The 122,613-nt window shown below is 43.7% G+C and overlaps 5 protein-coding genes, 1 long non-coding RNA gene and 1 pseudogene across 25 annotated transcripts; 4 read left to right on the top strand and 3 right to left on the bottom strand.

The window, feature by feature from the left end:
* Positions 1 to 7,810: 7,810 nt before the first annotated feature.
* LOC141569359 (sodium/potassium-transporting ATPase subunit alpha-4-like) lies at positions 7,811 to 19,794 on the top strand. Of its 3 annotated transcripts, XM_074322267.2 has the most exons (6): positions 7,811 to 7,960; positions 10,351 to 10,483; positions 10,743 to 10,860; positions 14,044 to 14,312; positions 15,823 to 16,092; positions 19,656 to 19,794. In XM_074322267.2, exons 1-5 carry the CDS (start codon positions 7,938 to 7,940, stop codon positions 16,027 to 16,029), a joined length of 750 nt encoding a protein of 249 aa, XP_074178368.1. In that variant the 5' UTR covers positions 7,811 to 7,937; the 3' UTR covers positions 16,030 to 16,092; positions 19,656 to 19,794. The 3 variants fall into 3 exon arrangements, with proteins under 3 accessions (XP_074178368.1, XP_074178366.1, XP_074178367.1); XM_074322265.2 differs by lacking the exon at positions 7,811 to 7,960 and having other exon boundaries at positions 10,040 to 10,483; XM_074322266.2 differs by lacking the exons at positions 7,811 to 7,960; positions 19,656 to 19,794 and having other exon boundaries at positions 10,040 to 10,483; positions 15,823 to 16,226.
* On the top strand, positions 17,536 to 17,636 carry LOC141569412 (U6 spliceosomal RNA; annotated as a pseudogene).
* A 12,004-nt stretch (positions 19,795 to 31,798) lies between the features above and the next one.
* Positions 31,799 to 37,378, bottom strand: LOC109437298 (uncharacterized). Its single transcript, XR_002136221.3, has 3 exons — positions 37,278 to 37,378; positions 36,598 to 36,706; positions 31,799 to 31,905 (listed from the first exon to the last, which is right to left on the bottom strand). It is a non-coding gene; the product is annotated as an uncharacterized LOC109437298 (long non-coding RNA).
* Positions 37,379 to 39,718: 2,340 nt separating this feature from the next.
* Positions 39,719 to 49,620, top strand: CASQ1 (calsequestrin 1). The gene is made up of 11 exons (XM_019716457.3): positions 39,719 to 40,411; positions 42,340 to 42,424; positions 43,252 to 43,352; positions 43,546 to 43,657; positions 43,962 to 44,035; positions 44,374 to 44,504; positions 45,587 to 45,632; positions 46,564 to 46,618; positions 46,847 to 46,947; positions 47,747 to 47,821; positions 48,954 to 49,620. The coding sequence occupies exons 1-11, from the start codon at positions 40,133 to 40,135 to the stop codon at positions 49,107 to 49,109; spliced, it is 1,215 nt and encodes a 404-aa protein (XP_019572016.1). The 5' UTR covers positions 39,719 to 40,132; the 3' UTR covers positions 49,110 to 49,620.
* A 3,531-nt stretch (positions 49,621 to 53,151) lies between these two features.
* Positions 53,152 to 62,948, top strand: PEA15 (proliferation and apoptosis adaptor protein 15). Of its 2 annotated transcripts, none has more exons than XM_019716416.3 (4): positions 53,152 to 53,285; positions 59,225 to 59,398; positions 60,748 to 60,903; positions 61,047 to 62,948. In XM_019716416.3, the coding sequence occupies exons 2-4, from the start codon at positions 59,227 to 59,229 to the stop codon at positions 61,109 to 61,111; spliced, it is 393 nt and encodes a 130-aa protein (XP_019571975.1). In that variant the 5' UTR covers positions 53,152 to 53,285; positions 59,225 to 59,226; the 3' UTR covers positions 61,112 to 62,948. The 2 variants fall into 2 exon arrangements, with proteins under 2 accessions (XP_019571975.1, XP_019571976.1); XM_019716417.3 differs by having other exon boundaries at positions 53,154 to 53,293.
* A 334-nt stretch (positions 62,949 to 63,282) lies between these two features.
* On the bottom strand, positions 63,283 to 102,013 carry DCAF8 (DDB1 and CUL4 associated factor 8). Of its 17 annotated transcripts, none has more exons than XM_074322230.2 (16): positions 101,874 to 102,013; positions 100,740 to 100,812; positions 97,714 to 97,791; positions 91,233 to 91,384; positions 90,040 to 90,114; positions 84,325 to 84,992; positions 83,238 to 83,378; positions 82,103 to 82,197; positions 77,997 to 78,107; positions 73,669 to 73,741; positions 73,142 to 73,199; positions 72,532 to 72,639; positions 70,071 to 70,201; positions 66,351 to 66,470; positions 65,826 to 65,942; positions 63,283 to 65,237 (listed from the first exon to the last, which is right to left on the bottom strand). In XM_074322230.2, exons 5-16 carry the CDS (start codon positions 90,086 to 90,088, stop codon positions 65,121 to 65,123), a joined length of 1,788 nt encoding a protein of 595 aa, XP_074178331.1. In that variant the 5' UTR covers positions 90,089 to 90,114; positions 91,233 to 91,384; positions 97,714 to 97,791; positions 100,740 to 100,812; positions 101,874 to 102,013; the 3' UTR covers positions 63,283 to 65,120. The 17 variants fall into 17 exon arrangements, with proteins under 17 accessions (XP_074178331.1, XP_074178325.1, XP_074178327.1 ...); XM_074322224.2 differs by lacking the exon at positions 91,233 to 91,384 and adding an exon at positions 99,212 to 99,295 and having other exon boundaries at positions 97,714 to 97,794; positions 101,702 to 101,911; XM_074322226.2 differs by lacking the exon at positions 91,233 to 91,384 and adding an exon at positions 93,443 to 93,468 and having other exon boundaries at positions 101,702 to 101,904.
* Positions 102,014 to 113,811: 11,798 nt separating this feature from the next.
* Positions 113,812 to 119,687, bottom strand: PEX19 (peroxisomal biogenesis factor 19). The gene is made up of 8 exons (XM_019716441.3): positions 119,467 to 119,687; positions 117,915 to 118,024; positions 117,333 to 117,498; positions 116,810 to 116,895; positions 116,431 to 116,592; positions 115,446 to 115,622; positions 115,166 to 115,210; positions 113,812 to 115,000 (listed from the first exon to the last, which is right to left on the bottom strand). Exons 1-8 carry the CDS (start codon positions 119,642 to 119,644, stop codon positions 114,917 to 114,919), a joined length of 1,008 nt encoding a protein of 335 aa, XP_019572000.3. The 5' UTR covers positions 119,645 to 119,687; the 3' UTR covers positions 113,812 to 114,916.
* Between the last annotated feature and the right edge of the window lie 2,926 nt (positions 119,688 to 122,613).

The following is a 122,613-nucleotide window of genomic DNA, read 5'->3' as shown; positions in this document are numbered from 1 at the left end:
TTTGTCAATCAGAGAAAGCCTCTCTGAAGAGGTAGATTTTTGAGCCAAGATCTATGGGAATTCCAAAAATAATTTCAATAGATTATGTATGAATAAAGTTGCTTGGCAGACCTCATATGTGCAAGGCTCGTCTGAATACATAGATGATACATAGATGATCTTGGCAATTTTAACTTTAATTCTAACCTTGCTCTTAAGGATTTTATGGTCTACATTAAAACAACAACTGGGAGAAAATATTTGTAATGTGTATGACAAGGGGTTCCTACAAATCAGTAAGCAAAAGAAAACAATGGAAAACTGGACAAGTGATAAGAACAATAATTCACAAAAAAGAAAAATGGACTCTAAAAAGCCAATAAATAGAAAAAATGCTTACCCAGACAATAAAGAAATGCAAATTAAAACTATACCATACCAAAATTCACCAATTATAATGGTAAAAATGTAAAAGGTCAATATCATCCAATGTAATCAAAGGTGTGGGGAGTGGAATCCTTGTATCTTATCACTGGGATATAGTAGATGAGAAGAGCCCTTTTGAAAAGAAATTTGGTAGAATCTTTCAAGATTTTAAATGATAGCATCCTATGATTCAGCAACAGGAATTGATTCTACAGAAATTGAATCTCAAGGGCCTAAAGTTAGCTCTAGGTAAGGATGGCACTGCAGTAATGCTTTTAACGGTCAAAAAATAAGTGGAAAATATTCTATAAATCCATCAGTTGTGGGAATGATTGAATAAACTATGGTCAATACAGAATATGGAATGCCTAACAGCAACTAAAAAGACAGCTTCCCAGACATTACAGACTGATAAAAGAATGGAGACTTGAATGCTTCTATAAAAATTTAGAATATGTCTCTTTGGGTATCTATTTGTATAAACAAAAAAAAGACTGGAAGTCATGTCAGTTACTATGTTTGGGGAATCTATGTTTGGAGGGAGGAAAAGTGAAACTTTCATTTTTTATTTTGTACATTTTTAGTAGAGAAGAAAAATCCAATCTATTAAAGAAACAGACTATCATTTTTCCCTGTTGGAAAGGCAACATTTCTATTTCTGAATATTGACGGAGGAGTGCACTAGCACCAAGATGGATGTTGTCTGATACAGTCATATTTTTAAACTGCATGCCAAACCAAAGCACAATTAAATATATAACAATAGAAAGGGAAAATATATATGACATGCATAACTGAAAATAAATGTATAAACGATAGAAATATATAGCTGCTTTAGATCCTTTTTGGAAGGAGGGAGAGTATAACTTACATGTAAAAAATGTCGAGCCACTCACTTAGATGCTAAAGAAGTGAATGGAAGAGATAAATATATCATATTAAGATGAGAAAAATACAGGGTTATCACATCCAAAAGCATATTTTACTCTCACTGAAAAGAGCTGCACATTAAGCCACAAATAAAACTAATAATATTTAATTCAAGCTATTTATTGAGCACATACTATATATGAGGTCTGACAAGTTCACGAATGCATCCTAGAAACAGGGCTACATACCTCGTTGCTGAATATCACTATGATCACCTTCCAAGTACTCCCCTTGGGAAGCTATGCACCGATGCCAGTGCCTAGTCCACCCTTCAAAGCAATTTTGGAACTTTTTTTCTGGAATGGCCATCAGAGCTGTCATATGACCCTTGGTGCCCTAAGTGTCATCAAAATGTCTTCCTTTCAATATTTCCAGCATCTGAGATGTCATCAACTTAGCTAACACCGTTCACTCACCCTGAAGATTCTCTGAGACCTGCCCACTCCACCCCAACTCGCAGGCCCACCCAAGCTGCATCCAGTGGCTTTTCCACACAAATGTCCTGCCTTGACTCATACTGCAGATTTTCCTTAAATCTTTCAAAGGTTCACAAACCCCAAACAAGCAGCATCTCGCCTCGGCAAAGAACTAAGTGAAATGGAGATAAGCAATCTATCAGACTCAGAGTTCCAAACACTGGTTATAAGAATGTTCAATGATCTCAGGGAAAAGTTCAACAGAGAGATAGGAAGCATAAAAATGAAGATGAAAACCATGGAAAAGAACCAGTCAGAAACAAAGGATACAATAATGGAAATGAAGACTATATTACCAGGAATCAACAGTAGATTAAATGAAGCAGAGGATCCAACCAGTAATGCAGAAGATAAGGTAGCAGAAAACACCCAATCAGAACAGCAAAAAGAAAAAAAGAATCCAAAAGATTGAGGAGAGTTTAAGGGGCCTCTGGGACAATATCAAGTGTACCAACATGCACTTTATAGGGGTACCAGAAGGACAAGAGAACGTGCAAGGTATTGAAAACCTATTTGAAGAAATCATGATAGAAAACTTCCCTAATATGATGAAGGAAATAGACATACAAGCCCAGGAAGCACAGAGAGTCCCAAACAAGATAAGCCCAAAGAGGCCAACACCAAGACACATCATAATTGAAATGCCAAAGGTTAAAGACAAAGAGAGAATCTTAAAAGCAGCAAGAGAAAAGCAGTTAGTTACCTATAAGGGAGCCCCCATAAGACTGGCAGCTGATTTCTCAACAGAAACTTTGCAGGCAAGAAGGGAGTAATAGGAAATATTTCAAGTGATGAAAAGCAATGACATACAACCAAGATTACTCTACCCAGCAAAGCTATCATTTAGAATTGAAGGACAGATAAGGAGCTTCCCAGACAAGAAAAAAACTGAAGGAGTTCATCACCACCAAACCAGTTTTACAAGGAATCTTAGAGGGATTTCTTTAAGCTGGGAGGGGGGTTAAGGATGGTGAAAGGGGAAGGGATTAAGAAGTACAAATTGGTTGTTACACAATAGTCATGGGGATGTAGCGTATAGCGTAAGGAATACAGTCAATTATATTGTAATAACTAGATATGGTGCCAGATAGGTACTAGATCTATCAGGGTGATACATGGGAATGAAGTTGGGGGCAGGGTGAAAAAGGTGAAGGTATTAAGAAATACAAATTGGCAGTTAATACAGTATGGGGAATATAATCAATGATGTTGTAATGATCATGTAAAGTGCCAGCTGGTCTCTGGACTTATCAGGGGGACCACTTCATAAACTGTGTCCAATGCACTATACACCTGAAGCTGAAGTTGAATAATATTGAATGTCAGTGGCTCAGGTGGTTGGAGCGCCTGGCTCCTAACGCTGAGGTTGCCGATTGGATTCCAACATGGGCCTGTAAGTTGCGCCCTCTACAGCTAAGATTGTGAACAACAGCTCTCCCTGGAGCTGGGCTGCCATGAGCAGCCGGAGGGCAGCATGAGCTGCAGTGGGCTGTCCCAGACTGCTGTTTGCTGCCGTGGGCTGCTGTGGGCTACCATGTGCTGCCAGGAGTGGCTGGCAGCCAGCGAGAATGGCCGGCTGCCATCATGAGCAGAGGGCAGCCGGCGAGAGCTGCTGTGAGCGGCCGACCGCTGAGTGGCCACCGACTGCCTCAGCTGGGGATGGGGTGGGGGGAGCGCAAGGCTCATAATACCAGCATGGGCCAGGGAGCTTTGTCCTACACCTGAGAAACAATGGCTTAAACTGGAGTGGGGTGGGGAGGCGGAAGAAGGGGAAAAAGTATTGAAAACTATAACTAAATATATAGGTATATATAGTCACGGGATGTGGAGCACAACATAGGGAAGAGAGTCAATGGTATTGTAACAGCTGTATAAGATGTCAGAGGGGTAGTAGCTTGGGGGGTGGGTTATCACTTTATACGGGGTTTAAATGTCTAACTATTATGTTGCTTTGTACACCTGAAACTAAAAAAAAAAGATTTTCCTGTTTCTTTATCGGTGTTTACTTGGTCTACTATACTTCTCACAGTCAGCCGACAATTCTGACGCAAAATTCGACGAAGCTTTGCAATGTTTTCACCAATTCTGCTTATTACTGGCCACCCTGACCTCTCTTCATCAGTGACACATTCTCTCCCCTCAGAAAAACGTTTAATCCATTTGTACACTGCCATTTTCTTCATGGTATTATCCCCATAAACTTGGAATAACATGTCCCTGATTTCACTTCCACGCTTGCCAAGTTTAACAAGAAATTTAATGTTTGTTTATTGCTCTAATTCAAGCTCAGACATTCTCACGATGGCACACAAAAACACGCAACAACAATAATGAACGTCACTCAGCGAGACACCATCACATATCGACATGAACACAGCTTTGAGACACTGATATACAAAGGTTATGAAACCTTACCAAGCTGTTTGTACAGTGCTGGCAACGTAAGCTCACAGTGGCAAGTTCGCGGACTTGATTGCCACACCTCATATGTCAGACATTGTACTTTACATAGAGCACCTCGCTTTAATCCTTGCTCTTGACATCTTGAAGGGTAGATGGTGTCCCCCTCTACAGATGAGGAAAGAGGCACAGAGAGATTAAGTAACTTGCCCAAAGCCAAACAGCTGGTAAGCAGAGGAGCCAGGATTCAGACTCAGGATTGATTCATAAGTCCAAGATCTGATGTATTCCGCTATCTGATCTCCTAAAACTAAAGCTCAAAATCAATGTTGGCCTCAGTAAAAGCATGCTCACACACAGAGTACCTGCTTTATGTATGTATGTATGTATGTATGTATGTATGTATGTATGTATATATTTATGTAAGTCAGCTATCTAAGGTACCTCTAAGTACCAAGCTGGAACTTTGTTCTAGTTTTACCCTCAGACTGAAATTCTCTTTGTGGTAGAACTGGCTCATATCATCCTCACACCCAGAGACTGAGACTTCCAGGTTCTTGGTTAGAACTTTCATGAGGCCTTTGTGATGGCAGACCTGGGTGTTGCCGCAGTGAACCACAGGTCCTGGGGCTGAAGCCTTCCAGCCTACCCTGAAGCCCAGCTGGCCCCTTCACTCCCACTTGCTCAGCACCCTGTGGCATCTTCATCACTTAGGCACATAGTTATCCTCCATCTCTTGCTCCCCGGGCCCTCACCTTCATTTCCTCAACTCCATCTCCTCACCCTTTGGCCTTCTGGTAACTCTCTCCAGCCCCAAGCCCTTCTCACCCCTCCCTCCCTGTTCCTGACACTTCCTCTTCCCACCTCTTCCTGCTTCACCCTTTTCTCCCCTCACTCTCTTTCTCTCACTTCTCCCTCTGGCCTCTGCACTCCTCTCTCAGTTGTCTCCCTCAGTCCTTTCTTCCCTCACTCCCCTTTCCCTTCAAATCATCACTGTCTGACTCCGCCATTCCTTCCACTTTCTCTCTGCCCCCTCTTTTGCTCCCCACCACTTTATTCTTCTCATTGCCCCCTCCCCTCCCCTCTTCACTCCCTCGGCCACCTGCTCTTCCCCTCCCTCCTTTCTGCTCCTTTATTCCCCCTCACTCTGCTTTCTTCCCACTGGTTGAGCTTAGGTCAGCTATATCCAGGGACAGTTATGGGACTTAGGGAGAAAAAGGGAATGGTGACTCCACATGAGTGGAATCCAAGCCCAAGGTCTAGAAGGGGACCAAAAAGGGGTAAAAGAAAGATGAAGAAGGAAAAAAAGAAGATAGATATGGAGGACCTTAAGAAGGAAGTGGTCATGGTGAGTACACCAAAATGGATGCTGACATATTGCCCTCTGAAAACACTCCTTAACCCTCAGCCTTTTAACATCTTACCCACAGGCCAGAGCCATCCCTCTTCCCCCAAGTGTTTCTCCCCCTCCCCTAGAAATGATCAGGATCACCACCTCTCCTTCAAGGACTCTGCTGTCCCCTCAGAACGATCACAAATTAACTTTGGAACAGCTGAGCACCAAGTATTGTGTGGACCTGGCAAAGGTGAGTGAAGGAACTCCCTGAGGGAGGCAGAGAGAGGGTCCCCGTCCTAACTTTGAGGCTACCAGGACAAAAGCCCCTAACCAGTGTTCTTACCCTTAACCTCTGCCCAGTCAAGTTTCACAGGCCACACACTTAGAAAAAGAAGATGATGGGAACTATCCCAAAGAAAGCTCAGAATTAGGTAAGAGAATAAGAATAGTTTAGGGCAGCGCTTCTCACACCTTTGTCCCTAGGACTCTTTTACAATAATTAACTATCAAGGATTCCAAAGAGTTTTACTTATGTGAGTTACATCATCTATAATTACAATATTAGAAATTAAAATTGAGAAATTAAAAAAACATTTCCTAATTCATCTTAAAAGAAGAGTAAGCCCATCATACAGTAGTATAAATAATATTTTTATGACAAATAATTTGTTTTTCAAAATAAAAACTTTAATGGCATTTAACATTTTTGCAAACCTCTTTAATGTCTTGCTTTTTAGTAGAAGACAGCTGGATTCTCATATATTTTCAGTATTAAATCTATTGCGGTATGATGTGTCATGTAGTCTTTGGAAAATTCCACTGTACCCTCAAGAGAATAAGAGTGGAAAAGGCAAACTATAATTTAGTATTATTATGAAAATTGTATGAACTTGTGGACCCCCTGAAAGAGTCTTGGGACCCCATGACTTGCCAGACCACATTGAGGACCATTGGGTTAAGAGTAAAATCACATATTATTGCTATTACTATTACTACCCTGTTTCCCCAAAAATAAGAGCTAGCCGGACCATCAGTTCTAATGCATCTTTTGGAGCAAAAATTAATATAAGACCTGGTCTTATTTTACTATAATATAAGACCCGGTCTTATCTAACATAATATAATATAAGACCAGGTCTGATATTAATTTTTGCTCCAAAGGATGCATTAGAGCTGATGGTCTGGCTAGGTCTTATTTTCAGGGAAACATGGTACTACTGCAACCACTAATACAATGACCACAAATAAAAACCTTAAATACAAGCCCTCAAAATGTAAGCTTGTCTTAGCTCTAGAATTTCTTCTTTTTTTTAATTCTTTTTTTTTAATCTTTATTGGGGAATATTGGGGAACAGTGTGTGTTTCCAGGAACCAACAGCTCCAAGTCAAGTCGTTGTTTTCAATCTAGTTGTAGAGGGTGCAGCTCACTGGCCCATGTGGGAATCGAACCGGCGACCTTGGTGTTATGAGCCCTGTGCTCTAACCAACTGAATCAACTGGCCACCCGTAGAATTTCTTCATTGGAAGGGTATCATCTGGTAACCAGGGAAGAGCATAGGAGGTTTTTCTTATTTTTATTAAAATTGTATGTTTTTCAGAGGAAGGTTGGGGAGTGGCTGTTGGGGATTAAGGAGAACTTCTTTTAAAGTCCTCTAGTAGGTTCTAGTATTATTTTCATTCAGAGAAAAAAGCACACAAGCCTAAAGTAAAAATCTATGTATTCATGTATTTAGCTGGGTTTCTTCCACACCTTTTCTAAGCTAGAGAGTCCAAGTGTACATAGTCCATATGTTATCAACAGTCTGTATCACATCCCATAATTACATTAGCCTTGCACATTATTTCTATATTATGAATTGTCCCCACTCGAGTTGGAGCTCCATAAGGGGAGGGACCATTCTTACTCAGTTTGGTGTCCTACCGGAGTACCGAGACCCAAGATGGGTATTCAACAAGGTTTGTAAATCAGTCCATAAACTAAAAAACCCATTCTATATTAGCATCCTAAATGATATCCCTTCTATAATGTAAATTTTTAAATTCCACTTGTTTAGGAAGAACTTCCAGTCTGACTTTCAGAGAACTTCTTTGGTCTCTAGACTCATCTTGGGCTATAATGGCAGATCTGAGTTTTGAAGTGGGATTCCTCTTTGCTATAACTGTTTCTTTTTCATGATTTTCTACGCATCCTTATTTCTTCTCCACACAGGGCCTTAGTCCTGAAGAGGCCCAGGAAATCCTGACTAGAGATGGACCCAATACAATTACCCCACCCCACACCATTCCAGAATGGGTCAAATTCTGTAAACAACTATTCAGTGGCTTCTCTCTCCTCCTGTGGACTGGTGCCATTCTCTGCTTTGTGACCTATAGCATCCAGATGTATTTCAATGAGGAATCTACCAAAGCTAAAGTGAGTCTGCTCAACTACTGCGGTCCAGCCCGGTCTCTGTTTAGCCCCTGACACTCTTGTGCTCAGCAGCCTAGCACTCCTGAAGCCCTCTGGCCCAAATACCTCGTACTCCCAAGACTTTCTAAGGGAGCCCTCAGTTCTTCCTGGTTTCCCTAGTTTTTTCTCTGGAAAGCTACTGATTCAGTTTCCCGACATGCATGGTTTGCCACAGAAACTTGCTCTCTTTTATCTTCCCAACTGATCATCATAACACTTTGCAGTCCCTTTCTTTTTCCCAGAATTTTAATCTCTTCATCTCCTTTCACCCCATCTCCCACACTACCCACCTCCCACCCCATGAATAGCCTTCCGGGGGGAGGATATAGGCCTTCATGGACCTTGGATTTTGCTGGCTTCTCACCATAGTTCAGGAAGCCAAGTAAGCCAGCCCTATTTCAGATTCTTCTCAGCCCCTGAATTCTCCAACTGAGTCTTATGGTTCCTTGCAACTGGAGAAACGGCGATTCCCTTCACAATTTTCCGAGGATGAAGAGGAAGAAAAGGACCTACTGATAAGCCCTTTCTTCCCCTACCCCCGGCTGTACCTGGGCATTGTATTAGCTGTCGTGGTCACCATTACGGGCTGCTTCTCCTATTATCAGGAGGCCAAGAATTCCAGGATCATGGAGTCTTTTAAGAATATGGTTCCTCAGCTAGGATTGGTATGAGAGGATCCTGTGTGGCCATAATTATTAAGTTCCCTGGAATATTATATTGTGCAATGAGTGAGCCCAGGGAGGCTGGTTATGAGAGGTTTGCTTAGGTTTTACTGTATCTGGCTTTAAAAGGACCCTGAGAAAGACACAACATCACCTATGAAGTGGTCTGCTCTAGAATGCACAATTTGAATCTAATGAGCATAATATGAAACCCCAAACGAGAACATTCTATTTTTTCAAAAAAGGCAAAGGAGGTTGGGGAGGCTGGATTCTTCAAATGTTAATGACCTAAAAGACAAAGTACCACTGTGGAAATATTCCAGATTAAAGGAAGATTAAATAGACATGACAACTAAATGGCATACCTGGCCCTAGACTGATTACTGTGTTGGAGGAGAAAAAAAAAATACTGTAAAAGATATATTGGGTCAATTGATAAAACTGGAATACAGACAGTAGATTAAAATATTGTGTCAATGTTAAATTTACTAAAATTGATAACTATTTAATACCCTAACTCTTGGGAAATGCACACTGAAATATGTAGAATAAAAGATCATGACATGCATAACTTAACCTCAAATGGTTCAGGAAAAAAATGTATTTACATACACACATATGTAAAGACAAAGAACAAATGACAAAGCAAATGGCATAAAATGTTGATAGGTGAATCTGGGCAAAGATTTTACTGGTATTCTCGGTACTATTTTACTCTTGCAACTTTTCTAAGAGTTTAGATTATTTTCAGGTAAAAAGATTTTTGCTTTGTTTGTTTTTTGTTTTTAACTACCTGGAAATAATATGACAGTAGAAAAAGGTTCCTAGGTACAGAGTTGGAAACTTGAAAAGAAACAGGTTCCAAAATTTCCAACAACACAATTGTGTCCTAACACTGTGGCCCAAGATCATCATCTCCTTTTGGTGTGAACATAACTTCCTTCCTTCCTCAGGTAAGCATTCAGGTAGAATGAACTAGGAATTTGGAGACTACCAGTTGCTTTAGCTGCCTCACAAACAACCCCAAAACTTAATAGTTAAAAACAACGAACATACTATTTCTCAAAATTCTATGGCTGGGCTGTTCTTCTGATCTGAGCTGAACTTAGCTGATTCTGGGTGGTCTAAGATGACCTCATTCACATGTCTGGGGTCTCAGCTGAGATTATTGGGACATCTGGGACTTTTGTCCTTATGATCTCTCTTCCTCCAGGAGGCTAGCTTGGGCTTGTTCAGTATGGTGACAGAAGGGCTCCCGGCAGCAACAGGGCAAGCTCCAACGTGCAAGCATTTTTTAAGCCTCTGATTGCATTATAATTGCTAATGTCCCATGGGTCAATGCAAACTATAGCCAAGCTTAAGTGTAGGGATGGAGAAGTAGAAACCATTTCATAGTGTGGGAGAAGCATTAAAGTCACATTGCAAAGGGCCCTGCAGACAGCAATGGTAAGAATTTGCAATCTACCAAAAAGCCCTTCAAGAATTATAATCTTGTACACCTGAAAATTATATAATGTTGTTAACCAATATTACCCCAATACACTTAATAATAATAATAAAGAATGATGTAATGAGTGATAGTGTAAGAAAGGGGAGTCAGAAGGAAGGAAACCAGAAACAGGAGGTTATAGGCCAGGAACAGGATGGGGGAACAGAAAGCTTTGGAAATGACCTTACACTGTCTTCCCACAGCACCTCTGGTAATCATGGAGGAGAGAAGATGCAGATCAATCTACAAAATGTGGTAGTGGGAGACCTGGTAGAAGTGAAGGGTGGAGACCGAATCCCTGCTGACATCCGGCTCTTCTCTACACAAGGATGTAAGGTGAGACAGCCAAGCATGGCCTTTAGGGTACTGTGGTAACCTTGGCTCAGTGAAGGAAAGTATGATTTTATTCAGAACCTTGAGAAGTTACAAGTGCAAATTTGAAATTAGAGACAATAAGGTGCTGGTGTGCAAATTTATGCTTCTCTCTGCATGTAAATAATGAAGATGTTGGTGGCAGATAAAGATGTGTCATCTTTACAAATGAATCTTTTTTTTCCCCTGCTCACTTTATGACCCATCCTGCTTCCCATGCCAGGTGGACAACTCATGCTTGACTGGAGAGTCAGAGCCCCAAACCCGTTCCCGTGATTTCACCCAAGAGAACTCTCTGGAGACCCAAAACATCTGCTTCTTCTCCACCAACTGTGTGGAAGGTGAATATCGCATCATAAGTAGCCTAGATTCAAAAGCAGAGATTGAAAGATTTCTAAAGGTAGTAGGGTAGGTAACAGTGGTAAATAGTCTAGGCTCTCCAACATTCATAAGCTGTATAAAGGTCACAGCCATCATTTTCACAATTACACAATGATGATACTAAAATCATCACCGTTTAGATTTTTAGTAGATTAAAGGAATAATACACATAAAATGCTTAGCACAAGGCCTAACAAATTGTAAGTGCCCTATAATTGTTATTACTATTCTAGCTAGTGAATGGACTATGCTGTATGAGCTGAAAATAGCACAGAAGGGAAGAAAATTATTCAGCCCTGAAAATTATTCTTCTCCTGAGGCAAGCCCTATCTTCTCCTCACTATTCCAAAAGAAAGTGCAGGCAATGGAAATTTGAGTTCCCAGAGGTGTCATTCACACTTTGGGTTTGCTCCTGGTATCTAAGACATCCTTGAACTGGGAGGCAGCTCTGGCCAAAGTGATAACAATGGACTCAATATCATTATGCCAACTTCTTCATCCCTTCCCCTTAAGGGGATCTGCAAGACTCTCTGGAACACACATTAAAACCATTGTTCATACTTAAGAATAAGTGTTTGGGCATCTAAAAATAGCTCAATTTAAATTGAATGCCTAGTATGTGTCAAGCGCTACAGAGAGCTCTGATTCTCACAACACTATACAACATATATTATCCCAATTTTACACATGGAAAACTAAGGTTCAAAGAACTTAAATGCAGTATCCAAGAGCATATTTCAACAGAAAAGAAGAAGATCAAGAATTCTAATGTAGGTTTGTCTCCAAAGCCCATGCTCTTTCCACAGACCCTCCTGTGGAACAAAGCTTGCTAATGACCTCTCTGGTAGTAAAATTAGATAATTTGGAATTACCTTAAAGGATGAGAGTGACATTAAGACTGGAGAAGAATCCAACTAGAAAATAAAATATACATTAAATAAAATTAAAAATTTTTTTGATTGGACAGGACAGAAATATGCAAGTTAGCAAGCTTTCTCCAAAAACACTAGATTTCTATTATTGTTTTTTAGAAAGAAATTTGCTCAAATTTGTCCTTCCAAAGTAGGGTTTTCATCAGCAAAGTATATGCTGCAGATAAGGGGAAAAGTGGATGGTTGCATTCCATCTGAGAAACAAAGATCTTGCTAGAATGCAAGAGGCTTTAATAGGAGACTAGAGGCATCCAAGATGTGGACAAGAGGGTGAAGCTAGATTGAAGGAAGGAGCTTTTGACTTTTAAAGTGAGGGATTTCTGTGCAATCTGCAAACTAGTAGCATAACTTTAATCTTTATCCTAGAACCTTGCCACCCTGCTATCATCTCTGTGGATTTTGACAGGGCTGCTGATACAAACATCTCTCTTTGTGTTCTCATGTATCTTCATGGTGGGGTCCAAAGCTATTTCTCTGACACTATCTAAAAGGTTATGAAGGAATCAGTCTGGCCTAGGATATGGGAGGCTTGGCCTTCTTAACCTTCCCCAAAGTTGCATCATCCCACCCTGTCTCTAGACACATTGGGACTAGTCATTAAATCCCACCTCTCCAAGCATGGGGAAACCGTAGCAGAAGGATGAAGGTGAAGAACTAGACTAAACCATGGAATAGTCTATAGATACAGGTGAAGTAGATACAGGTGACACCATACTGTACTCTCCCCCCAAAAAATATAAAAACCTTTCAGCACCTCTCAATTATTTTAGTAGCTTCCTTTCACAAGGCTCAATGAATGCCTCTGACAACCAGTTTGAAGCTCATCTGTAGAGTGCCTCATGTTGGGACACTTTCTAGAGCCTTCACCTAACATTGACCTGACCTTTCTGGTATCTGAGCCAGGACCCTGTTGCCAGACTCATGTAGCTGAAGGTGACCTTGGAGATCTGTGTTACAATGTTTATTGGAACTGCCAGATTAGAGCTCACTCCTACAAATTGCACATATGGTTTTATATTTGTTCCTCTAGAGACCCTAAATTCATCTAAATGAAGGAAAGAAAGAAACTAATATTTGAGTGCTTACTATGTACTTGACCCTCTTCTAGGCTCTTTTAAAAACATTTTATTCCTCATAGCTTTGTAGGTGTTTTCATTCCATTTTAAAGAGGGGGAAACCTGAGTCTCAGAGTGTTTAAGTAACTTGCCCCAGGGCAAACAGCTAGAAAGTTGGGAAAGTTGAACTTTCAGCCCTACGTCTTTCTGATTCTAAAGTGCTATTTCTACAATATGTTGCTTTTCTGGATGATTCTGGCTGTGACTTTAACGGTAGGAATTTCAGCAATTGTGGTAAAGCAGGAAGAATTACTTTGAGCAAAGAACCTTGCCAGGCCCCTCATTTCAAGCCATGTAGGTGAGTGGTCTGCATCATGTGTGTGCAGAGTCAAACGTGATGTCCCAGTTCCCGGTGCCCCTCCAGGTCAATGCTGGTGGAGGGAGGAACACAGAACCCCAACTGTGATGGCCTATGATACCCAGCAGGGGTCACAGTGGCTCCAGTCAGCAAAGCAGGAAGGGGGTTCAGGGCAGGGCACGGTTTCTCACCTCAACACTATTGACATTTTGGGCAGGATAACTCTTCACTGTAGGGGGAGAGGAGGGCTGTTCTGAGGACGGCAGGATGGTTAACTGCATCCTTTCCCGCTACCCATTAGATGTCAGTAGCAACTTCCTCTTATCCAGTTGTGACAACCAAAAATGTCTCCAGACATTGCTTAATGTCTCCTGGGGGGGGGGGGGGGCAAACTGCCCCCGATTGAGAACCAATGGGTTAGAATATAGGGGGATACTGGAACATAGGACTCTAGCAAATGGGTAACCACTATTCCTGGAAATCTAGAAAGTTTCAGCTGCTGAAGGCAAAATAAAAAATATAGAGACAATAGAAGATATTTAGATCAAGTGTAATGAAGACCTTGACAGTGAAGGTAATCATGCAACAAAATTGGGTATATCTGGAGAACTATGAAATCTCTTCAGAGATTTTTCAGACTAGAAGACCCTTGTATAAACTAAATATGAGGGGAATAGAACATAATGACCTCTCAGAGAGCCTTGAGTTTCCACCTTGTTTTTGACTACTGGCAGCTTTGTCTTTGTGGAAAACAAGCCGAACAGACTTCCCAACTCAGACTTCCCCCTTCATCTGCAGGAACAGCCAGGGGCATCGTAATTGCCACGGGAGACTCCACAATGATGGGCCACATTGCCACCTTGACATCAGGACTGGAAGCTGGCAAGACCCCCATTGCTATAGAGATCGAACACTTCATCCATCTTATAACCTCGGTGGCCATCTCCCGTGGTGTCATTTTCTTTGGGCTCTCCATTATCTTGGACTACAGCTGGCTGGAGGCTGTCATTTTCCTTATTGGCATCGTTGTAGCCAATGTGCCTGAGGGGCTGCTGGCCACTGTCACTGTGAGTAGCCAGGATGGAGGGTGGTCTTGGAAAACAAATCACTCCAAGGAAATGAAATCACTAGTATCTTTTTCATTGTTGAATCTCTCAAGAGCAGAGTACTCCTGACATGTATACAGGTGTCAAATTGTTTAGTTCCCAAATTACATTGACTTCCTCCACCCATATTTTCTAGTGCCTTCTCTTTCTTCTCAATAAGAAAGGAAGTTAGTTGCAATCCAGAAAGCATTAGATTATAACTCCAGGATGAGTTCCAGTCCTGGGTGTACTGGCCAAAGAACTTGGCCAAATCACTTACCTCCAGGCCACAATTTATTCATCAGTTTATAGAGGAAGATTAATTTAGAATCATAGAATCTTATTGGAAAGGACTCAAAGCCCGTATAAATTCAATCTTTCAACCAATGCTAACTATCCTATACAAAGTTAATGAGAGATGATGATTGTTTTTAGTCATAAGAGGATGACCCCTTTTTGTCTCAGCTCATTTCATTGTTGGGTTGCTCTAGTTCAATTGCATCGTGTTGAGCAGAAATTGACTCCATGTTTGGTCCCAGTTTTTCCATCTGAGGAAACACAAAATAAGTCAATTCTCTCTCTTCTACAAACCACCCTTTAGATTTTTGACAGTAGCCATTATGTCCCCTCAAACTCTCCAGATAGGAATTAAAATAATCCCTTTCCCCCTCACCATATGACAGACTTCAAGTCCTTTGTCTTGCTGATCACCTGTTTGGAGTATGCTCTAGTTTACCAATACCCTTCCTAAAACAGGAATGAGAACAATACTTAGGTTGTGGTTGGACTAGCACAGAAACATCAGAACTAGTGATGTTATGTAAATAAACCATAACCCCATGATTATGTAATTCTGTGCTTACGTACCCTCAGGCCAAGAATTCATTAGCTTTTGAAACAATCTTGTCACACACCTGACTTTTATGGAATTTATGGTCAATATAATTCATGGTCAACAAAAATCTTCTGGTTTAACTGATTCTGCAAGTCATCTTCAGTGCTGCGATATTCCTTCTCAAGTTCATCATTCTCTGCATTATTTAAAACTATTGGTATTATACAACCCCTCCTCCACATACAGAATCTTTTACTATAATAAAAGAATTTTATACTATAATAAAAGTCAATGTGGTCTCTGGAAAGATTGGACTTGAGAAAGAGGTGTGGCCTTACTTGAATGACAGAGGATGATGAAAAAGAAGACAGGATCATGGGGGCGTGGAATATTCCTGGGACAATAAGAAAATCACTATCTATTATACCCTGGTAAAGTAATACACTCTGGTTTTGAAACTCTACAGTAAAGTACAAACCAAAATCACTTCCCTAATTTCCTTTACCATAGTCACAGATGGAGTTTCTAAAGACTAGGTCGGACAAAAGGGAAATTAGTACAAAAATTTTTTTTAAAACTCAGATATCCAAAACACAGAGTGGTATGAGTAGCCAATATCTTCTCTCCACTTATTTTTTGTCCTCTTCATGGCCTTAGGTGTGCCTGACACTGGCAGCCAAACGCATGGCCATGAAGAACTGCCTGGTGAAGAACCTGGAGGCGGGAGAGACACTGGGCTCCACCTCCACCATCTGCTCTGACAAGACGGGCACCCTCACCCAGAACCGCATGACTGTCGCCCACATGTGGTTTGATAAGACCACCTATGAGGCCGACACCAGCGAAGAACAGATTGGTGACTAGGGGCATTGGTGGACCAAGACTAAAAGGATTTGGGGGATGTGATGAGTGAGCTGAGAGGGAACGGTGAGTTCAAACAGAAGACAGCTGGAAATGAATGAGACAAGGTTAAGTATGAAGGAAAGGAAATGTCTCTGTGAAGTTTTGGGGTACAGAACAGCATGGGAATAACTCCCTGCTTTAAACTATCCTCTCCTTTGCCCACAGTCTGTTCTTTGTCCCTGGGGAATACATTTGCCAAGGGCTCTGACACCTGGTTTGTCCTGGTCCGAATCGCTGGACTTGGGCTGACTTTAAGGCTGGTCAGGAGACCCTTCCCGTAGCCAAGGTGTCAGGCCTAAGAGCGTACAGGGTACTTCAGTGTTCAGGGTATAACCCGCCCTCTCCCAAAAAATCTCTTTCCTGGTGCTCAGTGATTTCCCCATCACCCCTCCCCACTCTGCCCCTCTCCTGTCCCATGGGCAAGCCCAGATGCCCAGGCCCTCAGGCTTATATACAAAACCCCGTCCTGGCAGCGGGAAACAGCAGGGGATGCTTCTGAGTCAGCCCTCCTCAAGTTCGTTGAGCAGTACTACAGTTCTGTGAAGGACATGAGAGAGAAAAGCCCCAAGGTGGCAGAGATTCCCTTTAATTCTACCAACAAATACCAGGTACAGAACCGACAAAGATAGGAGAATGATTGGTGGGGCTCATCATTTGGGGGAAATGAGAGCTTTGCCTTTGTCTTCAACCTCACCTCTGAGCAGTAGCATAGACAGTGGATAACTAGCATCCTCACTAGGAGGAAGGTTATCTCAAGAGATAGTGACAAATAGGAGCAGAAAGGAGAAGGTGATAAAGGGAGAGGCTTCTGTTCTAAACAGAACTTGAGGTTATGCCACTTGTGGAGACAGCAAGTCATAAAACACTCTCTTAAGGCTGGTTGGTGAAAGTCATGTTATAGTCCCTGCAGCTGTTAGGAGGCATCTTTGTGGCTACTGCAAGATTATCTGCTGAGGAATAAGGTTGGATTTATAAGCTACTTCCCAGACATACCTATTTCATTAGTTATCAAGTATTTGTTTTCATTCCATGCCTGCAATTCTAGCAGATGCCATCAGATCAAGAGTCTCCAGTATGTTTCTGAAGTTCATTTCCCAGGAGCATTTTGTTCGTTAACCAGGGAGGAATGGCAAGGGAAGGAAAACGATTGAGTGAGGGACACTGGTGGCACTAACAATAAAATCCATGACAAGGACAGGAAACACAGTATTTCTCTCCCACATGAGAATCCTGGCACACTTTGAAGAGGGGGGTTATGGTGAAAAGTAGGGAGCGGCAGCATTGCCATGACTGGAACTGTACCAGCTAAGGTTTGAGTTCTATGGGGCAATTGTGACTTACTCAGGGGAATGGGATTCTCCAAGGTCATGCACTGTTGTACAGGTCAGACATTCAGATGTAGGTAATGGAGAGAAACTAGGACTCCCAAAAGTCCGTTTTGTTTTGGGGTCTTATAAAACATGCAGTGGGCTCACGTCTGCAGCACAGCTACTAAAATTGGAAGGAGGCAGCGAAGATTAGCATGACACCTGGATAACACACTAATTTGTGAATCATTCCACATTTTTATGTTCGAAAGTTCCCTGTGAAGGGTAGATCTTAAAAGGTTTCATCACACGAAAAAATATTTGTAGCTAAAAAGAGTAATAATAAAATAACAAAAATTATATATATATTTTAAAACCCAATTACCTATATTATCACATTGAACACTGAACAAGGAAGAGTTAAATAAATAGATCCATAGTTTTTTGCCTCAACTGACTTTTAGTTAGTGTAATAAGATAGGTCTGCCAGGCCCAAACTTAGTTCCACTTTTTTTGACCTCTTGTTTAGTGACCTCACTAATCAGACAGGAATTTTCTGCTAGGCAGGGTCCACTTAAAGCCTTGACCAGAAATAATTAGGTACCTTTTCCTCTACATGATTTAAATAAAAGCAAAACATAGCCATGGCATTTGTTAGGATGATTTAAATAAAAGCAAAACATAGCCATGGCATTTGTTAGGATGTCCAACAAAATAGCAACTTTCCCCAGAATGACCACATTCGTGCCTTTTCTGAGCTATTGAATATCAAGTTCAAACAGCAAAATCTTCCTCCATGGTGAACTCAATGTGCTCGGCCAACCCACCAGCCACTGGGCTCTTGCAGGGCTTGCTAGGGGAATATGACAAGAAAATCCCTCTACTTTCACTCTCTACAGACAACTGACTTAACTAGCTTGCTCTTAGTGTGGTTAGAGGCTCCAGTCTGCAAAGGAGTTCTTAGCCTGCTGGTCATTTGCAGAGCTTGGTTTCTATCCTTCTCTGAGATGAAAAGGAAGAAGGTTCTCTGTTCTGTTATTTCCAAATTTCTCCCATATTTTTATCTGTGATTTTCTATCAAGATGTGATTTTTCTGTGACCAAGTTACTAGTTTATGTAGGTCTTGTGTCATCTCCAATAATCTCCAGTAGTCAACAAATATGTATTAAGCACTCAGAATATTAAGCTTTTAAAAACTTTTACAGCTTTCTGCTTAAACGAGTTAAGGCTTTTCCTCTTAACTCCTTAAGCATATTTTGAATATAACTAAACAGTTTTTTTTAAAGTTTCTAGTGGAATGTTTTTAGCCAAGTTTTACACACAGGTTTCTCACCTTGCTTATCTTTTGAGCAGTGCAGTCTGGCCACCATCTCATTTCCTTTCAATGCGCTGATTTTGTTACCTAACAGGCTGTGTAGGAGGAATTTCCTGTGGATCAGAAGAGGATCCACAGATAGTTCCTTTTCACAGATCAGAGGTCAATGGAAAATGCAAAACCAAAGTGGACCTTATTTTTCTCTCCTCCTTTTGTGTTGTCTCCTCAGGTTCCCTTCATGAATATGCCCTTCCCACCTCCACCCTCAGCCACACTGACCCTGACCCTTGACTCGTGACCCCTTACCTGCACCATCCAACTCATCTTGCACCTTTAGTAGAGAGTGGAAAGGGGTCTAGAATGACTAACCTATTTGTAAATTGTGCTTTACCGTTTTTAAAGTATTTTTTACAAATAACATCTCTCATAAAAATAATGAAGTAGGCACCGCAGAATCATTCACGTTTTATCAAAGGCACTAAGGATTTTAGAGGTCAAACAGATTGACCTGAGCCCATAAAGCATTCCTGCTGGCCCTAGAACACAGGTCTTTGGGCTTTAAGCTTTCTCTCCAGCCCACTCTGCTGTCTTTGCCTGCCCCACCACTTCTATTCTCTAGCCATCCAGATATAGAGGAAGCAGGAAAGTGAGTGCACCTGCTATTGCCAATAGGGCTAAGAAAATAAGAGATTCATTGTGCAAATAACACCAGGCTAGTAGGTTCCTGGAAAGGAGGAGGGGTGAGCTGACCGTGAGCCCAATTTGACTAGAGACGGAACTGCATTAGGGTCCGAGGACAAAGGAAATGGAGGGGTATGAAAAAGGTTGCCTATCTCTTTATCCTGAAAAAACTTTCCCTTGCTTTTTTGCCCCTGACTCTGATCCTCAAAAAACTTTCCCTTGCTTTTTTGACCCTGACCCTGCTCTCTCTCTTGTTCCACCAATGCTTTTTCTCCTCTCCCTAGATGTCCATCCACCTTCGGGAAGACAGCTCCCAGGCTCATGTGCTGCTGATAAAGGGGACTCCTGAGCGGATCTTGGGGCTTTGCTCTAGTTACCTTCTGAATGGGCAGGAATAGCCAGTGGACAATGAAATAAAAGAAGCCTTCCAAAATGCCTACTTGGAACTAGGAGGTCCAGGGAACGTGTGCTAGGTGAGGAGGCTGTGGGAGAAGACTTTGTAAAAATGGCATCAAGTGGCTATGATTTGTGTGGTGAAAAATCAAGGATGTTGGGGTGAGTGGGATAGGGATATAGATAGCTAAATTACTATGAGTCCCCTTTTCTGTCTCTCTCCAGGGTTCTGCTTCTTGAATCTACCTAACACTTTCTCCAAGGGATTCAAATTTAATACAGAAACATGAATAACCTTTGTTTTGTGGGGCTCATATCCATGATGGACCCTCCCCGAGCTGCAGTGCCTGATGCTGTGGGCAAGTGTCGCAGTGCAGGGATTAAGGCAAACCCTTTACCACCCCAGAAGCCCCACCTATCACACATTGGAGCAATAGTAGAAAGCCTTGTATAGAGGTGGTTCTTAATAATCTTGGTTTAATTGATTTCTCTTTCCTTCAGCTTAGGATTTTTAATCTTAAGAGATAACCTAATAGTAAGTTTCCTCTATAGAGAGATGCATGTCTTGCATTGAACATTAGAATCACCAAGTAAAACTTTAAAAATCTGATGCCTAGGCCACACCCCAGATCCATTACATTAGAAACTCTCAGGGTGAGACCCAGGCATCTGTATTTTTTTAAATTTCCATAGAGATTCCACTGTGCAGAGAAGTTTGAGAACCAGCACCCTAGGACAGTGCTTCTCAAACTAATGTGCATGTGATATTGATACCTTCCCTGTTTGTACCTAATATGCTGGATCCTAGACTTGGGGGAGGGCAGGTTACAACGGGAGTGTTTTATTGGAGGTATTTAAGGAGAACGAGATGCTATCTGTTAGAGCTGGTTTTATCTTAGTCCTTTGACTACTGACAGTTTGTCTGGGAGTAGCCTGGACCACGCTAATTTCAATGATTGGTTACTATAGTGGGAGCCAAGGAATGGACATAGGAAATTATTCTGAGTGAATTCCCTGATTACTATTAATACAAGATGTTTGGGGTGATACACTCCTTTGCAGAGATAGCATTATTATAACACATCTACATAGAATAACCAAGGTATCCTGATATTCCCCCCACCATGGTTCTGTAAGCTACAATATCATATTGTGGGAGATAAGTGGAGAAGGGTTTTATTTGAATTTTCCAAGCTTTGAAATGGACTATTAGAATGAGCAATAACAGAGATATCCAGTCAAGATGACAGAGGAGGAAAATGCTGTGCTTGCCTCCTCTCACAACCACATAAAAATTACAACTAAACTGCAGAACAACCATCACTGAGAATCACCTTAATCTCGCTGCACAGAAGTCTTACAACTAAGGACATGCAGAAGAAGCCGCCCCAAGACTGGTAGAAGAAGTGGAGACTCAAAATGAGCTGGTACCATGCCCGCATGAGGCAGTTAAAAATTGTGAGAGATATCTCAGCTGTGGAGGTATCTCCTGAGGAGCAAGGGTCCCAGCCCCAACCTGGGCTCCTTCACCCAGAGTTCCAGTGCCAGGAAAAGACCCCATAGCTCCTGGCTGTGAAAATCAGTGGAGATTATGGTTTGGTGAGGGCAGTTGGAATCCCAGGCATTCCTCTTAAAGTGCCCATGCCTGGACTTAGTGGCAGACTGACTAGCTCTGTGATCCAGCTTTGGGGCAGCAGCCTGAAAGAGACATATAGGACAGAACCAAATTGCCTGACTTGAGAGTAAGCATTGAAAGGGCAGCTTTCTCCCAGGCAGAAGTGCTAGCAGAATCCATTGTTTCTTTGTTGAGCCATCCTTCCTCTCAGTGTGCAGACACACTGGCTACCATATCTGAGATGTCATCAACCTAGTTAACACTGTTCTCCCACCCTGGGGATTCCCTGAGACCCTGGCCACCCCACCCTAACTTGCAGGCCCACCCAAGCTACTTCCAGTGTCTTTTCCATACAAACAGCCTGCCTTGGCTCATACTGCAGATTTTCCTAAAATTTTTCAAAGGTTCACAAACCCCAAATAAGCAGCATCTGGCCTCAGCATGCCCCGTACCTCTTGCTGAGCAGCCCCAAACCCAGCATTGACAGCAGCCAGCCTTGGTTTGAGGCTAGGGGTCTCAAGGCATCTCTGAGGCCAGCTCAGGTGGTGACCATTTGCAGATTGCTTTGTGGCTCATGCCAGGTGGCCCAGGGCAGGGCACAGGCTGCAGCTGAACTTCGCCTGTGGCAGGGCCTCTCCCAGGAAGCCCCAGGGCCAACACACCCAGTGGCCAGTTTTGGATCTAGCCAGGGCACCACCTGACTGCCTCAGGAGATGACACACCCAAAGGGAAAACTGGGCAGACACTAAAGCCCTGCTAAAGCAAATCCTATTCCATAGGGTCAGCCCCTGCACAACAGCTCCTCCACTGTAGTCACAGCCAGTCCTCACAACAAATCAGCCAGAGGGTCAGTCTCTTCCACTGATGTGCAAATAGTAACCAAGGCTAAACTACAACAGGAGAGCACACAAAACCCACACAAGGGACACCCCTGGAGGACTCAGCTCAGCTGACCAGGGAGACTGTACCACTGGGTTCCACAAGACACTTACTACAAAAGACCACTCTACTAAGACCAGGAGACATAGCAGCTCTACCTAATACATAGAGACAGACACAGAGAGGCAGCCAAAATGGGGAGACAAAGAAACATGTCCCAAATGAAAGAACAGAACAAAGCTCCAGAAAAAGAACTAAACAAAATGGAGACAAACAATCTAGCAGATGCAGAGTTCAAAACACTGTTTATAAGGATGCTCAATGATTTCAGTGAGAACTGCAACAAAGATAGGAAACGTAAAAATGGAGGTGGAAAATATGAAAAAGAACCAGTCATAAATGAAGAATACAATAACTGTAAAAAGAACACATTAGAGGGAATCAACAGATTAGATGAAGCAGAGGCTCGAATCAGTGATTTAAAAGATAAGGTAGCAGAAACCCAATCAGAACAGCAAAAAGAAAAAAGAATACCCAAAAAAATGAGGATAGTTGAAGGGGCCTCTGGGACAACACCAACATTCATACCATAGGGGTACCAAAAAGAGAACAGAGAACACAAGGGATTGAAAACCTGTTTGAAGAAGCAATGATGGAAAACTTCCCTAACCCTGCAAAGGAAATAGGCATTCAAGCCCAGGAAGCACAGAGTCCCAAACAAGATGAACCCAAACAGACCCACACTAAGACATATCATAATTAAAATGCCAAATGTTAAAGACAAAGAGAGAATCTAAAATGCAGCAAGAGAAAAGCAGTTACCTACCTACAAGGGAGCTCCCATAAGATTGTCAGCTGATTTCTCAACAGAATCTTTGTGGGCCAGAAGGGATTGGCATGAAATATTCAAAGTGATGAAAAGCAAAGACCTACAAACAAGATTGCCCTACCCAGTAAGGCTGTCATTTAGAATTGAAGGACAGATAAAGAGATTCCCAGACAAAAAAAAAGCTAGAGGAGTTCATCACCACCAAACCAGTATTACAGGAAATGTTAGAGGGACTTCTTGAGGAAGAAAAAAAGGAGGAAAAGGAGGAGGAGGAGGAGGAGGAGGAAAAGGAGGAGGAAGAGAAGGAGGAGGAGGAGGAGGAGAAGGAGAAGAAGAAGAAGAAGAAAAGCAAAAATATAAATAATAAAATAGCAATAGCTACATATCTATCAAAAATGGGGATCGAATATATGGTGATGGAAGGAGAACTGACTCTGGGTGATGAACACACAATGGGATTTATAGATGATGTAATACAGAATTGTACACCTGAAATCTATGTAATTTTACTAACAATTGTCACCTCAATAAATTTAATTAAAAAAAAATAACTTTAAATATAAATGGATTAAATGCTCCAATCAAAACATAGGGTGGCTGGGATAACAATCAAGATGGCACAGCAGGTGCACGTTGTGCTTACCTTCTCTCACAACCACATCAAAATTACAACTAATCTATAAAACAACCATTATATAGAATTGCCTAAAATCAAGCTGAATTGAAGACTTTCAACTAAGGACGTGAAAAGAAGCCACCTCCAGACTGGTAGGAAGGGCAGAGATGTGGAACAGGCTGGTCCCACACCCGTGTGTGACATTAAAGATACAGAGGGATATTTCAGCTGTGGGGGTCCCCCCACCTCCCAGAGGAGTGAGAGGTCCCAGCCCCACCCCAGCCCAGGGTTCCAGTGTCAGGGAGAGAATTCTCCGTAATTTCTAGTTGTGAAAACTAGCAGACTGTGACACAGTGAGACTGAGAGTGGCTACACTCCCAGACGCTCCTCTTAAAGGGACTAAGCATGGACTTACCCACCAACAGAATCACTCTCTCTGAGCTCGACGCTAGGGCAGTGGCTGGAGAGGCAGCAGGGACATACGGGGCAGGGGGGAAAGCGGGAGGGACTGATTGTCTGGCTTGGGATGGGGCTGAAGAGGTGGCTTTCTTTTGGATGGGAGAGCTGGTGGAGACTATTGTTTCTTTGCTGAGCCCTCACCCTTCTGGGTGTGCGGGCACAGGCTACTGCCACATCTGAGTCTCTGCTGTTTGTTCACCACACCCTGACCATACAAGACCTGGCCCTACCCAACTTTTGGGCACACCCAGGCTGCTTCCAATGGCTTTTTTACACAGACCACTTGCCTTTGCTCAAGCTGCAGACTTTCCTAGGGTCTCTCAAATTTTTGTGGAACCCAGACAAGTAGCATCTGGCTTGAGCATGTTCTATATCTCTGGCTGAGTAGCCCTAAGTGCAGCACTAGTGGCAGCCGGTCCTTATTTGTGGCTTGGCCTCTCAAGGCACTTCCAAGCACAACATGGGCAGCAGCCATCTGTAGATTTCTTTGTGGCTCCTGCCGGGTGGCCCTGGGTGGTACACGGGCTGTGTCTGAACTTGACCTACAGCAGATCCCCTCCAAGGTGGTCCTGGGGCTGGTGCCCCCAGTGGCCAGCTTCAAAATGAACTGGAGCATCACCCAGATGTGTCCAAGTACTACACACCCAAGAGGCAGATGGGGCAGGTGCCAGAGCTCTGCTGAAGCAGATCCTGCTCTGTAGGGTCAGCCCCTGCACAACTCTTCCACTGTGGTCAAGGAAAAATCAGTGAGCCTTCACAAGTGAGCCCAAGGGTCAGTTCCTCCCATCAATGTGCAATTATCAACCAAGGCTCAACTACAAGAGGAGTGCACACACAACCCACACAAAGGACACACCTGGAGTGTGTGGTTCGGATGACCAGAAAGACTGCACCATTGAACCCCACAGGCACACCTACTACATAAGGGCACTCTACTAAGGCCAGAAGACATAGCAGTCCTACCTAATACTTAGAAACAAACACAGCGAGGCAGCCAAAATGGGGAGACAAAGAAACATGTCCCAAATAAAAGAACACAACAAAGCTCCAGAAAGAGAACTAAGTGAAATGGAGATAAGCAATCTATCAGATGCAGAGTTTCAAACACTGGCTATAAGAATGCTCAGTGATCTCAGGGAGAACTTCAACAGAGAGATAGGAAGCATAAAAATGGAGATGGAAACCACAAAAAAAGAACCAGTCAGAAATAAAGGACACAATAACGGAAATGAAGAATATATCACAGGGAATCAACAGTAGAGTAGATGGAACAGAGGATCTAACCAGCGATGTAGAAGATAAGGTAGCAGAACTCCCAACCAGAACAGCAAAAAGAAAAAAGAATCCAAAAAACGGAGGAGAGTTTAAGGGGCCTCTGGGATAATATCAAGTGCACCAATATTTACATCATAGGGGTTCCAGAAGGAGAAGCGAGAGAGCAAGGAATTGAAAACCTATTTGAAGAAATAATGACAGAAAACTTCCCTAACCTGGTGAAGGAAATAGACATACAAGCCCAGGAAGCACAGAGAGTCCCAAACAACTGTGTTTCCCCGAAAATAAGACCTAGGTGGACAATCAGCTCTAATGCATCTTTTGGAGCAAAAATTAATATATGACCTGACATTATATTATATAAGACCCGGTCTTATATTATAGTAAAATAAGACCGGGTCTTATATTAATTTTTGCTCCAAAAGATGCATTACAGCTGATTGTCTGGCTAGGTCTTATTTTTGGGGAAACACGGAAGATAAACCCAAAGAAGCCAACACCAAGATACATCATAATTAAAATGCCAAAGGTTAAAGACAAAGAGAGAATCTTAAAAGCAGCAAGAGAAAAGCAGTTAGTTACCTTCAAGGGAGTCCCCCTAAGACTGGTAGTTGATTTCTCAACAGAAACATTGCAGGCAAGAAGGGAGTGGCTGGAAATATTCCAAGTGATGAAAAGCAATGACATACAACCAAGATTACTCTACCCAGCAAAGCTATCATTTAGAATTGCAGGACAGATAAGGAGATTCTCAGACAAGAAAAAGATGAAGGATTTCATCGCTACCAAACCAGTATTATAAGGAATCTTAGAGGGATTTCTTTAAGATGGGAGGGGGTTAAGGATGAGTGAAAAGGGAAGGGATTAAGAAGTACAAATGGGGGGGGAGTACAAATTGGTTGTTACACAGTAGTCATGGGGATGTAGGGTATAGCATAAGGAATATAGTCAATAATATTGTAATAACTATGTATGGTGCCAGATAGGTACTAGATCTATCAGGGTGATACTTGGGAATGAGGTTGGGGGCAGGGTGAAAAAAGTGAAGGTATGAAGAAATACAAATGGGCAGTTAATACAGTATGGGTAATATAATCAATAATGTTGTAAAGATCATGTAAAGTGCCAGATGGTCACTGGACTTATCAGGGGGATCACTTCATAGAATGTGTCCAATGTGCTATACACCTGAAGCTGAAGTGGAGTAATACTGAATGTCAACTATGACTAAATATACAGATATAAATAGTCACGGGATGTGGAATACAACATAGGGAAGATAGTCAATGGTATTGCAACAGCTGTATAAGTTGTCAGTGGGGTAGTAGCTTTGGGGATGGGTTATCACTTAATGAGGGGTTTAAATGTCTAACTATCATGTTGCTTTGTACACCTGAAACTAATATAAAAAAAATAGGGTGGATGAATGGATAAGAAAACAAGACCCTTACATATGCTGCCTATAAGAGACTCACTTCAGATCAAAAGTCATACGGACTGAAAGTAAAGGAATGGAAAAAGTTATTCCATGAAAATGGAACAACAACAACAACAACAACAAACAGCTAGGGTAGCAATACTTATACCCAACAAAATAGACTTTAAAACCAAGGCTATAAAAAACAAACAAACAAACAAAAAACCAGGCTATAACGAGAGACAAAGAAAGACCCAGTAATCCCACTTCTGGGTATTTACCCAAAGAAACCCAACACATTACTTTGAAGGGACATGTGCTTCTATATGTTCATTGCAGCATTATTTGCAATAGCCAAGATACGGAGGCAAACGGGGTCCATCAATGGATGAATGGATAAACAAGAGCTGGTATATATTTACAATGGAATATTACTCAGCCATTAAAAAGAATGATATCTTGCCATCTGCAACAACATGAATAGAACTAGAGGGTATTGTGCTGAGGGGAGTAAGTCAGACAGATAAAGACAAATGCCATATGATTTCATTTATATGTGGAATCTAAAGAACAAAACAAACAAACAAACTCTTAAATACAGAGAACATTTTGATGGTTGCCAAATGGGAAGGCCATTAGAAAGCTGGGTGAAAAAGGGAAATTGGTAGTTACAAAATAGACATGGAGACATAAAGTACAGCTAGTATAAGGGTTATAGTAAATAATACTGTAATAACTATATATGGTTTCAGATGGGTACTGGATTTATTGGGGTGATCACTTCATAAGTTATATAAATGTCTAATTACTATGCTGTACACCTGAAAATAATATAGTGTATATCAACTGCAATTGAAACATTAAAAAACTTAAAAAAAAAAAAAAAAAAAAAAAGATCCATTGGACCCTGGTGTATAAATTGACTGCATGAGCTAATTCCGAAAACAATTCCTATTGGTGAAGAGGAGAACCCCAGAATCTGCACCCCAGGCTTCCTGCTGTCTGCCTGTAGCTATCTTATTAGAACTCATGACAATCCACATAATAGTAATAATTACCATTCCATTGAGACCTTGTATGATCCTGATACTTTGCTCAGTATTTTGTATCCATTTAATTCAATACATTTTTGAGCACCAACTATGTACCAGGTACTATTCTAGGTGTTGGGGATGCAACAGTGGGGAATAAAAAGTCATACATCCCAGCTCTCATGTCAGTTAATTTCTAGTGGAGTGAGACAGACAATAATAAAGTAAATTGTTAGTATATTAAAGAAGATAAGTGCAATGGAAAAAATAAAGCACAGAGTGTAAGGAGAGAGTACAGTTTTTGAAAGAGTCATCCAGGAAGAACTCAAACCATCTTGCAAGGCAGAAGGGATGAAGTTCAGGAAGTAAAGTGTGCCCAACGTCACAAACCAGTTATAGCAGAAAATGGGATTGGAACCCTAGCCCAGGCTCTTTTCACTTTAACCTTAATCTTCTTGTGGATTTTCTATTGGCGTTTGCAGACATCTCTAAGTATTAACCAGGCCCAACCCTGCTTTATCTTTAGAGATCAAATGACATTAGCCAGTTGAATCTAAGAACAAGAAGTACACAGATATGGCATGCTAATAAATCCTGGCTCTAATTAATAGTCACACAATTTAGAAACAAAATTGGGACAGCCTAGATTGAGGACATCCAGACGCTTTTATGGCCCATGACACTGCTTTGTAGTGGTCTCTTTGTCCAGGAGCTGGTATGTAGGAGGTGTGTCCTCTCTGTGCTTCTCACAAAAGGTTAACTATCTTCCCCAGGCCGCCTCATCTTTGATAACCTGAAGAAATCCACCGTGTATACCCTGACCAGCAACATCCCTGAGATTACGCCCTTCCTGCTCTTCATCGTCCTCAGCATCCCCCTGCCTCTGTGCACGGTGACCATCCTCTGCAGCGACCTGGGCACTGACATGGTGAGGACCAAACTGGGACCTAGCTCATGGAGCTTCTGTAAGAAGTATCTGTGTCCAGGAAGACGGACAGAACTCGAGTTACTTGTGAGTTTCCTTCTACTTTTTTCCCCCTGTTATTCCCACCCTCCATTCTCCAGGTTCCTGGTATCTCCTTGGCTTGTGAAGCAGCTGAAAGTGACATCATGAAGAGAGCCCCACGGAATTGAAAGACTGATAATCTAGTGAACGACCATCTCATTGGCATGGCCTATGGACAGATTGGTGCTGCCAGAAAAATGAGGGGTGAAGGGAGTGGGGAATGGTTGCACCTGTCTAATCATTGCAGCCATCTCAGTTTGGAAGTCAGGGAGCTATTTTCTTAGCAACAGTGTTAGGCCCTGGGAACACAAAGAACCGTTGATGTCTGATTTGCCCTTGACTTATGAGTCCAGTCAGGAAGGAACAAACATATATAAAATGATAACATTTTTCCAACTGCCAAATAATGAGTATAGACAGGTCATGCTACAGGAGTACAAAGTGAACAGGCTCACCAATCATGAGGATTGTCAGAGAGGCCTTATGGAGGAATCAGGATTTAAATTGGTGTTGGACAATAGGGCTTATACTATCCAGTGTATGGTTAGGTGTAGGGGATGAGGAGAGGGGAAATTCACATGGCCTGGTTGTTGAAGAGGGAATAAATCAGCTTGGTGGAACACTCATTCCTGATAAGGAGTAGTGAAAAATAAGGCTGTAGATACAGGTAGCATTTACACTGGGGCCAGGCTTGAAAGACATCTGAGAGCCATTAGAGGTCTTTATTCTTGAATTGCCAGGTGCAGTGGAGTTTTTCAGGTAGTAGGATGAAGGATGGACAAGGAAGAGATTGAGAATAAGAGAGACCATCCCAATATCTCGAAGAGGAAACACCTAGAAAAAGCACAGATTTAGGGGCCAGACCTATGTTTGAATCTTAATTTCACCACTTACTACCTGCATGACCCTGGAAAGGACTGAATCTTTTTTGTGCTTTAGTTTTCCCACTTACGAGATGTAAATAATAGTTCAGAATTGTTGTGAGGACCAATGTCCATGGGAATGTACAAGGTGCACAGCTCTGTAATGTTCCAGGCATGGACAATGGAGGTTTTGACTGAGGGAGAGGCAAGGGACAGAGAGATGAGGAGAGGAAAGGACTTGATAAGTGTCCTAGTCAGAGAAAACGGAAAGGAGTCCAGCACTCACTCAGTGGGGAGAGGGAAGAAATCCCCTCTGAGGTCCTTTCAAGTTTTAAGATTACATGACTGAAAGATGACTCTGGGTTAAATCATAGAAAAAAATGCCAGGGAATAGAGACCAGCCCTACAGAAATTACGGGATGAGTTCATGGCTGGAAGAATCTTCAGCATTATAGCCCAACACATGCCAACCCAGCTAAAAGCAAGTTCCAGCCATCACCCCTTCTAAGGTCAACATTTTGAGGTCTTTCTCTGAATGAGGTTCCCCTGTCCTGTGACTCTACCACTCATAGGGATGATCCAGGCTGTAAATGGATTCTTTACCTCCTTTGTAATCCTGGCCAAGAATGGTTTTAAGCCTATAGATCTGCTGGGCATCCGCCTCAACTGGGAAAATCAGTACTTCAATGACCTGGAGGACAGTTGTGGACAGCAGTGGGTGAGTAAAAGGGGTAAGGTAGTAGATAGTGACTAGTAAGCATGAAGAAGTGACAGGGAAGAGTGGGTTTACCAAAGTTTTGAAGAGTGGGAGAATAGAGAAACCAGACAGAGTTGATGCCTTATCTCCAGTCCTACATGAGCATTCTAACATTTGATCTCAATCTCCAATGATGTCAGCAAGTATTTTTCTCTTTGTTTACAATGACTTCATTTGTGTTCATTCCTATTGTCTGTCATCTGTCCTTGCCTTCCAGGATCTTTTGGCTTCCTTGGACCTGGAAGTCCTCTTTGTTATATCAACTTTTGGAGTCTGATTTCTGCTTTTCTATATTCTAACCATTATTGCTCCAGAAATGAATGCTTGGTCCTCTCTCTCCTGTTTTGCACCCTCCCTCCTTGGGAATTCAAATCTGAAACTGTTTTATTTGTATATCCTTTCTTTGTCTTCTAAAGTTTTTAAACCTAAAGGATGCCTCACTGCAGTAGCAGTCTTTTCTAACACTCAGGATGAATGAGGCCCAAACTGAAGCCCTCTAACTGATACTACGTGTTTAAGAATTTTAGTAAGTATGCTTCTTTGTATCTGTGAATATTTCTGTCCCAAGTTCTAAGACAGTGGGAAATGTGACACCAGTAATTGCTAGAATTGTAGAATCGTAGTACCATAGAAAACATATACGAGTAGTCTACTATCATCATTCTATAAATGAGGAATCTTAGTCTGGAAAGATTTTGTGAATTGCTTGAAGTCCCCCAGTGAATCCTAGAAAAGTTGGACTAGAATTCTGGACTGATTCTTGTCTGCACTTTCCCACTTCACCATAATACCTCCAACCAAGCAAATGGCAGGTTTTTCAAAAGTAGGTTAAAATCTGGGTTGTTGGAAAGATGGCCCTCATACATACTTGGCTTCTACTAGCAGAGCCTCATGAAGCCATCAGATGTCAATGTTTCCAGATGCCAAAACTGCTCTAGGGTCCAGTGATGCCCAGAGTCCTCATCACTGTGCACCTGTCCACATTGCTTCAATCCTCAACTCAAGTCTTTGTTAGTTTTATATCTTGATACTACCTCCCTGTTGTCAAGATGCAACTCAACATATATTCATTTATAATAAATTAAAGATAATTAAAATTAATTTGGAATAACATCAAAGGTATTTTGAGGTATTGCAAAACAAGTTGAGACCAATCGCCCTGAGGCATAAACTCCTTAAAGGCAAGGTCTCTGTCTCTTCCACTGCTGTGACTTTTAGATAATCGAGTACAGAGCTGCCCACCCAGGAAATACTCTACATACTGCTAGAAGCAAGGATAGTGCCTTACCTTCCAAATATCTCTCACCATTACTTCTATTGATCACCATGTATTTATTATATTCATTCAGCAAATATTTCTTGAGCATCTTCTGTGTACCAGTTACTGTTCTGCCCTGGGGATATGGTAGTCAACAAAAATGACCAAGTTACTTCTCTTGTGGAGCTTACATTATAGTTTGGGGCAGGGGGTTGTAGGGGAGACAGATAATAACCAAATATAGAACATACTGGGTCAATGGATTGTAAGTAGAAGTGGAGTGCAAGAGGAGTTGGAACAGATATTTGAGTGAGATGGAAAGGTAAAGATGGTGGTCAGAGAAAAAGGAAACATTGAAATTGAAATTACAAAGAAATTGTAGCTATTGAAAAGGACAGTATCTGGAGTTTAACCATGGGAGCAAGCAGCCCAGGTGGGGAATGGAGGACAACACCACTGGAGGAGAAGGAAACCAAAGAACTGTGAGACCATGGTGTTGGAAGGATTATCAACATAGATATTTAAATCTCCAAAAAGGAGGACGCAGCAGTGTTAGAGTGACAGCGAGTCAGGAGCTACACTCTTCAAGGGGTGATGGGAGTGACTTGGGTATCCGTAGTGATACCCAAGGATAGTAGTGATACCAAGCTGAAGGATAGTGGTGAGATCTGATGCACGCTTACTAACTGCTAGGTCTTTCTAAGTTTTATACTTGGCTCATCAATTTTTAGCCTTTGTTTTCTAATCATTTAAAGCTCTATACTTCCCTCCAAGTACAACTTTGACCACATTCCATGAGGTTCTATATGTAGTACCCTATTGTTCAGTCCTACATATTTTCAAATTCTTTATTCAATCTACAAGTTATTTATAAACATGCTGTTTTATTTTTTTAATGGGGCTTTTTCTCCAGTCTCATTTAGATACATACACTTCTTCTGTGTTCCCATCGCCCTCTGTGATCTCTTATAACCTACCTATTGTGCTGACATAACATATTTATCTTCCCCACTAGCTCCTTACATGTAAAGTGTGAATGAAAGAATGAATGAATGGAGGAATGATGTCTCCTGTGTAGTACCACCTTTCAGGCATTACTCTTCCCTCTGCATTTAGATTCCTCTCTGGTCCCACCTTCCTTACTGACCTATTTCCTCTGACTCTGCTTTCCTCTCAAAGTCCACCTTCCTCTACACCACGCTTCTTATTAAATTAGCAAGTACTTATTGAGCTATAATACATGTTACTTACTGAACTAAGCATGGGGAGGGGAACACAAAGATAAATAAGATACATCTTATGACTAATTCAGTCAGGTAAGGAAAACATATAAACAACTCATAATAAAACATGAAAAGTGCTAAGATGGAGATATGAGCGAAGTGCAGTGGGCATCTAAACACCTAACTCAGCCCTTGGGGTCCAGGAAGGCAGTAGAGGGAAGAAGTCTTTGAGGTGTATCTGAATCCCTTCTGACACTGCCTGCCCTCCCTGCAGACCTTTGAGCAGCGGAAGGTGTTGAAGTTCACTTGTCACATGGCCGTTTTTGCTAGTATAGTGGTCGTGCAAGGGGCCGACCTCATCATCTGCAAGACCTGCCGCAACTCAGTCTTCCAGCAGGGTATGAAGTGAGTGCCCCCCAAGGGCTCCAACCCTCTCCCAAACTTGCACACAAGGCCGTGCCACTGTCCCTACCTCTCCTTCCCTGTCTCCAACACACCCTGAAATATTTCTTCCCAGAAACAAGATTTGGGATCCTGGAGGAGACATTACTGGCTACTTTTCTGTCCTGCACTCCAGGCATGGACAAGGCCCTGCGAATGTACCCACTCAAGTGAGGAAGGGAAGAGTACAAGTAGGAGTACCTTGGGGCCCAGGAACATGTGCCTGAACAGGGAAGTCCCATTCTGGGGACCACCTGGATAAGCAGGGTTACACTCAGTGTTGCAATGAGAATCGTCTGTGCTCCAACTAATGCCTCTTATTTAGGGAGATTAGGGAATGTGCCAACTGATCAAAACCCACTAGACATGTGCATCTGCAGACTTAACGGAGTGGCGTCTTTTTTATGATGATGTGTGGGACACGTATTGCTCAGAACTGAAGTAATCATAAAACTAGTCCAATATGCATGGCTAATTCTGTTGTACTTCTGCAAGTATATTTTAGTGTGCATGTGTGTGAGTGGGCATACTGAAATATTTTTTCATTTGGTTCCTTGTTTTGTTCAAGTCCCATGTTTTTGTTTTTGTTTTTCACATTAGTATATGCTTGTGCAAAAATTCTATTTAAAACTATTACAGAGAAAAATGCAAAGCTCCCACTCCATTCCCACTTCCATTCCCCTCCACATTGCATAAGTAGCCTGTGCTAATGAGTTAGTGTGCATCCTTCTAACTCATTTTCTATGAATTTACATACTTTGCTCACTTTTCTGTCCCTTGCAGTGTTTTACACAACGCTTTGTATACTGTAGGTGCTCAGTTAATGTTTAATAAAAGACATCGGCATTGCTCTTAGATACCAAGAATCCCAGGCTTGACTTTATTTTTTTAATTTTATAATTATAGTTGGCATACAATATTTTATTAGTTTCAGATGTACAACATAGTGATTCAACATTTATATACCTTACGAAGCAATAACGACAATGAGTCTAGTCACTGTACATAGTTACCCAGGTTTGAATTTCAGCTCTACGGTATATTATTCTGGGACCTTGGACAACTTCTTAACAATTCTGAGCCATAGCTTCACCTGCAAAGTCTCAATAATACAAACCAGGAAGACTGTTGTGAGAATTATATGTAGAAATGCATATAATGCACCAAGCATGGTGCTTTGGTCACGGTGGATGCTTTGGTAAAAGTAGCTCTGTTATTGTCGCTATTAATGCCAATATATAAGTAACAGTAAGTGCAGTTGGGCATTACTTGTGTTCCCAAATGGTCTATATATACTTTGACCATAAAACTCATCACCTAATATTGAGATTATTTATTTTGTGTGGTTCTCTATCCTCTTTTCACTGATCGCCTGAGCAACTTGAGATCAAAGATTATCATTTCATTTCCCCAGGACCTAATATAGACACAGAGGAGACATATGAAAATTGTTGTTGAATGAATAGGTGACGGTATGTCTGTAAGTGTGTACGTGTGTGTGTGTGTGTGTGTGTGTGTGTAAGGAACCATTGCCTAGACCTGCACTTTCCAGTATGGTAGCCACTATCATTATATGACTATTGAGCTCTTGAAACACAGCTAGTGAGATGGAAAAACTGAATTTGTAATTTTATTTAGTTTCAGTAAATTTAAAATTAAAAACTAAAGCAGTGTCAAATACTTTTTCTACTAAATGCAACTTTACTTTTTTGATTGGATACGTTTTCCTTTAACCATTGAAAATTTTGTGTCTGATTTACAATGTGCTGTGAGTGTAAAATACTCACTGGATTTCAAAGATTTAGGATTAAAAGAAGAATAAAATATCTCATTAATAAGATTGATTACATTTGAAATAAAAATGTTTTAAATATATTGGGTTAAGTAAAATATATATTTAAATTAATTGCACCTGTTTCTTATTTATTTTAATATGGCTACTAGAAAATATTAAATTTCACATGTGGGTCAAAATATACTGCCATGAGACAGCACTGGTCTAGGCCATCTCTCTGTCATCCAAGAGAACAGACAAATGTGGTTCTGCTTCAACCCCTCCCCAGAGTCCACCTTCTTGGTCTCTAATTATAGAAGAGGTTCAGGGAGAAATAAAATTTCCCATCTTTGCAACATGGAAGAATGTATATATTGCCACACTTCCAGTCTCAGAATGACCCCTCCTGCTTGGACAATCTCACCTTGGTGGGTATAAGACCTAGAGTACCTTGCAAGTGAAGAGGATCTCCCTTAGTAACTCCACAAACTTGGTAGATAATCTCCATGCACACTACCTGTACCTTTTATGTAACATTTATGCCTCTCCTCCCTCATCCCCAGGCTCTGACCTCCTCAGAGGTAGGGGTCAACACTACACTCAATGCCCATATGCTCTACTTCTCACCTGCCCTTTTCTGGCCCCTGTCTCCTGCCACACTGACCAACTCTTGCTCTCTACAGGATATTATGGTGGCTCTGTGCTACTCCCTACAGCCTTCTTATCTTTATCTATGATGAAATGAGAAAACTCACCATCCGTCGTCATCCTGGTGGTAAGGGTCCCTGCACCCCACTCTGACTGAGTAGTCACCAGCCTCCTAACTCTCTCTCATCCTGCCTGGTTCCTCCAGACCCATTGCCTTTCTCCCCCCTTCACTGCCTGGCCTGTGTATGGACCCTGGCCCTCGAGTCCTTGACTCCACCACCCTGCTCCTTCCAATCCTCTGTGCCCTGAGCTCCACCCTCAGGCCTCCCACCTGGTCCTTGTTTATCCTTCTGCTCATCTCTCCCTACTGCCTCCCTACTGCCTTCCCCATTGCACTCTGATCTCTTGTCTTCCACAGGCTGGCTGGAGAGGGAGACCTATTACTAAACTCAGCAGAGGAAGAGCTTCACATGACACGGGGTGTCCTGAGGGTTGGGTGAGGTGTTAGGAATTATGGGTTTCACATGACATCTGAGTTGGGGCAGAGAGATACTGGGATGAATCACCTTGGATGAGAGAGACAGGCTATCTTAGGGCTGGACTGAATGCACCATAGGTAGGAGATGGGGTGGGTTGAGGGGAAGGAAGCCCAGTCTACATCTGACTGGAGCCCAGTGGAGAAAGGCCTTGTCCTGTTGAATCAGTAGCCACTCTAGAGAGTAAATGTTGCAACTTCTCTCACCTGTCTGGATGCGTCGCATCTGATTTTAGGAGAGTGGGGATTACTGTGATTCTCTTATTCTAGATCTTCATGGAAGCCAGGCAGGGGAAGTCAAGGGCCACAGTCAAGGCTAAAAGAAGATCAGAATCAAGTATTGTTGCCCCTTGAGGGCTATCCACATCTTAAAGTCACTTTCCAACCTGATGGAGATTAAGGACAAGACAGGTCAAGCTGGGATAAGAGAAATGGGAGGGGGTGAGAAAAGATCAGCAGAACCACAACATACAGAGGGGACCACAGCACCTACACCCAATACTGGCAGGTGGACTCCTCTAGCCCCCACTTCAGTTCTTCAGATCAGCTTATAGAATCAGACTTTTAGTGCTAGAAGAGACCTTATTTCATCGATAAAAAAGAAACTGAGATCAAGAGAGGTTCAATTACTTGGGAAGGGTCACATAGTGAGTGGTGAAGGGGCTGCAGCCCTTCCTCTGAGGAAGGCACTAGTGGTCCCTGCCTTCTGCTCTCTGCCACGGATGGGTCATCTTGACCCCATCCCACCCCTCTGCTCATTTTCTCTCCTGTTGCCTGGAAATAGAAGCTGAAACAACACTTTCTGGATCCCTGTAGCCTTTAGTTTAGGCAAAGCACCCTCCCCCCTATGCCCCAGGCTCTACAGGCTGATGGACATTCTCAAATACCTGGTCTCTGATCCTGGGTCCACACACTTTCCTGCATCTCAGGTGGGTGAGGAGTCCCCAGGGAGGCTTTCTTTCCTGACCACCCTCGGCGCTAGCTCTTCCTTCCTCTTCACCCACTCACTGGCTTTTGCTTTGTGAGCTGGTCCACTTTGCCCTGTGGGTCAGTTCATTTTCAGGCCTCTTAGAGGAGAGGGTCTGGCATACAGAGTGAGAGATAAAGGTTAAGGAAAGCTGGGGGAAATCATAGACTGTCACCAAAAATAAAGCACACGTATTCTGTGACTGCACACTATGCCTGGCAGTGGGACAAGGGCCTTACACGCCCCATCCATTAATTCATACAACTAATATATTCTTATCACCCCACCCCATTTTATAGATGAGGAAACCAAGGTCTATCTGATTCCAGAACTTGTGCCCTTCAAAGGTCTCCCCAGCTATGCTCCCCTCCCTCCTCCAATGCAAGTTCTCCTAGGGACAGGGCTCTATCAGTCTGGGGTCCTTCCCTGGCTGCTGACATGGCTGAACCAGACGCTGGATGTTGGAGGGGCCAGGGTGTGCATGAGTTGAGGTGTGGAGGGGCCAGCTCCTCAGGTTTCAGGAACAGGAGCTTCGGGTGTCTGGTGGGTTAAAAATACAGAGGCCCCAACTCAGGGTCATTTGATACCAATGGCTGAGCCTGCTAAGTCTAAGGGCCTGAAGGCAGGGGCCCAAATGGAAGGGACTGTACAAAGTAGAGAACAAAGCATCAGAGAGAGGAGGATTGGGTGGGTGGGGGAGTGCAGCTACTGGAAAGCATAAGGTGGAACTGGAAAGCCAAGGGCAAGGAGAGAGAGCATGATGAGATGAAAAGTCTGGTGGCTGCAGGAAAGGATGAAGAAATGGAGCAGGCCTGGGCCACCATTTAGTCCCATCTCACACTCTTGGAGGTACACAAGGTCTCATTCATCATGGACAAGTCTAATGTTCCAAAGTCTTTGTCCAAATGTTTCCCCTCCCCCAGAGTGCCACAGAAGTGAAAAATCGGGGCTGGATGTCATCTAGGTCATCTGCTTCCAGGTGGGTCTGCCCATCTGTCCTGCTGTCTACTCTGGTTGTAGGGCTGTGAGAACATTAGTCTCTCTCTGTGAGACCAGAGAGGGAAAGCCTGGGGGAGAGGTACGTTCAGCTCCAACATGCCCTGCCTATCTGGCTCCAGGAACAGCTGTCCCTCTTGGACCCATCCTGCCATGATCCTGAGATTTTCCATGGCTTTCCTTACTTAGCAGTGTAAGGTTTGCCCCATGGGAGTGTGGAAAAGTTACTCCTCTAACAGAATACCAAGTCATTGCCTGGATGCAAAATAAACACCATCAGTCAAAAGCCAGAGCTATCACAGGGTGGGGATAGAGGCCTTCTGACTATGATCTAGCCCCTCCATGATCTCCCTCATGCCTTGGTTTACCTATGAATGGTAAGTGCCCTGATGTGGGGGGGGGGGCGGTCATGAAGAGGGTCCCTCCTCCTAGGTACCCAGAGATGAACTTATCCACTCAGTCTTCACCGCCTAACTGGGCCCCAGGAAGTTAGAGCCTCTCCCCTCCAACTCCAGTTGGCTCTCAGGCGCACAGAATTAATCAACATCCTTGGCTCAGGACATATGATCCACCTCTTCATGATTTCCCAGTGTTAATTTTTTCCCTAGTGTTTCTATCTGATCCTCCTTGTCAAAGATGGAGGAATGAATGGGCACTATTCACTGCTGTCCTTGGAACCATTCAGCCTGGGGACCCTCCCTCCCTACAGTCCCCCAGACAACCAAGTCAAATAGGATCAGAGCTCCAGCAAGAGGCAGCAGCTAAGGGCTTACCCCTTCCTCATAGGCAGAGGAATCCCAAAAGCACATCTCTACAGAATTGATGTGGCTAGCACTTCCTGCCCCATGCCCTCCTTTGCCTGCATTCCCGAATTAGGAGTGTTGAGTTGAAGCAATGGAAACAGGGTGGAGCTGAGCCAGGTCACCAGTCCTGGACAGAGTTCCATCTTTTATTCAAAGGATGACCTCATCCTCGGTCCTACTTCTTTAAAGGGAAGTACAGGGGGTCTCTTTCCTAGAGCCTGGATTATGTTTTATTGCCCCATCTTCTCCACAGGATCAAAGAAACAGACTTCACCTAGAGGAGAGTCCAGCTTTCATGACTTAGAGTCAATACTGCATTTGTCCTTTCTCTCCTGTATTATGAATTTAACCTCTGACCTAGCATATCTTCCCCTCTCCACCCCCGTTTCCTTTTCTCTGAGTTCCCTTGGGCTCTCTCACTTCTCTTCCAATCTCCCCCTCCCCCACCCCAGTTTCATTTACCTCCAGACTCCTCTGGTCTTATTTTTAGCTCCAGCTTTTTCCTTTCTTAATATGGAGATGAGCTCTTAGGCTTGTGTGGGGACAGGGGCAAAGGAGCCCTGGACACTGGGGGAAGGGGAGGGTAAGGAGGCTCTGGGAGCCTGGGGGAGAGGGGTAGGAGGTGGGAGGATTCCAGCCTCACTGAGCTGTCCTGGCCTCAGAAGGTTACCCACTCTCCTGCCAATCTTGGAGACATATTTAGACAGGACCAGGTGGGGCTGAGGGTGCCAGTCAAAGGGGGAGCTCTGGTTCCCTCCCCGCCCCCTGCTCCTATTCCTCCTCCTGACCCTTTCTCTCTTGGCTCTACTGACAGTTTCTTCAGGACCCAGCAGTGTCCTCTGTCCACTGCTCTAGGCTATTCCCCACCTACCCCCAACTGTGAACCCCTAACTCAGGATTCGGGACCCAGGGGCCCCTCCCTACCCCAACTAACCTCTTCTGGACCAGGAAAGCCAACCCAGATCCCACTACCTCCATGCGTGCTGAAGACAGGATGGGGGCCAGAGCTGTGCCGGGCCTGCGGCTGGCACTGCTGTTACTGCTGGTGCTAAGGACACCCGAGTCAGGGGTGCAGGGGGAGGATGGGCTGGACTTCCCTGAGTATGATGGCGTGGACCGTGTGATCAATGTCAATGCAAAGAACTACAAGAATGTGTTCAAGAAGTACGAGGTGCTGGCACTGCTCTACCACGAGCCCCCCGAAGATGACAAGGCCTCACAAAGACAATTTGAGATGGAGGAGCTGACCCTAGAGGTGAGTGGTGGGGTCTGCAGCCCTGCAGAACACACTCAGCCTTCTCTGTGACCCCCCACATCCTACAATCCCATGGAGGTCTTTCAGGGTGGGATCTGGGGGCCAAGTGCATTGTGGCAGGACTCCTGTCTTGACCAACAAGACCCAAGTGACGTGTACCCCCATAGTCAGGTCAGGCAATTTTAGGAGAGAGGGGAATTGTGAGGGGTTGTCTCTTCCATGCTACAGGAGGCTGGTAGTACTAGGTTTGGCTAGGACTGGGGTGTCCTTGGAAAGGGGGCAAAACAGCAAAAAAGAGGTTCTTCAGAGGTAGGGGGGGCACTGCAGTCCAGTAGACTGCACCCACCCATCTACGTTCCTAGCCATAACATGCCTCCTCTTCATATACTTTAGGGGCGGCATCCGAAAGAGATCCAACCTGAATATAAGTTTAAATGTTATTAACACCTTACTTGCATGTCATTTATTTCATTGCTAAAGGTTTACTAGAGACCACCATGCCCCTTTGCTGGCCTCTCAGTCCCCCTCTCTTCCTCCCCTCCCTAACTCCCCATCTGCCCCTATTGGGTCCAGGTGGTTGTTCTGATTAGAAAATTCTTATGGCTGGAGGAGGCTTCAGAATGCCCCAACTGCTCTTTGTGGAAGATTCTCCTCACCCCCAAGCTGACTCCAGGCCCAAAGGAGAAAGGGGCTATTATAACAAGAAAAAACACCTCTGTTTGGGGGTGATGGGAGAGATGTGGTCACACACACCTCTCCAGGTGCCAGCATGTGTTAGCAACTCCTTGTCCAAGCTTCCGCAACCCCTTCCCTAGCCTGGCAGTACAGAGAGGCCCCAACTTGCCCAGAGCTTGGAGTATTTCAGGGCGAGATACCAGGAACTCAAGCTCTCGTTTCTGTGTGCCCCTGCTGGGTGCTGGAACCCACTATCTGATTAATGAGTTGAGTATTTTTATCCTGAGTGCTCAGCATCCGTGGCCATCCACCTGCCAACCACTTCCCTTCCTGTCCTCCTGAGTCTGTGTTAGATGGGATTAAGCCACAAGCTGTGTCCAAGGCAGAGCTGAGCGCCCAACTGGCAGACTGAGGGGGCAGGGACCTGGGGTGTGACTGTCCACAGCGTCAGGACAGGCTAAGGTAGAGAGTGAAGGAGAAAGTTCACCCAGATGAGAAGAGCCAGCTCTGTATCACCTCTAGTCTCTGGTTCTCTTCCTCTGAGAGTGATGAGCCCTGGCCACAGTGACCTCTACTCTCAGCTTTCTGGAGTTCCCCACTCCTCAGCAGCATGACCAGGCCCCCACCACTCTCCTGCCCTCCAAAATTCTTCACATTGGGGGTTGCTCTGAGAATCCCAGGGAGGACACCCCACTCTGGGCATGGCCTTTGATGAGGATGCAGTGCAGGGGCTCAGCCCTGAGCCAGGGAAGGGCCTCATTCTCTCTGAAGCCAGACTCCTTGGCATCCCCAAGGAACCAGGAGTTTCATGCACAACCCCTCGAAGTTGAACGTAATAAGCACATAGTAAATGAGCAATAAACATTCAAGGATTAAAACTGAGCTAAAGGTGTGGCGGGTTAGCTCAGTTGGTTAGAGCGCGGTGCTTTTAATGACAAGGTTCGATCCCCACATGGGCCAGTGTGAGTTGTGCCCTCCACAATTAGACTGAAACAATTACTTGACTTGGAGCTGATGGGTCCTGGAAAAACACACTTAAAATAAATAAAAAGTTGAAAACAAAAACAAAAAACTGAGGTAAAAACCAAAAGGGTGGGGTTGTAGGGAAAGCGGAGATATTCTGGATCCTTGCACAGCGTCAAGGTTAACTCTTCAATTCCCTGCATCCCAAATGACCTGACTTGAAAGCATGATATGGGGAGTAGGGGTTACTAAGAATTTCAGGGCTGACTTTACCCTAATCCTCCCTGCAGTTAGCAGCCCAAGTCCTGGAAGACAAGGGTGTTGGCTTCGGTATGGTGGACTCTGAGAAGGATGCAGCTGTAGCCAAGAAACTAGGTAAGGGAGGGGTGGGAGCACAGGGAGGGAAAGAAGGTGTGTGAGACTGGCCGGGCAGCCCTTGTATAGGCTAGGGACTCAATCATGCCTATTCTAAAGGGTAGGGAGAAAATATTAAGATTGGGCGAGTTATGGCTCACGGTCCCCTCTCTTTTATTCCTTATAGAGACCCATGCTCGAATCCCAGAAAGCCTGTGACTGGCTTTCTATGTTTTTTAGGTAACTGAAAAACAGGGCTAGGTGCTGGAGGAAAGGGGGAATCAGGAAACACAGGTGGGGCTGGAGAGGCTGGTGCAAACTTCTCTTCCCACCCCTCCCCCTCCAGAGCATGGCTAGGTGTTACAGGACTAGCCGCCAGGGGGCAGCACATGCCTGAGACTGGACTCCGGATGTGGATGGGGGAGGGGTAATAAGCAATGAAGTCATCTGGTCAGTAATAGCAGAGGGTTAAAAGGCTGGACTGGGAGTTGGCCACTGGAGTCCTCAGAGGAGGTAACATGAATATTTCTCTCTATTATGGCAGGCAAAGAAAGGGAGAAACCTTGCTAGAGTCTAGATCTCCCTATATCCTCCCCTAACACCCCCACCTGAGCCCAGCTTCTCCCTAGAGAGCCCTTGAGGCCAGTCTAGCTGCCAGAGCTAAATAAATTCAGGGGATAAACACCAGTCGTGTAGGTCTAAGGGTCAGTGGAGGTGAGCAAGTTGGGGAAAGGGAGGTGGAGGATGTGGGGTCCAGTGGGATTATGGAATGGGCTGTGGCCCTGGACTTAGATCCTTGGCTCTGTGGGAAGTTTGGCATCATGACTCACCTCTGGCCCACTCCCCAGGATTAACTGAAGAGGACAGCATCTATGTGTTCAAGGGAGATGAAGTCATTGAGTATGATGGTGAACTTTCTGCTGACACCCTGGTGGAGTTTATGCTTGATGTGAGGATCAATTACCCTGGACCTTCATGCCCATCTCTGACCAGCCCCAACCTTACACACACACACACACACACACCAGAGAGCCCCTTCCTCCTGTTCCCCAACCCTCTTCTCTCTTCCCTCATCCCTCTCCCTGCTTCTACCAGTGAGGACAGAAACTCATTCTCTTCCTTCAATGTCCTGGCTTTTCCAGGTTCTAGAGGATCCTGTGGAATTGATTGAGGGTGAACGAGAGCTGCAGGCATTTGAGAACATCGAGGATGAGATCAAACTCATTGGCTACTTCAAGAGCAAAGACTCAGAGCGTGGGTAACCCTCAGACTCCATACTTCCCTTCCCTGGATTCCCCACGTCACGGCTTTTCCACCTCTTAACTCCTCTTGCCACAGTCAGCTCCGTCAACTGCTCTGATCTCCTGTATTCTGGGGGTTCCAAGACAGGCCCCTCCAGCATTCCACCCTCCATCATGTTTTAATCACTCTCAGAGGGCTAGAAGGGGTGGGTCTCACAATGAACCCTACCTGCCAAAAAAGAACTGGGGGAGGCAGAGGGAGATGGTTCCCTGGCAGACCCTCCTCTCCCAGAAACTAACTCTACATCCCCTCTCAGATTTCAAGGCCTATGAGGATGCCGCGGAGGAGTTCCATCCATACATCCCCTTCTTCGCCACCTTCGACAGCAAGGTTCTCCCCCACCCCGAGGCCATATTGGGTCTCCCTCACCCTCCTCAGTGGCCTTCCAGCCCTTCTCCCAGAATCACTGGGGGACCTGGTCCCTCCCTACACATGACACCTCCCATCCCCACCTCAGGCCTCTCCCACCCCAAAGATTTTAGATTATCTAACACACCCCTCTCATGTCCAACCAAAGCCCAGAGAAGTGAAGACACTTGTCCAATGTCACAGTAGCAGTGATGCGAACACAGGTTGTCTGACTCCCTTCCTAACATCTGCTCCCTCATAATACTGCTTCGCATTGTGATCCTGAATCCCCTGCTCCCCGCCCGCATCCTCCACCAAAGGTGGCAAAGAAGCTGACCCTGAAGCTGAACGAGATCGATTTCTATGAAGCCTTCATGGAAGAGCCTGTGACCATCCCAGACAAGCCCAACAGCAAAGAGGAGATTGTCAGCTTCGTGGAGGAGCACAGGAGGTGGGGCAGGGGTAACCCTGTGAGCAAGGCTAGAACACCCTTCTCTGACATGTGCCGGGGAAATCTCAGCCAATCAGGAGGCTGTTCTTGCCTGGAGAAAATACACTTCTTGGTGCCTGAGCTCATGATATGCCGAACCTTTCCCACAAGACTGTGCATCCTATCCAGCCCCGAGTCCTACACAGAGAAGGTCCTCCATAAATGTATACAGTTCATTGTGATGAGTGTTGAATGCCTGTGGTCTGCCAGGAACTGAGAGATGTTTTCTATAGTATTATATTTAATCCTTTCAACAACCTCAATTAAAGAGGTTCCACAGACAGCACGTGTCACAGCTGGATTCCAACCCAGATCTGGCCTGTGTTCTTTCTCATATATTATTCTATACAAGTTCTTCTCAATAGGAGTGGAGGAATTGGCAAGGTAGGGGGAGAATTTTGCCCTCCAGAGGGTATTTTTTAATGTCTGGAGACATTTTTGGTTGGGGAGAGTGCTGCTGGTATAAAGTGAGCAGAGGCCAGGGATGTTGCTAAACATCCTACAGTGCAGAGAACAGCCCCCCACAAGAAACGATTACTTGGCCCCAAATGTCAATAATGCTGAGGATGAGAAACCCTGCCCTGCACTCACACGTAGTTCTCTTCCATAGTACTCCACAACTGGAAATACCCTTTCATCAGTGTAAACCATACTTACTCTCCTTCTCTCCCCTTCATCAGGGCAGGGACATGTTTACTTTGTTCACCTCCTATCTACACAGGATTCAGAAGGTCTCAGACACTCAATTTTATTGAAAGAATGAGTGAATGAATGAATGAATGAATACTCAGATGTCCAGTTCTTACCTTTCTCCCAAAAGTCTCTCTTGCAGTCCCCTTGCCCACCCTCTGTTCTCCCACCAGCTTTAACCATGCAATAATCTGGGCCTAGTGTCCATAGCTTAGACTTTGCCAGATGGCTTTGTTCTGGGTTACAAGCTATCTGTTCCCTAGGCATGACCCAGAGACAACCTCTGCTGTGGGGACCTTCTGGTGGGGGGGGTGCTTTTCACCCACTGAGAAGTGACTGTCTGTCTCTTCTAGATCGACCCTGAGGAAACTGAAGCCTGAAAGTATGTATGAGACCTGGGTGAGTGCCCCAGACAGGGACTGGCCCTGGGGGAACATGGGTAGCTGTAGACTCAAACCTTAGAAACATCCCGCCCTGCTGTTCCTCATACCTCGCTTGTAGAAAAGATAATGCACCAGCAAAGGTTGGGGGGTTTGTTCTAAAGAACGTGTCACACATAAGTTGATGAAGAAGACAAGAGAGGAATCACAAGCTCTGGGGCTGAAGAATTTGCACTGTCACTTGGAAAAGGGTTCACCACCACAAGAATACAAGGTCTGGCAATAAAGTTCGCGAACTCATCCTAGAAAAAGTGCTACATACCTCGTTGCTGAATATCACTCTGGTCACCTTCCAAGTACTTCCCTTGGAAAGCTATGCACTGATGCCAGTGCCTAGTCCACCCTTCAAAGCAATTTTGGAACTTTTTCTGGAATGGCCATCAGAGCTGTCATTGTATTACCCTTGATGTCCTGAATGTCATCAAAATATCTTCCTTTCAATATTTCCTTTATCTTCGGGTAAAGAAAGAAGTCACTGGGGGCCAGGTCAGGTGAGCAGAGAGGGTGTTCCAATACAGTTGTTTACTGGCTAAAAACTCCCTCACAGACAGTGCCGTGTGAGCTGGTGCATTGTCATGATGCAAGAGCCATGAATTGTTGGCGAAAAGTTCATGTCGTCTAACTTTTTCACACAGCCTTTTCAGCACTTCCAAATAGTAAACTTGGTTAACTGTTTGTCCAGTTGAAACAAATTCATAATGAATAATCCCTCTGATACCAAAAAAGGTGAGCAACATCGTTGCAACAAGTTCACGAACTTAATTGTAGGACCTCGTATACCTTATCCAGAAGCTGGATTTCACAAAATTCAGGTTTAAGGAAAATCTAGGGTCTGTTCTGGGCTTTTTGACTTCAGGGAGTATAGCTAAGGCCTCCTTCCCCCACAACAGGAGGATGATCTGGATGGAATCCATATTGTGGCCTTTGCTGAGGAAGCTGATCCAGGTGAGGGAGGAATACTGGATTGGAAGGGGGTGGGGGTTGCTAATGAGAGGGAGACAGGGGTGTTTGTTAGAGCACAGGCTTCACTTCAGAGGCATTCCTGGGAGAGTGCATGTGGCCTGGGGCTAGACATGCAGAGTTGTGGGAGGCAGGGGGGAAAAAGAGCTGGACTCGTGTCCTCTGTGTCCTTTTCTTCTCTACCCCCCTCACATTTCTCGCTTGTGTTCCAAGATGGCTATGAGTTCTTAGAGACTCTTAAGGCTGTGGCCCAAGATAACACTGAAAACCCTGATCTCAGCATCATCTGGATTGACCCTGATGACTTCCCCTTGGTAAGAGGCACCACTCAGGCACAGCTGTCCTAAGGTGGGGCCTAGACTATGGACCGTTCTGAGGGCAGTTTCTTTCAGAGTTCATACCCCTCTCCTAGCTGGGGCCCTGGGACATTATGCCTGCTGTGTGCTCAGGGGCACTGTGGGAATGGAGAGAGCCTGAGAAAGGGGAGCAGGAGAGGAAGTAAACCGCAGGGGACACTCAAACTACTCCTAGAACAGAGGCTGGGCAGGGAACTCATAGAGAAAAGCAGAGTTTTGGGGAGCAGATGGGCACATTAACTCTGCATGTGGGTGTACAGAATCATAGAATCAAACCACAGAGTTTCCATGTCTCAGGGGATGTCTTTGTTCCCAGCTTAATCCTCAACACTGAACACTCATTGTTGAAAGACTTACTGAATGAACAAACAGAAATGTGAAGAAATTGACGATTACCGGGTATAACCATCTAGTTTAGAGATGTAGAAACTGAGGACCAGGGAGAAGTGACTTGCCCAAAGTCACAGGGTCACTCAGTAGCTGATCCAGGATCAGAAGAGCGGTTTCCTATCTAGTTTTCCTCTGAAAGCAGGTCTCAGTGTCCCCAGCTGACCATCCTGATACTTTTCCTTTTGAGATTTCTATGTTTTAACTGCTTAGCTCTACCCAATCCCTCAGGCCCTGCATCTGGACCCATTCCCCTTCCACCATGGGCTCATAGTACCCTCCTCTATCCCTTGGGTGACCCTCACACTCACCCTCCTGGACTCATGTATTCCTTGACTCCATTAAGTTGCCTAATGTGGTCCCTCCACAGCTGGTTCCGTACTGGGAGAAGACGTTTGATATCGACCTGTCAGCCCCACAAATAGGAGTTGTCAATGTTACTGATGTAAGTTTCTTTGCTCACCCCGGTTGACCCCCAACTCTGCTTCCCAGCATAGCTGGCTCTGCTTTGTCCTGCTAAAGAGCAGTTGAGTCCATCCCAGAGAAATCAGACATTCCCAGTCTAATGGCTGGACAGAGGGAGAGATTTGTGCCCTGAGCACACCTGTCTCCCCCTGTTGGAATTGGCTGCTCATCCTTCAAGACCCAGTTCACACCGTCTCTTCATGAAATCTTTCCAGATATTGGAAAGATCTTGGAATCATTCCTTCCTTGGTACTCCCAGAGCCCACTGGCATTGAGAACATGGCTTTCATATGGCTATTTATGTACCATGCGTGTCTCTTCCAATAGACTTTGAGCTTTTTGAGGGTAGAAATCTTATTCACAAACGGCAGGTGCTTTGAAAATGTTTAGTTGAACTGAATAAGCCACAGTCTTTGCTTTCATGTAATTCCCAGTCTAACTAGGGAGGCACACATTTCATTAACTACCAGGCCAGATCTGATAAATTCTATAATAAAGATACAAATAAAATTCTAGGAAGGCACAGAAATCAATGATTTCTGCTTGAGAGAATCAGAAAAGGTTGAAAAGGAGTGGTATTCAAAGTGGAAATTATACAATGTATAGGAGTTCAACAAGTGAAAATTATGAGAAGTTATTTCTAAGCTGATGGAAAAGTTAGTGCAAAAGGTCAAAAGTAGGAAAATGAATTATCAGGTTTGGGGAAAGGCAAGTAATTTTTTACGGCTTGAGAGTCTAGAGATTTCTGAGGATGGGGCTGGAAAAGAAGGTTATGAAAAGCCTTGATTGCTGAAGAGTTTCAGACTTTATTCTTTAACCCATGAAGAGCCACCAGCATGTTGCCTCAAGGGCATATATCTGTTTTAGGAAGCTCAGCATGACAAGACCATGGAAGAAAGATCAAAGGGAGGTCTATTTGCCAATCCAGCCATTCTTTCTACTCCTGCTGTCACTATTCTAAGGTCACCTAGACCTTCATCCCTGGCCACTGGCACATGAAGGGAAGGGACAGAGGATGTAGGGAAGGATGTACAGAGTCCAGTGAGTGGGAGAACAGGTGTAAAGATCTGAGATGGATTTAGCTGTGGTCCTTTTTCTGTGCCATGTCCTAGGCGGACAGCATATGGTTGGAGATGGACGATGAGGAGGACCTGCCTTCCGCTGAGGAGCTGGAGGACTGGCTGGAGGATGTGCTGGAGGGCGAGATCAACACAGAGGATGATGACGACGACGACGATGATGATGATGACGACGACGATGATGACTAGTTGCTATGGCAACTATCTCCCTGCCCCACCTGTTCTTTTCATGTTCCTTCCTGCCTTCCCTGTCCTTTCCCTGAGCTCTTCCAGAGATATTAGGTCATTCTTTGCTGTAGAGCCCATTGAGGATCTATATGTTGAGTGCTGAGGATCTATATGCAGTCCCTCATCAGATGGTTCCCCTCACCTGATGAGAAAAGGAGCTACTTTTCCCCACACAATGGCCCAACTGTCTCATCTAACTTCTGCTTCTTGTCCCACAATGTCCCTGGATCTATTATTTGTTTCTCCCATTACTCCCTAAACTCTTGTGATTTTACTCTTGCCATATCTCTGGGCCCCCATCTCTCTTCCCTCTGTTCCCTCCACCTGTGCATACTCTTCCCCCAACTCTCTCAAATCCTATATCCTTCTGACAGTCCTCTCCCTGACTGTGTTTGGGGCTGTATCTCAACAATCTCTTGTTAATATATTTGGGTCAAACAAGAGGCCTCAATAAAGGATCTGGGGCAGCTGAGCAAGTGTCTGCCAGTGAGGTCTCACCTCTATGGCAGGAGGGTAGCAGCCAGAGGGGGGGTGTTAGGTGTGAGTGTCTTGTTAGGGGCTTCGATAGGATTGGGTGGGGCTCCCTCCAGGCAGTTATCTCAGAGAAGCTTGGATTATTTATCTGCTGCAAATCAATAAGCCATTTCAGAACACATGGTGTTTGTCCAGCACCACCATTAACACTCTGGGAGAACAGAGAGTGCCAGGCCTGTCCCTGCTCTCCAGCTGATTAGTCTCACTGGGAAGTCAAAACAAGCATACTAAACAATTAAAGAAAAATACAAAGCAATATGTAATTAAGTGATTATGTGCTGCTTGATGGCACCTTCCCTGTAGCTCTTATTCGAACTGTCAAGACAGAGCCCAAATAACACCTCCTCGGTGAGGCCTTTCCAGAGGTGGCCCTTCAGCAGCTTCCTCCTCTGGGTTCACACTGCGCTTTCTTTACACCTCTATTGGAGTACTCAGCACATTCTATTCTAACTCTCATTTACATGCTTGTCTTTCCTACTAGACTGTGCCCAGGCCTTTTCTCTGTGTCCACAGGGCCTGGCACACAAAAAACAGTCCCTAATAAATGTTGATTAAAAGAAGGAACAAATGAACAGAATGAGCTCAAAAGAGATCAGAGTGGGCTTTGATGGCTTCATATAGGAAGTGAATATTTTTCTAGGCCTTAAATAAGAGGGGGATTTGGCTAAGGGCAAAGGAGTTGGGGAGTGGACATTTCAGGCAGTGGAAATATCAAAAGCACCAGAAGAATGTGTCTGTCGTATTGGGGGCGCAGAGGAGACCAGAGAGACCAGAAGAGGAGCTCAAGTCATGAGAGGGAGTGGGCAGGGTGGGCCTAGGCTATAGAGGTATTTGAACTTAATCCTGTGAGGTGAGGAAGAAGGGAAAATTTTAATCTGGCATGACTAGCAGGATAGATCTAGGGAGGGGAGATGAAAGAGATACCAGAGGCAGGAAGCCCAACTCTTTCAATGGGAGACCATTAAAATAATTGGGGTGAAGTTGGGAGAACATGAACCCGAGTGGTGGTCATGGAAATGGAGAAGAGGTGTTGAGGTTTGTATGCTGGGGATCCCCCACATCTGGGCCTGCTAGAGGTCCTGGCAGGAAGGATCCGAATTCTCTTCAGCGGGACCCAGCCTGGGGTATGTGTAAAGGCGTCAGGAGTGGGGGTGGGGGAAACAAACAATTGAACAAGCTCATAACTAACAGACAGTTTTCATGGATCAGGTATAAGGGTGTTGTTGGAGACTTAGAAGATTTCTGAGTGTGGAAGAATGAGACCTGAGGTTAGAGAAGTTTGCACCCTCCACAGACAAATCCAGGATTCCGGGAGAAGTGGCAGGAGTGTAGAGTAGAAACCATGTATTCATCCAATTTGTACCCATTTAATAACTGTTTAATACATAGTGTCGCATCCAGTGCAACACGGGCAGTGAGAGAAGGAGAAGGGGCAGTGAAGGGTTAAGAAAGAAACAGAAATCAAGAAAGTTTTGAAACAGGGGCCAAGGGCCTCACAGCCTCAAAGGACTGAGAGCCCTGAATTGGGCCACCTTGTGGCTTTTATCGATGCACATACAAGGAAGTAGCACTGTTTTTACTACGGTCTGTGAGTCTCATACATGATACCAGAAAACTGGTTCAAACCAATCACTCTTGCCTGTCGAAAGTCCCATGATGTATTAGTAATTGTTGTTTGTACCTCCCCAGGGGACAAAACCTTTATGTCGAAAACTTACTAAGATGGAGAACTGATGTTATCACTTCCCAAGCAGGTTGTGGGAAGGAATACAGCCACAGAGGCAGAAGCTCTCCTTAGACGGGGGAAGGTGGGGACTGTGCCCATCTCTATCAACCCCGTGAATTCTCCTGGTGGTCCCCACACGACTGTGCCTGTCTTAGGTTGTTCCTTTCTTGAGGACTCTTACCCGTCCTTGGTTGGCCAGCCATCCTTTGGGGCCAAACAAGGAGATGGCATGAAGGAGAACCAATGTTCCTGAAAAGAATAGTCTCACAGACTCTTCTTTTTTTTTAGCGGTAGGTACGAGGGGACAGACGGGCAGGCAGCGGCGTGACAACAACATAGTACGGGCACTAGGCCAATACAATAATACCATGGAGCTCACTGTCTGGCATAGGTCAGCGGAAGGCCCAGACTAAACGATAGCTCCCATGTTTTAAGCCCCCATTTGTACCGGTCCTTGGACACTGACAATTTCTGAATCTCAGAAGAACACTGTAAGATAGACACTGGTGTCTATCTTACCAGCGAGGACACTGAGGCTCAGAGGCATAACCTGTCTGAGAAAGGAGTAGAAGCAGCATGAAGTCCAAGTCCCCTGTACTTGGTTAATTCTAGAAGACCTGGACCTTCCACTGGTGCAGATAAATCATTTAGTTTCAGTCTCAAAGATGGGTCAGTGAAATAGTTTTGGCCCCACCACACAGAACAGATGAGATACATACAAAGGCAAATGTGACAGGGGACTCTGGGGGACAGGGTAAAGAGCACAGAGGCTGTGAAACCCAAAGCAGCAGAAGCCTGGGCCTCTTTCTAGGAGCAGTGTAGATTCTAGAAAGGAGGGTTCACCTGTAGTTTCCTGAGGAGTCTCTAACAAGAAGGAACTGAAGGGAGGCCAGGGGAGTCCCTGGAGGTGGCCCGGACACTGATGCGGCTCAGACCTCTTCCCAGAGCCAGCCTCTGCAGGAGTTGAGGCAAGACCCCTTAGGCTGGAGAAGGGGGTGGAAAACATATGCTTCCCCACTTCTTCCTTCTTTCAGTCTGGCTGAGAATCTGGGGGAGGAAAGTCCCTGGGGTGGAAGGGAAGTGAGAGCTGCCATCCCAGGCCAGGGCAGAGGGGCAGAGCTAGGAGACAGAGGTAAGTGTGGCTTTGCAAGTTATCTATATTTGCATGCTGAGCTCATCGCTGCTCTTTTTCTCCCCAGAAAATAAAATGACATCATGGTGGAGGGAAGGCGGTAGGGTAGTACATTTGACGAAGGTGAGAGGAACACAAGGGGGCCGGCTGGCTTCATCCTAGAGGGAAATCTGGGGCTCCATGTCCAGCGAAGTCTGCTCTAGTGTTGCTTCTGGCCCCCACCCCTACCTCCAGCCCCACCGTCCAACGTGGGTAGTCTGAGCAGTCATTACCCCTGACACATAAAGGGGAGAAAAGAGGTTTTTCAAAATACCAAGTCAAGCAGCTAAGAGGACCCAGAGACCAAAGGCCTTCCAAACCCCTAAACCCAAACTTGCTCTGTGCCTCCCAGGGTTCCAGCCATTGTGGTCATCGAAAGGTCATCACGGGAGGAGGGTGTCCCATTGGGAAGGAATTAAATCTGATAATTGAGTTTCGAGGTTTAGGGGACGAGGCGCCATCCCCCTCGCAGGAGTCTTCCAGAAGCCCAACCCTTCGGTTTCCCCTTACCCCTCCCCACCATTCCCCGCCCCTCCCCGGCTCTGACGTCACGGTCAGCCGGGTGGGGCGAGGCGGCTCTGGGCTCTGGCTCCGGCTCCGCGGGCGGAAGCTGCGCGGCGGCTGGAGCCGAGGAGGAGGCTCCGGACGCTGCTCAGGAAACAGGGACGCCAGAGTGCCCGCGCCCTGCGCACTCGGCCCGGAGGCGGTGAGAGGGTGTGGAGGGGACGTGGCTCGGGGAGGGGGAAGGTTTGGGGTCTGGGCTCGGAGGGGCGTGGATAGGGACGCCCGGACAGGTGTGGGGTGTGAGGCCCCGGTCGGGTCCGCGGGGTCAGGCCCCTGGACTCAGGCCCCAGTGGGGCGCCTCGAGCATGTGCCAGAGGCGGCGGGGCTCTGGCCTCCCAGTCCCCGCTGGCAGGCGCTTTGAGAGTCCGTACGGGCCTGCTTCCCGCCCAGCCTGTTGGGCGGCCAGCTGCCGCCCCCCTCCCCTTCTCTGGCTGCGGACTCAACCTCGGGGGTGGCCTCCCTCCCGGCCCAGCCCGTCTCAGTCCTCCGGCAGCCTGTGCGCCCCCACCCCGCCCTCTGCACCTGGGGAAGAGGTGGGATTGGCGACAGTGTGTCCGTAGGGAAGGAAGGAGCTGGGGTGTAGAGGACTGAAGTAGCTAACGTAAAACCCCTAATTAATTTCATATAATCCGTGTCAAAACTGACAGGGACACACACCTACAAGAGACACGCCAGCACACACGGTGACACACACCCATGTGCCTCCTACACACATCGTCTGGCACACAAGCAGATTACAAACGTCCCTGCACTACACATCCAACCCCCACCTCATCCCACTTGCAAGTCACCTGGAAGAACATTAGTCTAACTGGACAGCTGAGTGGGGGCCACTGTCCCCAAGTCCACCTTAATTTTCTGGGCATCTTTTCCCAGCCTTGGGCTTCAGGTTGCCTCTCTTTAAAACAGTGGGAAGAACTGAGAGAAAATCCTGGTCTCACTCCAGGAGAGCCAGACAGGATGTTGAGGGTGAGTGAGCCTGGTGCTCTGAAACTGGGTGAGTAGGGAGGGTAGGAGCTGCTGGTGGCCACTCTTGCTGGGTCGTTAGAGCTTATAGGGTGCTGGGAGTGGCTGGTTTCTGGCATCAGAGTGGAGGAGGGGGTGGAAGCAAGGGAGAGGGAGAAAAAGAAAGAATAAGTATGAGTCAGCCAAGAATGGAGCCCAAGTCAGAGAGAGAATGAGGGGAAGGTGAGAGGGACAGAGATACAGTCAGGAACAGGGAGAGGGAGGAAGTGAGAGAAAGAGATGGTCCGAAGACTGGGAAGAGTGTTGGGGAATAGACTATAAAAAGGGTCAGAAGATTAGAGAGGGCGAAAGCAGGATGGTGGTGAGACCACAGGGAGTTAGGGAAAACATGCTGAATCAGTGTGTTTTCTCTACTAGTGTCTGGCCCCTAGGCTGTCAGAGCGACTAGCTTTAATTGCTCTTTCCTTTGTGGTTAAACACTGTATTAGGGAAATTGCCAGAGATGCCTTAGGCTGCTGACTCCCCTGGTTGCCTACTTCCTCACTTCCCTGACACCTGTGCCCATCATGTGTGCATGTATTGATTATCAGGCATGAAGAAGAGAGCCACAGAATCACACCCTGCCATGCCATCCCCTCACTCTCTCATACAGATCCTCATGTACAGTGCAGTGGGGGACATCACCAACCTGTGTACAGCCAACCAATCTAGGCACTTCCCCACCAGACTTACCCTATCTCTCTACAGCAGGGTAGCTCACTCCTTCCTAATAGGATGGTAGCTCTGAGTATTCAGATGGGGACACTGAGTCACAAGCCAGGAGTCCTGAGTAGCCATGTTTACCACCAAGTGGGATAGGATGAAACCCCATTGAAAGGAAAGGAGAAAGAGACTGAGAAACCAGGGAGAGAGGGAATGGATGAGGGAGAAACAGAACAGAAATAGGAGTGGGGAGACAACCAAATGAGGGGAGAGCAGCACAGGCCCCACCTTCTCCTCACCGTCAGGTGGCCCTCTGCCTTCTTGGTCCAGTGGGTATCTCCTAATGCCCTCATCTCCATCTGGTCTTTGTTCTCTTAGACAGAGAGGTGACCCATGTTGCTTCTTGGACTGCATTGGAAAGGTCCTGAGACCCAGGTATCCTACCTCCCCTCACTCCAGGCTGACTCTGAAGTGTTAGAGCCCTGTTCTTTGCTACAGGAATAAAGACCACCCCACCCCCCAAAAAAAAATGCTGAATAGAAGCTAAGGGAAGAAGTCAGTTGAGAATAGTATTAATGGATTAATGGAATAATTAACGGATGAACTACAGGACTGCTTGAATTTGGAGCCCAGATAAAATTTAAAGTAGAACCCTGCACTCTCCCTTCCCAACCCTCTGCTTCTCCTTGATTACTCCCCCCTCCACACACACACACACACACACACACACACACACGTGCACGCACGCCTGCACGCACGCACGCCTGCACGCAGCACAGAGACTGACACACTTGAGTGCCTAGTGGTCCCCTCCTGCCCACTGCAGGGATCTCCAGGCCCCTCCCCTCAGCCTTAGACAGCTGCAGCAGATGTGAGGGAGGGAAGGAAAGAGGGGCAGCAGCTCTTAATCCTCAAGCTTTCTTCTTAAATGTATTGAGGATTTGGAAGCAAATGCTAGGGGGAGGGGATAATCATGAATTAATGTCAAAATGCACAGAAATCTTTTGGTGTTGCCACCTCCACAGGTGGTCATCCCATTTTGCTAGGCAGGGCTTGCTCCTTCCTCCCCCAGTGCCCAGGGATCAGATACCTGTCAAGCTCCCAAGTCCTTCCCTACAGGCCAGCACATATAATGATCCTTACCCTCAGCCCTTCTGCCTCAGCATCCTAAATTGGTCAGACCTTAGACCAGGACTCCACCTGGGCCGGCTTGGAAGGAGAGGGAGGCAGGAAAGTGTGAGGAAGTTGTGAGCAGAGAACAGAATGACCTGGGAGGAAAGGGGCTGACTTCCTGGCAGCCTCAGCTCCGGTTCCCAGTTCCTGCCCTGGTATCCTGTCCCAAGAATGGCCTCCACCCAGGCTGCCTGGTGTTCCCTGCCCAGCCTCTGCACTGCTCCAGAGCTTAGGAGGGCAGGAGAGTGCGACGTAGGCCCTAAGCAGTCTGAATCTCAGGAACGTGACATGGAGGGTGACGAAGCCAAACTTCTGTCAAGTCCCAGCATGGCCAGCCCACCCCAGGGACAATGATCAGTGAGACTTGAGAGCCACATCGAGAGTCCACCTCCTCGCGCCCCAAACATTTCCCCTAAATTATCCTGCGCTTACCCTACTGCCACACCCAGACTTGGGCAAATGGGATGTCTCTGGGGAGGGAGACAACCCAGCTGCCTTTCCGCTCCCTCAAGGGGCCTTACTCCTGTTTTCTGTCTTTTCTTACAACTCCCCATACACCCTCCCATTCACTGGTCTCGGTGTCATAGTCCTGGACTGAGGTGGGGGCACCCAGAACAGAGGTTGCCATAGTAACCATCAAGCTGAGGCAGCAGCCTTCTCCTGGACTCTATGCTCCCTGCCTCTCTCCCCCACAGGATTCCTCATTTGCAGCCTCTTTCCCTCTCCCAAACCCAGATCTCCTCCTCCATTCTGTAGGATCCCCTCACCCTTCCTTTTTTCTCTTGTTAGGAGCCTGTGGTTATCTGTCTTCTTACACATACTCTCAGCTAGCTCAGACACATACAGACACACAGACCACATACACTCACAGCCATACACATCCAGTGCTGGCATATACACATCCATTACCAGTACAATCACACACCCACTGAACCAGCAACTGCCTCCCATGCCTGTGCCCACACCAGGGGTGAGCATCCATAGTAAAACCCTGGCACACACACTTCCCCTGCCACTTTAACATGCCCACCCCATCTCTCTAAGGGGTGTCCTTGTATCTGTTTCACTCTCAGAAAGCTCTTACCCACCTATGTGGGTGAGTGTCTCACACACATTAATCCCTTCCCGCCTACCTCCCCTGTGTTTTAGATTCAGAGGCCTAAATCTTAACTCCTCTCAGGAGATACACACACACATATATTCTCTCCCTTTCTCTCAATCTCTCTCTCTCTCTTTCCTCCCACCAGATCTATTTACAAGCTCTTCCATGAGAAAGCAGGGCAGGATCACCCTAAATTCCGTTCCATTTTTCTGCTGATGGCTTGGTCCCAGGGTCTCCTCCATTGGGGCAGGGTCTTCTTGGGGGCATCTTGCCTCCTTCCCATGCAGCTCTGTCCTTTTCAGCTCTCCTCACACCCCTGCCTCTATTATTCTCATCTCTGGACCGCCTCCCCATTTTCCCCTTTGCCCTCACCCCCCCCCACCACCACCTTTTCTGTCCTCGGATTATCAGTGGAGGGGGCAGCTAGGCTCGAGCCTGCTGCTGTGACCTAGATTTCAAGGCAGAGACGGTTCCTGGTGCTGACAGTCAGAGAGCATTGTTCCTGGCCCAGCCTGGCAGGGCCACCGCTGGGCCCTTCTGTCTGGTTGCACCTGGGTGTGCAAGTGAGCTTGCCTGTTTCTTGTGGGGATCGTGCTGGCCCTGCTGCCTGGCTCATTGTGTATTTGTGTCACGGTGCCTGCCACCAAGGGAGACTTGTTTTGGTCCAAATAGGGGGCTGGGAATGGGGACTTCTGGTTCCATGCCTCTTACTGTGCCATGCCTCCTGCCTCAGTTTCCCTGCATATAGGCCAGAAATAAGGAAAATGGGGGGGGGGGGTGTCAACCAGCCCCCTTCTTTTTGCCACATTCCCAGCCCATTGTTGGCATGATTTGTGGGTAGTCTCAGTCAAGCACAAGGTCATCTGGTTCCTGTCTCACCCTTTGGTCTAACCACAGAGTATTTATGACAATTTACTTTTTAAAATCCTTTACTTTTGATTATAAACTATATACTCATTGTGGGGGGGAAAAGCCCCCTTTTAAACTCACCACTGGTTTCACATCAAATCCAGAAAATTCATTCCAAGGTCTGACCTTCTTGTCTGAGCCACAGTTCCTGTCTTAGTGAGTGAAAGGAGGGCCGTGAGTCTTCTACATGTCACCTAAGCACCTCCATGAAAGAGGGGTGGGGTGAAGGCCTAGGTGAGATCTAGCTTTGCCAAGCCCCCTCTGGGAGGTCATGCTGAAGGTAGTGTTAGCCAGGTGTTGATGCAAGCAGGAGTGGCAGCCCCCTTCCTGCCAGACTCTCCCAAAGCTGCATCTAAGCCCCTTCCCCCTGCCACCCAGCCAGCCTGGGAACTGGGCAGGGGGCCAGAGCCAGCCGCGCTTGGTATTCTTGGGCGCGGGGGCTGCAAGCACAGCACAAAGACTAGGGGAGACGGCTGTGTGGAGGCCCAGCAGCAATCAAGGGAGAAAATGGGCTCCACAAAGGTGGGGGCGACTCATTGCTTCACCCCTCCTTGCCCTCTCCCTCAGAGCCCTAATGGCTGAGCACAGCGGGGCCAGAGGACCATTCGACCAAGCAACTAGGCATCCATCCAAAATGAGTCATTTGTGGAGTGATGGGAAGTTGAAATGAGGGACCGACCCCTTTGCTTCTGGGGGAAAATGGGAGCTAGAACACGAGACCCAACCAACCACCTCTAGCCCCTTCTTTTTAGGTTCTCACTGCTACAGCAAGCCTCTCCCTGTGGTCGTTGTTTTGGAAGTTTTTTTGTTTGTTTTTGTTTTGTAAGGGGCCGGGTTGCAGGTGGGTGAGGTGATTCTGGCGGGGGGGCGGGGGGGGGGCTTGGATGCAGCGGGTGAGAAAGTCAGAAGCAGGTTGCTATGGTAACCACCTCCTCAGTCAGGGGAGCTGTTGCCAGGGTTACTGTTAGAGGGTGTAAAATGAAGAAAAAAGATGGGTGGAAGGAGGTGTGACTTGTCACTCTAGGCTCCAGCCTGGTCCCTAACTTCCAAATATCTTCCTTTTTACTCCCACTTCCCTTCAGTCTTTTCTCCTTCCAGCCCTGGCCCTCCCCAACCCTGTTCTAGGCACCTGCCTGGTGGGATAGAGGAGGGGTGGGACGTGCCAGTAAGTGAAGCACACCCCCAAGCTCCAGCTCAACCTCCTCTCCCTCTGTTCCTCCCAACCCCAGTCATGGCTGAGTACGGGACCCTCCTCCAGGACCTGACCAACAACATAACCCTGGAAGATCTGGAGCAGCTCAAATCGGCCTGCAAGGAGGACATCCCCAGTGAGAAGAGTGAGGAGATCACAACAGGCAGTGCCTGGTTTAGCTTCCTGGAGAGCCACAACAAGCTGGACAAAGGTGGGGGAGGACACTGGCACCCTGCCGCAGCGTTTCGTGGGCTCCGTTCACTGAGCAAAGAGCAATGAGCTCAGAGCTCCTATACACACAGCGTGCATTCCTCTCTGACAAGGCAGGGCGAGAGAGATGCTCTAACAGTTGGAAGGGCTCTAGGGCCATGGTCTGCGCATTCTTCAATGTGCCCCTTGTCAGTAGAAAATGTTCTTCAGATATGATTGTGCAATTATCACATATGTAACAAAACATTAAAACACATGTTAAAAGTGATACAATTTAAAACCACAAATTGTTAGGATTTTCTTATCCACTTTTAGAGAACACTGCTCTGGGAGGAATTGGTGTATGTAAGATGGCCCTAAATGGCAAGTGGGATTTCAAAGGCAGAATCCAAAGGTCATGCTAGGTCAAGGACTAGTCACAGAGGTGGGAGAGTTGTCTGGTGTATTCGGAAAAGCAAGGGGACCTCCTTAACTTGCTGGGGCATAGGGTATGTTTAGAAGTGGCTGGAAAGGTAAGGTACGGCTGTGCTGTGAAGGGCCTTGAGTGATAAGGTATTTGATAGGTGAGGAGAGTGATCAGAGGGCCCTTCAAAGACATGAACCTGACTAGCATGGATAGCAGGGAGGGAGGCTGAGGAGGACGTTACAGTTAGACGACTGTGTTCCCCTGAACATAAGACCAAGCCTTATATTAATTAATGTTTGCTCCAAAAGACGCATTAGCGCTTATGTGCAGTGGATGTCATCCTGAAAAATCATGCTAGGGCTTATCTTCTGGTTCGGTCTTATTTTCGGGGAAACATGGTACTGCAGAAGTCACACGGGAGAAGCCAAGGCGCCTGCAGTCTCCCAGAACTGGGCAAGCTATGGAGCTCATCCTTTGGTCATGGCTGTGCCTTCTCTGATTCAGAATTAGCTTTCTCACTAGGCATAGCTCTCCTGGGTTGTCTGCAGATTCCATTCCTCCAGTCCCAGGAAATTCTGCTTACTTGGAGGAAAAGTAGGAGGGGTGGGGGCGTACTTGGAAGGCCAGTTAATTTTCTATTCTGCCTCCCTCCCACACACCCCCACCAAAAGACATGGTATTTAACCTAAACCCCTCATTCTGAATCCATAATCTAGAAACTTCATTGATCGACGATCTGCCCTTCTTGGGAACAGTACTCTTCTGTACTGTTTGATGCCTTAGCTTTCTTTTTTTGGCTTAGTAGCCCTTCTTCCTCCAGTATTGCCCCTTCCAACACCCAATGTGAGCAACTCGGTCTTGGTCCCATAAGCCTGGTCTGACACAATGGGGGAAGCTGACCTCCCTAGCTTAGTTCTGACCACCAGTCTTCTGCCTTGCTCTAGACAACCTCTCCTACATTGAGCACATCTTTGAGATCTCTCGCCGCCCTGACCTACTCACTATGGTGGTTGACTATAGAACCCGTGTTCTGAAAATTTCTGAGGAGGACGAACTGGACACCAAGCTAACCCGTATCCCCAGTGCCAAAAAGTACAAAGGTAAGAGGCCATGCCTTCACTATGCACCTCTGTCCCCTCCCATGGATGATCCTGGTGGTGGGAGCATGAAGGCTGATGCTCAATGGGCCTGCCTGGCGTTTCCCATGACTTTCATCCATGGACACATCCCTTTTTGCCCCCAGACATTATCCGGCAGCCCTCTGAGGAAGAGATCATCAAATTGGCTCCTCCACCGAAGAAAGCCTGAGCAAGGGGGAGGAAGAGGAGGAAGGTTGGACCTTCATTGGACCACTCCCTTCCCCCATCCTCCAGGGGAGGAGGCAAGGGCAACCCTCCCAAAATCTACCCACTTACTAACCTGGTCCTAACCCCCTTACTGTACGCGTGTGTGTGCGTGTGCGCACGCTCTGGCTGTCTGTCTACATGTCTAGCTCACCTAGCTCCTCTTCCTCGTGAGGGGTTGGGGGTCAGAGGCTGTGGGGGGCTGCTTCCCCACTCTAGGGGGAGGTAGGGGCTATTTCTATACATATAGAAATGGGTACATTCCTCCTATTTCCCTTTCCTCCACTCTTCCCCCACATCGCAAGTGTGGGAGCAGAAAGGACCTGCATTATCCTACAGCGACAAGCTGAGGTAGGAGTGAGGCACAGGAGAGGTAGGTGGATCTAATTAAAAGCAGTGGGAAGGAAGGTGAAGAGGCTCCCCAACCCCCACCTGAGAGGGGCAAAGCCAGAGTTCAGTGTTTGTACCTCATGCTGTACCCCTTAGGGGCCTTGGATGGGTATGAGCCAGGGATCTAATGACAGAGGACCACTGGATCCTTTCCTGACCCCAAAGTTCAAACCCCACAGAGCACCCAGCATTAGATACCCCCCCACCCACCTGTGCTCTGGAGAGACTGTGCTGGAACAGTGATCCACTGAGCCTGAGATGGGGCTGAAGGGCCTCTTTACCACTCCTTTATTCCTATTACTGACCACAAACCTAGGGAGGTTGGGGAATGAGATCCCTAGGTTTTAACTCCAATTCTGCCCCCAATTACAAGGTCCCAGTATGGTTATTGTAGGCAACCTTCCCTCTCTGGTCTAGAACACCCCAAGTCCGAAAGAAGGGAAGAACTAGTGTTTTCCTTTGCACTGACCCCCAATTCAATCCAGGAGGGGACTTGGTAACCCCTCTCCCTCAATATCCTGGCGCCTTGGGCTTGTGAACACCTCCTGTAGCCAAATCCCTAGAGTCCAGTGACCCCAGCCTCCTGCCTGTCCCAAGATGCCCCTCCTACCTTGACCGTGCTAACTGTGTGTACATATATATTCTACATATATGTATATTAAACCCGCACTGCCATGTCAGCCCTTTTTTGTGGTGTCTAGCATTAACTTATTGTCTAGGCCAGAGCGGGGTGGGAGGGGAATGCCACAGTGAGGGAGCTGCAGAGTCAAGTTGCTACATAGTAAAAACAAAAAAGAAAACTTTGAACTAAATCCACACAATCTCAAGGGACTATTTAGAGAAAGTAAGTTAGGGGCTTTTAGGATGTAGGAGTAAAACTGTCGTGGGAGGGGAGGGCTGGCTGTTTGGAAGAGGGAAGAAGCCAGACTGGTTGGAGAGCACCCTCCTCCCAGCCCAGCCCAGCCCGCCTATTCCCTATGGCCACTGCTCTGGACACCTGCCTTAACACACACACCTCGAGTACTCCACAGTTTTGCCTTAAAGGACCTTTCCAAGTCCCCCAAGCCCTGTCTGGCTTCTCCCTAAAGGAGAGAGATACTTATAGAATTGGGAGGGGAAATGAACATAAATTGTCTTTCCAGTGAGGATGTTATGAGAGTGAGAGCAACACTATGAATGAGAATGAATGAGGAGCCTTCCTTTGACTAGAGGAGAGCATGAGGATGGGTGGGAGAAGGAAGACAGGGTCATTTGCAGCAGTCGAATAATCTCTCTGTGAGGCGAAATAATCTAAAAAGACTAACCTGCCCTCCCTCCCCCGTTCGGCTGAGACTGCTCTGTCCTGTGCTCCTGTGTGTGGTGTACACGGCCTTGTTCTAACCCTGGAATAAAGGTGATTGACTGTAACTGTACCTGACTGATTCTAGAATTTCTATGAATGATCAGGATTTTGGATGACTGGGAAGGAAGAGGGAACAATATTTACCCCCAAATCCCTCACAGCAGCCTGGAACAGAGGCCAGAAAAACACCCCTAATAATAACCCTCCCTTCCCCCATCTTCAATGTATCACTGAGCTATGGGGTGTGTTCCACTCACAACAGTCTCCAATTGGAGCCCAAGCACTGGAAACATGGATATCCCAGAATGGACTTCCTAAAATTGTAATAAGGGCAGGGTCAGGCACCTATATTGGAAGGAGCAAAAACAGCCCGTCACAAATGAATGGCCCACATCACACAGAGCAGCAATCAAGAAAAAAAAGCTTTACTAAGAGAAAATATACAACAAATTCCAGAGTGCATGGTTTTTAGCCCACTCCATCGCCCCATTAGCAACAGGAGACAGACCATTCAATCACCACACAGTCTCTACCTCAGGAAGGAAGTGCAGCAGCTAACATCTGCTATGAGAGCTGCTAGGAAAAGGAGCAGGAAGGAAGGAGCGTCTGGGAATTCCATCCTTTCACTCTTGCCTTCCTTCCTGGCCTGTTCTAGTAGAATTTGTCCCAGGATGCAGAATCCGTGGTTGGGGGCACAGAGAAATAGCAGCAAAAGCGTTTAAGGGCAAGAACTCAACTGGGACTTTCATATTCAGTGGCCAGTAATTAAATCAGACAGGTGTCCAAGGCCCAACCACCTTAATCAATCCTTATTACTTGTTCCTAAATCCCAAGATACCAAGAGGTGGACAAGGTATAAAGTCAAACCCAGGACATCTTTTCCTACATATACTCTAATACTTATGAGGAAAGGAGCTGGCGTGGGGTTGGACGGTGCAACGAATCAAGGAGCTGAAGGTTAAGTGAGTGTCTTCTGTCACACACGATACTGAGAGCAACACTCTGCAGTGGCAGGACCCTTTCTGAAATCAAAGTTCGGTCAAGTTTTAAAGATGGGCCAGTCTCTGGCTAGAAGAACCATCCTGAGAACCCCCATAAGACTGAAGGAGAGGTACAGCTTTTTGAGGCAAAAAGCGGAAAGCAATTTCCTGTTTCCCCAACCCTGAGACCATGGGAGGAAAGCAGGGAAGGGCAAAATTGAGGATTATTCCATTCTCGAGCCTCCTACAACCTAAGGGGTAAGCCCCAATCTCCAATAGCCACACAGAGGGTAGGCTGACCCCACGTGTCACCTCCACATCATTAGTCTCGCTCACTCTCTCCTGTAAGTCCCTTTATTAGTCATAGAGTATAGGCATTTAAATTTTAACAATAATTTTAACGTGATACATCCAAGTTTGACTTGCTTTTTAATATATTTATAGATATAAAATTAGGCCTCTAACAGTGATAGGGGCAGGGAGATTGCTGCCACCAAACTTTTTTTTAAAATAACAGAAGAGGTAACATCCTTCCTATTCTTCCTCCACTTCTGCCCCTCCTCCCACTTCCCCCCAAGCTCCCTCACCAGACATATTTAGGGGGTGATGGGATAAAGAGAAGAGAATAAAGGATACATAATCAAGTGCAAAACACTGTGATAAGTACACAGAATGAATGGGGTAGAAAGTAAGTAGAGTGTGTGGATGGTTAGGGGCTCTAAGGACTTCCCAGAAAAACAGGATCCTGCGATGGGGTTGCTTGGGGTGGGTGGGGGGAATAATAAAACTGTCATAGATTTTAAAAAAGTAAACGGGAAGAAAAAAGGTCAAAAACCTAAACCAAAGAAGGAGTGGCACTTCTACTACCCCCACTCTGGCCCCTTGGTACTGAACAGCCAGTTATATCTCCAACCCCCACCCAAGAAACAAGGGAGATAAAAGAAACCCCATTCCATATCCCAAACCAGTTAACAAGATAGGCACCCCTTCCCCCCACAAAATAAAAGCTTTGGGGAGAGGCCATTTCTGCTGAGTCCTATGCACCTTTCCATGGAACCCCATTCCAGGGCTCAACCCCACTCCTAGGTACTCTCTGCAAGTTAAGTCCTCTCTGGTTTGTCCTTCTCCTGGGATGTCTTTCTTTTATCTAAAGCAAAAGTCCAAAGTGCGTTTCTGCTGAATGTAAAGGGCCTGGGACAGGAAAGGGCTCCCAGGCAGGATCGGGTTGGCAGCCCCAGCCCGCCCCTCTGGGGTACGAGGCCTCAGGATGGCATGCACTGCACCCGGTCAGGGCCCTCCTCCTCGTCCGATGTGTCTGAGGAGCTGGGAGACTCATCCGAATCTGCATCTGTGGCCCCAACCCCAGGTTCTCGCCAGCGCTGTAGAAGGGGAAAGTCTTGTTAGTAACTTCCCTGGAATGAGGACACACCTGTTGAGTGTTTTAGCTGTAATTCAGATGCTCTAGGCCAGGGGTCAGCAGAAGCCTTCTTAAAGGGCCAGAGAGTAAATATTTTAGACTCATGGGCCGTATCTCTGTCGCAACTCTGCTGTTGCAGTGTGCAAGCAGCCAGACAATACATAAAAGAATGGGTGTGGCTGTGTTCCAATAAAACTTTATTTACAAAAACAGGTAGCAAACCAACCACCATAGTTTGCTAACCCCTGCCCTATGCCTCTTCTGGCTTGAGAGGGAGAAGAGAAAGGTCACCTTGAGACTCATACCTTCTTCTCAACTCCTTCCCCATTCTCATGACCTTGCCTTTATGAAGACAGCACTGTGCATGCATGGTGATGGACAACAAAAAGCAGACCCATTTCTGCTGGTGGCTCTTCCAGGGCCACATCAGGGGTCGGACAGGGATGAGGAGCAATGGACAGGAAACCCAGCCAAGACCAGGTGATTCTTCTTTCAAGTCGTGAGACAATGTACACTGGCACTTGGGAGCTTACATCCCACTCCAGCTTACCCGGTGATGGCGTCTCTGTCTCAGGTGGTGCATGAGAAACCAGAGCATGTGGCTATCAAACAGGTCCGTGTGGTGCAAGCTATCTTCATCCCGCTCCCGCTTGTTCTTCTTTATCACCTGGAACCCAAGAGGTTGGAGACGTGGAGTAAGTAGGGACCCTAGATCTGATCAGAAAAGACGAGTGTTCTATCTCAATAAAAACCTCCCTTAGGAACTGTTAAACTGAAGTGGATTAGATTAGGAAAGGATGCCCCAGGTTCCTCCACTGAGAAGGTGGGAAGCTTTAAAATAGAATGCTTCTTCCTAAAAATGTCCCCTCTCCGCACTTGAGCATGAACTAGAGGCACTTCAAAGCTGCCCCTTAGACTAGGACAATTCCTAGACAGGCAGTGACAGGAATGTGGGGGAAGAAGGGTGTTAGAGCAGTGCCTTTAAAGAACTGAGAAGCAGGTCATTCCTTCCTGTGACAATGAAGACTCCTAACACTATGTAAATAAGTAAGAACATCAGCAGTCAGCTACTTACGTCCTTTAATCCTGTAAGCTCAGTGGAAGCTTCAGCTGTGGGTGCCCAGATCTTGACATCATGGTCTAGGCCACTGGTTGCCAGCACAGGCAGATGAGGGTGGGGCTCAAGACAGTTTACCTGGTCAGGAGGAAAGGAAAGCAGAGGCTCAGGGGTATGAGGGCGTAGGGTTTAAAAACCTCTACCCACTTTGAGCCAAATAACTATCAGGGCTGAAGCAGCTGCTGGAAAGGCAGGCCCACCCATCATGAGGCTAAGACCAAGGGCCCTGGAGGTGGAAGAAACCCTGGACACAGACTGGGTATAAGACCAGGCCCATCTCTCATTTCCTATAGGCAGGGGTGGTCTCCTCCCCAGACATAGCCCTAGGGGTAGGCAGTTGACTGGTCAAGCTTACTGCTGGATTCACAAAAAAGCAGTGAGGTTCAGATGTCCTCATTCACTATAGATTCCACAGCTCCAACTTGCCCAAGGATGGGAAAAGCCATCTCTGTGGCTTTCACCAAGTGGCAAATAACTTAAAAAATGAAGAAAGCAGCAGCTGCCACTGAGCCCCCAGAGAGAGTCAGTCAGAGGACAATTACATTCACTTGGCACTATTGAGTAGAACTGGAGGAAGGCACAGGCTGGGAAGAGGCCGAGGTGGGAGCAGTGGGGTAGTGGAGGCACATTCATGTCTGCCTGGGACTTGCACATCTCAGCCACCCTTGTATTCACTGAGCGGGAGAAATGAATTAGGGCAGGCCTCTGTCTTAGGCAGCTTTCTTCCGTCGGAAGGCCCCTATGTCCCCTGCTGTCTGACTTGGAAACTTCAGCCTTTCTAACAGGGCAAGACAGGGAAGCTTCCATCCCCACTAGAAGAGCTGGTCCAGATCTAGCTGCTAAAGCATTTTCAGCCTTTTAGTCAGATGAGGAATACATAGGAAAGTCACCCAGAAGGAAGAAGGTGTGGTCTTAGCCACTCCTCACCTCACCCCACACCGCCTTGCAGCTGCCCTACAGTCCAAGAAGACAACCCCTGGTTCAAAAGCCTCGCTCAGTTCTCACAGGTCCAACCTCTGCCTCACCTGCGCACACAGAGCAGCTGAGGGGAAGCAGGGGCCTACATGGAAAATAAAACTGACCTACAGACTTGCAGTCTTCTTAGTCTTCCATTTTACAAATAAGCAAATGCTTAGAAAAGTCTGACTCTAAGTGTGAGCCCAAGAGTAAAGTAGAAACCTCATTTCCCGACTTTTCTCACTCCACCTAACAGCTCTCTGCAGTTTTTATTTGGGCTGCTTCAGGAAGTGTGGAAGAGGTCCCAGCATCTGGAGTATGAGGAGGCACTAGACAGAAACGCCACTGCCGGGGAACATTACTAAAAATATGACAACTTACACATACGAACCTGAACTCATTCATCCACCTCCTGAGAAGCCCCTTACCCCTCTACTCTGGTCTAACTCTGCTTGAACAAATCATTGAAATTAAAAAGCACAGGGAAGAAATTCCTTGGAGCTTAAGACTAAGGACAAGGCCAATGGCAAAAGGAACAGCAGAATAAATTACATGCAGTACCTGAACTGGAGCCTTCAGGGGGAACCGACAGAGTGCTTCTAGGCCAGGGTACCCAGTCACTTCACCAGACCTGTCTAAATACCAGGACTTATCCTGTCAATAATGCCTTAGCAGAGAAAAGAGCTCTGGCCTTAGATGACTGGGCTAGGGGATGTAAGGAATGGGATGAAGCAACAAAATGCTTTGGGGAGACTAAGGATTGTCCTTTGACATCTTCCACCCTTGTCCCTGAATAGGAAGAAAGGACTAGAGTTTGAACGAAGAACAGTCAAGAGACCTAGGCAAGGTGGACAATAATTTCTAAGATCCCTTGGTTCTAACATTCTACTTTATGATACAGAACTGCTATGAGTCTGCACTGAGGCTGGTACCTGGTGACCCCACTGCTGGGAGGTTAAGACAAAAAACAAAACAAAAACAGAGGAAGCCAAGTGAGAACCACATGGATGACTCAGCTTCACAGAGGCAAGAGTAAACCAGGAGACTCACTTCAGGGTGCAGTCTCTATACTTCTTGGTCTAGCCCCTCATTCTTACGAACACTAAAACTCAGGCCTGGGGCCCAACCATCCCCAGCAGATGCCCTCCTCACCTGAGCCAGAGATTAATCATCAAACCCTAATATTGGCTGGGCTGAAAGCAAAATGGCCTGCAAAGTGATTGTGGAGAATGGACAAGTGCTGGCCTGGGGAAGGGCATTCAGCCCTGTATCTCTCTGGAACAGAATTCAAGACAATAGTTTATGTTCAAGAAAGGATTTCACTGGCCCCTTCTGACTTCTGACAATACGCTTATTGCAGAATTCTCATTAAGACTCCAGTGTTTTAGGTTGTTCACTGCAGATGATAGGACTTATGGGAGAGTAGGAAATTAAGCAGGCAACAGTGAGACATACCTTCAAGTTCTAGACTCCTCTCCACTTACACTCAGGCCATAGAAATCTGGGATCTATACTCATCCCAGGTCCCAAAAGTTAGAGGGAACGAGAAGAAAATCTAAAATAGCCTCACCCCAGGGCAAGAAACACAAGAAGGAATGGGATCCCGAATGCAAGAAACCATTATAAATTCTAACACCACTCTCTGGATAAACCTCATCAAGAGATAGCTGGGCTCTTTGCAACTCCTCATAGCTTAGAAGGATGAAAATGAAGAGCCTAAGCTGTCTCAGCCATTCCTTAGAGGCTCTTAACCAGACTATCTTGGATAATCAGTACAATATAGTCTCCCAAACTGTCTCTCTCATATTTTCTGCAGACCAAAAACCTTATAATAGAAAGCTACTGAACTCCTTCCTGACTCTGGGTCTCAAAAAAGAAAAAAAAAATAAATATATATATATATGGTTAGCGAGGTACATTTAAGAGCTGACCAGGCTTCACTCCCCAGCTCAGGATTCTCATGCTTCCTTTGAGCCCTCTCTCTATGGAGGCTGTCTGTAGAATTCAAAGGTTAGGCAGACTGTGAGGTGATCACGGGCTGTATAGCAGGCTGCTCAATCATTCTTTAGGAGAAAAACAAATTTTTTTGCCATATTTGCTCTCTCCCTGTATATTTATATACATTATATTTGTATCTGTGAATGAAAACATGACATTTTACCCTTAAATACTTATGTATCTCCTAAATACAAGATATTGTCCTACATAAATAGAATGCTATCATCACATAAAATAAACATTGAATTTCACATTATCTAATGTATGGACAATATTCTGAATTTCCCAGTGGTCTGAAAACTGCTCCCTCCAACTTGTATCTGTTGATTCAGAATCTAGTCAAGACCACTACTTAGCTGCTCGTAAGGAATGAGACATGGAGACACCTTTGGCATCATGTAGGACAGAATGGTGTGCCCTCGACTCTACTGCTTTTCTTTTGGGAAAGGTCCATGCCTAGCGATACCTCACTCAAGCCAGAGTTTCATCCATCCCTAAGATCCCTTTCTCTTCTCAATAAGCCGTGTCTTAGAGGGGCAGAAGCCAGGAAAAAGAAATATCCCACTGAAACCTCGGCTCCCCCAGACCACATTGCTTTTTAGCTGGTTAGTCCTATATGATATGGTGGCATGTTGTCACAGTGAGAATTCAGTTGCCATGCCAAAACCTACCTTAATCACTGGAGAGAGTAGAGAACCAGCCAGCCCAGCACACCATACTCACCACGCCTCCCTTGTCCCCCTCCATGAACTGAATGATCTGGCAGGATGATTTCTCCCAGAGGAATATGTGCCCACAGTCACTACCGCTCACCACAAACTCACTCTTGGGGCCATAGAAATTGACACCTTTTACTGAAATGACAGATGAGGGAATAAACCACGATGGTTAGCACCAGGCCTGCATATACCTAATAGGGTTAGTTATTCACAAACTCTAAACCAGCTAAGAGCCAAATAATTCCTTTGATTTTCACTAAACAATCAAGGGATTATTCATGTAAAATAGTTACAAGAATCCCACCAGTCCCTGAGACTATTTCTATTCTCCCAAAGAGTTAAGGAGGTTAAGGAGTTGGCAGTCTCTTAGTAACAGCCTAAGTCTCATTAGTCTATAACCTATCAAGCAACCACAGGCCTCATTAATGCATTACTGTCCAAACCTGAATCGCCCCAGCTCTGCCCACTCCTGGAGAGCACTGTCCTATACTCTAGGATTATCCTTGGGATGCGTACTTTATTGGTACCTTATCAATGCTTCCTGGGTCATCAGCTGACCTGAGACTAATGGAGGCACACACAATTGCCTATAAGAAGCATGTGCTTGTTACTAAAATTCTGAACAATAGGGCTCCACTCTCTGAAGTTAGTGAGAAGCCAGGAGTCTCAACTACGATGTCCGGTCATGAGACCGGCACTCCTTCTTTTGTCTGCCCATGGACTAAGAGCCAAGTACAGGTTTTTATCCCCTCTTTTCTCACCAGCTCAAGAGAAAAAGGAAAACTAACTGCTCTCTCCAAGTCAAAATTATGACAGATATCTGTTAGCAGTGGTAACAACAAAGAGCAGTGATTTCCCAAGTTTTCTGTATATTAGAATAACGTAGGGGGCTTTTAAACATCCCAATCAGTGGTGGGGGGATGTGACTGGCCTGCTAAGTGGCAATCTGCTGGGAACTAATGGCAGTAGAAGCATAACTAAGCAGTTTTCTCACTAAGTGAAGTGGGATTTACTTACTGGCATTTATTTTTTATAGTCATCGGCTACCCACACGCTACAAGCAGTATAAATGGACAGAGAACTCCCTCCCTCTAGTTAGATCAGAATTCACTGACCTGAACAGAAAATTGAGAGTGTATCTCATTGGTGGAGCCCTGAACAAATTCAAAACCTTGTAGGCAAGGGAGCCTACAAGTATAGCTCCCTGGCTTCTGGCCCTGGCAATACAAGAAGAGACCCGAAAGGGATGTGAAGAATACTGAGTGCCAGAAGTTAGTATTTAGTGAATTAATGTTTCATTCCAATGGAAAAAACAAAAAACATTTTTCATCCGGCAAGTCAGGCCTTTTGGTTGGTGTTCATCCTTGTGAACTTTCATTAGTTATAACACGTTTGGTAATCAAATCATATAGATGTAATGTTAAGCTCCGATTTTGCACATGGTCTGAGGCTAGTGAAAACAAATAATGGACTGACTCAATCAAAGTTAATGTCAGTGTGAAAAAACTTAGGGACCCTCAATGCTAACATTTTTTTATTACTAGGAGGGGAAGCAGCATTCTGTTGATGGTGCTGAATGATCTGTCTGCTACAAATTGTACTGAGAAACCCTCAAAGACACAAGGAGTCTATACTTGGAATGAAATTTCTGTAAAACACTGGGAAACATACGAACTCACTGTAAATTAAGTTAATGTTGATATTTGTGATATTCTTATTTAAAATTGTTTAAAGAATAGAATGTAACCAGAATTCAAAGAAAATATGCTTATTGTAGAATTACCATAAAGATAACATGAATTTTTTTTCCCTGAAAATAAAGGCAGCATGTTTTGGAATGTTAAAAATCTGAGAAAAAAAAAACAAAAAAAAATATTTTTAAAAAACAAACAAACAAACATCCCAATCAGGTTGCACCCCATACCTATTAAATCAGAATGCCTGGGGATGGAAGCTGGGCATCAGTATTTTTAAAAGATTGTCAGGTGATTTCACTGTGCAGCAAAGAACCAGACAGAACAAAAAAAGGCCACTCTTCACTGCAAACTTGGGCGAGGTACTACACCATTCCTTCTCCTCTGTCTCATTCAAAAGAATCACTTCTTCCCCCCCTAGAGGTATAAGCTCACCCTGTTTTAAAAGGCAATTCAGTACCAGGAGGGCTTTCCTGGACTCCCTAATAAGCATTTTAAACCTGAAGTTACCTGAAATAAGAAAAATAGCCCAGTCTCCTTATGCTCAAACCAAGTAACGTGACTGCAGTGGTGAGAGATACCCCTGGGCTCTGTCTTCTCTAGCATTGTAGGCCCATAGCAACTCCAGCCCAACTAGGGATCCTCTCCCACAGCCCTCAGTGGCAGGCAGCCTACTCCTTTAGGTAGTTCCTATTTGCACAACCTGAATGAGACACTATGGTTCTCCAAACCAACAGACTTGAATACATAAACCTAGAAAGACAGTCTCACCTGTGGCGCTATTTCTGTGGCCCTTATATCTCTTAACATACTGGGCCCCATCACTGTGAGAGGAGTTGAAGAGATAGATGTCTTCATCATTGTAACTGGCCAGGAGCTCTGCCAAGAACAAGCACACAGTAGTGAAAACAACGGCTGAAAAAAGCTGGGATTAGGAGCTGGGGGTTGAGGTGGGGCTTCTTGCCAGTAGTGCCCCCTCTAAATACCCAGGTATATAGCACCCATCTTAGTTGGAACAGCAGGCAAGTCAAGTGTCAAGAGTAGACTAGGAACACATTGCCAACCCAGGGATAGCAAAATGCTCAGAAAGATCACACCCATTAATTCAAGAATGAGTCAAAGGCCTAAGAAGCTGCTCAGGCAAGTAGCCTGGACTTCAGGACAGGCTCTACTAAATCTCATCAGCATTCTGCTGGGCATTGGTGCCTGGCATCTCCAAGGGTCATCTGCTGCATCCTCCCACTGTGTGCTCACCATCAGCAGTTGCTCCACTTGGAGCCATAGAACAGTGGTGAGCACTGGAGGGCAAATGCCTCACTGCTCAGCAGCTCCCTCGACAGAAGGGGCATGCCAGCCTAGGAGCTGGGCCCTACTCACGTACCTGTGCCGTCGTGGCTGTACACAAGACAGGTGATGTTTGCTTTGGACTCACTGTTCACCTGCAATAAGGAGCAGATACTGACTGATGCCCCACCCCCACCCCATTTGTTATACCATCTTCAGGAAATAGGTTTTCCTTCAAATTCCCCTGTATCTTCTCCCAGAGATAGAGACAGAGAGACACAGAGACAGAGACAGAAAGAAGTACAACTGATGAAAAATGACCACCTCTGGGGGAAGAGGGCTCTCCGTTGGCTGTCTTCTGTGTGCTAGCCATTTTACATATGCATTATTTCATTAGGCCTTACCATCATTGTACAAGACAGTTATCTCTATTTTGTCAAGAGGTGGCCAACAGTGGTGAGGGGACTGCCAAAAATCACAAAGCTGATAAGTGGTAGAGCCAAGATTCAAATCCAGGTGTCTGACTCAAAAGTCCAAGCTCTTCCCACCATACCAATAAGTTTGGGGGCAGCCTTGGGGTCAAGCCACGGAAGTCTGGAGCCACTGGCCCTTCATGAATCTTACCAGGTGATGAGGACAGAATTTCTTGAGTACTCCATTGTTCTCATTCTCATCAATTTTCCTCTGGTCATAAATTCTGTGGTCAAAGCAATGAAAATGTCAAAATTTAAAAACTGATCCCCTGTAGAGATGTAATTCGATATAGTGGCAGGAACAGCAGTCAGCTTGATGTCAGGACACATTAAAGGACATTCCTCAACTAAGCTTGAAGGTCCTCCTCTCCTGACCCCTTTCCAAACCTTAACTCTTTTATCCAGGTATTTCCCATTTCAAGGGGTAATCCTCAGCTATATCAGTTTGAGGTGGCTTAGCTCTGCTCTCAGCTTTTCTGTACTTAGTTTACTTTCACAGAAATAAATTATAGGGCTTTCTGTGTGCATGCTACCTTCCCAACTAGGTTTATACGCATGAGCAGAGACCATGCTTTATGTAAGTCAGTAGATCTTTAATCCCTTCTTGAAACATGATTTGGCCAGTTCTCCCTCTCCTACCGCACAACCACCATTATAAACCACCTGTATTTCCTCAAGACTCCCTCTCTTTCCTTGATTCCCATTAAGCATCAAACTACCTTCACCGTCCCTTTTTCCAGTCCAAACTTTAATCATTCATTCAAATTTTATTACCCCTATTATATGCCAAGTATTACCTAGGTGCTGGAAATACAGAGAGGGACAACACAGACCCAATCCCTGTTCTCACCCGTCAGTCTTCTCAAACCTCAGCGTCACATCTCTCCACAGCTGCTCTTAATCTCATCTCTCCAAGGACCTCGTTTGATTAGTCCATTCTCAACCTCTTCCTCATCACTGTCTGCCCATTTTCTAAATATCTTCCTTCTACTAACTGTCCTTTCCTATTATTGCTTTTTCTGTCCTTCCCCTTGCAGTCAATTTCGAAGAGTAATCTACATTCAATATTTTCACTTCCTCGTCACTTCCCAATCCATTCCCATCTACTTTTGGCCCTCAACTCACCACTGCAACTTCTCTGGCTAAAGTCATCAGTAAGCTAGCTGCCAATGCCAACAAAATACTTTTCAGGCCTTTCTCTCTTGTCCTGAGATTGTTCATTACTCCTTCCCTGAAACACTTCTTTCCTTGACGTCCAACCACTCCCTAATGTTGTTCATGGGGTTGTCTTTCTGTGTCCATCACTTAAATGCTGACATTCCTAGAGGTTTGGCCTTAAGCTCTCCTCTGACTCTTAAGGAAATTTTAACCTAGTATCTAAGTAGTATGTGAACATCCAAAAACTGTGTTTATGTGTATTTTCCAGGGAGAGTGGATCATAGTTCTCCCTATGTTCTCAAAGAGGCCAGAGACTCAAAACAGAGGTGGTGGAGAGAATTCTAATCAGTACTTTCCTTTGGTGATCAAATTTCATTACCAATTCTTTAACTACCGTGTTTCCCCGAAAATAAGACCTAGCCGGACAATCAGTTCTAATGCATCTTTTGGAGCAAAAATTAATATAAGACCCGGTATTTTATTTATTATATTTTATATCATATCATATATTATATTACATAAAACCGGGTCTTACATTAAATTTTGCTCCAAAAGATGCATTCGAGCTGATTGTCCGGCTAGGTCTTATTTTCGGGGAAACACGGTACCAACTAATGCAGACATGTTTCATAAATCTGTGTCTCCAGCCCACACTTAATCTGAACTCCAGATTTACGAAGTCTGACAATTAAGTTCGTCAACTTGTTCCAACGATGTTGCTAACATTTATTTGATATCAGACGGATTATTCGTTATGAATTTGTCCCAACTGGACAGTGAACCAAGTTTACTATTTGGAAGTGCTGAAAAGGCTGTGTGAAAAAGATGAAAATGACCTGAACTTTTTGCCAACAATTCATGGCTCTTGCATCAACGATGCACGAGCTCCCACGGCACTGTCTGTGAGGGAGTTTTTAGCCAGTAAACAAATAACTGTATTGGAACACCCTCCCTACTCACCTGATCTAGCCCCCAATGACTTCTTTTTTTACCTGAAGATAAAGGAAATATTGAAAGGAAGACACTTTGATGACATTCAGGACATCAAGTAATATGACGACAGCTCTATGGCCATTCCAGAAAAAGAGTTCCAAAATTGCTTTGAAGGATGGACTAGGTGCTGGCATCGGTGCACAGCTTCCCAAGGGGAGTGCTTCAAAGGTGACCATAGTGATTCTCAGCAATGAGGTGTGTAGCACTTTTTCTAGGATGAGTTCGCGAACTTAATTGTCCAACCTCATATCTACATGCCAATTGCATGTTGTAATGGAATGCCCAAAACTAAACTCATTCTAAACTTACCTCTTACCCTGAATCTGTTAATGGCACTATCCTAAATTTAGGTGGCCAAACCAGAAACCAGGTCCTTTCCCTCCTACACAGCTAATTTCTTTCCTGTCAATTCGACTCTCGGGGGCATTTCTTGACTGTATCTGTTTTTTCTACACTTAGTCAATTTTTGCCTAGATTATATGTATTATCCTTCTATACTGATTTCCTTGTTCATACTGTCACCAGAATTATGTCTAAAATGCAAAATTTTATGTAAATTTCCTGCTTAAAGCTCTTTAGTGATTTTGTACTTTCTACTAAACAAAGTCTAAACTCCTTAGTATGGTTGCTTACCACTTCTCAAAGATCCCATACGTTACACAAAAATAAAACAAAAACAACAAATGAAAACAATGCTTCCTTGAACATACCATGTCATATCTTGCTATCTTACCGCCACACATATTGGTCCCTCTATCTGAAATACTAACTTCACATTTGTCTTTAATACTTCCTCTGTGAGGAAGAACAGCATAATGAAATGGTTTCTACCATATTTAAGGAGTCTGATCTGAGTTCAAATACTAACTTTGCAACTTACTAGATAAGTAATACTGGGTATGTTAATATTTGTAATTTTTATATATGTTTCTCCAAAATGCTCCAAAATGCAGAGACTATGTCTAGCCAAGTGTGTACCTAGCACACAGTAGATGCTCAGTAAATGCTAGATAAACACATGAATCAATATATGTATGTACTCTCCACAATGCCTTGCTTAACATCCTGCATAAAGAGAATATCCAGGAAATGTTTGCTAAATGAACCAGGAAAAGAGAAATAGGAGACTACTATACTACCAATTATTACTCTTTAACAAATACATATCAGCTGATAATCAGACTTTTTTCCCTCTAAATTAGGTCTAAATCATAGCTCTCAATGTCTCCAAGCCATAAACTTCAGCATGTCGCAAATCAGTTAAAAAAATTTAAATATTAACTATTTTGGTATATGGACTATTCCGTGTTCCTCTGTGTTTGTCATTCTTCTTTATGGGGAAACATTACCTTCCTTCTCATTTCTTATGAATAAATTTCAGAATATAGTTATACAAATGTGCTCTCATTTAAAAAGGAAAATAATGCTTTTCACCCACCAAGAAAGCAAAAAAATCATTCATTTCCCTAGTGATCCTCTTCCTCCTCCCTTTCAAACTGATCCCTCAGCAACAGAAGAAAATATAGTTAAAATAGGCCAAATGAACAGTTGTGACTAAAGGCCAGAAGGAAATTAACTGGTACACATGGGGATTGAATCCATGAATTCTGTTTTCCTTAGGATATGCCTCAACAGCCGGTGCTATAACAGATATTCACAGTAATAAAAATACCACTACAGATAAAGAATAGTGGTTCAAAACAGTGGGAGTCAAAAATGCTGAGTTCACACTGAGTGCTCCCAAGTCAAATCATTTCTCTATCTGAAACCAGCATTCAAAATTTCTAGTGCATGTTAATTTATATATGAAATGGTGGAAGATATTACAGCACTTGCTAGGAAACCTTAGCTACATGGGGACCTTGGTCAATTCACCAAACTTCTTTAAAATTTGATAATCTCTATAAATTGTTAAGCCATCCCTCAAAGATTGTTACATTAGGGAGAATAACTCACAGAGTTAAACCAGGGGTGTCCAAACTGTGGCCCGCGGGCCAACTGCAGCCTGCAATCCATTTTTAATTGGCCTGCAGCAAATTCCAAAAATATATTTAGTTTACTTATATAAACCAGGTGAGGCAATATGTACTTCACCTCGAGTGAGTGGCCCGGCTGTTTGTGTATTTTACCGCAGATGGCCCTTGGTGAAAAACGTTGAAAAAAGTTTGGACACCCCTGAGTTAAACTCTTTTGGAAGAGGGTGAAAAACGCAAAGACAGCGGTTAATGAATTCCTAGACAATTCATACCTTTCCATAAGGGACACCTGGTAGTACACAACGCATGAGAGTCTCAAAGTCTCAAAGACACAAAAGAGCCACAGACTCACCTTACAAACTGATCTCGTCCACCCACTGCAAATTGGTGGGTATTGGCAGGATTTACATAGATTGTATACAGCCCCACTTTCTTCTCCTTCTCTTTTGTCACTACCAGTTTCCTTGAAGAGTAGAAAAGCATAAAAGTTATATTCTCCAAAAGATCCAGATGGTCTTGACAAGTGAGAGCAGAGAGAGTAATGCAGACACAGCTAATAAGAAACAAAACAGGTTCTCATTTGGAAAGAAAGAAAAAAGTGGTTAATGTTTGTTTTGAACATAGAAGATAAAAGCCGCCTCCACATATATTTACTAAATGCTACTTTGGGGATGGAAAAAAATATGTGGTTAAGTAATTTTCCGGTGTTCCTCAAGAAGTATAAGTTAAAGGTATACGAAAGTGTTGCTCCTCAACTAGTCTCAGTTTAGCTGGAGTCCTACATGATAACCAATCATTAAACAGACAATACTACCCACACCTTCCCATCCTTCAGTTATGAATATATTCTCCCAATCATCTGGGAGCAGGGAATGAGGGGAGAATGAATCACAGACTACACAGAAAAATACCTTAACATCAGAGTCTCTCTCTTTGAATCCAGAAAAGTGTCACCTAAAACACAGTGTTAGAAATGCACACAGAGAAATGACAAGCCAGTTTTCTAGCACAGGGGCAATCCAAAGGGAAATAGCATTCTTCCCTTACCTGAAGCAAATGAGGAGAGGACATTCTTAAAAAGACAGCTGTTCAAAAGGCTGGTAAACAATTTCTAAATTATTCTTCAGGTTGTACCACCAACAAAAATTGACCCTTAGGAGAGCATGGGGCCCTGAGGAAATACTATGAAATTTCAGAGGTTTAGCCGGAAGATTCTGGTTTTCAGCTATAATTTGTCCCAGCTTAACACGTTGCATACGGCGGGGTTTAAATCCCTCCTGAAGATTCTCGTGATCCGTACGCAATGTGTTAAGGGTAGCACTATGAATAATCTTCCCAGATTTAAGTGTCCAACCAGTCAAATATGACATCATAAAGATTAATTTACAGAAAATAAAGGACAGGAAAGAAAGGAACTGAGCTTTAGTTTTGGCTTTTAATCTTTCTGTTGCTATGGAAACTGAAAGAAATATAACCATGACAACAAGTTTCTTGTAAAGAAATTATTTTAGCATCCTCTCTGGTCAGTCACTCCATTTTAGGAACTGCTCTAGGTAAAGTGGAAAGATTTTATTTGATTTTAAAATCTCTGCAGCCTTCCATTAAAAGAATCGTGTATAGAGGTTATTAAAAATGCCATGAGGGGGATGACCGGATGGCTCAGTTGGTTAGAGCACCAGCTCTCAACAAGGTTGCTGGTTCAATGCCCGCATGGGATGGTGGGCTGCGCCCCCTGCAGCTAAAGATTGAGAATGGCGATTGGACTGGGAGCTGAGCTGCACCCTCCACAACTAGACTGAAGGACAACAATGGGCCCTGGAGACACTGTATTGGGGACACTGTTCCCCAATATTATTTTTTAAAAAAAGTTATTAGGGAAAACACACACACTCAAAAATGCTAGGCAGACAACATCAAAATGGAGAAGGGGCAGCTCTAATTGCGTTTTAGACAGGGAAAAGTAATAGGAGCAGCAGCTGCTTCTTTTCACAAGACCATCTTATTTCCTCAGCAATTTGGATTTTCAGGAGATAGTCAGACAAATATAAAGGTTACTACGTGGAAGCTAAATGAAAAAACTGTAGGGACTGATTATGAAGTACTGGCTCCACTGTCATGAAATCCTGACAAACAGCTCAATCTTTCCATACCTCAATTTATTCACCTAAAACAAACAATCTCTCTCCCACCGAATAACTGCACAGAGTATCCTGAGCTCTCTGAGGAACATGCAGAGAGGTGCTACGAAAATGATTAATCATGGCAGAGGGAGGCAGCACACGAAACCATATGAAACAAATCTACCAAATTTTGCCTTAAAATTTGCAGTTTTTTAATGAGCAGGTATAGTCCAGCAAAAATGGAAACATAATGACAGATCGAATGATTCCTTTGAAGAATATCTCAAACTGGCTTCCACTGGATAAAGGAATATCCACCCACAGCTCCAAATCCAACTCTTTTCCTAAGATGTTAGCCAATTTCACCAGTTTCCAGAGACTCAGCTATCATATATATACAAAATAATAATTCCCCTATGTCAACTTCACACAAAAATGCCTCTGATATAAGTGGATGTTTAAGCATCAACTTAACACAGACAGATAGCTTTGATTTTCTGGCCATGACCTTCACATTCAGCCCTCCACCTCATTCCAGTCTTCTACTTCTTTAACCCCTAAAACAATTTTTTTTTTTGAAGGCTCACTGTCTCTTACTTCCTAAATCGAGAATGTGGGTCTCATCCTACTGTAAGTTTCTCCTATGTTCTCCCTTTTAGTTTCTATTCCATCTATCATCTGGTTCCACTGGTCATCTCTCAGACAGATTTTTCTGCCTACATCATTTCATTACAAATTCAATAATCTGCCTAAGTTATCTGCTCTGTGCATTACTGGAACCAGATTCCCAATTCCCTGTGGCCTAAGTTTTCCTGTGACCCTGATCCACAGAATAAGATCTCATTCTGCTTTGCAACTCTCTCCAAGAGTAGATCAAACAAACTCATGTCATTTTTTGCATCTTTGCCCTTCCTCTCTGCTCTTGAAAATTTGCTAATAATGTTCCCTTGTCACCACAGAACCACAGAACTTTAGAACTGAAAATAATAAACATCATTCAGTTAGAGAGCAAACGATTTTCTCAAAGCTAATGCAGGCTAGTACTAGAAGGCAGACCCCTGTCACCCAGGCCTGTTCCCTTTCTGGTATGAACTCAGTATTGCCCAACCTTCATCCTCCTGAAGGTTTATATAAGTAACCAGAACATCCTTTCTGCAAGCCTAAAATATTTTCATCATAAGCAGTCTTTTAAATTCTTCCCCTCTAGAAAACTTTTTCCATACTTGTGTCTAATAAAAATCAGCCTTGAGATTATGTTCCCTAAATTAAATTAACTTATATTTTACTTGTATGCTATGCAAATCAATGACATCCCTTATTTAACACTGGTATTGATACACAAGATTTGTTATAATTTTTAAGACTAACAAGACAGTAAGTACTCTAGATAATCCATCAACAAGGCAGTGGTTAAATAAACTAGTATGCCAATGCTGTACTGTATATGTCATGGTTAAAAATGAGGAAGGCATTTATAGTCTGATGGAGAAAGATCTCTAAAATATATTGTAACATGAAAAATGCAACACCTATGTTCATATACATATTTATATACATACATATTTCTATATATACACTTATATATACAATAATTATCCCATTTATGAGGAAAAGTGTATATGTGTATATTAAGACACATAAAAATGTACAAAAAGGATTGGAAAGGTATTCAAAATTTTTAACAATGATTATCAATAGCCAGAAAAGTGGGACAGGGGAGGTGTACATGAGGGAGAATTTACATTTTGTCCATATACTTTATTTGAATCTCTTATGTGAGGTGCACGGACACGGACACACACACACACACACACACACACACACCCAGGACTGCCTGGTTCCAAACAAAATGCTATGATATCACACAGCTGAAGAGGGATAGAATTATCCATGAGTCTCAAATTCATGTAAAAATGAGCTGTGATATGATAGAGTTGTACTATAGCTACCAATATTTTTGTTCAAATTTTATAATTTAATTGTTTACCTCTTTCTATACGTAATTGAAGTATAAATTACATAGAACCATATCTCTAAACTGCTTTGTAGAGTAATATGCTTCTTGTGGGTAAGTTAAGTATTATAATAGCACCCAAGTGAATGAAGAGTTATTAACTGAACCTTGTTTTAGAAATAAAGGTAGGCTGAATAGTATTCACTGCTGACAGACAAGTAACATCAAAGAAGTAAGGAATTCCCCTAAACCCAAATCTGCTTCTTATCATAGGCACAAAGGGACCATTCTGAAGGACCAGCGAGTTGAGCATTACCTAGGCCGTGTGGAATACTCTCAGAGCTAACAGATTCAGTTCTGTAGAATTACTACTGCTCTACTTACGAAGCCGGCCGGTCTTGTCTGAGGTCAATGGTGAAGACGACTGCATCTTCACCTGCAGACAGGAATGTACAGGGCGAGTCTGGCTCGAGGGCCAACTGAAAGAGAAAAAAAGGATGAGTAGTTCTAAAGATTAGAATTCGAGGTCATCTGCTTCATTCCTTTATCTTTAGGAAGGGCTGCATTTAAGATGTCTCAGCAAGATAAATGTCTGCCTTTTAACATTGCAAAATCCCAGGAAAGGAGATAATAAACCTATTCTTTCTTGTTCTGTGTGAATTATTTACAGCTTGCTTAGTCTATACAAGTCAAAAGAACAGGTGATTTGCTATTTTAGCTAAGTCCCCATGGGATTTGAACAGTGCTACCAAAGGAAAGTATCAACCATTCGGGTTCTCTCTCAAATAACATTAATTCCACATGTTCAGGTTGGGAGAGAAATGGTGCCCAAGTTTCATTCCTTACATCTTAATTGTAAAAATTAGTTATCTAGTGGGTTGGAGGTATGCTTAAGATTCAAAGAAATAGGTAACTTTCATGTTGCCTGAGCCATCTAGAAAAGTATACCCCAGATCCACCTACATATTTGCTTAGGCTTTGTAAGATGAGAGGACCATTTTCTTTTCATAGCACGGAAGAACATGGTACCTACTCTGAGACTAGGCAGCTCTTAGTTCCTCACTGGCTGCCACCATGACTATGTGGCCTATATTCCCAGGTCCAAATAAAGCTTCCAGAAACAGTGCTGTTTGTACACTAAGAGTTGTGAGCAGAAAAACTGGAGCTCTTACATAGGAGAAGCCAACCACTAGCACCTTGGAGCTGTTAATAAGATGTTCTAAATATGATCAGAACAAAGTTTAAAGATTTGGAAGTCACAGGAGACCTCAAGGGTCTCCAACTAACCACGGCTCAGCTTAGGGATTAGGTATAATCAACTAAATACTGCATGTGCAAGATCTACAGATTTCTCAGAAAGTTGCCTTCCAAGAAGTTTAGGGTGGTAGCTCCTTTTTCTCCCTTATCTACGAACCTTAGGGCTGAAAGGTAGGGCAGGTGACCATAACAAAGGGGACACAATGTGCAGAGATACAAGAGGGCCTTAGCTGAGATCCACAGGGGAGCTGGGCTTACTTACCTTGTGGGATGCTCCCTTATGCTGGGCCACACGCTTTGTATTCTTGCAGCACTGTGTAGCAGACAACTCTGCTACCCGCACCTGCCCATCACGGGCACACATGGCCAGAGTGGAATCACCACTGTTAGGAAGGAACTTGGCCTAGGTGTTAAGAATGAAAAAAGGGGCACACAAAATATCAAGTAGGTGAATTTGAGAGGAAAACATGTGACAACCACTCCAACTCACCCCCTTTTGTTGCACAACAGCTGGAAACTTAGCTCCTACTCTTACATAGTTGGCCAAAGTCCAGTTTCTTCCAAGATTTAACGGAGGAGAGAAAAAAACCTTTCTGATATAAGAGAGCATTACAGTGGACTCTAGAAGGCTGAACTGGTACAGGATAAGTGCTCAAGTGAACTAGGGGAGAAAAGAGGAAAAAGGAGGAAATTCTATCTTGATTCTGGAGGCAAACACAAATTTGCTACAAAGAAAAAGGAAACTAGAGGGGATGTTTGGGGAGGAAAAACAACATGCTTAGGGATAAATGGCTAGAACCAATATGATGTATTGGGCTGATGAGTAAAATCTCTAGAGAATAATGATATTAACTAATATTTACCAATTCTTATTAAATACCAAGCACAGTTCTAACTGCTAAGTTTCTATTGTTATTTAATCTTCACACTGTTATTAGCCCCATAAAACAGATAAATAAACTGAAGAAAGAGGTTAAATAACTTGCCCTAAATCACACAGTTAGTAAGGAGTACGGCCAGGACTTGAACCCAAGCAATCTGGCTCAACTGCCTCTACTTTTATACAACTATGTGATTTCTACCAGGGCACATGTAGCACCTTCCTGATGATTTCCAAGCACTCCACCTATAATGATACTTCCACAAGTTTTTAGCTCAAGGAAACAAAAGCTTGCCATGGGTCTTTCAGTCTATTTAACCCCTCTGTGGCATTATGGGAGCCAATGGAGGATTGAGTTCTGATGTCTAATTCCTACAAATTCACTATCAGCTCCCACTCCAGCCAACAGCTCAGATTTGTCTGACTCATACCTGATTTTCTCAATTGCTATTCTGCTCTCTTGCCTCACCTGGAAGACATTGCTTTTGTGGCCACTCTCAAAGTCCAGAACCGGCTGCCGCCGCACCCAGTCCCAAACCACCACTTTCAGGTCATCGCTGCCACTGGCCAGCCAAGTTCCACGCTGGTTAAAGTGCAGGGTATTGACACAACCAGTATGGCCCTCAAGCCCATGCTGCAGGCGGAAACGCTGCACAAAGACTCTTGCCCCACAAGCCTCGTATACAAAGCGGGCACTTGAACCCAGCTCCCGCTCCCGAAGGGCAGGAAGGGCTTGCCAGCGAGGTCGGGGAAGGGCTGATGTCTCTGAGGACACCCAGTCCTCCAGGGCCCGCTCATCATCTGATGAGTCCTGGTCACGATTGGCCCGCTTGCGCTGTACACAATGCCGAGGGTGCTCTTCCTCCTCCTCTTCTTCCTCCTCTTCCTCTGAACGATCATGGACTTGGTTTTCATCATTGATAGAGTAATGACCAGTGTCCTCCATACTGTCAGAGTCCTTGTCTTCACCTGAGCTCTCTGTATCTGTGCCTCGACTTTCCGTGCTGGTGCGGTTGGGGCCACCATCATCCCCCGTCAAGCTCAAGCTCAGGTCTGAGGCCTCCACTTCAATGCCTGAGGATGTTTCCCTCCCCTCCTCAGCTCCAGACATCTCCTCTGGACTGCTAGACAGGCTTCCTGCATGTAAGTAGGAAATATGTAGGTAAGGGGAAAAAGGAAGGAAGTAGCATAGCAATCAGAAGCATTTCCCCTCCTTAATCTAAGCAATCATCACATCAAAAGACCTGAAACCGGGCCAGCCGGTGGCTCAGGCGGTTAGAGCTCCATGCTCCTAACTCCGAAGGCTGCCGGTTCGATTCCCACATGGGCCAGTGGGCTCTCAACCACTGCTCTTGCTCAACCACTGCAGTGGGCTCTTACTGCCCCCTGCAACTAAGACTGAACACGGCACCTTGAGCTGAGCTGCCTCCCGATGGCTCAGTTGTTGGTTGGAGCGCGTGGGCTCTCAACCACAAGGTCGCCAGTTCAATTCCTCGACTCCCGCAAGGGATGGTGGGCAGCGCCCCCTGCAACTAAAATTGAACACAGCACCTTGAGCTGAGCTGCCGCTGAGCTTCTAGATGGCTCAGTTGGTTGGAGCGTGTCCTCTCAACCACAAGGTTGCCGATTCGACTCATGCAAAGGATGGTGGGCTGTGCCCCCTGCAACTAGCAACGGCAACTGGACCTGGAGCTGAGCTACGCCCTCCACAACTAAGACTGAAAGGACAACAACTTGACTTGGAAAAAAGAAGTCCTGGAAGTAGACACTGTTCCCCAATAAAGTCCTGTTCCCCTTCCCCAATAAAATCTTTAAAAGAAAAAAAGACCCGAAACCAACTCTGGTCAAAGTGTTTTCATTACAAGTGCTTATAAACAGTATAAACCATCTGAGGGGGAGTCTTGTAAAGGACAAGAAATGAAAAAAATCAATATCCAAGCCACACACAAATAAAGGTACTTCAACAGAAGTGAAGAAATGCAGAACCTAAGATTATAAAAAATTCTCAAGAGGTAAAGCATTGGCAAATTGTATGAAACTGTGCTTGATACAACCGCTGGACGGGCATCCATTAGTTACAGCAAATAATTAAACTAAATATAAGAAAAAGAATAGCCATTCCCACAAGAGTTGGCATAGCTATCTTCTTAGAGAAAGACGGAAAATAATTGATTAATATCACTCTGACATTGGATGTGGAGTCAGACTTTTTCCTACTTAAGAACCACTACCTCCCACCTCCTAACTCCTAAAGTTTCTTCCCCCAATGTCCTACAAGTCCACTAAGAATCCAGAAGGAAGCAGAAGGGACAAGTGGGAATTGTGATCATTTGAGTGGGTTCTTGTTCCCTTTTTGCTAATAAATGTATTCTGACTTACCTCCATTAATTAAATAATTTTAATACTATTTTTAGTTATACAAACTGTTTATTGAGACAAAGTTGTATTAGGAAGCATAAAAAGTTCTATCAGGAACAAAGTTCTATCAGGAAGCAAAGTTCTCTCAGAAAGCAGACAAACTTCTATCAGGAAACACAGGTAAAATGATAAAAAGAGGGGTAACTACAAGTGCCTGAGAGGAAAAGTTCACCATCTTCTACGTCTGCCATGTTACTGGTCATGCCGAGTGCTCTGATCCCCGACAATTAGACACTGCATTCTCCTATGGAACAACAGCCAAATCACACTCTAATAAGCACATGGCGGAGTTCTAGAGCCACAACCTTCAAGGTGTGAAGAAGGGAAGAGGGAATGAGGATATTAAACAGTGATCATGGCCTTCTTTCCTTAGATGACTACAAATTTTATCTTGCCAGAAGTAAAGGCTGTTAGGAAAGGCAGACCAGATATGGGTGACTCTGGTATGAGCTATTCGACTCCAAAACCACACTGATGTTTAAGGATTCAAAGAACTAAAGCACCTTACTGCTTAGTCATCCCAATTAGGGCAGTAATTTCTGAAAATCTTTGCAGTAATGGAACCATTTTCCAATGAACTCTTAGGCAAAACCCAATACAGAAAATAGATAATACAAATGCTTTGGTTCACGCAGTAACAGAAGGTTGGGAGACACATGAACAGCTCTTTTCAAAAAGCACCTCAATTAAGAATACAGTGTGAAAACAACTGGACAAGGAATGGGAAGAGAAAGGGTAAGTGTAGCAATCGCTTCCAGTACAGCAATTTCTGTGAAATAAAACCATTACAGTGTGTCCTCATCCACCTTATTCATCGGATCTGGAACCATGTGACTTCTGGCTCTTCCCCAAAGTCAAAATTATTCAGGACATCAAGGCAGCTGTGACAGCACAACTAAAGACACTCACGAAAGAAGACTTCCAGAATTGCTTCAGAAAGTGGCAAGAACGATGGGATAAGTGTGTTTGAAACAAGGGGGAATATTTTGAGGGGGATTAATGGCAATGTGTCTTTTACTGTAATAAATTTTTTAAAATTTATTAAACAGTCATCATATTGTTTGATCACACGTCGTACATCTGCTAAGACTGCTGTATAGGCTGAGGAAGATTAATAGTGTGGTTTTTGAAATGCAATAGGGTTTAAACTTGGCAGTGGTAAGAAGGGATAAAACATCATACCTATCACTTCTGTGGAAAAGGAAAAATGAAACGTCAAAACTCCTAGCATTTATTGTTAAAATTATGATTAACAAACTAAGATGACTTTGGGGGCCCTACCACATTACCATGAAGCCCAGAACATATGAGTATCACAAGTTCAGCAAGAGGACCCCAGCAGTCAATGAACAAAGATCTAGCTCAGGGGTTGGCAACTTTTTTGTCAAGAGCCAGATATTAGGTTGGTACAAACATAACTGCAGTTTTTGCACTGTTGGAATTTGCTGTTTGATATTGGAATACATTCTTAAATAAATGTGGTTATGTTATACATCATTTTAATGCGCATTTCTTGCTTTATTTTTTTTGTTGTTAATGACTTACTACTTGCTGTTTATTTTAGACTATGGAAATGATGTTAGACAAAAAAAACAAATTCAAGCAATTTTATTATTCGAGTTCAAAATGGGTCATAAAGCAGCAAAGACAAGTTACAACACCAAGTTCCTGGGCCAACAATGCCCAGGGACTGCTAACGAACGTACAGTGCAGTGGTCGTTCAAGAAGTTTTTGCAAAGGTGACAAGAGCCTTGAAGATGAGGAGAGTAGTGGCTGGCCATCGGAAGTTGACAACAACAAATGAGAGCAATCACTGAAGTTGATCCTCTTACAACTACACATAAAGTTGCTGAAGAACTCAATGTCTACCATTCTACGGTTGTTTGGCATTTGAAGCAAATTGGAAAGGTGAAAAAGGTTGGTAAGTGGGTGCCTCATGAGCTGACCACAAATCAAAAAAATCGTCGTTTTGAAGTGTCAGCTTCTCTTACTCTATGCAACAACAACGAACCATTTCTCAATCGGATTGTGATGTGCGACTAAAAGTGGATTTCATATGACAACCAGTTCAGTGGTTGGACGGAGAAGAAGGTCCAAAGCACTTCTCAAAGCCAAACTTGCACCAAAAAAACATCATGGTCACTGTTTGGTGGTCTGTTGCCGGTCTGATCCGTTACAACTTTCTGAATCCCGGTGAAACCATTACATCTGGAAAGTATGCTCACCAAATCAATGAGATGCACCGAAAACTGCAACGCCTCAGCCGGTATTGGTCAACAGAAAGAGCCCAATTCTTCTCCACGACAATACCCGGCTGCATGTAGCACAACCAACGCTTCAAAAGTTAAACGAATTGGACTACGAAGTTTTGCCTCACCCACCATATTCACCTGCCTTCTCGCCAACCAACTACTACTTCTTCAAGCATCTCAACAATTTTTGCAGGGAAAACGCTTCTACAACAGCATGATGCAGAAAACGCTTTCAGTGAATCCCAAAGCATGGATTGTTATGCTGCTACAGGAACAAGCAAACTTATTTCTTCTTGGCAAAAATGTGTTGACTGTAGTGGTTCCTATTTTGATTAATAAAGATGTGTTTGAGCCTAGTTATAATGATTTAAAATTCATGGTCCGAAACTGCAATTACTTTCGCACCAACCTAATAGTAAAATTTCGAGGCTTGACAGGCCATATGGACCTCTGTCACAACTACTCTACTCTACTCCACTCCACTGCTGTAGCACAAAAGCAATAATAAATACTATGTAAATTAATGAGGTATGACTGTCTTCCAATAAACTTTACAAAAACAGTGGCAGGCTAAACTTAGCCTGAAGACCATAGTTCGCCAATCCCTGATCTAGCTAATGGACCAACTCCAAATCAACTGTATACCCCAAACCACTCAAGAACCCTGTGTCTTGCAACTAAACTAAGTCCAGTGAAAAAATCTGAACCACTTTCCTTTACAGAAGATGAATGAATGGCAGTGGTAAAAGAACAAAGGGACAATAAAACAGTATGTTGAAAAATCTCCCTTTTCCTTCCTCAATCTCATTACTCTGTCAATCACATCAACTAGAATTTAGCCTATAATCCTGATTTGCAAGGTGTTGGACACTGTGCTGCCCAACTATATCCATTTGAAAAACTGTTTTCTAGTTTAGAAGTTGGCTCAGAGTTGAAGCATTGGTCAAATAACCCAGGCAGTAGCTAACTCTATCAGAATCTTGATATCTTGCCTTCAAATCTGCCTTAGATCCAATGATTTAACACTTGGCAGCACAAGCAAAAGAAAGGATGGATGGGTGGTGGGAGGGAGCGAGGAAACGAGGGAAGGAGGCCCCAATTCCAGTTGGTTTAGGTTATAACTTTATCTCTCATTTAACATCTCTATCAAACAGACTTCTATTATAACTGGGGAACCTCACCTTCCCAACAACTCCCTTGTTCCCACCACCTTTATTAACAGCACCTCCTAGGTTTTATCCACCCTTACAATTTTTCAGAATTCACCTGACCTTTTAGAAGCACAGCTCTATTACCGATCTTCTGAAAACAATCAGATAAAAGTTGAATGAGCAAAAGTACCAGACAGTCCAAAGTGTTTCCTATGTAGTTTTCTGTATTCAAACAACACAAGAAGGGTTTACTCTTAGGAAAGATTTGCGTCCCTTCACTAAAATCCATGTCTCTTCTCTGTTTGGAGGAGGAGAACCTCAGTTGATAGCAAAAATAGCCTCACCTTCATTTTGGCCCCTTACCATTAGCTAAGTCTGTTTTGCCATCTGTGCTGCTCCCTTTGTTGGACATCTTGAATGATGTTTATTGTAGCCAGCCTGGATTTGGAAGAGGAAGAAAATGAAAATTAGGGAACAATCTGGAAAAGATGATAAAAGGGACAAGGAGATTTAAAATGTACAACCTTTGTAATTTTCATAAAAATAATTTTTGTGTGTGCTCAACAGGGCTTCTCACTGCTGAAAATCCTACCAGATTTCCCCCTTTCCCATGTCTAAACTCCATAAAGAGACATATCTTTGGGAGATTGACTGCAATCTCTTTACCTTATTCACTGAGTAACTGACAGTGTTTTTCAGATGGGAAAGAGGGAACTGAAATAAAACCTGGAACACCAGGCATGTATCAAGTAACAGGTACTACAAGCAGAGAGCCTTAACTCAATACAAAAAGCTAGCTTAAGCATTGCCCTCTAGGCAAGAATCTTCTGCTGTAAATATTAGTTATATGTATCTACAAACTCTATAAAACACTGTCTTCACAACATGAAGATGTGGGTCAGACGGTGTGTCAGACTGTTCATATCATTTTACACACAACCAACAGATAAAAGAAATCAAGCTCATAGAGTAAGAGCTTGGGCTTTATGCTCACTCAGATGCCTAGCTTCAAACTTACAGGTGCAGATATTAACTATTATAAGAAGTGGAACTGAATTAGAACTCAGGAGCCCCCTACCTCTAAGAAAGAACATAAAGGGGTTTTTTTCCCCCTCTTATGACTAATAATAGTCAGCAAGTGCAAAGCTGGAGAAGAAAAGGGAGAGATTTTCATTAAACCATCTCAGTCCATTATGTGAAATGACAAACATTATTTCACCTAATTCCACCAACTTTCACCAGACTTGTCTTTTTGGCAAAGCCCTAAGTAGGAATCAGGGTACCTAGCTTTTTTTTCTTTTACACCACTGTAACAGGTCATTTTTCCAGGGCCCCACTCCTACCTCGAGCAAATTCCAAAAAGCAAATAAAAATATTATTCAGATCAGAATTTTGTTAAGCCCTTTCATCAGTGCCTTGGACAAAAGGTACTGGTAAAAGACAAAGTATGATTATGACTCCAGTCCTTATACCCAGGCATACTGGCCTCTAATCTTTCAATGGCCCTTTCATTCTCATAACAACTATCCCAGAAGCAGCCCCATCCTTATCCTTACCCCCTGTTCTTCTGTACAGAAATCAAAGTTCCTTCAAAAAAAGTATCCTCTGCCAAGAGACAGCTGTCCAAAGCTTGCTCATAGTAGGCCAGGGCGGGGGAGTGGAAATAATGCAAGAGCAGGACTGAAGGCTGAGTATGAGGGAAGGACACCTGGAAGGGTGATGATGAAAGACACAGCCAATAAAAAACAGATTGTGAAGCCATATAAAAGGAAAACAGTGAAGAGCTGTTTGCAGAGCAGGCTGTTTTCCTCCTACTTCGATGATATATTTTTGTACAGCATTCTTCACACAGCACTTGTTTTTCCCTCTTAGGAATCCCTGTTTATATTCTTTTAGTATCTCAGCAATATCTTCTTCCCTACCTAGGGTTTTAAATTAATTACATTAATTGCAAAAGTGGGGGAAACAAATGCACTACTTTGTTAATATTAAAAACTAAGGTCATAAGCGTACCTTATAGTCAATTAAGAATAGAGCTGATGTTTCCTCACCTCCAGAATCAAAACTGTCAACCATACCATATTTCCCACCCCACTATTATCCACTTGCAGAGAAGAATAAATCAGCTCCAGAGAACCCTTCTCAAAACTGAATCACATCAACTTCTATAGAAGCCCAGACTGCCTAAATTTCAGGCTCATATGGCTCTATAAAATGCACTTGCTTTCCCAGCCTTCATGACCAGGAGGAGCCAAAGCCTAGCATCCACCTAGCTCTGAGAAGTGGGCAAAAGAAGCTATGAGGTTAACGCATACCCAAAGGTTGTAGACTACATCTTTTGGGAGAATTGGTTTAAGGTTCTTCCAAGAAGGGATCCTATCTTTGAAGAAAAAAAGTTGACTGAATTGCTAAATTCACAGAGAAAACCCTGTGAATACTTAGGTCAACTCTTTTTAATCGCTAAGTTGATAGGCACATAGTTTCTAAAGGTCACATTTTAGGGGCCACATAGTTTAGCAAAATTAGTCCTAGACTGAAAATTTGAAGTCCAGGGTTCTAGTATCAGCCAAGCCATTAGCATATTTTGTGACCTTGAATGAGCTGCTTAATCTTCTCTGGACTTCATTTTCTTGTTTTGTAAAACAGTACTAGTAATTCCAGAGATGGTAAAGTTTAAGTAGAATTACATATTAAAACTTCTGCAGAAGAATGCACAGTGGTCTCAAAACTGATAGTCAACTCCTGTCAGTGAAAACTCTGAGCATGAACTTTCAATATGTGTGTACATACACACACACACATTTAATCAAATTACATTAAATAGTAAGCTTAATTTTTCTAGGAAAAAAGAAAAATTTCAATATTCTTTTTCTATATACCACTGGATCATCTTCCATATCCCTGGAGGGTGCATATATTCCCACTTCGGGGGACTACTTCTCTAGAAAGCCAAGAAATTGTTACAATAATAAAATACAATTGCCTTTGGGGATGAGCTGTATGTTACTCTTATATAAACTTCATTCAAAATGAAGAAATTTAAAACAATCTCAACTCTAGGGCAGGAATTAAGAATAAGCGCCCAAATTAAAGCAGACTAAGATGATATGATTGTGCCCTAGGTCTCAAGTATAGGAGCCATCCCAGAATCTCTTCCATCACCAAAAAATACAACCTTATTTTATAATCTGAGGTTAGGGGCCATACTTGACTCAAACATAAACTATCTTCTTCATTCTTTAATGTCTACCTTCCCAACAAATTCAGTTTTTACCTTGATCGATTTCCATGTAAAATCTAGTCCAGAGCAAACCAATCTTAGCTTGGAAGAGCTGATGAGCTCACAGCCGGCAGGTAGCTGGGGGAGTTTAATTAGATTAGCTCTACTGCCTGTACTCTAAAAATAACCACAACCCTTGCCAAACTGAAGGTTAAAGAGTAAACTATTGGGGGTTGGGGGAAAAGACCCGGGTGTCATTTTAATTTCTACCTAAGAAATTCCAGTGATCTAGATTTTTCTTGTCTTAATAAAAAAAGGCCTTAAATTTTTAACCGAATACATGACAAAATGTTAACTAAAAACCAAGCACAGGGGGAGTTTATAAATACAGTATGTAAGAGTACTTTGTCAAAGAGGTACCAAGTGTCTCCTGTCTAAAACCACTTGGGCTGCTTCCTTTTCCTAATATTGATGAAAGATTTATACAAGAGATAAAACACAAAAAACACAAATCATGAAAGAAAAATATTAATTAACTGGACATACCTAGAAAGCTACTCTTCTAAGAGACACTTGAAGATAAAAAGACAAGTTATAGACTGGATGAAAATATCTGCAAAAGACATTTATTAAGGACAGCAACCAGCATATATTTAAAATTTCTCACAATTAAATAATAAGCACTTGAAAAGATGCTCAATATTATTAGCCATTAAAGAAATACAAATTAAAACCACAATGAGAATCCTCTTTCATACCTACCAGAATGGTTCAAATTTTAGAAATAATCATAATGAAAGCTTACTTTATCAAATGCTAGCAGGGAACAGAGCAACTAGAACTCTCATACACTGCTGGCAGAAATGCAAAATGGTGGTCACTTTGAAAAACAGTCTGGCAGTTTCTTACAATAAAGGTAAACATATACTTACCATACAACCCTGGAATCCCACTCAGGTAGGTACCAAAAATGAAAATATATGTTCACCCAAAAACCTGTAGGTGAATGTTTTAGTGCCTTTATTTAGCGTCATCAAAAACTTTTCACTTCTAAGTCCCATAGTCTATCTGGAATCAACCAGTCCTACTTTCCCCATCCCCAATTTTTCATTCCCCTTACCTTACTATTTTTTCGCTTCATAACAAACACTTCTTCAAGCCAGCTTTCCTGACTCTTGCCGCCAGCCACTTGCCAGCTTATTTATGGTATTGATTTCCTCTGGGTACCCAGCCACTCTAATAATACAGTGTTTATTAATCAGACAGAGACCTTCAGGCACTGAAATTCAAAGGATGACCCCTGCCAGGAAGCTGAAACTCATACTATATAAAACATGTTTATAGGAGGGCAAGCCTTCAGTTGTGGGCCACTCCCTATTAAGTACTTGGAGGAGTTGTATATACTACACTGTCTTGTCTGGTAAACTGGACAGGGGAGCAGAAAGAAACAATGAATGTTTCTGGACCAGGAAAATTAATCTCTATTCCTGTTGTGCAGAAGATTTGACAACACAGGGCAACCCAACTGTACATCTGCTCTAGCCTCCCTCATTTATCCAAATTACAGGCATCTGGCACCACCCGGTGGCCCACCTATACCTATATACAGACATGCTAATAATACAACAATGGTACAAGGCAATACAGGAGCGACAAATATGAACAAGGCAGTCACCATCCTTTTGTAGCCAATAATAATCAATTAGGAAAAATGAGTATACAACTAACATGATACAAGAGATACAAGTATCAAAATCATTAAAAATACACACATACACACACACATATAAACAGAATGCAGTTGCAGTTGAACAAAGAAAAGGATTATATTTAGTTTCAGGGAGAAAGGAAAAGTTTCCATGGAAAAATTAGCTTTTAAGCTGGGGTCTAATGGATAGGATTTTAATGGGTAGAGTTGAGACAGACATTCTACCAGGACCAGAATGAGAAAATACGTGGAAGATGAAAACCCTAGTATGTTCAAGAAAATACATGGGTAGTCTGGTTTGGCTAGATGGTGGGGCATAAGTGCTTAGTTAAGTAGTAGGTGTGTGTGTGTTAGGCATCAGGAAGATTATTTTGTCAAGGATAATAAGGTGGACTGAAATGGACAGAAAAGGAAGGAGAAACAAGTTTAAAAGCTATCACAGTTGCCAAGGTAAGAAGCAATGAGAACCTGTCTTAGGCTGATGGCAGAGGAAATTAAAAGAAGGGGAATCAATGTGAGAAACATTGTAGAGGTAGAATTAATAGTATTTGGCTCAATAAGCTGTTAGGAAACTTGAAAAATCAAAAAAAAGTTTGAATCTGGGTGCCCAGAGGAAATCAAGTGCCATAAATGAGAAGCTGGTATGTGGGGGAAGAGATGAATTTGATTTTAATTATGTTTAAAATCTAAGCTGACATGTCAGGAATGCAGGGGAAAACCAATGTAGATCTGAAACTTGAGAAATAAATTAGGGCCAGAGATACAGACTTTGAAATTATTTGTACTGAGAAACTTCAAAATCAAATACCTTGTAACTTATACCTCACTTAGAAATCAAATAAGTAAATTAAATACACAAGAAAGCTCTGAGAGAGAGTCCAAGGAAAGAATCTTGGGGAACACTTACCCTTAGGAAAAAGGAGAGGGAAGCTCAGGGAAGTAGAAGGAATAATCAGTGTTTAAATGCCCTGGCAGTCAAGAGTAAAAAGGTTTCAAGAAAGTGGGGATGGTCTATGTTTCAAATGGTACAGAGAAGTACAGAAAGATTGTACACTGAGAAAAAGCTGTAAGAGTCAGAACAGCTTTCCTATGGAATTACCTGTTATTGAGAATCCTGGTTTTCTTCCTACTCAAACATCATAAATGAATTCAGCCATCTCTTTAGTTTAGTTAAGTCCATTAAAATTATGTCCTTAAAAAAACCCTCACTGGCCTACCAATTAATAACCTGAGACCCTTGTTTAAACAATTCAAAATCTTTTTATTCATATTGTTATTTGGACAGACCTTTTGTAATTTATATATACTTTCATAAAATATACTGAATTCTATCTTTCAGCTCATTTGCTTCACTTGGCATTGAAGAGCCCTGTTTTTTAAAAACAGCGTATGATAGAATAGAAAGAAAAGGGCTTTGGTATTTGTCAGACCTGAGTCTGAATCCTATTTCTACCACTTACTTTTAAAGAAACGATCTTTTTTGTAAAATGGGATAATACCATTACTCTGCATGAGTTGGTTTAGAGGATTAAAGGCAATGTTTGCAAAAAGGCTGTCTGTACATGTACATTTATATTATTTTTCTAGCTTCTCATCTCTGGTTGCAGACCGGATTTCCTCGAGAAGCCTGGGCTTCTTTGCCTCTCAGCAATGATCTTCCAAACATTGTACAAAACTTAGGACACAGTTCCAAGTCTTTGAAATCTGCTTAGCTGCTCTCACTGGCCTTTTAAAGAATTCAGAGAGCTCTGTGAACATCTTCTTTTGAACACATTCAGGTTCTATGAACTAGGATCCTCTCCCTCTTGAAGACTCAGAGGATAGCCAAGATGAGAACTTCAAAGCAACCACTACAGATGAGGAGGAAGATAAGGACGTCCTGCATCAACTATCCTATGAACAAGGAAATCTGTTCCTCCTTTGGATGAATGCTTTCTCTCCTTATTGGTAGTACCACATGCCCTGTGTTTATATAGTTTACTGGCTTTAATTTCAATAAAGAATTTCAGTATGGTAGGAATGCAATGTAACCCTTTGGTGCTATCTCCAGCCTTAGAGCTCAGGAACTTATTATAATAATGGCTAAGCCTATTTATCTCAATTTAAATGATTATTGGAAAATTTCATTTCTAATGAAATTCCATTGTTTCCACTATGAAATGATTTACCTTTACATCAGAATCCAGTCCCCATTACTAGCTTTTGCCACTCACATTTCAAACTTTTCTTAAATTGCTGAAAGGACACTAGAGAGCTAATAGGGCTCCAAAGGTACAGTTTGTAACAAAACAATAAATAAAGAAAGAGAGGTTAAAAACACCAAGAAGTGTCCTCCTACCTGCACTAAGTTAAAGGGCAGAGTTAAGTCAAAACATACCTGATGTTGTGGCAATGCTTAAAGTACACTAGAGAGCTATAGCCTCTTGGCTACCACTAGAGGTAAATCCTATAGTAACTTTCCAGATGGCCAAGAAAAACCAAGAACAAAAAAATGACATGTGAGACAAGCAAGGATGTTTCATATTAGAACTTGGCCAGCCCTCCTTAAACAGTATCCTCAGAGGGTAAGAGCAAATACCTAACTAATCTCTCAGATACAATGATGAAAATTTTCGCAATAATCCAATTCATTAGACGTACCACATTTCATTAATAAGATAGCATCTTTATCATATTAATTACTCCCCACATTCTAAGTCCTGTATTCTGTCAACGAGTTACAGGCTTTTCTTTCCAAACTTGGGGCAGACTCAGTTCATTAATTTATCCCTAGCATACACATTCCTGGGGTTAAGGTAGCACTTGAAAATTTGGGTATCTGGCCCAGAAACTATGCCCTGTAGAGGTAGAGATAAAAGAGTGCTATAAAGAAGTGACCAATTCATAAAATTCATTACACACTAATTTTAAAAGACCTTTCAAGGACTTTCTTCCCACGCAGAGAGAAGAACTGAATCAATAAATAATAACAGGTAGCCCCTTTTTCTGACCAACTGTCAATGAAGTTTCTTGGGTACATTCACAAAAACAAAAAAGTGAAGTTTTCAATATTACTGTAAAGCTAATCTAATATCACTGACATTTGGCTCTGAAATTAAGATATACATACCTTTTGCTGATTCAATTCTTTCAAGTGTGTGGGTCTCAAACAGGTGAGGGTAACAGGTTATCTTGGATCACTGATAATCTGCTTAAGAAAAAAAAACTAATTCAATCTTAAAAATTAACTCTAACACCAATTTTATACAATAAAAAGCTATCTGAATAACTCTGCCTTTTACAATCTGGACATTTCCTAGACATGTTTAGAATAACTTTTCTACAGTAGAAAATATCCAGAAATAAATCTACTTACTGAAAACAAAGTTTAACTAGTCACCTCATGACTTTAAAAGCCTGTAACTCACTGATAGAATACAGGACCTAGAGTGTGAAACTCTGAAGATCTCAGTCTCCCACAACAGGGTGCACTTCCATAGAATGTTTTCTACTAATGTCCACTTGCTTTTGAAATGCTAGTATTGTTTTAAACTGGCATTAAAAAGGCTGTTTTCTTTTGGCTCTCTCTGAAGGCAAGCTTCTGTTTTAGGCTGATCCTAGTCAACACCAAGGATCATAGCACTGGGACTGAATCTTATACATTTAACAGTGTTACGTAAAATGCCCCGTCAGGTTGGGAACTAAGGTCACAAGCATACCTACCCTCCCATTTCAGCCATAATACTTCCTATAAGATGTGACAATTCTTATGTAACACCCTGAAACATAAAATATCTTCAGAAAGATATTTTAAAACTGTGGTCTGCAGACTAAGAATATTAATTAATTGTATATACAGATGTCACCTGGAGAATGTGAAAAAAACCCTTCCTGGGGGGTGTAGGTGAATCTTACCCAGCACATAGAGCAATAAGGAACAAAGTTATGCCTCTTTCAATATGTTTCCTTTACTACTCTCACCCAACATAGCACAAATAATAAAAGCACAAATAATAAAAATGCAGCTTCAGCCCACCTCACCGCTCTCCACCCCAAGTCTTCACCTTTCAGTAGAGAGAATTTAGACTCTGCACGGTGGTAATGCAAGTTGATCAACTCTAAGTTGATCACTGGCCTGAATGAATAGTTGCTTTCATCACAATGTAATCAACCCTTTAACTTTCATGTGCCTTTACCTACTCCAAAAAGATGTGGAAGAAAAGCCAACAAGAAGGTGAAAAACTTTTCATCTGTGCCATGTATTAAGATGGTCCAGCTGGGGAGATGAAATAAAAAACTCTGCATTCCTAACTCCCTAACCTATATTCACTTCAGAAAGAAAGGAGATCTTTTCATGGTCTAGTTCTTTGATAATCTATTGAGGAGTATCACTGCAGAGCCCAACAGTTGGGAAAAAATGTATTTCCCTTCATGGCAAAAAGGAAAAAAACATTAAGGAGTAGCTGGAGCAGAAGTGAACACTGAAGTAGGAAGGGAAGAAATTACAGGCATATCTTATTTATTACGCCTCTCTTTATTGCGCTTCACAGATGGGTGTGTTTTTTACAAATTGAAAGCAAGACCCTCCACCAGCAAAAAGGTTACAACTCACTTTATCGCAATAGTACCTTTATTGCAGTGGTCTGGAAATGAACCCACACTATCTCTGAGGTATGCCTGTACAATACTTGTGTCAACTCTGATGAGGTGTACTAATAGAGAAACCAAGAGGAAGGAAGCAATGAACAAAGGAAAGTTATTGATGTTTATTTTAAGAATGCATTTTGAGATACACAAACTCCAACATCTAATATTCCCGCTGTCCTCTGGTCATGAACGGACCTGTATCATGTTCAGAAGACAACCCTAGGTGTCCACCTACAAAGCAAACATCTAAGCTAACCAAATAAAAATGAATCTGAAAAAATAACCAGGAAAACATGTTCAAAAGCAAAATGCAAAGAAGTGTAAACTAATGTATAACTTATTCAAAGCCATATTAATGATGTGTAAAGAAAATAGAAAAAAAAATTTAGGGTCTATCATGTGGTAGGCATAATTTAATAGCTTTATATAGGTGTCCTCATACAATACCAACAATTACACTAGGAAGTAAGTGGTACTTATCCCCCTTTTAGAGAAAATTAAGAGAGAAGTGTAAGTAACTTGTCCAAGGCCACATGGTTCGTAAATCTTAGCACAGTATTTAAACCCAGGCCTGTCTAGCTCTAAAGACTGTATTTTTCCCTTTATATCTTACTGATACTTATACATACTGCCAATAATAATCTTATTTCAGTTCATAATGAGCATTTTCTAATCAGGACACAATGCGAAATAAAGCTCACCAGTGTCACACTCAACCTTTTCCTACTACATATCATAAAGATATTAAAAATCAGCCAGGCCTCCCTCCCAGAGCCACTCAGCTCTTCAGTCACATCCATAGCGCTGAACCCCAACCACAGTACTACTCTCTGCTACTAGAAATTCAAGAGTCTTACAAAAATTACGTTTACAAGTATGCTCTGACTCCCTCTTTGGCACTAACTTGCCCATGCTGCTGAATTCACAGGATGATTCCTCTGCTGACCAAGAATTCTTCAGACCAGCTATAAAAAAACAGCCACTTTTTTTTTCACCCCCAATTTACCACTACATCCTGAAAAGATGGAATTCTGAAGTGGACTGAACTCAGACACCAAATAAAGGCAGCATCACTCGTCACTCCCCAGCTTTTAGGGACAAGCAGCTAAATATTCTCTAAATAGCAAGGAATGACAACCCAAAGCCCTCAGAGAAGAGACCTGATTTGGCAAAAGTCTGAACAGAATTCAGGCAAACCGATTCCCAACTTTTAACAATGTAAGAAACATGATCCACACAAAGACAAAACACAACACAAATGAAGGAGACATATTCACTTCTAGGCTTAACTGGATATACAGCAATAGTTTAAAACAGAAAATCAAGACGCCCACAGCCAATTAAACTTGTAAAAGTAATTTAACCAGAGCTGGAACACAGCCAAATACAACACCCCAACTCTTTTGGAAATTGTGGTAAGAATTTTGTGACTTTAGTGGTCAACACTTGAGCACCAGGCTAGGGTCTGTCTCGGACTCAGGAATTTAAATGCCCTCAGCTCCTACTCACCTTTCTTCCTTTATCACTGTAGTGGTGCCCGGCTGAGCGCCTGAGAAAATAGGTCTGTAGATTCACTGAAGGACTGAGAAAAATTAAAGTTTAAATGACAAAGGTGTCTCTTCTAACCATAATAAAAAGATATTTATGAACACATTTTAGTATTTTTAGACCTCCTCAGAACTATTTAAAACCAGAGTAATTTATCCCATTCTAACTACTGAGTGAATAACCTACAAACCGTTAACAGAAATAAAATGAACCATGCAAGTAATCTCCCAACTCCACTAACACGTCAAGTCATTTAAAAGGAAAACCTGAATCTTTTCAACCCTAACCCATAACCAACCTCTCAACAAGCCACAGAGCGGGGATTGGGAGTGGGGGTTGGAGATCCTGGAGAGAATGTGATAGCGCTAGTGCCGGTTTGTTTACAGACTCCAGCAACAATCATGAGTCAGAAATTCAAGCCACTAGATGCTTTCCAACTAACAGGGACCAAACAGGACCGTCCTACGGTGTCCTGAAACATCTGGGGGTAAGGGGAGCTAAACTAAGAGATTTATATTACAAAGGGTACAAAACCAGCCAGCAACAACTGACTCCGGGGTTCTTGGACCTCAGGCCTTCCGTACAAGGTGCTGGGCCCCAGATGGGGGAGGGGACACACTGCGCCGTGGCCCCGAGGTGACGGGGACGAGTGAGCCGCATCCCCCAATCTAAGGGGGAGAAAAAAGCGCACACAAGTGGGTCACCCTACGAGGCAAGACGTCCCAGTGGATTGTGGGGCAGGTTCTTGGGGGCAATCGCAGGGCTGACCAAAAGAAAGGGCAGCCAGTCCTCTAGACGCAGACTGAGGTCAGGGAAAGGAGCAGACCTGAACCCTGGGAGCTTGGGAAAGAAGTCAAAGCTATCCTGTGGGGGAACGGACCAGGGGAGGCGAGGACCAGGCCAAGCCGGAACGAGACACGGACCGGGTAGGTCAAGGGGAAGGGGTGTCCGGCTAGGGCAGTTACAAGCACGGGAGCCGGCGAGACTCAGCTGCCCGCTCCCCGTCTCGGGTCATCCTTCTGCTAGCAGCTGCTCCGACTGTTCCAGGCCCAGCCGCCCTGTCCACTGCCGCCACCAACGCCGCCGCCATCTTACACTGGCCAGCGGCCGCCGCCGCCACCGCCACCGCCTCCGCTGTCTGCGCTTGCGCCTGCGCTGCCACGCTTTCCGGCCCTGTTTGCGACGAAGTGCTGGGGAAGACGGAGGCCAGAGTGGTCGCGCGAGCTCGCCGCTCCCAACCCTCCTCGGAGGGCGCGTAAGGGGCGGGGCTTACGGCCAACGGCAAACAGGGCGAGGGGCGCCTGCGCGTTACCGAGGAGGCAAAGTGATATTTGTAGAGTATGCTTGGAAGGGCTCGCGTCCCTTGTGGTATTCAAAACAAATGTGAGTTAGGAGCCTCCCAGAGTTGTAGCGGTAATAAAATTCATTTATAACGAGCTGGCAGGCAACCTCCTGGGTGACCTCCATTTCTACCGTTTTTGAATACTGGGAATAAGCAGTTCTCGCCAGATTTCTTCTGAAAACTCCATTTCCTATAAGGACGATTTTCTTAAGTGGGTTCTATACCTTAAGAGGCCCATTTCCCCCTGACAGCCTCCATTTACTCACTTTTAAATAAGGGATTCAGAAGCTTGAAGTGCAGCTAAGCTATTCAAGACGATCTTTCCTGGGGGGGGGGGGGGAGGTGTTGGTTCCCAAGAATAGCCCTAATGATGTACACTCTGCTTCCTTCTGACACCTAAAGAAAGCATAGAGGATTCCTAACAAGGTTACTCCCAGTTGCGAAGCTAGGAGATTTTTGACCAGAAGTCCAGGGTGCAAGACTCTAACCCCTTCTTACCTCCTCTACTGCTAGCTACCCTCCCATTACCCTATTATAGGTCATAGGTTACCCTAGACTGTAGCAATAGACATCTAGCTGGTTTGTCTTTTTCCATTATTGTCCTGCTAGTTAAACATAAGGCAGCCAGAGTGCCCTTTTAAACTGTTAGGCCATGTTATTGTCCTGCTCAAAACCTCCAAAAGCTTCCCATGACACAATAAAAATCAAAATGATCATAATGGCCTTCAAGGCAGACCCTACATGAATCTGGTACCTATTTCTCTAATTTCATCTCCTCCCACACTGCTTAGCTCTGCTCTAGCCTTACTGGCCTTCTCACTGTCACTCCAACCAAAACATGTTCCAACCTTAGGGCTTTTGCACTTGTTTGCTCTTCCTGGAGTGTTCATCTACCAGATATTTTTTTTCTCTGATATTTGGAAATGCAAATATTTTCAGTATGCTATCCTTGTATCCAGCAACCTTGCTAAGCTCACTAATTCTGTAGATTCGCTTGAGTTTTTTATATATATATATATATATATATATATATATATATATATATATACACACACACACAATCATAGTACACTAGTTAAGAACACTGGCTTTATTTTATAGTCCAAAACAGAACTTTTTTGGCCCATTCTCCCACCTTCCTCCCATTTGGCAACCATCAGCTTCTTTATATCTATGGGTCTGTTTCTGTTTATTCATTTGGTTTTTAGATTCCACCTATTAAGTGAAATCATATGGTATTTGTCTTTCTTTGACTTATTTCACTTAGCGTAATACTTTCTAGGTCCATGTTATCAAAAATGGCAAGATTTCTTTTTAATTACTGAGTAATATTCCATCATATATATATACCACATCTTCTTTATCCATCTATTGATGGATACCTAGTTACCTCCATATTTGAAGTAATGCTGCAATGAACATAGGGGTGCATCTATCTTTTCGAATTAGTTTTTTTTTTTTCTGGCCCATGTGGGAATCGAACCGGCAGCCTTTGGAGTTAGGAGCACGGAGCTCTAACCGTCTGAGCCATTGGGCCGGCCCTCGAATTAGTTTTTTTGTTTTCTTCGGATAAATACCCAAAAGTGGAATTGCTGGGTCATGTGGCAGCTCCATTTTTAATTTTTTTCAATATGCATACTGCTTTCCATAGTGGCTGCACCAATTTACAATCCTATAACAGGTCTTTACTAGACTTGCGCTCTCCACTTAGTCCGATCTCTACTCAAATGCTACTTCCTCAGAGAGGCAGCTCTTGACTATTCCAACTAAAATGGTACCCTACACCACCATCCTCCTTTATCCTCTTACTCTGCATTATTTTTTCATAACATTTTTTAGCAGTAACATTTAACCTACAATTATGTATTTTTTAATCTAACTATACTATTAAAGCATTATGAGAACAGGGTCTTTCCTTTTTATCTTTGTAACCCCAACACGTAAAAAGAGTGCCAAAGCACAAAATAGCTACCTAATGCCCTACCATTTCTATTCATTCATTCATTCCATCAACAACTATTGATTCCATCAACAAGTACTACATCTGAGGTCCTGTTCTAGGTGCTGGAACTGCAGGAGTGACTAAAACAAACCCAGATTCCTGCATTCACAGAACTTATATTTATTAGTGCAGGAGTTGGGAGTGTAGGGGGAGAAGAGGGACACACAGACAAAATTATTAAGAGTACTATGAAGGAAAAGAAAGCAGGCTATGCTCATTTACATAGTGGGTTCAGGGAAGGCCCCCTCTGCTGAGATGACACTTGAATAGAGATCTGGAATGAGCCATACACACTGGGGAAATAACCTTCCAGGCAGAGGGAACAGCAAGGTATAAAAACCTGAACCGTGAGTGTGTTTGGTGTATTCAAAGAACAGCAAGGAAGGCAAAAGAGCATGTAGGAAATTAGTTTGTTGAAACAAGACGGGAGCCAGATGACTTACAGACTCATAGACCAAGGAGAAGACTTTGGATTTTACCTGAAGAGTGGTAGGCAGCCATGGAAGGTTTTGCATAAAAGAGTGATGTGATCTGATTTTATCAATGAAGAAATTTACTTTGGTTGATTCTTTGAGAACTGCCTGCAGGGAGGCAAAATAGAAGCTGAAAGACCAGTTAGGAAGCCATGTTGCAGTGGAAGTGGTAGGAAGTGGTTGGATTCAGGATATAATTTAAAGGTGGCAGAGGTGATTTGCTAATAGATTTGAATATAGGGTGAAAGGTAAAAAGTCAGGATTTCTTTCCTATTGCATTTGAAGTTGTAATGATCATTGCCCTTTTTAGATATTCAATCCCACTGATTTCTAAGACACTGTCTTCCATAGTTCTATTTATATCTCTGACCATTTATTTCATGAGCTTCTCTTCCCCTTCATTCCACATGCTCTTCCAAAGTGATCTTACCCATTCTCGGATTAAACTACCACATAATGATGATTCCCAAGTTTTTATTTCCAACCCAGGCTTCTCCTTCATGCTTTAGACTCACATACTTGACAGCCAGTGGCACTTTTTTAAGAAAAGCTTTATTGAGATGACATTCACACACTGTACAATTCACCCATTTAAAGTGTACAATGGCTTTTAGTACATTCACAGATTATGTGCAACCATCATCAATTTTCAACCATTAGCATCACCTCAGAAAGAAACCCAGTACCCTTCAGTTATCACCCCATCTTTCCACCCTCGCCAGCCCTAAGAAACCATTAATCTATTTTGTCTCTGTAGAGTTCCCTATTCTGGACTTTAGTATGAGTGGAATCATAAAGTACACGGTTTTTTGTAACTGGTTGCTTTCACTTAATATGTTCTCAAGGTTTATCCATGTTGTAGCATGTATCAGTACTTCATTCCATTTTATAACCAAATATTCCATTATATGGCTGTACCACATTTTGTTTGTCCATTTGTTTATGAACACTTGGGTTGTTTCCACCTTTTGGCTATTATGAATAACGCTGCTATGAACATTCATGTGCAAGTTTCTGCGTGGACATGTTTCATTTCATTTCTCTTGAGTATATATAGCTGGGAGTGGAATTTCTGGGCCATATGATTAACTCTGTATTTAATCATTCGAGGAACTGACAGTTTTTCAAAGTAGTTATATTTTATTCACACCAGCAATGTATGAGGGTTCCAGTTCTCCTCATCCTTGCTAATACTTGATATCTGACTTTTGATTCTACACATCCTAGTGTGTCTGAAGTGGTATCTCATTATGGTTTTGATTTGCACTTCCCTGATGACTAATGATGTCAACCATCTTTTCATGTTTAACATTTGTGTCTTCTTGGAGAAATGTCTATCAGATCTTTTGCCTATTTTTATGTTGGGTTGTCTTTTTGAGTTGTAAAAATTCTTTATATATTCTAGATACAAGTAACTTATCAGATACATGATTTGCAAACATTTTCTCCCATCTGTAATTTGTCTTTTCACCTTTTTGATGGTGTCTTTTAAAAATTCTGATGAGGTCTAATTTATGTTTTTTCTTTTGTTGCTCATGCTTTTGGTGTAACATTTAAGAATACTCAGCTAAATCCAAGGTTTTACCCGTGTCTTCTTGTAAGATCTTTATTGTTTTATTACTTTTAGGTCTTTGGTCTATTTTGAATTAATTTTTGTATATGGTGCAAGGTAAGGGTTAAACTCATTCTGCATGTGGCTATCCAGTTGTTCCAGAACCATTTGTTGAAAAGACTATTCTTTCCCCATTGGTTTTGACACCCTTGTCAAAAATCAATTAACCATAGATGTATGGGCTTATTTCTGGACTCTTAACACTACTCCATTGGTACCTGTCTTTCCTTGTGCCAATACCACTTCTTTTTTTAATTAGGGAAGGGGAACAGGACGTTATTGGGGAACAGTGTGTACTTCCAGGACTTTTTCCAAGTAAAGTTGTTGTCCTTTCAATCTTAGTTGTGGAGGGCGCAGCTCAGCTCCAGGTCCCATTGTTAGTTGCAGGGGGCACAGCCCACCATCCCCTATGGGAGTCAAACAGGCAACCTTGTGGTTGAGAGGACAGGCTCCAACCGAGCCATCTGGGAGCTCAGCGGCCGCTCAGCTCAAGGTGCCGTGTTCAATCTTAGTTGCAGGGGGCGGAGCCCACCATCCCTTGTGGGAGTCCCCACTAGCCCATGTGGGAATCCAACCGGCAGCCTTCTGCGTTAGGAGCATGGAGCTCCAACCGCCTGAGCCACCAGGTTGGCCCCCACTCTGTTTTGATTACCATTGCTTTGTTGTAAGTTTTGAAATTGGAAGTGTGAGACTTCCTTTTTATTCCTTTTTCAGGTTTTCTTATTCTGAGTCCACTGTGATTCCGTATGAATTTTAGAATTAGCTAGTCAATTTCCACAAAGTCAGCTGGGTTTCTGATGGGGATGGCATTGAATCTGGAGTATTTGGGGGAGTATTCCACTTTAACAGTATTAAGTCTTCTGCCCCATGAACAGATGTTTTTTCATTTATTTTGATCTTCTTTCTTTCAACAATTTTTTGTAGTTTTAACAGTATAATTTTACACATCTTTGTTAAAATTATTTCTAAGTATTCCTTTTTTTCCTAAGCATTCTTTCTGATGCTATTGATGTTTTCTTAATTTCATTTTTGGATTGTTCCCTGCAAATGTATAGAAATACAATTGATTTTTGTATATTAACCTTATGTCTTGCAACCTGCTGAACGCCTTAGTTCTTAGTTTTTTTAGGGAACTCTAGGATTTCCTATATACAAGATCATGCCATCTGCCAAGTTTTATTTCTTCCTTTCCAATCTCAATGGCTTTTCTTTTTCTTGCCTCATCGCCCTACTAGAACTTCTAGCACAATGGTGACTAGAAGTGGTGAGAACTGATATCTTTGTGTTGTTCCTGATCTTAGGGGAGAAAGCATCCAGTCTTTCACTATTAAGTATGATGTTAGCTGTAGGTATTTTGTAGATGCACTTTATTAGGTTGATATTCCCTTCTATTCCACCCAATGGCACTTCAACATTACCAAACTGAACTTACTTTTGCTCTACCTTCTGTCAAATTCATACTGCTCCTATTCTTCTCTCTTAGTTGACACCACTGTTCTCCTGTCTTAGGTTGGATTCCCTAAAAGAAGAGCCTGAGAAAGGGATTCCGTGCAAGTGGTTTATCGAGGGAGTGCTCTCAAGTAAAATCTGTCCTGTAGTGAGGAAAGCAAGCTAGGACAGGGGGAAAAGTCAGTCAAAGATATGGGTAAGCTGGTTAGTTTAGCCTCCACTGGGAACTTTTGGCACATAAATGGTAAATCTGTCCCACCTTGAGGAAAGGGGAAAGGACTTTTGTACCCTAGTATCATTTGCTGATAACTGCATATCATCACTGATAATGCAATCACTATCAGAATCCCCCCTGACTTCTTTGCAGAAATTGACATCATACCATTGGCTGTGGTGCTGTCCCCGGGAGGGCATAACCTTCCAGAAGTTTCCAGAAGTGGCTCCTGTTTGCACAGAGGGCAGGTCTCACGAGGATGCAGCTGTGAGCTATTAGCCGCTATAATTCCTGGTAAAGGGGATCTAGACAGCGTACCAACAATGTCTACTACAGTCTACCTCTAGCATCGCTCAGATCCATTTGCTTTGTACATTAAGTTTACTCTATCCAGGCAGTTTCTCCAGCATTCTGGTTAGTCGCAATTTCTGGGGACACTTACAAGAGGAGGTTCTGAGCCCCTGAAGATGATACCTTTATCAGACCATAATTATTTAGTCATTTACAGTTAAAACTGAGTATAGGAGGATCAAGAAATACCCTAGGGATCATATATGTATCACTTTCTGCATCCATAATGTAGCAGCAGTCCTATCTCCTCATAACGAACAGTTATCCCAGACAGTAGAGTAACTTCTTTGCCTAATAGTTTGCTGGCATTAGGAGCCCAAGTGACCAAATGAAAGCCATATCTTTTAAGTTTATTGAGATTCTTATGTCGTGCCTGGTAGAAGCATCCCCCCTTTGGGAACTAGTACCTCCAGCCCCACAGAATTTAAAGTTGCAGGGATGGGAAGCACAAATCCTCAAGTGAATGACTGGGAGTGATATTGAATAGGGTCACTCTTATTCCCACCCTTGATTTCAGAGCCCATGAATTCTACCTATTGGGGATAAAGCACCCTATTATGATCACGCAGTTTTACTGTATTGCAAAGGACAGCACCCCATCCTTGTTGGCACCACAAATGCACCTTCAAAAGGCCATTCCACTACTCTGCCAGGTCAGAAGCTTCTGGATGGAAAAATATTTGGTAGGAATAGTGGATCACACTGTCATGTGCCCACTGCTGCACCAGCTTTACCATTAAGTGGGTCCCCTGTTCCAAGGCATTAGGTATGACCCCATGGCAGTACAACAAACATCTCTGAGTCCTTGGATGGTAGTACTGGCTGAGGCACTTTAGGCAGGATAGGCAACGCAAAATATGTCATCAGTCCTGATCAAACTGTTGCCTTTTTCAGAATGGAAAAGGTTCAGTATCATCAACTTGTCACCAAGTGGCTGGTTGTTCTTCTTCAGCAGTGGTACTCAACTGGGGATCAGCATTGCTTTGTTGCTGACAGGTTTGACATTTAGAAATAGCACCAGTGAGGCCAACTTTAGGTGACAGAGGAGTCCATGCTAATAGGCCAACAAATAGCCTCCATCTCTGCCACTGGGGTGATTTATGAGCACAAAGTGCAAGAACTGTAACAGGTAAGGTGGTCCTGAAAGCATCCTGTTCATTTGGTTATTATTTAGCACTTTTCGGGTGAATACTTTACTAGGTCCCTCTCTCATAGATCCCCAAATTCTCCACGCCAGACCTTTTTTCCCTCCATTTTCCTATTTTGCTCCTGAACAACTAGCCCACTGTCTGTGTGTTCAGGTATATCCTTGTCTCAGGCCACTTCTCTCCCCAAAATGGATAATCAGGTACACTACCTAAAGTCCTACTCATTGAATTTCCCTTCAATTTCCCCTCATTATCTTTCTGGATTTCTCTGGATTAGGCTGTTGTAGTCCATATTTGGCTTGCTCTAACATCAAGCCAACCCATCCACGGACCAGACTTGGATTTTTTCCTCCTCTGTAAAATGGTTGAAGGAATTCTTATGTTCCCATAGGTATGATATGAGAAAGGTATTAGTGCAACAGATGTAGGTAATATGCAGGCCTGGGGCCCCTTATTCAATTTAACTTTCTTGTGCCCGACAAGTTTGCTTGGTCTTCTTCCTGAATGTACAATTTCCATTGTAAGATGGATGGCTATTGTATCCACCCAATCTTATGGGTTGGCAGGCCTGGCAAGAACCAGCTGGTTATATGCATAACTGGTCACATAGTCACTTGATATTTCATGGTCAGAAATTGAGTCTTTATCAGGACCTAATAGTATGCCAGGAGATGTTTTTCAAATGGCGAAACTTTCTCTACTGCAGATGACATCACCTTATTACATAAACCTAGATTGTCTGTACTGGAACTCTCCTACTGTGGATTGCCTGAGAATCCACAGAGCATCTTTTCATTCCACATATACTTCTAGTACAATGGAATATACCAGGTCATATGGCCCAAGAAGCAGGGCTGCTTGCATCATAGCCTGGACCTGCTGCAGAGGCCTTTCTTGCATACTCATGTACAGAATATGCTGCCTCCAAAACTGGAAGAGGCACTGTGCTTCTTTCTTGGGGTAAAAGACACAGTATACAATAATATATCCTTTACTTTGGAGGGGAAGTCTCGGAATGCTTCAGATCGCTGGTCTCCTAAAAACTTAACCAATGTGGCAAGGCCCTGCATCTTTGCAGAGTTTATCTCCCACCTTCTGGAGTGTGTGTCTCACCAATGAATCCAGAGTACAGCAGGTCTTCGAATAACATTTCGTTAGAATATTGATGAGATGCCAAAGGAGCTTAACTCCTGTTTGCATCAATTAGCCTATGGTAAAATTGGTTTCATTATTCATCATTTTGCTTAAAGTCGCAAAACCTATCGACATCATTAAATGAGGACTTATTGTATTCACTGTATCAGGAGTCGGCTAACTTTCTGTAAAGGACCAGGTAGTACATATTAACAGTCACATATCTACACCCGAGGCTATGTTCCTCTGTCTAGTAAAGAAAACACAGGACTGCAGTTGTACTACTACTTGCTTAATTTTGCAGTAGTCCATTGTAGTCCACCATAGGCCATCCAGTCTTTGCAAGGCCCACACAGGGGAAAATAAATCAGGATATGATGGAGACCAACACCCCCGCATCCTTTTAATTTTTTAAGGATATAACTAATGTGTCATTTTCCCTAGAATGCATTATTTTTTATTTACGGTGTTTCCCCGAAAATAAGACCTAGCTGGACAATCAATTCTAATGTGTCTTTTGGAGCAAAAATTAATATAAGACCCGGTATTGTATTATTATATAAGACCTAGTCTTATGGTAAAATAAGACCGGGTCTTGTATTAATTTTTGTTGCAAAAGACGCATTAGAGCGGATTGTCCAGCTAGATCCTATTTTCAGGGAAACACGGTACTATCTTGGCAGAGCTAGGGATGTAGTTTCAGGGGCTTCTACTTGGCCTTTCTCCCAACTGCAAAATATGTCCATTCTATTTAGAAACTGGAAAAATGACCATAAAGTGGGTCTTTGGCCCCACTGTGAGACAGATTTGGGCAAGCACTCCATTTATTTACTGACCCCTGTATTTCCCTACTGTAATGGAGGTGGGGTGTGGGGGGTGGGGAGGGGATGCGCTGTGGTGCTGCTTTGAGTTCCTGGGCATCAGTGTCAAGTCAGACCCCAGTATCCCTGTTTCCCAACTCGAAAAATCTGGGTATTCTTTCCCTAGTGTGTGGTTAACTAAGTAAATGGCTGTTTCAATTGATAGGCTGAATTTGAGAACTGTCTGAGGCCTAAAAACTGGGCAAGGAGACCTCAGTGTTCTAGTCAACCATTCTTGGTCTCTCGTAATTATATACAAATCAATACCCTCCTTGGCTGCCCATCTATCTGGTCCATAGGACTACCCATGTTCCATTAGCCATCTCCGCTTGGACCATGATGCCCTTATGGAAATTCACCCATCTTGCTTCTGAGAGTTAAGTGTTGCCATTTGGCCTCAACTCTGCTATGCCAGAGTTGTCATCCCACCGCTGCTAAGGAAACCAAATTTTAAACAACATCCCCTTCTATCAGCCTCCACCCACAGAGACTGCCACTTTTAAACATCTCAAAGATGCTGATGACCCCTTTGTTAGTGCCTTTCCTTTATAAAATAGTTTTCCCAGCCCTTCCTGAGGAACATAATCAGCTGGTGGGTTTCTCAGTATAATATATACTCATTCCTGCATGTCCACTTCCTCTAAGCTTTTTGATCATTTCTCGTATCAGTTACTGTGGGCCATCGTTTTCCCCAAGCTCCCAAAAGCCATCTCCAAAGCACATTATAAGCACCTCATGGGGACCCTGCCAAGACGATCCAGAGTCACAGGAAAGTGACTATTATCTGTATTATCACAAATTCTGTATGAATTTAATTCTTAATTCATGAAACCATATAAACAACCACAACTTTGTTTTCTAACATAAAGAATTTTGGAACAAAGAGGCACCTCCTTTAAAGTTTGAGATCAGCATAAACGCTTCACATACAGCTTAAACTTAAGCTTTGTAATGGTTATTTTTGAGCAGCAGTAAAAACAGTCTAGAAAAAAATGATGTCCTTACAATGACACATTCTTGCTGAAAAAAAAGTTCACTAGAAGCTAGCATCACCTAGGAGAGACCTACAAAGAAACGTATGTTTGGCTGATGGAGCCCCAGAGAGACTGAGGAGAGGCCCAGAGCAGTGCTACTCAAAGGTGGTTCGAACTTGTACTAGTCTGTGAACAGTTTTTTTGTTGTTCGTTTTTACCAGTCTGCGATATGATGAGTTAGAAACTGAGAGTTTAGAAACTTTCTAGCATTTTGACATTGCTGTGACATTCAACTGCATGATCAGTGGACTTATTCTGATGAATGCAGTCTGCTCAATTTGGGTGTTGTCAAACTTGCAGGGTGGGGAGCATACAGTGTGAACTGCACACTTGTCATGGGCAACAGGAACACATATTGGTGTACGAAGAATTGGGTATTTGTGAGACAAAACCCTGGTCCTTTACCACAGACAGTTTGAGAAGGACTGCTCCATCCTTCCACAAGTCCTAGAATAATTCAAACAGTCTTTGGAACAGAGTAACCGGAGGTCAATTTGTTCATGTTCAATTAAAATCAAAATGAAAATAAATGGCTCAAGAACAAAACTAAACTGGACTAGGGCATCTATTTAGAGTCTTGAAGCAAGCCCTGGCCAACCCAGGGAGAATTTGTAAATGAAAATTGGCAGGACAGTAGGCAGACAATTCAAGGGGCAGGGAGGGCCCTTTTGTTCTTCCCTCCTGCCTCTTTATCCTCATCCAGCTTTTGGTGGGAGCTGTAAGGAGAGAATTTTGGCCATTCAGGCCCAAAACCACCACCAAAAGTTTGCCTATCCTTTCCCTACTTCTTGCAGAGTAAAGGAGTCTCAGATTCAGATCTGCTCTTTCATACTGATAAGGAACAGTAGCTGGATCTTCCCCAAAAGCCTGAGGCCTCAAAAACATTTCCTTCCTTGCCAATACCATAGAACATGTGAAATTTTAAAGGGTGAAAAGCCTTATTCCAGGGGAAAGTGACATGTCAGGAGCTCACAGTGACTCACATGATAAATGTGAATTTGCTCTGGTAGTTATTTTCTGAGAGCTGAACCAAGACAGCTAGCTGGTCTGACCAGAATATCCATCAACATATGGCAGCCAAGGTCCGTAGATCCACTGGCTTCCAGAGGTCAGCTCAAAGAAAAATAATTTAGAAAACCTGTTAACAATATACTACTAACATTAATAAAAATAACATGAGATATTAAAATCAATACAAATGAAAGCTTCCCAGATTAAAATACTCAGAGGAAAAGAGGACAGGACACTGAGTCTCCTTTGCCAAATGAAGTGCAGACTGAGCTGGGGAAGGCGGATGGTGGTGGAACCTAGCACTGCAATATTATGCAGAACTAGTCTGCTAACATTATTCACACTGCAGCTTAGAGAAGCTGAGGAAGATGAGAAAGAGACCTGGATGAAAAACAGGCCACACTCCTCACTCAGAATATTTATTAGTCAGAATAAAGAACCCAGGCTGCACCTTACCCCCTTTCCCAAACTATCTCCCTGAATCAAGGGACAGGATTCAAAGGAGAGATGTCTCAAATAAGACAGAATGAAGAACAGTAATTCATTTCCTCGCCTTGACACTATAATTATATGTGTTTGTCAGGGAGAGAGAGAGCCAGTGAGAGTGGTGGATGGATTAGATGAGGGGGAAACAGGATGGGCCCTGTTTTGTCATAGTTTGGGTTCGGAGAAGGGTTGGAATAAACAGGTATTTTTAAAAGAGAGGAGATAGGAGAAGCAAGGGCAAAGGAAGGTCAAGAGCTGGTTTCACCCTGATCACACAGCATGGTGGAAAGAACCAGGGCAGCAATTTGACTTCTCAGGCTGGAACAGGGAGTTGAGGACTCAGCACCTGGAGAGAAGAGAATCCCAGGGCTTCTCTTTCAACCCTGCTGTGATTAGATACAAAAACCCTACTATTTAAACTTGCCTGTAGCAAAACAGTGAGGCAGGGACAGACTTGAAATGATATCCTACTTCCTTTCCCTTCAGGGAATTCAGAAAGATCTGTCTGAAGGTAAGAGGGCATAGTGACAGACCTATAACTCCAGTCTAGGTTGTTTCTCCCCACTCATTCCAGAAGACCCTGCCCAAAAGAACTATACAAATACAGAGTCCCAGGACTCTGTCTCTGCTCCCCAGGTCCAAGAGAAGGGAGCAGAGACAAGGCACAAAGACCCTGGGTACAAAGGTGAAAATCAGTGTGGCCAGAGATAATATTACTTTGGGAGATGGAAGAAGATGCATGCCCCAAAAGGGATGTCTCCTTCACCTGATAAGTAGTCAGGCCTTTCCTAGCAGCAGAAACCACTACTGAAAGGGCTCTAGAAATGGCCTGCAGAACAGGTCTTATTCCTAGAAAGACAGAGAAAAAGCCTCAGGTGGTATGGCACAATCTTGGCTGGGATGACAGAGGGCAGTGGGCAGACCACTCCTGTAGACGGCACTCCTGCCTCAGCTTCCTAGTGGTTCTGCTGACTCCAGGTGTTCCCAGATGGCTGGGAATCAGGGAGGAAACGTGTTGTGTTTCACATGATCAGACACTGTTCGCCATTGGCACCTGGTGGGCCCGATAGATTGAGGGCATCCAGGTCAAAGTTGAGGCCAGGAGGCTGGAGAAGAGATGAAGGGACTCAGGTAACTGCTCATATTTCAGGTGGGAGCACCTAAAAGTCCATCCCCAGTAGCCACAATTATCACCTGAGGTAGAATCACTAAAGGTTAAAGAATTCTGGAAACTTGGGCACAGATTAAAATCTAGGAGAAGATATACTCACCATCTCCCCAGCCAGCTCTTTTGGAGGATGGCCCAAATCCTGCAGCTGGAAGATAAGGAAAAAGAAACATAAGACAGAAAAAAAATCCCAAAAGACAATAAAGCAAAAGAAGAATCTGAGCCATGGTCTCTATGCTTTCTCCTGAGGACTGGGCTATGTGGCCTCTGTTGTGCTCCCTCCTCCACCTGGGTTTGACAGTGTGGCCTCCTTCCCAGATGCCTCCTCCACCAAACACCCAAGCAGAGAGCACCAGCAGGCAAAAAACAGAAGGAAGCCTTACCTGCTGCATAAGATCCAGCACTGTCTCAAAACGAGCTTTCTGAGTGGCCTCACTGTCTGCGGGGGTCTCTGCCTCAAACTGCTCACATATCTTGCCCATGACACTGTGTTGTTTCTGATATTTTTCAAACTGCTCTGGAGGTAGAGATTCCTGGTGGCTCTGCAACCATTCTGGATACTAAGGAAAGAGACAATGAGTGGGGAAGAATTAAGTGAACAGTGGATAAGGAATGGCAATAAAATATGAAGAACAATAAAGTATGAAAGGGAAGGGTGCACAGAAGAAAAATGCTAAATAAGCTAGTTTAGCACTGACTCCAACCAGATCACCTGGCTATGCTAGCATTTATGGTCACCAGAGGATGGCAAACTTCTTCGATGAAGTGCCAGATAGTAAATATTTTAGGCGTTAAGAGCCACATATGGTCTCCGTAACATTCTTTTGTTTTTGTTTGATTTTACAACCTTTAAAAACGTAAAAACCTTTCTTAGCTTGAGAGTTGTATTTGGTCCACCCAGACCCTGGTCTGCTGACTCATGGTCTACACTATTCATTTCACACTTAATCACATGTTGCTCTGTGTCACTGAAAAGCTTTTCCTATATTTTATCTCTTTAGTAAAACCATAAAAGCTCTTTGACAGCAGGGAGCATCTTTTAAATTACTCAGTGAAACCTTGGAGAAATAAATCAAGTTAGAAATGCAAGAAGGGGTTATCAGACAACGAAAGTGTTTGAAAACTATAAAACAGTTTACAGAAAACTAGAGCTGAAAGATTTCTCCTTCTACCTTAAATATCCTCAGTTTGGTAGCTTTATTCTCTTAGAGACACAACTCCTTTCCAATTCTTCCCACTCCAAATAAGTAAAGAAGAAAACAACAGATGGACATGAGTACTCAAGTTCCTCTATCTCTGCAGGCTCTAAGCAGACCAATTAGCCCACAGGAGAGCAAGGAAGAAAAGCAGAAATAGAAGTTCACATACCTTTTCTGTGATCTCCCTCAGTGATGGGTACAATACATCCTTGGACAGTAGGTTCTGCATGATACTCTGCATGATGGGGAGGATGTTCCCTTCCCCTTCCCCTTCCTCCATGCCCAACCCTTCCATGGCCTTGGTCAACTCCTCTTCTGACATGCCTGAGTTCTAAAAAGGACAGGAGAGAGATAAGCAAGTACACTGCCTTCTTGGGATACTTACTACCCTTTCAGGTAGGAAAGAACTATTTAAACTTGCCTGTAGCAAAACAGTGAAGCAGAGACAGACTTGAGATGATACCCAAGAAACTCTGTCTTTGAGAATCTGCTGGTAAAGTGTCTAGGAGTGGGCCCCTTGTGGTCCCATACCTGCCCACCCCCCTCACCTGCAGATCAGTGGCATTTTTGGCTAGTCCACTTAGTGTCTCCTTTAGGCAAGAAGTGAATTCTTGTTGGGAAGTCGCATCACTGCCTAAGAGATCAAAAGAACCAAGGTCATTTAGGATTTTAACTGTTTGCTTACCTAGGCCGACCTGGTTACCAGCTTGGACATGGAGCATTTACTAGTGAGTCACGATTACGCCAAATCTTTGAATGCTTTATGGTTATCTTTATAGTCATTTTCACAAATCTACATGGACTACGTGTCAGTTTGTTCTCCATGATGACACCTTCGATAACACTGCGACCATTTACATGACCAGGTTTCAATAATCTTTCCTATTACTTTCCACTTATCTCACCCTTTTCATTAAGCAGCGTTCCCATCCTTCCTCCCATCTCCTTGCTCCACCCCATGGAAGTGATATCATGACTATCAACTTCACTAAGAATTTTGGGGTTTCCAAGCAACGATGACTTAAGAAGAGGTTTGTTCAGATATTTCCAGTTGTCAGGCACACCCCTCACCCACTCTCCCAGCAGCCTCTGAGAGCTTTTGGAACTGTTCCACCAGGTGGGGCTCTTCCTCAGCCAACTCCTTCATTGCCTTCTCGAACTCTGCAGTGGCTTGGGAAGCCAGCTCGCTGTCGAACAGTTCCTGGAAAAACTTCTCTTGGGAGGCGAAGAGGGCATCCTGCAGGGGAGGAGTGACCAAAATGCATCTCTTACTTGGCACTGCACTACACCTGGTTTCTGACAGAAGCCACAGGCAGAGGCTCTGAGAAATGCAGTGTCTTCTTCCTACCCACTTTCACTGAACATTCTAACGACCTCTCTTAATGAGGACAGCAAGAAGGTATCTGTCAATATGGAGTGGTATTCCCAAACCAACCATTTAAATCTCCTTTCTTAAGGAATTTCCTGGAGATCTCTAACCTCCACCTCAAGTCAATTCCCTGTTTCACAAGGACTGAGGCCTGCAAGAGCACTCAGCAGTGTGAGGCCAAGGCACCCTCCCCTCAGTCCCCTCTGGCCCACTGGGGCCTGCCCCACCTCTGCTCAGAGTTGCATGCCATCCCCTCCCCTCCCTTAAATGGGTAGAAATTATACTTTGGCAGTGTCTCCTGGCGATCTCTTCTGGGTCCCTGAAGCATCAGGGGCCGTGGTGGTAGGAGGGGGTGCTGGGGAGGGTTTGGCCTTATCAAAATCATCAAGAGCACCTTCAGAAACAAGAGACATGGTATGCGTTTTGGGGATGGATGAGGATGAAGGGTTGAGGGGTTTCTGGGTAAAGGATCGAGAGAATAATTTTTCAAACTGCCCACGTTCCTAAATTTTTCTTTTTCTGAGTGTCCCTCTCCTGGCCCTCCCCTCAGTAAGCCTCCCACTTACCTCCCCATTACCTAATTTATTATGATCAAAGGGGAAGAAACATCTTAAGGAACAGGCATCTCTCTCTGAGCCGGGAGGAGGGTTAAAAGAAGTTCTGCAGACATCTCCATCTACATAGTGCCTTCCCTGCCACACTCTAATGATTCCCTAGAAATCTCATACAAATATCCAACAGGAGCAGAGAACACAAATGTCCTTAACCCTCTGAACTCACTCTGGATCCCTGAAGGGAATAAGCTTCGGCAAGAAAGCAAAAGCCACAAATGTCCCACACAGCCCTTCATGGATCCTGATACAATTAGAAACTGAGGGACTCCATACTGCACTCCAGGGAAGGGCATTAAACTCTCTTTTCCTATCCTTCAACTTAGCCCTCCCTGGGCAAAGCTCTTAGAGCTAGCTCCCTCTGGCCCCGGCTCTGCAGATAATTAACTGTGAGCCAATTCACACAGAATCACTTGGCACTGTTTCTCAATCACTTATTCACTGTTTCTGTTGTCCTTCCACCTGCCCACATCTCTGTGACTGGGCAAGAGACCAAAAAATATTCACCTCTGCCCTGAAAAGCCTGTGTCCTCACTACCTTCTGCTTGCCAGGCCTAGGGGAAGGGCACTGGCTCCACTCTGGGCAAGAAACCATGAGGAGTGGAGGACAGGGCTCAGGAAGAAAAGAACATCCACCCTCTTTCAGTAGGGTGAACTGTCTTCCCTTGAGACCGTCTCATCCTCTATTTTTCAAAATAATGGCAAGGGAGTCGGCTTCAGCTCTGACCTGATGAAAGAACTGGAAAGGGGGCCTGGTGAGAGAAAGGTGAAAGGACTGGGAGCAGGAAAGTGTCTTTTGAGTTAAGGACAAGGCAGTGCATAGCAGGGTGAGCTACGGCCTTGTTAAGAGCTAATGTAAGCAATCTGTGAGTGTCCGGTTCGCTGCCCACCGAGGACCGAATGAAGTTCGACTTCAAGAACTTACTCAAGTAAGGGAAGCAGGGTTTGGAACCGGATCGTCAAGCGCAGTCCCCTGGGTTACTGTTTCCCCTCTGGCAGAGAGATCAACGGTCTGGGCTCTCAGGGGCCCAACGTGAAGGCCCCAGTTCCCGCCGCGGAGGAAGATGAGGGGGACCCAGAAATCGGGATCGCAGTCAGACCCTCCGCACCCGTCCAATCTTTGGACAGCCTTCCCCGCTCCGCCCCCAATATCTCAGCCTCACTTAACGCCCTGAATGGGTCCTCATACCCGCCCTCCTCGGTTCTTCCCATTATGGACTCTTACTTTCCAGAAGCTCTTCCAATTCCCGGTCCGCTTCGGCGCTGACCGCACAGTCCTCCTCTGCGGCGGCCATCTTGCTACCTCTGACTCGCCGTAGGAGGCGGGATTCCGCGAGGCCCCCGCGCCCCGCCCTTTCCGCCTCTGCGACCAATACTAATTGGGGGCAGTACGGAGCCGCCATTTTTAAAGGGACAGGAAACTCGATTTAGGGTGTGTTTTTTTCCCCTTACGCCAGGAATCATTGAACTAACATAGAAACTTACTGTTATCTTTTGCTAGGTTTCTTACTGGCCTGGCTTCCTTTCATTCAGTTTCCCTCATTATCCAGAGAAGTAGCTCTTCCATTATTTTTTCCAGTACTTAACTCTTTCTGACATAATATATATTTTACTTGTATTGCTTATTGTCTCCCCTTCCCCGCCCCACCCCTCTCCCCTAGAATTTCAACACCATGATGACAAGGAGTTTCGTCCGGTGTATTCAATGCTGTATTCTCAGCTCCTAGGCTAGGGCCTAAAACTTAGTAGGCACTCATTGGCCATTCTTTGTTCTCCCAGACCCTTATGAAACACGTTTCTTTGTGGGACCTAATGGACATCTCTCCTTTCCTATTCTCCATTAGAACTGTTAGACTAAAGGACACAGGGCCAGCATTTGTTACGACTCACGTTGGTTGAATCAATTCAGGCAGGAAATGAGACTCTGGTACCTTGGACTGAGCAACAGGGCAATTCGAATGTAGTGGTAATAGACCTGCCTTCCCTGATCCATCATCCTTCTCTGTACAGAACGCAACCTCCAATGGAGTGAAGTTGGAGAGGCTCACAGAGACAACTCTAGACATCCCTTTCCTCCTCTGGGATTGTTCTCCTATTCAGATCTGTCATAATACATAAACTGCTTCAGACACAAATCTATTTTAGCACTTACAGCACATCTGCTGTTGTTTAAGACCTGGTGCAGCTCACAGTGGAAGACAGAGATAAATCAGGACCAGCCCTTGCTGACTGGGGATTGGGCTGGAGGTAGGACTACACATACACACAGTAAGAATGGCACAAGGAAAGTGTCTTTAAAAAGCTAAGGGTAAAGTGCTATAAAGTTTAAAAGGGAGAAATCACATCAGAATGAAAAAAGTCACTTCATGACTTTCATCCTTAGCTTTCCAAACACCTGAATACTGTGTCAAGCACCAGATTAGGTACGTTCTCTTTCCTTTACAGATAGGGCACAGACTTGTAAAATCATACCTATGCAAAAACTACTGTATTCCTCCAAGCACAAGTAGTGTGACTTGGGAGAACACATTCTGAACTGGGAGACCCAACTGTCAATAAATTCCTCTGTTCAAAACCCTTCACCAATTTAGGCCTCAGATTACAAATATGTAACAATACAGTTAGGACTCCAAGGTACTTTTCAATAGTTCTATAATCAACACTTGTAACAGTTTATTACAGGCTAACTTGCTCATTCAATTCCAAACTGCTTACATGTGTATGCCTAATATAACTATAATTACTGTGTTTCCCCGAAAATAAGACTTGGCTGGACAATCAGCTCTAATGTATCTTTTGGAGCAAAAATTAATATAAGACCCAGTCTTATTTTACTATAAGACCCAGTCTTATATAATATGATATGATATAATATAATACCGGGTCTTATATTAATTTTTGATCCAAAAGACACATTAGACCTGATTTTCCAGTTAGGTCTTATTTTCAGGGAAGCACAGTATATCAAGTGCATGTTTAAAAAGATAACAGGCATTTCTATTGGCTTTTCATTAATGTGGCTATATAATCATGTTAAGGAAAATACTAGATGGTAATTGAGAAGATTAAGATGGAGTTCAAAATAAGCATGGTTCTTTGCATTATTTCTTAAACTTGCTTCTGCTTTTGTTTTTACTACTGATATCCTAACACTTCATCTCATATTTACTCACCTTCTGCCTTTCTAATGTATAGTGAACACTGTTGCAAAACGGTAATTTACAGCGTTTTTTTTTATATCACTCTCTCGCTTAAGGATATAATGGCTTTCCACTGTTTATTTACTGACTTCACATTCTTGCCCAGTATTCACAGTTATTTCACATATATCCATTTTGTTTCCCCAATTTCCTAAGCTTCAAGAGGCAGATTGCCCTCTTTTTTCATATCCCTGAATTCAGAATGTTTATATTTATATGTGAAGTTAATTTTGTAATTTAATTTTTAAACATACAAAAAATTTCTTTTGCCAAAATTTATCACCAATTTGCTTGTTTACAGAAAGAATACAGGGTGGCCAGATGGCTCAGTTGGTTAGAGCGCGAGCTCTGAACAACAGGGTTGCCAGTTCAATTCCCACATGGGATGGTGGGCTGTGCCCCCTGTAACTAAAGATTGAAAACAGTGACTGGACTTGGAGCTGAGCTGTGCCCTCCACTAGACTGAAGGACAACGACTTGGAACTGATAAGCCCTGGAGAAACACACTGTTCCCCAGTATTCCCCAATAAAAATTAAAAATAAAATAAAAATATATATATATGTATATATATATATATATACATATATATATATATATATATATATATATATATATATAAAGAATGCTCATAACGAGAAAATGTTATCAAAGTAGTACGCAAATTTTTGAAAAAACAGGCTCAGTTTGGGGATACTATGTTTAGAAAGCAACTCTTAAAGCTAAAAAAAAAAATAAAGGCCTGTGCTCTTTGACGCAGGAATTCCATTTCTAGTTTATCCCCCACCTATTTAATGTATGTTCAAGTTATTCATTGCAGCCTTGTTATAATAGCCAAAGAAAGACTGGAAATAACCCAAATATCCATCAAGAAGGCAACTTACATAAATCATAGTAAATAATACATGGTACACTATGCAAAGAAGTAGAAAAGAGTGAAGCTCTCTAATATAATGGTATTAAAAAAAAAAATCCCTAAAATATGTTAAGTGAAAACATTAATAAGGTGCAAAATCATGAAATAGCCTGCTTCCATTTATGTATAACAGGAGGATAGGGAGAAACATATTCATATCTATTTGTATATACATAAAAAAATCTCTGGAAGGATAGGGAAGCTAACAACGTGGTTTCTTGTTTTGGGGAAGGTGATAGGAACTATGTGGCTGAGGAA

This window comes from Rhinolophus sinicus, chromosome 11 (genome assembly GCF_057876585.1).
Source record: "Rhinolophus sinicus isolate RSI-liver-muscle chromosome 11, RSI-T2T, whole genome shotgun sequence".
NCBI lineage: Eukaryota > Metazoa > Chordata > Mammalia > Chiroptera > Rhinolophidae > Rhinolophus > Rhinolophus sinicus.
This window is presented reverse-complemented; position numbering and strand designations above follow the sequence as displayed.

What these genes read in the sequence shown, in the direction of transcription:
- DCAF8 (XM_074322223.2), bottom strand. Translation starts at nt 90,088, where the DNA reads ATGTCCAACAAAGGGAGCAGCACAGATGGCAAAACAGACTTAGCTAAT. An exon ending in ATAAGGGAGCATCCCACAAG is followed by an intron (nt 82,198 to 83,237) that starts GTAAGTAAGCCC and finishes TTTCTCTTTCAG; the next exon opens with TTGGCCCTCGAGCCAGACTC. An exon ending in CCACAGAAATAGCGCCACAG is followed by an intron (nt 70,202 to 72,531) that starts GTGAGACTGTCT and finishes CTGTCATTTCAG; the next exon opens with TAAAAGGTGTCAATTTCTAT.
- CASQ1 (XM_019716457.3), top strand. Translation starts at nt 40,133, where the DNA reads ATGCGTGCTGAAGACAGGATGGGGGCCAGAGCTGTGCCGGGCCTGCGG. An exon ending in TGGTGGAGTTTATGCTTGAT is followed by an intron (nt 43,353 to 43,545) that starts GTGAGGATCAAT and finishes TGGCTTTTCCAG; the next exon opens with GTTCTAGAGGATCCTGTGGA. An exon ending in GAGTTGTCAATGTTACTGAT is followed by an intron (nt 47,822 to 48,953) that starts GTAAGTTTCTTT and finishes GCCATGTCCTAG; the next exon opens with GCGGACAGCATATGGTTGGA.
- PEX19 (XM_019716441.3), bottom strand. Translation starts at nt 119,644, where the DNA reads ATGGCGGCTCCGTACTGCCCCCAATTAGTATTGGTCGCAGAGGCGGAA. An exon ending in AAAATGCCACTGATCTGCAG is followed by an intron (nt 116,593 to 116,809) that starts GTGAGGGGGGTG and finishes TGTCCTTTTTAG; the next exon opens with AACTCAGGCATGTCAGAAGA. An exon ending in AAGAGCTGGCTGGGGAGATG is followed by an intron (nt 115,001 to 115,165) that starts GTGAGTATATCT and finishes TCTCTTCTCCAG; the next exon opens with CCTCCTGGCCTCAACTTTGA.
- LOC141569359 (XM_074322265.2), top strand. Translation starts at nt 10,172, where the DNA reads ATGTTGTTAACCAATATTACCCCAATACACTTAATAATAATAATAAAG. An exon ending in TCTCTACACAAGGATGTAAG is followed by an intron (nt 10,484 to 10,742) that starts GTGAGACAGCCA and finishes TTCCCATGCCAG; the next exon opens with GTGGACAACTCATGCTTGAC. An exon ending in GGCTGCTGGCCACTGTCACT is followed by an intron (nt 14,313 to 15,822) that starts GTGAGTAGCCAG and finishes TCATGGCCTTAG; the next exon opens with GTGTGCCTGACACTGGCAGC.
- PEA15 (XM_019716416.3), top strand. Translation starts at nt 59,227, where the DNA reads ATGGCTGAGTACGGGACCCTCCTCCAGGACCTGACCAACAACATAACC. An exon ending in CCACAACAAGCTGGACAAAG is followed by an intron (nt 59,399 to 60,747) that starts GTGGGGGAGGAC and finishes GCCTTGCTCTAG; the next exon opens with ACAACCTCTCCTACATTGAG. An exon ending in CAGTGCCAAAAAGTACAAAG is followed by an intron (nt 60,904 to 61,046) that starts GTAAGAGGCCAT and finishes TTTTGCCCCCAG; the next exon opens with ACATTATCCGGCAGCCCTCT.